Genomic DNA, 144,179 nt, shown 5'->3' with positions numbered 1-144,179 from the left:
TACACTGATCAAAATAAAGGTTTCTCAAAAAGCAATTAAATTTCAATTTTAAAAATCATATCACTCCTTCAGTTTTCTCTAAAAAATTTGTTTTCCACAATAAAAATATTCAGAAATAATAATTTCTATGTAATTTTCTGATTCGTATAGTGATTATCAAGTCGCAAAAGTTTGCATACACCTGATTGGCGGACGGAAAAAATTTGCATACGAAGTTATTTTGGAAGATTTTCTTAGTTTGAGGTTACATGTTTCATTATCTATTCTAATCTTCATTTCCCGAGACTTTTTGACATTGTAACTTCAACAAAATGAGTCAGGGAAAGGAAACATCATTAGAACTTCGAAATATGATAGTAAGAATGAAATGTGAAAAGAAATCTTATGCAAAAATTGTAAAAAAAAGTCGGTCAACTGTTCAAACAATCTACAGAAATTATGTTATGCGTGGAAATGTGCTTAACTAATATCGATGTGGTCGTCCAAGGAAGCTTAATGATCGTGATGCAAGAACCATAGTAAGAAAAGTGAAGAAAAATCTGAAAATTAGTGCTCCAAAATTAGCGAATCAAATTGCAATAGCTAGTGGAAAGAAAGTGCATCCAGAAACTGTTAGTAGAATTCTTCGATCAACCGGCTACAATGGTAGAGTTTCTAGACGAAAGCCGTTCTTTTCATCTACTAACAAACAAAAGAGACTTGATTTTGCTTCTGCACATATTGACCAAGATTTTAATTTTTGGAAAACAGTTGTTTTTACAGACGAGAGTAAGTTCAACGTGTTCGGGAGTGATGGTCGCGGAAAAATCTGGAGGGGAAAAAAACACAAAAATGAATCCCAAGAATTTGACTCCAACTGTGAAACACGGTGGAGGCAGTGTTATGGTTTGTGGAGCAATGGCGGGCGCTGGAGTTGGCACTTTAGTGTTTATCGATGGCATAATGAATCGATTTGAATACCTGAAGATTTTGCAAGACAATCTACTTCCATCGGTTCGAAAATTGGGACTTGGGAACAACTTTGTTTTCCAGCAAGACAACGACCCAAAACATACAGCTAAGATTGTTAAGGAATGGCTACTCTATAAAACACCTAAACAGCTCCATTCGCCGCCACAGACCCCAGACCTTAATCCCATAGAGCACCTTTGGGAGGAAGTTGATAGGAGAGTTCGGGAGCAATCGGTAACGAGCAAGGAAGCCCTAAAGACGGCAATTGAGCTTGCATAGTCTCAAATTACACATGAGACGACAAAAAATCTGGTTATGTCGATGCCAAACCGAATTCAGGTAGTTGCTACTTCAAAGGGAGGTCTTACAAAGTATTAATGTTACATTTCTTAGCAATTCTAAAAGTTTGTATTCTTCTGTCCCTGTATGTAGACTTTTGTGACTACATAATTTAATATGTTGTTAATTTTTGTTATATTTTAACGTATTTGTTCATATTTTTTTTTTTAGATATGAGTTATTTTCCAAGATGTTAACGAAAATAAAGTTGTATATTCAAAAATATGAGTAAAGTGCTAGATCTGCGAATATTAGCGGGTGTATGTAGACTTTTGTGACCGACTGTATGTGTAAGTTCTGTGGTCGGCCGTAAAGCAGTTCTAGGTGTACTGGGTTTTAGAGATAATTTCCTTTCCCTTCAGATCCATGAATAAATTGAGAAACTGATCTCACGAATGAGTGGTGATGCCATCTATCCGTCGAATTCTGAACCAAGACGTACTTTCACCCTCGCGGTGCGCTCTTGTCCAGCGAAAGGCACAACGTTTAGACTAAATTTCCAAAAGGCTTTTTGGTAGGAGAGCTGATCATTTCCAAGTTTCATTAGAAACAACAGTTAAGAACATTAACAACATTAAGCAAAGTTTTAATAAAAGTTCTATGAAAAATACTACTATGCTGCCTACATTAAATTTAATCAGTATAACATTAAAATACTTGGATTATATTTCACGCAATTAATTGAATATTTCCTGAATATATTTTTCTCAACCAACACTCTACCTGAGATTCGCATTGTATTACATTTCAAAATCAATTACATCATTATTTATAATATATTATAGCTCGTATTCTCAATTTGATAAAAAATAAGCTTATAAAAGGTGTGCTTCTATGGAATAATAAAGCGTACATTACACCTTATTGAATACGAAACTGGGTAATATATTCCATATGGAATTCGGGAAATTTATTTGTGTATGGGAAAATAATGACACAGCACCTACTTCAGGATATTTGAGACAGAATGAGAGATAATTTGGGAGATAATTCACCACATTCATTGCAGCGCTAGAGATTTTTATTTATAAAAGTATTGAATAGAGCGATAATGGGAAATTCCAGACAAGAACTCGAATAAAATAGGCTACTAACAAATGCTGAGAAAAGTTGTACAAAAGATTATTATTCATCTGATGAGTTTAATTTTTAGAGTTTAAGATAATAGTTTATACTATAACAGGCTAAAATAAATGTTACTAAACTTATTTAAACTTCTGTATAAGAATACAAAAAATAACTAAAGTTGAAACTATAACTTACAAATTGAAATTGTGTTTATGAAGTTTTCTTAAAAACCGTGTTCAGATTTTGAAAATTATGTAATGAAACCGGAAAAAGGAATGGTTTTTCAGCTTGCTGCGTTCTGCATAAGAAACCTGAAAATTTTTACTTCTCAAATTTTAAAATAAGTTACATCATTCGTCAATAGATGGTGCTTCTAATTAAAAACTTATCCGGCAATATATATCAAACATCCTAAAAATATTGAGCCATCATTACAAATAAGTCAATTACTCTAAAACCATTCTTAATTTTTAATTTAATAGAAAATAATTTTTATAAAATAAGTACTATAAACTTCTTACTTGTAGCTGACCGAATTCATTCGCAAACATAATTTGTTTCTAGTACATAAAATATTATAGAGCATTATTAAAACGCACTTTGTATTAAATACATTATTTCTATGAAATTAAACATATTTTCTTATAAATGCAACCATCTAGTATTTTTTTTCTTATATACAGGCTTAAAGTAAGAATAAACCATTGTCTAATTGAACTTTCAAATTTTCGTTCATATGGTATAAGAAAAAGCATAAATATGCAAAATTATTTGGAATCCCCATGCGCCTAAATGTAATTGCGCGTACGCCTGTCTTCATTTGAGACTGAAAAATTCATGTTTTTATGTAAAATTTTTATTCGAATCTAATCGTATCTGTAATCCTCTGCTAATACAGAAACAAAATGGTAAACGGCGAAAAAAAGAATAAAAGTGCCTGCCATATAACTACAGGAAATAAAAATTTTCAATAATTAATGCAAGAAAGAAATTGTATAAGAAAGTTTTGCTATTAAAAAAATCAGTATTTACGAATTTTATCAGATATTGTCTTTCTATTTCGAGAAAAAAACAAAAACTATAAAGAAGGAATTATAAGGAAAAAGACCTGAAATTCGTTTTGAATTTAAAACAAATTGATATAAAATAAATATAAGAGATTATTCAAGGTTCGAAAGAATGAAATAGGTTTTATTAAGTTCAAATTGTTGTGCAATCTATGTTCTGAATGTAACTCATAACACTTTAAATAATCAGAAGCAAGGTCTGGTTCTGCGTGAAAGCAAATAGAAAAGTGAATGTCATAGTCAAAAATTATTACGCTTACATATCATGAAGTATGCATATAGTCATGCAAATATACAGGAAAGGGACCGATATCCTACATTTGGAGTAATAGTAGTGTATGGGCTGTCATTATCATTAACGGCCATACACCCCTCTGAGTGCTTTCAACTGGAACTATGACTGCACAATGCTACATAAGTGATATTCTACTGCCTCATGTTCGCTTGATATGTGTAGCTTTCGGTGAAAAAATTGTTTTATGGATGACAACGCAACACGTCATCGAGCAGTCGCTGGAGGAGAGTGTAAAAAACTAGAATATTTAACATCTCGTATGACATGCGAGTTCCCCAGATCTGAATCCCGGTGAAAATGAACGGAATGCTTTGAGGAGGAGTATTTCTGGCGGAGAATAACCCGTCATAAGCAAGGACCTTATCCATGCAATGACCGAGAAATGGGACAAATTGTCCCTACAGCTGTTGAATACTGTTCTGCAAAACATGCCATGACGACCGGAAACTTGTATTGCCCTCTATGGTGATCATAACCCTTATTGATATCTTACTCCAGGATGTCTATAAATCGCATTTGAATTTTTTTTACTTTCACGTTTTCAGCACAAAACAACTATTTTGTTCCTAGAACAAATTTCGCACCTTTTGGGCTTCAGAGTACAACATATGATATTATATTTTTTATCCTAACGTTCTGTCATTTTTTTATTTGGCATTTAATCATGTGAGCTATTCCACCATTTGTGAGCAGTCCTTAACAATTGCTATATATATATATATATATATATATATATATATATATATATATATATATATATATATATATATATATATATATATATATATATATATATATATATATATATATATATATAAACAGTTTGGCTTGAATAAATTAGCACATTGAAACATTAAGCTCAAAACAATTTTCGAGACACGACTGTCATGAGGTTTAAAAAGTCAATGACACACCCTAAAAAATTCTGGAACAAATTACGGTAAATGGTACTTGTGCTCAGGGTGTCAGTACATTTTACCTCAAAATTCATTTCTGCTGTCAAACTTTACGGAACAAAAAAAAAATCTGATGTACTGTGCGCCGAAAAAAAAAAAAAAAAAAAAAAAAAAAAAAAAAAAAAAAAAAACCACCCTGAAGCACTTTTGATCTAATAATCAGATCTTAACGTTTTAGGACTCATTCTTAATGGTACCAAGAGGGATCTCAAATATAATTAACTAGTGCAGACTATATTTCAAGTTACGAAAAAATAGACAAAAACGAACTGTGAATAAACGTACCTTTTATTCAACTAATTCGGATTTATAACCCCCAAAATATTGGGTTTAGCCAAACCTGTTAAATACGTCCCCATAGTTTGGTCAAGAGGGCGATTCAAAGTTTGTACCCCTAAATGTTAATTTTACTTTTTGCGTATTTCACCATATCTCGAGAACTTTTTAAGCGGCTTGAAAAAATTTTGTACAAAATTATAATAGTCGTTTGCCCAAAAATAATTCCATGCAAAAAATGAATTTTAGTAAATATGTATTATATTTTATTATCTTATCTTACGTATCTCAAAAAGTCTTTCGTATTAACTCTATATCATGAAGAAAATATACATACAAATCATGAGGAATTTTCTTTTACTCTAAGAGGGCTTAGAAATTGTTATTTCGTCATTTTCTCTGCATAGTTTCTCTCATATTATTCATTGTAAAGCATAATGAAGTTTAACATAATGTCTGATATCTAAAGCAATATCAGCAACATTTGTCAAATCTCATGCAAAGCAATACGGTAAAGTTTCTTATTCAAAAATGTCTCTTTAGCAGTAAATGCTTAATTTAATTTAATGAGGAGTAAAAAATACTTATTAAAAATTAAGGATAAAAAATGATTAATGGAGAATTATTTTTTCGCCCTTTCAAAGGACTAAAAAAATATCTAGCATTTGAGACAAACTGATGGTTGATTAGTTAACAAAACTAAATGAAGGTCAATACAAGAATGTAAATCTATAGTGTTTCCAATTCTTCTTAGCAACGTATTGCACCGAGAATCATTACACCCTCCGATTCCCTAATGCTCATTTGTAAGACTAGTTTTTCACTCCTTGTGAGCAGATGGAAAAGGATATTGCTCTTGAGGGCATCGTTTTCCAGACAAATGGCTTGTTGAGGTATTCAGACTGACAACTTCGATGCGTTTACTTGAAACCAGAAATCGAATAAAAGAACCAATTCTTTCATTGCAATTTACTCTTGAGTAATTTTTAGGCGGCCTTAAGAATCAAGCTTATCAATAGGTATGCTTTATAGTCACCATCTTTAGGATATTAAGAAAATTTAAGCAAAAAATAACAAATATAATTACAATTATTTTTCCAAAATTCTAGAGTTTCCCTTTAAGAATAAAATTGGCCGTGGAAGCAAAGTGATTAGAGAATCGGACTGTCCATAGAGGTTGAGATTCGATCTTTGACTCCGCTAAAGATCCACTAAGTACATTATGTGCTCGTAAATCTGTGGAATCGAGTCCTGTGATCGGTCACTGAGCAGTACCACGGTACAAAGGATTTGGATAAAATTTCCTTCCCCTTCAAATGTATGTCGAAATTGAGGAAGTAGCCTCATGGATGAGATCCCCTCTACAGCGAATCAAAATTTTGAGGGTATGTCTTTAACAGCAGGGATGCTTCTCAGACCACTGCCGCTGGCCCATTTTGCGATTCTAGTGGAACGTAAATAAAGTACCTACATACAAACCATAAGCATAAAATTGACAAAAATATCTTTTATAAATTAAGTCTCGGTTGAAATAAAAAGTTTTAAGGCAAGAATTGAAGAATATTAGAAACCCCATGTTTATTATAATTAATTTAAAAACGTATGCGTGAAACGAAAGAGACAGAGCAGATTTAGGAATTTTGATATTGTTTCTATACTTTACAAAACTGTTTAACACAACTGGTATTAAAAAAAAAATTAAAGAGTTTTTAGCGCACTTTTATAAAACAATCATAAGGAAGTTGTTTTTGAAAAATGTCCAATAGAAATGAAGTGAATAAAATACAAAAACATGACAAATATGCAAATATATTACAAAATACAAAAGCGTATGGTAATGATATTTCTAAAGAAAAACAAATTCTTATTAATATAACCAAAATAAACGGCATTTAAACCATTCATTAGGCAATTTTTTCGTTCATAGCATATCGGATTACCCGAAATTTTGGTCATCAAAGTATAGTTCGTATTACCGCACATTTAGTAAAAAATGCAAAACGAAAAAATACATTTAACCGAATAAATTGTTTTTTTTCCATGCTCCAAGGTATCTTGATGAAATTATTAAATTTTACTATATTTATTAAATTTTATCACATGTTATAAAATCATATTTTATTATCAATTTTAGTAAATCCATTATCTAAGCTCTTCGGTAAAAATTACCGAGCTGTATGATGGACCAATAGAAATCATGGTAAATTTTACCATATTCTGGTAGTTTTGATTTTACTTTTTTTCTCAATGTACAGTAAATGTGGGGGGATGGAACAAGTTATTTATTTTTAAATATAAACTTGTTGAAAGTTGAGCAGATTAGTTAGAAATCCAGATTTCTATGCAGAGTTTTAGTATTGTAAGATTATCAAATGTATTACTGCAAATTTATATTTTTTTCAAAAATTCTAAACTAAAGTAACATTTCTTATTCTACTCATTTACTTCACTACAGAGTATAAAAAAATAAGAAGTGATAAGAAATTTTTAATCATTGTATTATTCTCAATTATTTTTCTTACCTTAGAAGAAAAAGATACTCATTAAAGTTTTTTGCATCATTGATTCAAACTCCTTTAAACGACGAAAAAAGATAACACAAAGAGCGATTCTGTAAGCATTTAAATAATAATAAAAACATAATGACATGGGAAAAATAAATAAAAATTAAATCATTTTAAAGATTAGAGTAACGGTTGTTTTCTCGGAAATGTAACTAAGTAAAATATAAATACTTCATGCTTGAAAAATTAGTTCATAGCTTTACAAAAAGACAACTTCAATTTCTCATGCATTAAAAAACCTCTCTTTCAGTGAAATTATTATGCATTTCGGAAATCTAATGAATACAATTTAAACTCGCTGTTGAATGATAATTTGATTTTTTTTCAACAATAACAATTACTCACAATTACTTCCAAATTTTAGATCTTAGCTTCTAATTAGATTTATTGTATTTACGACATTTTTCTAAAAATCCTTTTTTTTTGCGCCATTTCACCATTTAATAAAACTTTATACCTTCAGATTTTTCCATTCAAATAATTTTAAAATTGATTCACTATTTACCAAACGAACTGAAAAATTTTTGCTTATGATATTTTACATAGATTAAATTAAAAGGCTTTAAAGGAAACCATATATTATTACTAGTTATTAAAATCATTGTATTATTGATTTTTTTCAGCATTTTTTGTTATATGCTTTCAAAAATTTTAACCAAAAATTGCAAATATTTGTTCTTATATTTTTTTTATTGATTTCTTTTTAAGTTCATATTTTTAAACAGAGAACCAACTTTTCACTTTTCTTGGAAAATTATCAAAATAAATCTTTTCAGAGTTATCTCATTAATTATTTCGTCATATTGTTTCTAAATTACTAGTACACTCCATTCTGTGTTCGCGTCGCTCACCAACCCCCTTGATTGCTTTTCATTTATTATTAGATTAAGAGGGATAAACGGTTTATATCTATTTAAAAAAAGTACGATTTGATTGCCATCTGTTGCATTTTGATGATGTATAAAATTTGGAAAATCGATAACATGAAAAATCGGTACCCCTTACCCCGAGAGTTATTACTTAGTAGTGAAAATGGGCTGCGTTTTTTTTAAAAAAAAAAAACAGTTCCTATCTGTGCGCGAATGAGTTTTTCCTCCGGATCAGCTTTAATGGGTTTAAACCGGTTTTTCACTTTGATCTGCATAAAAGTTTTTTCTTTCCTTGAAAGTCGATAAAAAAATATAATTTTGTTTAGGAAATATATGAATAGTATAATTTTATGTAGGCACATTTTATTAATATGTTAATCGTAACGAAATTAAAAAATAGCTGGATTTGAAAAATAATCAAATGTACTTGAACATAAATTAAACTAAAGAATATATTATATGCGACACAATAAGTATTAATTAGAAGTAATTTTATTTGTTAACAAAATAAAACGATCATCGTATCATACGTATAGCAATTCACGTATACGTATAACAATAATACGTATAACAATTCACTTTGGACGCAGTTTTTACCTCTTTTCTGTCTTTATATTTTTAAACATTTCAATATAAATGTTGAGATTTATATCTGGTAACATTTAACATCTTGCTCATTTATTTATATACTTTTGACATCATGTCAAGCACGAGCTAGTAAAATGAAAATACCGAGAGAGATAAACTTTTCGCAACAATAATCACAAATAATTATTATTTAAATAATTATTGTTTAAATAAATAATGATGAGTAATAATAAAGATAACTCTTGAACTAATTGGAATTTCGAAAAAAAAACTTTTGTTAAAGTTAAAATTAAAAAACTTATCCCATACTTTTGAATTATAACTTTGCAGATTAAATTGAATTAAAACACTACAAATATAAATTTTGCAAAAAATTCTTTTCTCGGTGCAGTAAATTGTTTCGTCTAAAACGAAGACATTTTTATCGTTTTTATGTATTCAATTTTAACTGTTCACGTTAAAAATTAACCAGATTATTATGAAAATAAGACAATATATTTATTCAGAGTAAATTTTACCCTAATAACACATCCTCAAAGGTATTGTTCTCTTTTGAACAAATGGAAACATTAATGATAACTTCATTTTCTATAAGAAAACAAACACACCTACGATCTAAAATAATTTAGATAAATAATAAAAGAAACTTTTCTTTCTAATCTAAGAATTGCGTGAGGTAATCAATTTGCTGGATCACGCATTTTAAAGCTATAGTATTTTTATTGCTATTTACAATTTCGTGCTATTAACTATTTTACAATTTCGGTTTTATGGTTTTCTTTTCTTTAATTTTTCTCTTAAATGTCAGTTTAATACTCAAAAACAATTAAAGTAGCTCAGTTAAAGATTCAGACGTTTCCTTGGACAGATTCAAGGGTATACGACAGTATTTTAAATCTATGTTCAGCCTGAGCGCAATATAAAAATTAGAACACTGTAACTTCTGATCTAATAGTCCAATTTTAGCTTAAAGGAATTTGATCGATATTGTTCGAGAGCCTGAATATGCAACTAATAAATTCAATGATATTACTTTATTTCTTGATTAATGGAGTCGGTAGGGTATATACCTTATTGCGCATTTTCTCAGCATCTAAACAAGATGTTGCGTCAGTTTTATTCTTCACAGGATATTTACATTTACAGTTTTACACTATGATAACTCTTAGTACATATCTTTGGCAGATTTTTTTTTTAAAAATTATGAACTGAGAACAAAAAGTTTTATCAAAAAGTTTCAAAAAGTTTTATCAAAAGGTCTTTTCAAAAAGTTTTATCAAAAATCTTTCATAAATTAAAAAGTAATCCTGTTAACATTTATTACTGTCTACTCCTGTTAACATCCTTAAAACATTTAATCAAAGAATGAAACTGATTTACGCAAATTCAGAAAAATACAAAATAAGAAAATAACATATAAAATAATCAAAATGGAAAATCGCTAGAAACAGCTAAAAACAAATTTATCTTATTTTAATAATTTGGAAAGATAGAAACACAAATCAAGCAAAAAACTAACAATTTCTAAAGACATGTATGTTGGCAAAACAGTACTTCATCTGGGTACCAACTGTGCCACTGTGCCAATAAATACTGTGCAAACAGGGTGTCACTGTGCCAAAAAAAGGAGCCTTTCTGTCGTCAGTGGCAATACCAAAAACAGACTGTGCTCAAAGGCACCATAATGGAGAAACTAAATAAGAAAAAGCAATTAAAATTTCAAAAATTTAAATATAAATTCAATGAAAAATTAATGATACACAAACACAATTCAAATGTACACAGAATAGGAACTAATAACGAAGCGTGTAGTAAAGCCAAATTTTTTAAAAAATTCTTTAAAAATATTTCAAGCGCTGACCCCTTTCGAAAAATAAGGCAAAAACATTCAATGAGTAAAAATTCAATAAAATGCTGCCATCTATCGGCCTAAAGCACTATCACGGCATATAACTGATATAATTTCCAAAATCCCCAAAAACTTTCTAAGCTATATAAGTAGTTTCTTCGAAAAAGTTTCCACAAAAAAGGTCAGTTTTAGCATTATTGATATATGCCCTACCGAATCTCCTTAAAAAATTAAAAACTTCATATTCACTTCAAAAATATACAAATCAAAAATAACAGTCGACAATACCACAAGCAGCCTGTTTTTGAGGGCTTGAAACATGGTTGCTGTTAATTCCAATATGTATATTTTTGAAGCGAATGAAGTTTTTAATCAAGTAATATATTACCACTTCAGTTTATTGGAATTATTCATTTAATTAATGGCAACGGTATTTCAAAGAAACAAAATAAGATCTAAAACATCTGTTTTCTCTGTATAAATGTAGCTGTTTTTGACAGATTTACCTAAAAATATGAAAGATATCTGCATTCTGAGGAAATATGGTCTCAATCCAGATAGCTTGCAACCTTGCGGCAAACATGAATTTTTATTTCCATTTAGTTGGCATAGTAAAGAAGAAAAATTAATCCTTTTTTAAACTTAGAAGAAATATTAGTATGCCAAGCTTCTTTAAAAGGCAAGTAATGCAAAAAGCAATTTACAGTTTTTACTTTTTCTGTAAATCTTGTTTTTGTCTTTTTTTCCTTCTAATTTTGTCAAGGCTCTCAAGTGAAGTATTTAGTTTACGTTGAAAACATAATGATCAGACCAATTTTCGCTTTTAATGTGATAAAAAAAAGTCTTTAAATGCAGGCCAAATAAGTCTTGTATCAGTTATGGTCATAAAATCTAAAAAGAATCTTGCGAACATGAATGAATCCGTTGTTTGAGAACAATTTCTTATTTTATTTTCTTATTTATATACATTTGCAAATGATGATTCATTTTCCATTTCAGAAAGTTTTTCTAGCCTTATTTTGTAAAGGTATATTCAATCTTGTAAAATGGCTGTTTATACGAGCCTATTGCGAACCTGGTGGAGCATGAACTTCAACATTGCTTCAAACTTCCATGGTTTATTTGCGAATCATTTATAACACTTAATGAGTTGTGTGATAAAGGCTGCTCCCGGCATTAAACTATCTCTAACTTACACTGCTATCTTGGAATAGTTTGTTTAGGGCAGTGGTTTAAAGTTTGGACTATTTAATATCAGTTTCAGTTTATGTGATTACATTATTTATGTCAGTTTTATGATAAAGGCTGCCACTGACAATAAAGTATCTTGGTTAAACAACATATTTTGCTTGTAACTATCACTAATTATGTTGCTTGAATCTCGTAAGTAAACTATCTTGCTGACATTGAACTTTCTCTAATTATACTGCTATCTTGAAATAGTTGGTTCAGGACATGGGCTTAAAGTTAGGACTAATTAATATTAGTTTCAGTTTATGTGATTACATTATTTATGTCAGTTTTATGATAAAGGCTGCCACTGACAATAAAGTATCTTGGTTAAACAACATATTTTGCTTGTAACTATCACTAATTATGTTGCTTGAATCTCGTAAGTAAACTATCTTGCTGACATTGAACTTTCTCTAATTATACTGCTATCTTGAAATAGTTGGTTCAGGACATGGGCTTAAAGTTAGGACTAATTAATATTAGTTTCAGTTTATGTGATTACATTATTTATGTCAGCTTTATGATAAAGGCTGCCACTGACAATAAAGTATCTTGGTTAAACAACATATTTTGCTTGTAACTATCACTAATTATCTTGCTTGTATCTTGTAAGTAAACTATCTTGCTGACATTGAACTTTCTCTAATTTACACTGCTATCTTGAAATAGTTTGTTCAGGACATAGGTTTAAAGTTTGGACTATTTAATATTAGTTTCAGTTTATGTGATTATATTATTTATGCCAGTTTTGTGATAAAAGCTGCTACTGACATTATGCACTAACTATATTTCTTGTAATTATCACTATCTCTCTTGCTTGCATCTAGTAAGTAAACTATCTTACTGACATTTAACTATGTCGCACTGCTATTTTGGCATAGTTTGTTCAGGGAACTGATTTAAAGTTTGAATTTATTATTATTAGCTTCAGTTTATGCCCATGTAATTATTTCAAAGTAATAATCCTTTTAAATTTTTATTTCTCAATAATTATTCGAAAATTTTTTTTCAAATTTTAAATTTTGTAAGTTAAAAAAATTTTGTAAAAATTTTTGTGCCTTATAATTCAAAATTGATTCCCCTTTTTATAATATTCTATTAAATAATATAATAAAATAAATAATTATGAAAAATAATTTTTTAGCAATATCACCTTTCTACAAACAAACTTTTAAATTGCGTACGAAAAGCTTGCGATTTGTTCTAAACTTGTAAAAACTATGATGAATTACGCAGAAGGATAAATTAACATTAAGGTGTCCTAAATTTCGACTGATTTTCTTATTAGACAATTTAAATTACTTTTTTCCAGATAGTCGTGGTACCTCTTAAAACTATTTTGATGTCAAGAATTCAGATCTGTATAAAAAGGGCAAATTCATTTAAAAAAAAGTATTTAGTTGTGTCCTATTTTGATGTTAAAAACATGTTTTAAAGAAGATCTTCATATTCATAATTTTCTTCAAACAGTAATGTTAGGAATTTTGAGTCACACTTTCTATCAAATATACGTAAAGGATTCTGATTGAAGCTTATTGTCTTGCAAATTAGTTAAATCAATTTGTTTAAACTAGTTTACACGACAATGTGATTTATTTTGAATGGAAATATAGCTAAATGTATCCCTTGATTAAATGCGCTGCAAATTTACAGGTAATTATGTTTTGAAATGCTGATATTATGCTATATTTAACTGATTTTTTTCAAACCATGAGATAAAATCAAGATAGATATTAGATATAATATAAGATTTGCAATAACTTTCATGTCAAAATGATTTTTCGAATAAACATTTGTGGATTCAAATGTTTATTGTATAATCGAGTTTAAACAAAAGAAATTTACATTCCAGAGTATTATTTTTTTTTAGTTAAAATTAATAAACTCACTAAAAGATCTTGTGGATTTTTTTTCTGAAGCAATTTAAATTCTGTAAACTTGCAGACCAAATTAAAACATATATAAACGAGTCTATCACTCGGTACCCAAACTTATGCAAATTTCTTCTTCAAAATGACCTTCTCATGAAGGTAACTACCGTCTCTTAAGCAATCTTCGAAATAGTTTGCAGTCAATTTACCACACAGATGTTTATGGTTTGCAAAAAATTTAAACTAAAAGTGCAGGTGATTAAATGCTGACGACAAATAAACTGCCGTTTTATTCAAATGATCTTGCCTGGCAGTCATAAAATTGTGTCATTTCGTCATTCGAGAAATAAAACTGGATTAGGAAAAAAAATTGTTCTTACTTTAAAATAAGTTTTAAATACCAAATAAAAATTGTTTTGATGTTCCACGAAGAGTTCTAAAAAAACGCATTAGTTTAATATTTGATTGAGATTGATATATTGAAACACCGAAAACTTTTTTTCATTTTGCTTTATTATATTGTTATTCATTTTCATTACAAAAAGAAAAAAATTGTGCTGGTATATTTTGCAAAATATTCATATTTGAAATTTAAACGAGATATCCCCAAAATCCTCAAAAAAGTGTCTTAGTTTAATCTCACTTTACGGTAATTATTCCCTCCAATCGTTGAATTCTTAGATGGAATTGTGCGTCTACATTTCTACCAGGCATTACTATTCCATTAAACATCATATAAAAAACCGGTTATCTTAATACTTTTTAATGCAAAAATTTTACCTAAAGGCTTTGGAACACGCCGGAATTAAAGATCAGAGTATTTAATTTGTAAAAAAATTGCTCGTTTCTTATTTCAATCAGCTCCAAAATACAAAAAGATTATATATTTAATAGTTTAAAAGTGTTTTTAGGGCAATCCGAAATATCTTTTCTCAAATGATTTGCTCTGTAAAACTAGTACTGAAAGAATCTAATTCCATCTAAATTCTAAAAGATTCTATTCTAGAATTCTATTGCTAATTCATCTTTACCTAATAGGATTAAGAAATAGAAATAAAAGATTCAAATCAGCAAAAATCGAAAACACTTAAGATGGAACGTGCGCAGAATAAGCATTGATTTTCTAGTCTCGCATCTAAATTCCTTGTCTTTCGAAAAAACTGATTTTCTTAACTTTTGCATAATACATATTTATTTTACAGCTTTTATTTTAAGTTATTGCTCCATAAAAATAAAAACGATTCATTAGACTATCCATGCACTTCTATTTATTTTGAAATTTAAAATAGGAATTGTTATTACATATATTAGTTTTTTTTTGGAGAAAAAAATAATGCCCTTCTGTAAGAAGTTAGAGGTAATATTTAAATCAATTTGTTTAGTTCAGATTAGTAAAGTTCATATTTTGAAAATTAAATATAGTTAAAAATGTTCCTATTTGGAAAGTTCCTTTTTTTCCATAATAAAATTATGAGCAATAATAAAATTATTTTTATTGCTTATAAGATTACAAGTTAGTATTTAAATTTCAACTAATTGAATCAGAGCTTTATATAGTATGCTCTTATTTTACAATTATTATTTAATTTAGTCACTTATTCATCACTTATCTTATATGACATAAAATTCGGTAATTATAAACAAAAACTTTAAAAAAAATCTGTCTCTTAATTTGGACTTTGTTTATGTATATGCAATATAAAAAATTATTAAATTGCATACAATGGGAGTAAAATATTACTCAACTACTTTTGCAGCATAATATTCTAAACTGCATTTAAGCTATTGCAAAAGATGTTGCACGAGGACTATCTTTAATGTATATTTGTAAGGCCCCTATCAAAATAGAAGAAATTACATCCTACCCCTGTAAGAGACAAAAAAGGTAACCCAAATTTGTCAGAAAATACTAAAAGAGAAGCTTACATTTTGCTGGACATAACCTAAATTTTTTCTAGCTTTAGCTTCTCGAAATCTCCATAGATTTTTCCGGAATTTAACCTTTTTTATAGTTTATAATTCTTTATTCGCAGCGGTGACATGTTAGATTTAAAAAGTATTATTATTTTCTCTTTCAGTTAAAATATAATTTGTAGCCCTTATTGTGAATTCAGATTTAATTTCAGTTTAAACAGTATTTTTACAAATATTAAAGATAGTAATCACGGAACATCCTTTATGTAACACATAATAGCTAAATACAATTTGTGAATTATAATGAATATCATAAAAGACCCCCGGAGCCTCAAAGGATTGAGCACTTGCCTTTTTTCGCTTTTCATCTTTAATTAATTCTAATGGGTACACCGAAGATTTATTACTATTATTAGTAAATATATCCTTTTTCTCGTTTTCTTGATGGCACAGGAAAACTACTCAAAAATTACCAAGAGGTAAGTAACAAAAATATATTTAAATCGTTAACATGATCAATACGATACAATGGTAGACATTACTACTAGTACTTATTTGTAGATGTTCTTGCTTTTGACAAAATCTTTGTTTGCAGTTACGGTTACAATCTAATGATAAACTCCTCCATCTATCGGTGGTTCAATAACAAGTATTTCTACACCTTCAAACTTCAGCAGATTCGAATCCTAGCATAAGCTGCTCGATGCGAAATCTACTCCCGGCTGGCTCGCACTGCTCACAGTGCGGGCATTACATATCTTAAGTAGTAGGCTAGAATCCTCTTGCCGTCAGGCTAACCGAAAGAAGTTTTTGTGCTTTTCCTCTACATGTGACGCAAATGCTGATTACTTTAGTCAAAATGTCCTCCTCGAAAGCTAGTTTATCGCAATGCTTAATACAGAAGTTCCCTTGTCTCCTAGGTTAGATTCAAAATTACAAGTTTGCGAAGTTCATTGATAGTATGCAGTTGTTGTTGACGTATGCCTGTTTAGGCACAAGGGGTGCAATTGTTCTTGTTTTCCAGTGGCACCATCTATGGCCAAGAATTCGACTTCTGCCACACCATAAGTCACACCCGTTTATAGGGCGGACCCATTCATACATCCATTCATTCATCCACAGATCGTAATTTTGACCTAAATCAGAGAACGATCGATCTCCAATCCAGTACACCCAGACGTATTGATTTGTTATGGGAACATGGAGGACTTTTGCGACTCGACAGATTTAACGTGCATCAGTCACTTTACTACACGGGGAGTCTTCGGCCGGCGGGGTTCGAACCCACGAGCTTGCGGACATGGGCCCAGCACCCTGCCGACCAGGCTATCCCGGCCTATTGATAGTAGTAAACTCAGAATTGGAACTTCTAGTCAACTCCAATGATAAAATAAAATTAAATCGCTTAAATAAACCGAGTTCTGAGAACGTGATCTACTTCTTGCCTTCCATTAACTCTGCAAATTATTTTACCAGATTCTAATAATGAACAATCCTTTGCAAAAATATTTTACTATATCATATTTATGATTGGGAGATACTTCCCTTTAAAATATTTGTGATATAATAAACTATCAACGAAAATTACCTAATGATGTTTAACATATACTTAATTTTATATTAAAAATAAAAAGCACAGAATATACACGAGGTTCTTTTAAACAAGTTTAGACGTTAATGCTAAGTTATCCGTAAGTTTAGGAAGTAATAAACTATTAAGGATGTGTTTAATAACGTAGCACCCAAATATTCAGTAACAAGAATATAAATTAAAAGTACCTTTAAAGATGTTAATTGCAGTTCATAAATCTGGCTTATTCCTACTTCAAGTGTGAAGAAATAATAAATTTCTGTTGAAGGAAGGGAATATCTTTTGAAGTGTTCTTCTGAGTAATTAGAATATTTACGCTAAGCGGAGTAATTAACGTGAAAATTAATATCACCAGAGATTCACAGTGAGCACTGCATTAGACTTCGGATTATAGGAGACATGATTAATTTAGCTAAATATTTTAGTATTCACAAGGGAAGATGCTGACATCCAGCAAGAGTTCTAAAATTAAAACTGATTCATATTTTAGAACAATACCGTAAGTATGACAGGTGTTTATTAAGGATACATTGTTAAAGTGAAAATTAGAAGCAACGTGAGATAATTTTCGCTAAATATTATTTTGCATACTATACTCCATTAAGTAAAAGTAGCTCATAAAATTTGATAAAATAGTTACTTTAATTAGTTAAAACTATAGCTAAGCAATTTTTTTTCAATCATTTGAAATTTGTTAGCATCTGAAAAATATACAATTTTATTAATCGCGCATGATTTTGTAAGCAATTGTTTTCCAAAATTATTTCACACTAAACATAAAACACAACAATGTTACAATATCTTATTAAGCAAAGAAATCTGTGTTTAATAAGATTCATTCTTCGATAAGATAAGATAAGATAAGATAAGATAAGATAAGATAAGATATTGAAAGATAAGAGATCTTTCATGATTTTGTAAGCAATTGTTTTCCAAAATTATTTCACACTATACATAAAACACAACAATGTTATAATATCCTATTAAGCAAAGAAATCTGTGGTTAATAAGATACTTTCTTCTATAAGATAAGATATTGAAAGATAAGAGATCTTTCAATGTCTTAAAAATTTCAAAATGTTCCTTAAACAACAAGAAAAAGGCACTATAGAACTATTAATAAATTCATATATTCGGTCCTAAACTAATATTCCCAATACAACTACTGAGAGTGAACAGCTACACAATTTAATACGCAATAAACTCAGTAAAAAAGCAATTTACAATATGCTATGGTCAGTACTAGTGGTCAAACATTTGAAGGATCCGTGCAGCCCTTACCCGGTAAAAATTAAATATTTTACCCAGCCGTTTCTGGATACTCAGCAAAAGTTTTAATTTTTACCTGACTGGTTTCAGGTACCGGCTGGGTATAATAACATTAATGCAAAATGAACAATTTTATAATTTTCTTTGGAACAAATTTTTTACGAGGTATAATTCAAGAGCCATGGTGGTTCAGAGATAGAACGTTCGCATTCGAATGAGGTGAACCCAGGTTCAAATCCTAGCGTTGACTGGTCGAAACGAATTCGAATCCCGGCAGTACCTTGCATCTCCTTGCAGTCACGATAGCCGTGGGAAAAATTCGTGATTCCACATGACGTAAATGTGGGTTAATAACATCAAAATTCCATCACGAAGGCTAGTTTGTCCCAATACTTGATCCAAGAGCTCTCTTATCTTTTGAATTAGGCTCAATTACAAAGCTCCGGAGCTGTTTGTTCGGTTATAAAATGAAATAAAGCATAGTTCAAGGAAATCTTTTGTGCACCTATATAGATAAAATTAAGTTTTTTTATTTTTAGATTTTGTTAAAATAAATTTTAAACAAATGCTTTTAAAGGAATTTGAATTAAATGTTCAGATGTGGAATGATTAATGTAAAAATTTGTCAAGAATTGGAGACATATACTAATAGTAGACTTTATAATTAATTAAATTTTCAATAGAATTTGTTAGTGTAACTTCTGCTAAACAGAGGATATCTTAAAAATGTTTATAAAAAATACGTTATATTCAATAAAAAATTATTATATTCAATTAACTATCAGGGTTTCATTTTTATTAATACAATAACTATGAAAGAAAAAACAATCTCTTATTCATTTATATATTCGGTGAGTCATTTTAACTCTTCTCCAATTATAAAGAGAAGATTAATAGAGCAATTTTGCACTCATATTATTGTTATAACTCAATATCCGTATCACAGTAGTTTTGACAGATAAAGTAACTTCGTGATCATACATCAAACAAACGGCAGATTTTCTTTTATAAACAGCTTCATTTAAGAAACTAGCACGAATTTGCGCTATGTGGAGAAAAAAAACATGGTCAACTTGATGGTAAGAGAACTAAAGTGGTTTGAAATGAAATTTATTGAGCTATAACGAGTTAGAAACACGCTTTTTAGTAAAAAAATGGTTTAAATGAATTAAATGAATAATATTATTCATGTCTGCTTCTTTTCAATATTTAACATAAAAATCTTGTATTCATCAAATGTTTCGAAATGAGATATTCGTTGAGTTATGTAAAAGTAAAAATTATTTTCCATTTCAAAAATAAAATGTTCCATCAAAAATTTCAGAAAATATTCATATTCGATATTCAACTTTTGCCAATTATACTTTTATAAAATTCTACTCCTACAAATATTAACAATAAGAGCATATTTTGGAATTTACTGGTTTGCTAAAAGCGAACTTAGTTACACGTATCACACTCACATATTACACTTAGTACACACGTATCGCATTTTTCTACAGTTATCTGCGAATTTTATTCTTTGTGATTGCTTTTAACTTCAAAAAATATCAATGAAAATCTTTAATTTCAATTTTATATTTATTTAATTATGATATTAATTTAGTTAAAATAATTTCCAGCATTAGATTTCTTAATTCTTTTTGTCCTTCTCCTGTGCGAACACTTTAGTGAACATTAGTGATTTTTAACAAGTTTTCTTTGAGCTAAAATTCTGTCTAAAAGTAAAGTATATTTTACCTAAACAGGTTATTCCAGCTTGATTATCATGAAATAGATATAATACATATATTTAAAAAACTCATGTAAGAAAGCATATACGCATAATTCTAAGGTTACTCTAAATATGTCGGACACTCATCAATAGAATAAAAATGGACACTTTACTAAAATTCATCACTTCTTCTAGTTAAGTATTACCTTTCAAATCCTCTCCTATGCGTTAGTGAACTTAAAAACTTGTACAATGTTTGTTTTTTCCACTTTATTAGATCCACCATTTGTGTATGTTGTTATGACATTCCAATTTTGTTAACAGAGTTTCAAATAAAAACGAATATTTATTTGTAAAGTAATATCCAACTACTTTAGCAGAATGACACAGTTGAATTGCAAAACCACATCTTAGGTACGCCATTTTTCGGTGAATCTTTCTTTTTCTTTTGATATTTTATAAATTTTCAGCAGATAAGCTTTTTTCATGATCAGAAACTACCATTGAAGCAACAGAAGTGTGATTTACAGAAAATGCCTTTTTTTGTAAGAACTAAGTACGAATATTCAAATTATTCATGCATATTCTTTATAAAAATATATAGATTTTATCTTCAGTGCTTAGTAAAGTAGGTTATTCATTATAAACGTAAACATTTTTCGGCATTAAATTAAACTATGTTAGAATATATTTATAAAGTAAAATGAAATTGATCGAAAATGCCCCTACGATTTCCATTGTAAGGATTCTGCTCGTTGTCTAGATAAAAGTTGCTGCATCAAAGGGTTAAGGATAAAAGTTTATGCAAAACTTGAACACCTTATAGAAACAACCTTTTGATGGGAAGTAAATAGTTATTAAATAAGCAAGCTGTTACAGTTGGAAGGATTTCTCATCCATAAGAGAACGTGTGTTTGGAAAATTTACTTATAAAATTGACTTTGTAACTTACTCTTTAGTGTCCATTCACGTGGATGAAGTTCCAACAGGAAATGGAGGCGATTGTTTAAAATACAAAGATGTAGCGAGACTAAATATCTTTATTCTGCCATAGAAATCTATTGAGTAACAAAATACTGTGACTATTTTAGTAGAATTATTAAAGTTTCTAACTTCTCAAAACAGAACTGTTACAAGCAGGATGAAAAATTTTCCAAACTAACGTGTAAAATATTTCAAATTAATAAGATGTTATGCAATTTCTTATCTTATACATGTATTTTTTATAATTCGTGTTAAATATCAATACAAAAAGTATAGAAATTGTAAACAAGTACGTATATAATAAGTAGGAGGTAAAAAACTTTTTTGAGAAGAAGCTGTTTTATTTACCAATGGAATAGAAATATTTGAATTTATGATATTACGAAAGCCTTCAAGCGACAATTTAGTAGGTTTCATGTTTTTACACCTGCCTTTTTCAACAGTTATTTATGAGATATTATTAGGCTTAAATGCTTTTTCTATGCTTAAATATGAATTGTTTATAACCAGTGTTTAGATTTTTCGTTATAAGTTTTAATTTTAAGAATATTCTGTTAAAAGTTATGAAGTACTTCACTTATATGTTGCAAATAAGAACAGAAACAAACATCAATGATTTCTTCTTCTAAATTATGATGCGAGATTGTTTTCAGAAAGTAAGTTCCGACTTCAAAACAATCACAAAATTTTTCTAAAAAAATTCTACACTCAATTCTTAACATGCTTTTCTGCTATTTTTACATAATGTCCATATTTATTTTTAAGCATTAGGCATAACATTCTACAAGCGTTTGTCTACCTAAATCATTTGTAAGTCTGTCGACAGTCAGAATAATCAGTATTGCTATGTTTTATACTATCTTCTATCTGCGGTGTCTTGCCACTGGGAATCTCCTTTGGGTTGCGAAACGACCGCTCCAAGAGTGGATTATACGGCAAAATGTTAGTGTGTCAACATCCAAAAGATCGGATCGGACATTGGGTGTAAATAGCGCAAATCAATTTTTAGGCAATAGATGCCGCTAGACGGTACTCGTTGTCGGAGAAACTCAATGAAAGTACTCGAAGGTACTCGTCTGAAGGTACGCGTTGCCTTCTGACCTTGACACGTTTGTTCCTTGATGTCGAAAATCAAATATCTGGCGGTATTTAATAGCTGGTGGGATAATTGATTACTTAAAACATTTTGAACTGATACTGTACGCTGCGACAATAACATAGCGAATGGACTGAATATTGGAAATGTGTGTCCACGCAAGTCTTAATATTTGCACGACATTTGATAGAATACGACCTTATTTTCTAAATAACTTCAAACTAAAGGGTAACATCACAAAAAAATAAATTGAGCAGTTCATTTATCAAAAAGTAAAATTATTGCTCGTTTTTTTAATTTTAAAAGATCATTTAAATATTATATATAATATACATTTAGTATTTAATTTACACATTTCTGCTTATGCTTTAATGTCAAAAAAATTTCTGCCTATTTGAAGACAGTCTAAAACTCATTTTTTAAACCGACGCTGATAAATTTCGTCTTAAACAGAGCCTACTCCACTATTATTTTTATAAAATATCAGTTCAAATTATCACGCAACCATATTTTATAAAAAATATTCTTGTCTTGATCTTTATTAAAAATTGGTTGAAATTATTTTATGGGAGAATATCCATAAGTAAGAGCAATATATTATTTTGGTAAAAACTGTGACATAAATTTAAATGTCATTATTAAATATTCGAAGTTAAAAATTATTTTCAAAGCATTTAATTATTTAAAAACAAAGTAATTCAACTTACCCTTAAACTTTTCGCTTTTCTGACCAATATTTACAGGTTTAATTATAGTTTTGCTGTGAAACTTTTTTTGAAATATTATAATTTAAGTGGTTAAATCTCTAATAATTCCTTTTTAATTGAAGAAAAGTGTCTAGAATCTTTACTTTTTATAAGTTGAAAAGAATAATTAAGATTAATTGCTTCCTCCAAACTATGTTTCAACTTTTTCAAACAAAAAATAAACATGTTAATTATCTTAAAACTGAAATCTTTAATAAGTTTCTGATTGGTGAAACAAATTTTTTTCTCTTATAAAAGTCAATTTCAGTCTTTAAATAAATAATTGCAACTTTAAAATATTTTAAGGAACTTTGGTTTAGTTTTATTGAAAGTAAAATCCATTGCTATGAAAAGCATATTAAAATTCTTTTTGTTTATTTATTTAAATTATATCTTGTTAAACTTATTTCTTTGATAATACCCATAATGTACATTTTAAAAAAAATTCCATATCATGAGACATCAGTTTGACACATTTTACGGAATTAATTTTTTTTAATTTCTTCAGCAAATTTTTTCATTATATGCATATTTAGGATGTTCCATAGTGTCTACCCTTGTCATAAATTTTCAGAATTCCTGTTAAGGAAGAAATCGCAAATACAAACAAAATATAAACTGAATGCATTTTTCAATCAAGAAAAAAATTCTGAAAATTTAAAACAAGAATGTGCGAAGAAAGACGAAATAAGGATAAGAATAAAGAAAGAAGAAAAAACGAAGAAGAGGAACAAAGAAAGGCAAAAATAAAAAAAATAAAAAAAGAAGAGTTGTTTGATTACAATGAGAAATTGAGTTAGACGGAAGATATTCGTAGAAACACATTCAACTTTAACCATAATGTTTTTTATATTTCTAATTTTGTTTCATCATTGATATTTTGACCTATTTTAATAACGTCCATCTTAAAATAATATTTTGCGACCTCTAATGTGTGTATTAGTTTCATTTTTAACGAATAATATGAAAACTTTCTAGTTGCAGTGGCAATTAGGGAATATGAAAAGACAATAAGAAAAGACTTGAACAATAATGGCTCAGTTGCTAAGCTCGGGAGATCTCGTTGTATAGGACTGGGGTTCGAGTCTCAGTGGCAACCTCACACCGATCCAGCTTCGAATCAATAGGTACCAGCCTGTCTGAGAAGTAAATTTGGCCTGTGCTCAACACTGACCACAATGTCACAATCATGATTCTCTGACTTACAATGGGCTGCTGCAGGTATGTTTTACTTCTTTTTAATAAATAAACTTAATTTATAAATTAAAAGATACAGTTTAAAAGTTATTAAATTACTTAAATTGTATTTAAATGCAATGTGAGGCCAAGCATGCTATTAAAATCTTAAAAAATCAAAAGAAAAAATGTTTCTGCAAAAAAAAATTATCACCCTAACTTTCTTTGTAATAAGGAATTTTTTTCACAATTATTAAAAAATAAAAATAAACTGATCTGAACAAATGAAGTCGCGATTTAAAGAAATAACTAGCAAGAATTATTTTTTTACTTGAACATGTATTTTAAAAAGTATTTATAAAATATCGTTTAAATTGAGTTAAATTTTAAAATGAAGCACTATTTGCCTGAAAATCAAACTTTTATACAGCTAATTTCATTAAACTTTAAAATATTTTATATTTAAAAAATAAATTGAAACTTTACTATCATAAAATTTTAAAAGTAAGATTTAAAACATTAAACCTTATAATTACTATTGTTTGAAAATATTTTTAACATAAGTTATAATTTGTATTTGTTTAGTCCTTGAACGTGTTTTTGTTATTTTTTTATAAAGATGAAGAATTCCCACTTTATGACCTATCTGTTATTTTCCCATTTCTCTATTCAACTGAATAAAATAATTTACGAAATTTAAGAAACAGCAACTTCTCTATGAGCCTGCAGAAAAAAAGTATTAAATATTCCATGCATCAAGTTTCAAGTTTACATGATTTCGGAATTTTCCAAAAATCCATTTAATAAAAAGTTTATCTTAATGCGTTGCAAGAATTTATAATAAAATTTTTAAAGAGAGCAGATGAAAAGGTGGTTTTCAAATAGTAATAAAGTAAAATGAACCGAAACAAGATCTGTAAAACTCTGTATTAATGGTGGCTATTATGATACACAATGAATAATTATTTCAAATATAAATAAACTGGAGTAAAGTAACCGTATTATTAAGCAATACGCAAATGGACTTTTAAACATTTAATTTTTGGAATAAGTTAAATAGAATCCAAACTAAACTTAATTTTTCTTGAAAAAAAAAATTGTCTTTGTTTTCTTAACAGTATACTATTTAATAAATAGATGGCGCCACAATATTTCAATATCCATCCAATAAAAACTAATTTTAATGTTTCAGAGTAATGTACAATAAAGACCATGCAGAGAGACCTTGTAACGAGACTTTGATGAGACCTTCATTTGTTATTGCAAAAAACATACATCTTTTACGTTACAAATGTTATCAAACTTGTTAAGTGTAAAGTAGTTATGTTTGGTACATGAGTGTGTCCCCAAACAGTATTTAAGACAAAAATTCAAATAGCTAAGCAGTATGACCATAGACTTTTAGAAAAATTACAGCTTAATTCTCTTATTTCTTTTGCAATTAAAATATTAACAAATCATATTTATTTATCTTGCAGAATAGTTAAAACTTAACACCATTTACTTGCTTTAAATAACTCAAATTCCGAAACAATTTAATCAATTCAGTTGAAATAGGGAAAATGATTTAAATGGAACTAACAGAATGAGCACTTTATACTTGCAGAGAGGCTTTCCAGAGGATAAACGAACCACAGAGTTGTGGACACGCGAAGTTTGGACCATTAAGTACAGATAAGCGTAAGTACCAAATAACATGTTTATTCTACAAAGCAAATGGGAATAGCGTGCATTCGATGTAAAATCTTCCCTTGGAATACTAATACCTCCCATTATCTTTATGCAAATTGCAACCCATAATACCCAAAACCAGGGGAAATTTAAGGTACGATTTCGTGTAAATCGATTAAAACTTGATATCGTTTCAAATACAGATCAATAGTTCATATTAGTTATGAGCTAAATGTGATATATTCCACTTTATTACTGTGTAGGTACTTGATAAAAAAATGACTTTCCGTTTATATGCCAATATTCAAAAATGGAACAAACGGAATGGAAAATGGAATCCAAAATGGAACTTTGAGTTTGAATTTAGTAAGCACTTACAGACTGAATAATAATATTTTTCCTAACTTAAAATTTACCTAATGAAGTTTTATTTTATTTAGAATTGCTTCGTTTTCATAATTAATTGATTTTTTTTATGATTCTGTGAAATTTGATATAATTTGTAAATTTTTATAACAGCTGGCAATATAATTCACCTAAAAAATAACTTTTTATAATACGACAAAAATACTATCAGGTTATTCAAGGAATAATAGAAGTCTCTGTTAAGCATCAGATTTATATATATATATATATATATATATATATATATATATATATATATATATATATATATATATATATATATATATATATATATATATATATATATAGCATAATAAACAAATACAAAAAAACACGAGTATCCACAAGTACGCTGTTTATAGCTGCTAAATGTTGTTCTCTGTTTAAGCCTATCCTTCGAACTAAATACATGGGCATGGAATGAATGCCAATTTAAAGAAATGTATTGATGAAATTTAGAAATGAATCGTGCGATCTTGCAACAGTTGGTTCATTCAATGAAAAATAATTTTATAGATTTTTGTTTTACATTATGGTTGTCTAATTGCCCTATAAAGAACTAGATATATTTTCGCTATTTTAAAATTATAAATTATATATTTTTTTTCATTACATAATTTAGTTGAAAGAAGTTAAATAATCAGTAGAAGTTTAATTGTATTTTTGCCACAGCTTCACAGAGATAATCTACGACCATTGTAAATATGTGTTTTGATTTTGTAGTCAAAGTTAAAATGATATCCCACTGCGTTAGCATTTTTAACTTGCGGATTTTTGCAAAATATCTTATTTCAACTTACGTAAGTTTGATATTATTTCACGGGCGCATGCGCAATTACTTTTCTAACGGGAGAGAACGGAATCTAACGTAAAGTTGCGAAATTTCTCTAATTTCACAGCAAAAAAGACATGCAAAAATAACAACGATTATTTCCAATGCATGCCTTGTCACAGCGATTGAAGCCCATCATTCTCAGTTCCTGAACTTAGCAGACGAAGAACGAATTTAATGTAGGAATAATTTAAAAACATCCGAGATAGTTTTACAATTATCTAAACTATTATCTGATTTAAAACATTTATTATTCTTATAGACTATATAAGAGTCTGTAGTGGTTTCAGGTTGGTTTAACCACACATGAAACTCTCACAACAAGTGTATTTTTTACATTACTAACCAATTAACGATCTTGAGTTAATACCTCTACACTCACTTTTGAATAAGAAAACTCACCTCTATTATTATTGATTTCATTACTTACAGCTACAACTATACAAAAATTCCGAAATGCTAATGTAAGACAATTGTAGCTGCTTTTAAGTTTAAAAAATTAATAAGACAATAACGCAATTTTCGGTAGAAAAAAAATTCAATTAGTTAAAAATTCAAAGTAAAATTTCCCTACATTACATTGAACTCCAAATACGAAAAAAAATAATCTCAGTACTTACTGCTCTCTCGCCGAATATTTCCTGTCAATTGTTTATGTTTTTTCATTAAGATAACAGGTAATATTATTCTATGAGAAAAATAAGAGTTTTCCGAAGTAAAGTAATAATGCAAATTTATGGATGAAACTTATTCGATCGTAGGGATAATAATGTCAATTTTATGGCGAATAAAGTTTTATTAATATGAGCATGAAGCATATCGAGTATTTATTTGCCGGATATTGCAGATAAGGGAGTGAGAAATATTGTACGAATATTGCTTTATTCATTGAGAGTAGAAATTGAATGTGAATTGAAATTTCGAACAACATTTTATCGCTGAGAAAGAATCTCATTTAATAAGAAATAATAAGCGCATAGTTTTATGTTATTGCCTTGCAGAGTACTCTGTATTCGCATTGGAAAGATAATACAATGTTCAAAAGACCATAATTTAATATAGCAAAGAAATATAAAAAAATGAATCGAAAAAAATGGAGATAAATTTAGTAAGTTATTTAAAAGAAAAACAAGACTACTCTATATTTCTCATTTTATAATCAATTATTTAAGTTATAAAGAATAATACAGTTTGCATTAATCTTAGGCAATTTCGTGCGTATATATATATATATATATATATATATATATATATATATATATATATATATATATATATATATATATATATATATATATATATTTATATATATATATATATATATATATATATATATATATATATATATATATATATATATATATATATATATATATATATATATATATATATATATATATATATATATATATATGTATGTAATGTTATGTTTAGAGGCTGGATAATTTAAGAGACTTGGGCGGCTTCAGATAATAAGGCATTTTATTATGTAATATTGAGTATTGAAAACAGTGTTCGTTGGCTATGTACAAGGATGTTTCCCCATTGCAGGGATTGTTTGGAGTTGACCCAGATTTATCTAGCCATGGAAATATGAAAAAGACACGCATTTTTGCCTGTCCCGAACTTTTAAAGTGAGATTCTGAAAGGGAGTGGTTGCAAGGATCTTCTTATCTTCATGAAACGTCATTCAATTGATAACATTTAGAGATTTTGATTCGCTAAAAGGATATCGCCACTCTGACGGTGGGAAAATTTTGGGACTATCTTAATACGTACTTTATCTACGAATTATTGCCCATTAACTTCAGAAAATAATCTTCTATCTGGTTCATTTTGACTTTTTATGGCTCTTTGTGAGAGACCGACCTCTACATCTTAAACTTGATACGAAACATATGTTTTCAGTTTATCTGTTAATGTAGAAAGACTCGCATGAGAAATTCTATATTACATATATATATATATATATATATATATATATATCTATATATATGATATATATATATACATATCTATACATAAGTACATATATATATATATATATATATATATATATATATATATATATATATCTATATATATGATATATATATATACATATCTATACATAAGTACATATATATATATATATATATATATCTATATATATGATATATATATATACATATCTATACATAAGTACATACATATATATATATATATATATATATATATATATATATATATATATATATATATATATATATATATATATATATATATATATATATATATATATAATATTTTTGAAAAACTAAGCATCTCAAGCAAACCTCTTCTCATTTTTATAAAGCTAACTAATTTTTATGATATAAAATTAAATTCAAACTTAAAAAAAATTATTATTTACTTAAATTAGTTCTATCATTCATAATTGGTAAATTTGTTTTAATTATATCAGTAGGGGTTGTTTTTACTGACGCTAAATTTTATTCATCGATCCAGTTTTTATAACGCTAACATTAGTGGCATTTCCACACCGAGAAAATGGCACTGACTAAAATTAAAATCGTTTGCAAAAAATCATGTACCTTTGATAACATTTTGAATTCAGAGGAGGTAACCCCTAAGAAAGACCAACCTCTATTAACGACCATTTTACAGTAGAACAGAGAATGGTCAAGTGGTTGTTTCACTTTAATTTTATTTCAGACATTTTAAATTATTTTCACATTTTTCGTTACCTAAGTTAACTTTATAAACTTTCAAAATATTGTTTTAGATATTCATTATTGTGGATGATGTTCACAATAATTCATATCAAATCGATAGTTGATATCAAAATTATGCTAAATAATAATAATAAAGGTTTCAGTAATTTCGGGCAATTTTGTGAGTTAATATCGCGATATTTATACATTCAATATTTTACGATGCATCGTAAAAATTTTTAAGCAATTCGCATTATTTTTACATTAGTCAATATTTTCGTTGCCTAAATGAAATTTATCAATTCTCACTGTGATATTATTTTCGATATTCATGAGTGAGGATAATGTTCAATATATTAACATATTTGATAGTTATCATCTAAAATACTTTCAACAATATCGTGTTTGATATTTATTATTTAAAAAAAATATCACGATAATATTGCTTTCAATATTCATCGTAATGACGTAAGGCACGTTATTTAGAATATACAGAGATAGTATATTTGTATACATTTTGCAAGGTATCATCATATCGCTATTCATATATTACCATATTTTACGATTTATCAATGTATCGATAATCAAAGCTTACAATATTTTGCAATGCACTAATGTCTCGCTAATTATATTTTACGATATTTTTCCATGTATCTATTGCATTAAAGGTAAAATAATTCATTATTATTTTCGAAATTAATTACTACCAATAATTAACTACAATATTATCTTTAAAGTATTCAATCCATAGTGCTGACTGACACAATTTATTGTTTATTTATTTTTTTACTCTTTTCAAAAACGAGTAAATGGGCATTCCATTCAATCAAAAATAATATTTATTAAGTTTCAAACATTCTGACAAACTAAAATTAATATTTCATGAAATATTTTGTTTAAATTTTTATTTGTAAAATTTGAAAAGACATTTCGAAGTTTTCTTAAGGATTTAAAAGCAAACAAACTTAAATGATATAAATAATTTCTCCGTTTTTATTCGTTTACTTAGTTATTGTATGAAAAAGATGACAACGGATTTTCTTTAATAAAAAATAAGTCGAATTTCTTTCGATTCTGAGACAAAATAAAATAGCAAAACAACTACAGAAATGACAAAGGAAATATCCTTTATCCTCACAACGATCAAATAGAGAGTAGATCTTTCCTTTTTTTCCTCAAAATCCTGTTATTGACATTTTTTTCTCTTATTGCGTTAGAGTTTTGAGTAAACTTTAAATACACGAGAGACCGGTCAAAAACGTAAATGCCTTATATGCGTTGTTATTGAATTCGTATAAACTCTATTATTATCTCAGCATATTTAACTTAAAATCATATCTCAGAAATATTTTGACTGGCATTTCATTTAAAGGGAAAATATTACAACTCAATTATAAATTGCGAAGTTACTTTCTGCAAGGGGAGCTGGAAATCTCCATTCAATTTAAAATTTTATTCATTATTTCATCATTTTTAGAAACAAACAAGCCAAAAATACAAAACATTTAAAATATTTTTGGATATTTATCAATATCGGAGTAATAAGAAATTTTATTTTATTATAGCCATGGTGCAAACTGGTACGTAGCACAAAATTTGAAACGCAATTGCTTACGTAACAGTTTTAAAATAAATATGATATTTAGGTTGAATCTATTTTATAATATTTTTGTAGCAACCCTAAAACTCCAGAAACTTCTGAGAGATGTTGTTCACTATCTGGACAAAAATACCCAGTCACCCTAGTAAAGCTTCATGGCGTGGGGTGTTTTTCTTAGTTCGGCTTAGGTCTTATAGTTCTTGTAGCTAGAATCATGATTTCTTTCAACATGCGGTTCGTTCAACTCAATGGAAATATTTCGGAAAAAGTGAGTTGCAATTCAGCCAGAAAACTGCTCTACTCACATATCGGGTCTTGCGCAGTCATGGTTTGGCCGGATGCGAGTTATAAAGTTAGACTGGTCTTTTTAAAGCCCCTATCTATTCCCATGGCGTGGAATTATTATGCAAATTACGTACTCAGCCAAATTGAACATTCTTATCCGTACTGTCAACACTAACTTCAGTTATGATGTACTCCTGGAAGTCAATTCCTATGGCAATCTATCAAAAATGGACGGAAACTTCCCCAGACATGTGCATTGATGGAAAATAGTAGCCAACGTCATTTAATATTTGTTTCAAATATTCTCAGATTTCGTAACACTGAGTTCGAAGGACGTTTGAGCAGATAGTGCATTAGTGTTAGAAGATCTAAAAGACCACAAAAGTGAGAAAGCCAATTTTTGAATGTCGTTAGTATAAGTACTTGAGTTAGCGTACTTGATAAATGCAATTGAAACTTGATAATTGTTATGTTATAACGCACACTCGAAGTTTACAGTATGAAACGCTAAGAATACCGAACTTCAGTGGAGCATTAAATGTGAAACACAATTGAGTTCGTTAATGTATTTAATTGCAACAATGTCGAAATGTTTCATAGTGAGATCCACTGAAGATTCTACAGGTTTGAAATTAAGCTTTCAGAACATCCCACAGAAGGAAACCTTTGCTACATGCATCAATTGGACTAAGGGATAGCTAATAAAGATCAGTTTGGGTTGACTTTTGGAGATTCGAGCCGGTTCGTGCCCGAAGACTCTTAAACCGACCCCACCCAAGCCGGGTCTCCATGGGATTAATAAGAGCCCAAGTTTACTCGAGCCCGAGATATATGTCGAATTGCTGTCTTGCTACTCGACCTTTGATGACTAAATAAAGAAATCAGTCATTAAAAACTTTTTTTATCACCAAGTTGTAAAACAAAAAGCGAAGAGAAAAATCTTAAATTGAGGAATGAAAAATGTTGAAGAATCGTTAACAGCAGCAAACATTTAAGTTTTTACAGCGCTCCAATATCTGCTTGTAAAATAATTAATTCTGTAAGATTCCCAAATGTAAGTATAATGTCTGTTAGATTCCTGTCTAATGTCTGTATGATTCCCAATAAGAAACTCTCTTTGAAAATCGTTAGTTATAAGAATTTATTTTTCTTTTGCTCTGCTTTATTATGCAATAATATATTCGTAAATTAGTAGAAACTGTTTACTACTTTACATGTATCATGAAATTGTATCATGAAGCTGAGCTCGTTCTAGACTGTAACCTATTTTTCACTAAACGAGCCCGTCTCATTTCTAGCGCTTAGCGTCACCGACTTATTAGGGTTAGTGTAATGGGATTAAAAGCTCCAGCAATGGATGCGCACTCACATTCCCTGTTATAGGCCGCCATTACATATCCTTGTAACGCGACTTTCTTTCACTAAAAGTTCCTTTTACCATTTATGATACGCCCTGCCTAGCCTTGACCAGTTTTAAAGCGTAACATGAATCCAGACTTCCTTCATAGATATTTATATTTCAAAAGCGTATGAATGGGGTAGAGACTTTCTTAAAGGAAGAGAAATTAGCTTTATAATTAGAACAAATTGCCTTCATCATGTGACGAAATCTTTTTTTAAATTTAATTAATTGAATTAATGTATCAGGAAATCGGTAAATTAGTGAATACTCGAATTAGTAACTAAACAAATGCAAGAATTTTTAAATTAAATAATTGAATCAGTGAATAACATCATGAATCAATATATGATTTTTAGAATGGGCAAAATAAACTATTATTAAATAAATAATTTCATAAAGATTCAATTTGTGATACGGCAGTCAACCACTAATATTTAGGTTAGTATTAATTCATTTATTTACCAGATTAATACTTGTTCATTATACAGGGTGATAAAAAGCGAAAACAATTAATGAATAGAAATTTTTTATTATTTGCTGCCCTTAAGTTAGCTTTACGTTATCAGAATAAGGAAAGTATGATTTAAAAAGTTCATCCCATCAAAATTAAAATTAACTGTATTCCTTATCATTTGGCATAATGCTGCTGGTCGAGGCCAATTCATGATAGTCAAAAATGAACAACAATGAATGGCAACATCAGTGAAGTAATTTTCTCTGGTACTTATCCTTTTAGAGCCATAGAGACAGTATTTTCCTAGTATCTATATTGCTGGCAGAGTTTAGTGCGTTGTGGAAAATGCCCAGCAAGCATAATGAAAAAGTCATCTTTTAACTAATCATAAATTTTATTAAGCAAGAAAAATCATTACTTAACTTAAACATCATAATGGAAAACAATCCTCTCCATAACATGAGGTAACGAATTCAATAACATACAGTCATGAAAATCTAAAGAAACAAAAACTCCAAATCCAATCTTGATTTGTTATATATATATACATAATAACAGTTGCATAATGAGGGTACTTACACACTCAAAATTAATACTATGCAAATTCTGTCTTTAAACTATTTTTAAATGTTCGAACTCCCTCCTTCAGAGGTTTTTCGAACTCGTGATCTCTGACTCTTACTCGAACCTTGTTCATTGAAATTCATAGTCTAACATGCGGCCCCATCGAACATTTCAAAATAAATACCTTTAATTTTATTTAATTCAGTCTTAGTTAAAGCCTTAGTCAAAAAATCAGCCAAATTACTTTTACTTTTAATATACTTAATTTCGAATTTTCCCTCATTAAGCAAATTTCTCACGAAATGAAATCTTATATCAATATGCTTCGTCTTTAAATTTTCAACATTATTTTTACAATAATAAATTGCAGATTGATTGTCACAATACAAAACAGGTTTTTCAATTTTTGATATTATGTTTAACTCATTACATATGTTTGTAAACCATAAAAGTTCTTTAACCGTATCTGTTAGAGCTATAAATTCTGATTCCATGCTACTTAATGCAATACATTTTTGCTTGCTACATTTCCAACTAAAAGGAATACCTGCTAAGCATATCAAATAACCTGATGTAGAAAATCTGTTTGCTAAATGACAACCCCAATTTGCATCTGAATAAGCTATCAAAGAAGAATTATTAAGATTTGATAAACAAAGTTTATGTTCTTTAGTATTTATTACATAATTCATTAAATCTACAACTACAGTCCAATGTTGGTAATTATAGCAATTCGAGAATTGTGACATAACGTTCACAGCATATGAAATATCTGGTCTGCTACGATTTGCTATAAAAGATAAGCACCCTATCAATGTACGATATGGAAATTTCTTCATTATTTTATTTTCAACAATTTCATTTACTTTATTTGGCAATTTAAAACCTACTTTAATTGGTAACGTAACATGAGTTTTAGGTAATTCATTAAATCGTTTACATAATTTTTCAATGTAAGTTACCGTTTTTGTTCTCAAAGTTAACACCTAACAAATATTTTACTTTTCCTAAATTTTGAATATCAAGTTTACTCTTAATCACTTTAATAGTTTCATCTAAAATAGTTTTAGTCTTACAAAATAACACCATGTCATCAACGTATACTAATAAAATAATATTATTCATTTTATATACACAATTACAACATTTGAATTTTTCGAAACCAATTGATTTTAATATAGTATCTAACTCAGCATTCCATTCTCTACCTGATTGTTTAAGTCCATATATCGACTTTTTAAGTAAACATACTTTACTCATTTCACCTTCAATTTCAAAGCCTGGAGGTTGCTTCATATAAATTACATCACTAAGATTTCCATACAAATATGCAGCTTTCACATCTAGCTGTGCATATTTCCAACATAACATAGACACAAGAATAATAAATAGTAATCTAATAACAGAAAAATTCACAACTGGTGAAAATACATCAAGAAAGTCTACACCATGCTGTTGTCTAAAACCTTGTGCTACAAGTCTAGCTTTGTATTGTTTAACATTATTGTTTTCATCTCTTTTTACTGCATAAACCCACCTATTTCCTATTACTTTAGCATTGGGAGGCTTATCAACTATTTCCTATACCTTTCTTTCGTTCATAATATTTAACTCTTTTTCCATTGCCTTATTCCAATGATTTCTTTCTGGTAATTTTTGAGCTTCAGAAAAGTTTTTCGGTATTTCTACATTATATACCTCACCTTCAAATATATCACTTATCTGATTATCTACAAAAGAATTAGATGGCGAATCTTCACTTTCGCTATCAGTGTCACTATGGGAAGAAGTTAAATTTTGAGTTTTGCTTAAAGCTTTAAAATTAAATTTAGAATGATCATACTCAATTTGGTTTTTATCGCAATATTCTTTAGCTTGGTTGTTTGATCTCAATCTGGTTTTATCGCTTGGAGGGTAATAGTAAACATCTATTCTGCTACTTTTATTACGCGGTCTCTCTACTCTAGTCCATTCTGTTATTTTTAAAGGTTTTAATTTTAAATCTGGAGATTTAGCATGAACCTTATCTATCTCATTTTCATTATTATCAAAATTGATGTCTGAATTCAGATTTATAAATAAAAAGTTTTCATTACTAGGTTTAGCAAATAGTGTTTTAACTCCGTTTTTACTTTCATCAATTTTTACGTGTATAGTTTCTATAGTTTTCCTATCTTTAGGCAAGTAAATTCTATAAACTTTAGTATTGACTGCATATCCAGTTACAATTCCTACTTTTGCATTTGGTTGTAGTTTGTTTCTCTGAACTTTAGGGATATGAGCATACGCTAAAGATCCAAATACTTTGAAATGTTTAACTGACGGTTTATAACCATAGAAAATTTCAAACGGTGTTTTACCTTCCAGTAGTTTGTGTTCAATACGATTCTTTACGTGAACAAAACAATGCAGTGCTTCTGCCCAAAATCTAAATTTTAAACCACTATCGGCTAACATTGAGCGTATTCCCTCTCCAGCTACTCTGTTATAAAATTCGGCTACCCCATTTAGTTCTGGAGTGTATACTGAAGTTCTCTCCATACGTATACCTAATTCATTAAGGAAATCTTGAAATTTTACATTACAAAATTCCATGCCGTTATCACACCTTACAGATTTAAGCTTAATATTTAACTGCCTTTCATATTTTGCTAAATACAGTTTAAAGCAATTAAAAACTTCATGTTTATATTTTATAGTAAAAATTTCAACATAACGAGAAAAATCATCTATTACAGATACGAAATATTCAGCCCCGCCAACTGAATTTACTGGACTTTTACCCCAAACATCCATATGTACTTTCTCTAATACACTTTTAGTCATTATACCGTGATTTACTTTAAAACTAGTTCTAGTCGATTTAGTTATTTTACAAATATTACAAGAATCAAATTTACCACACAAATTATCTAAACCATTCACAACATTGTTTTGACTCATATGATTTAGCATTGCAACATTTAAGTGGCAAAATCGTCTATGAACCAATTCCCTATTTAGACCTGTACTAAATGCTAATTCTTTAGTTACTACCACTTTTTCAACATAGCCTTTAAGTATATACAACTTATCAATTCTAGGTACAGTAAATAAATAATTATGGTTTTTACCAAATACAGTCATTTTGTTGTTACCCCATTTTACAGTAATCCCTGCTAAATCCATATTCGAACCGCTTATTAAATTTCTACGCATATTGGGTGCAAAATATACATTTTCTAATTTTATGGGAACAAATTTATCTCTATCTTTAACATTAAAATGTATATCACCAATACCAAAAATATCAGACTTACTATTTTTATCTCCAACAAGTACTTGACTAGGATTCAAAGTCTTGAAGTTACTAAAGTAGTCTCTTTGTGTACAGAAGTGAGCTGTGCTGGCAGTGTCAATCAGGAATTCAACAAACTGCTTGTCTTTCCTTTGGCGAATTTCAGTATCTCTTATCGTAGTCAAATCACTGTAAAAAGTTTCCTTGGAATCTTGAGTTTTAGAATTCCGTTTCGTGGTTTTCTTCTTCAGGAAACATCTTTCCGCACTATGTCCTTTCTTATTGCAGTAGGAACACATAATTGTTGTTGTTGTATCATTGCCCAGGACGCGACCACTGCTTTTATTTCCTTGTAACTTCCGATAGGCTTGCTTTCTAGTAGATGAAGTAGTATAAGCATCGGCAACTATGTCCTCTCCTCTATCTTTCTGCTTTTGTTGTATCCTTCCAGATTCGATTAGGAGCTCCTTTTCAACATTAGAAATCGAAAAATCTTTATCTTCTAGTCGATAAAGCATTTGAACTAAATTGTCATAATCTGCTGGCAATCTTCTAATTAATTGGAAACATGTGAGCTTTTCTGGCATTACAAAACCTGCGTCATGAATCTGTTTCTTTTTTTCATTAACTAACTTGCAGAAAATTCCAATAGTCTCTTTCTCCGGATCAAACTTCAATTCAAAGAATTCATCAATAAGTCCGGCTAACCGTGCTCGGGAGGTAGGTTCAAAGTTTTCTTTTAAAATAGTCCACGCTGTCTTTCCGTTCTCTGTGTCGGCTATCAGCTGTTGAAACTGCTCATCAATTCCTTGGAATATAGTAGAGTTACTTCTAGCTTTTCGCATTTCATAAGAGCGTAAGTCTCTGTCTGTTGCATCAGTTGGTAAAGGCTTCTCTGTGCCACCAACTAATTCCCAAGAGCCCTTATCGATAAGTAACACCTTCATGTTTATTTTCCAGCTACTGTAATTGAAACTATTTAGCTTTGGAAATCCCAATATGGAACTGCTGTCACTTTCGGCCATCTCCAATCTATCTAAACGGCCCCAGTAGCGTTATAATAAACTTGCTTCCAAAGACGACAAAAGCTTAACTAAGCTGGGCAGGCATGGCCCATAACTTTGCTGGCAGAGTTTAGTGCGTTGTGGAAGATGCCCAGCAAGCATAATGAAAAAGTCATCTTTTAACTAATCATAAATTTTATTAAGCAAGAAAAATCATAACTTAACTTAAACATCATAATGGAAAAACAATCCTCTCCATAACATGAGGTAACGAATTCAATAACATACAGTCATGAAAATCTAAGGAAACAAAAACTCCAAATCCAATCTTGATTTGTTGTATATATATACATAATAACAGTTGCATAATGAGGGTACTTACACACTCAAAATTAATACTATGCAAATTCTGTCTTTAAACTATTTTTAAATGTTCGAACTCCCTCCTTCAGAGGTTTTTCGAACTCGTGATCTCTGACTCTTACTCGAACCTTGTTCATTGAAATTCATAGTCTAACATATATAATAACTGTGCTGTATTAATACGGTCAGTTTTTGTAGATATCGAGTATACAAATATAATATTTTGTATCTGTCTTAGTGTATTTTCAACCAGTATTGTGGCATTAGAAAATGGTGGAGACCTACACTCAGATGGCTTGATAACTTGATTGGCTTGAAGATGATTTGAAAACTTTAAAAATAATTAATTGGAAAAAAGAAACAAGCATTTAGCAAACTTTGTTGGGATTGCCTTAGCCTGCTCGGGGCTGTAGTACCAAGAAAAAAAAAGTAGTGTATTTGGTGCGTTATGAAATTACACCAATTACCATAATGCTTGTAGTTCCTATTACGAAATCTTATCAAGCATCATTGGCAACAATAGTAGTATGGCAATTTTTCATCTTTCCCCTAAAAGAACTAGTATCCTTTTTCCTTTAATTTTGCTTTTAAATCATAATTATTGCCTTGTTTCAATTACCAGGCGCGAGCGTTACGGGAAAGGATTTTTCATAATCTAGGAACGTGTCCGCGTCTGGAGGTTGTACCTTTTACCAAAATTACTTAAGCATCGTTGGCATCAAAAATGATATAATAATTTTTAATCTTTCCCCAAGAATTAGTACCTTTTCTCCATTAATTTTGCTTTTTAGCATATAACTTATTATTTCATTTTGTACCAATTACCAAAATTATTTAATCATCATTGGCATCAATGGCCATTTGTCATTGACCAATGGCACTGACCATGATCATGGTCATGTTCATTGCATTGGTCGTATTCATGGCATTGGTTGTTAGACAATAGCGTATGGCGAGATTTTTAACTTCTCCCCTAAACAAATACCTTTCCGCTGTTAATATTACTATTTAATGCATAGTTTACATTTTTGTTTCAGTTATTACCTCTTATCAAAATGAATTTAGCATCACAAAAGTTTGATGATGTTTTTCGTTTCTCCTGAACGAATTAATATCCTTTCTCCTCTAGTTTTACTTTTCTGCACGTAACTTAATTATTTTAGTTCAGTTTTCATTAATTTTAAGACATCGGTAATATTTTATAATCGGGGGTTTCCACTATCTTTGGCGATTTAAAATAGCAATATATATGAAAATAAAACAAAACCAAACACATAAAAAAGCTTTGAAGGATTTTCAGGTTCGAGAGCCTATTATGCTCCTTTCGCCCATTGTCCCAAATTTTAGGGAGCTAGCACAAATGGTTCTACAGTTATAAGAGCAGCGCAGACACACCCACATAAACTGTTCATTTTATTTATATTAATAGTTTAGGTTTTAAATTATCTTATGATTTTTTAGTTTCAAATTTAAACTAATTAATATTTTTTAAAAATGATGAATCATATTTCATATTTTAAAGTAGTTATTCCATTTAATAAATTGTAAAAAGATGCAAAATACAAAATTGACCTCAAAGAAAACTCAAAGGACTTCGAATCAAATAATTAAGGAAACTACTATTACGCTTAATAAAAGGAAGATTTATTAACTCAAAAAAAAATTATAGCATCGCCGTTCCAAAAGACAAATCTTAAATTCTCTCAAAAACTATTTACATTCTAAGCTATCACCATGGCAACCACAAAACTCTTCTCGTTGCCGATTCTGTCATGAAGTACCTTTTGGTAGATGAAAGTTGGCATAGTCAAACTATAAACTAATATATAATAAGTAAATTATTCAACAAAAAATACGATGCGCTTAAGCACATAATATTTTACAAAATTGACTTCAACCGGATATAACAAGAGTCCTGATGATCCTGACGTTCTATACTTTTGGAAATAAAAGTAATAATGGTTGCAAATATTTTCGCTCATTAGTAATGTATTTATTCATAACTATATATTAACTTGTAAATGACTGTATATATTAAATGTTATAGTGTCGTCAAGTTACTTCGTATTTATTCATCCAAAATCGCATAGTGTAGAAAGAGTAAACACCTTCCCTTAGAATTGGTGAAATGCTATGATCACGCCTACTTCAATTGATTGTTCACATTGGACAGTTGACTTACTATTTGAGACTGCGTCATCGTCCTCCTCGCACTGTTGCTTCTCTGCCTCATATACAGAGAACGGGATCCTGCACACACTCTACTGCTAATAGAAACACAGGAAAGTCTTCAAGCGCAATCATTTACTTAATACAGCTCTAATGGCTAAAGCTCAAAACCCGGTGACCTTAATTCAGCTCTCCCGGCCCTTCACAAATACAGCAGCTAGTGGTATCCGTTCATTTAATTCTATCCTTGATAAAATTCAGGGGGGGAGGGTACTGTAATGTAACGACCACTACGAATATTAAACATTAATTCACTAGTATGTAAGACATGCTAACTCGATTCTGTCATGAGGTACCTTTTGGTAGATGAAAGTTGGCATAGTCAATAACTTCTCTCCCCACAGTATTGAGTAGGAGCAGCTGGCAGCTTTAAGCATTTTTTTACATAAAGAGCAACACTGCTTGTGTGACAGATCATTTAAGTGAACTGGTCACTGAACAGTCTGATACGCAACAGTTAAATTACTGATCTAATTCAACATTGGTATAAAAATTTCTAACCTACAACACTTCTCTAATCTGCTTCCTGGAGATCCATCAAGGATCAATCGGTTATATAAAGCAACCAATAAAAATACGTAATTGAGATGGGAATACTTTACGTCCAATAGGAATAGTGCAAACAACTAGTTGCCATTAAGAGCCAAAAATTATTACAACTGATTGATTTATTCCACACAGCCATGTAATTCAGCCCGTGACTAGGACATCTGTATAACAAATCAAGATAGCACACAAAAATATCTGGCACTGGAAATTTTATCTCGCATTTATTTAATTTTTGTCAAAAGTAAATATAAACAAGATAAATAAGCATGAAAAAATCAATATCTACAAAATCTAAAGGTTTATTTAATTATGTCACGTAATAGAGAGTTCCAAAATCACAAAATTGACACTAATTTCAATCTTTGAATTATTGATACCAAATCTATTTATCTCAACGAAATGGGCGTTATTTTTTTGCAACATTTAGGTGGAAATCCAATTTTCTCTTGTTATAACTGTGGAGCCTTCTTAACTAACCATCAACAACTGATTAATAAGAAATTTACAAGCCATCTTGGACCCGCTTGGTTGTTTCGAAAAGTTGTTAACGTCTATCACTCCGTAGTGGCTAATCGCAATATGGTAACAGGAAAGCATAAAGTGAGGGATGTATTTTGCAAATCGTGTGATCTTCGTCTTGGATGGTTTTACGAGTTTGCATTTAGCAGATCACAACAATACAAAGAAGGATGCACCATATTGGAAGTTGAATTACTTAAAGAGGAACCAGGCTTCGATGAAAATAACGAAACCAGTTGAAATTATAACAGACAAATTGTTATGTTTAAAAAGTTGGAAATGTGTTATTTAATTTTAAAATTCTGTTTCCACCATAAATTCTCTTAGACTAAATCATGTTTTAATGCATAGTAAATCACCGTAAATTTAAATCAAGTATTATAATATAGCCGAAAAAACTCTTAATAAAAAAGCAATTGGTTGACATGTTTACGCGTTTTGATTTTAAACTTAATATTGTATATCATAATTAGCCTTTTAAACAAACAATAATTTGTTATCTATAAAATTGAAGCTCTTAAAAACCAGAACTTCTGAAATTCAGAAACTAAAGATAAAGTTTTGGAAATATTTTTTAAAAATATCATTGTTTACGTAATTTAAATATTTAATAAAAATGTTTTTTCCAAATTTAATTGTATTATTATTATTATGCTATTATGTCTAAAGTTTAGTGCAGTGTCGGTGATTGATATTTGCCATACATGGCACTTGAAAAATAAAATATTAAAATTTTGCATCTGTACTTCTTGAATATCAAAATATTTGAAATACAATATTTGTCGAAAAATGTTTTAGTATTCTTAATTTAGGTATAACAATCCATTTTTACTTAACGCAAATCAAACATTAACTTTATTTGTATAAAAAAGCATTTTATAATTCTGAAAAACTTATCTGAAAGCAAGATAACGAATAATTTGAATATTTTTAAATTCCCAAATTATTACCGCCCAAACCTTTTTTTTTTTTTTTTTTTTTTTTTTTTTTTTTTTTTTGTCTTATTTTTTCTGTCTGACGTTACATTTAGGGTTGCTTCTGTCAAAATAATCAGTACTACTAAATTTCGGGGGATGAGCAAAAGATAACCAAATTATTATTCACACCAATCATGTTTTATTAATTGGCGTGATAAATACTACTGATATTGCAAAGATGCATAGTAGGTACTAAGTTAATTAAAATCTAAAATTATTACATAGGTATTTGACATACTAGCTGCGTTTACAACCTTTTTTGGCTCCCCGAAATGAAGCAGTATCAAATATACACAGGGCTTATGAGATTTAACTCCATTTTTAATGAAATAACACTTAAAATTAAGTAAAAAATGCAGATAGTTTTCTATTATTTAATATTTATTAAATAAAATTAGTCACTTTTAATTAAAACTAAAATTTTGTCTTGGTAGTATACTTTTCATTCACAATAGATAAAAATGAAGGAATTGCAATTGTTTGGTGCAATATTACTGCTTCTTCCAAAAAGTTGCCACGTTTGAAGCTAATATAATGCTATATTTATAATAGCACCTAGGCAATATAAGATCAGCAATGATAGAGGGGAAAAATCTCGCGATATTTGGCTTGTATATAAAACCTTTATAACTTAATTATGGTAGTGATAGGGAATTTATTTCTCCCTTTAATATTGCCTCTGGAATCGTTTAAAAAATTTATTTCATCAAGAAAACTAACATAACATCATTTGGAAGAACGAAGCAATGCTATGCTACAGATAACTAGCAAAAAGTAGAAATCACATTATTCAGGCCTAAACTATTTTTTTTCATTATTTATTATTGATTTCATAAAAATGTTGTGTAACCATAATTTAACACTTTCTATGAAATATGATCAAAAGTAAAATTTGGTGAAATATTGATTTTCTGTAGAAAAGAAATAAATTAGTTTAAATTTTTTGCAGCCTAGTAATGGAATTTAAGTCAAGAAAATATGCTTTTTTTATTTATTATGAGTACACAATCAACTATTAACTGAACGAATATCACTTATAAAGTTTTTTTTTTAAGATTTTTATCTTGTAATTACAGTTAAATTATATTACGTACTACAGGTCTGAGTCTGATAAGAAGACCTTCCATGTTAGGTTTCTAATTGGAGAAAACATAAGGTCAAAACTACCAGAATATGTTAAAATTTATCGTGTTTCTGCCTATGTGAGAATAACAAGGATTAATAACTTTTACCAAAGTGCTTTTTTTAATGTTCGTGGTCAAATTAGTAATAAATTATATTTTTATAATATGGAAAAAAAACATATTTTTGGGTTAATAATGTTTTTATAATATGATATATTATTTAGTAAATGTTGTAATATTTGAAACTTTTATCATGATACCTTAGAACATGACATAGAAACCATTAATTTCGTTAAATTTACTTTTCAGTTTGCGTGTCTTACTAAATGTGTGGCAATAAAGCAGTTTTAAAAATCAAAATTTTCGGTCAAATGTTATTATATAAACGGAAAAATTATCAAATTAATTATTTAAGCACCCTATATTTTGTTTTTATTAACCAGTGTTATGATTCTTTTACCGTAAATGTTGTTACCATAGAGTACGATATTTTTACCAGAATTATTTTCCCCCTGTAAGATTTCCTTCACAATCTAATTATATGTTGTCCTCCTCTCAATTAATATTTAGTTTATATATATATATATATATATATATATATATATATATATATATATATATATATATATATATATATATATATATATATATATATATATATATATATATATATATATATATATATATATATATATATATATATATATATATATATATATATATATATATATATATATATATATATATATATATATATATATATATATATATATATATATATATATATATATATATATATATATATATATATATATATATATATATATATATATATATATATATATATATCTTAACAAGCCCAGCAGCATTACTCTATCATAAAATTTTCATTCTGTCAATTGATTAAAAAATAATTTTAAAAATTTTGGATTAGTTATTATCATATGACTTCTTTAATTTAGAGACGCTTTGTTCCACAGACATTCATTTTCATCTTCGAGGGTAAAATTAGAATAAGCTTTGTCTCTTGACAAAGCAGAACTGAAATCAAGCAAATCTCTATTTCCAGTTTAATTAGAATCTTTGTCATATAATTCAAGAATAGAAGCAATAATCTGGAAATGACATGGGAGGTACGAACTAATTTAAATATGTAAGGTCTTTAGAATTTTTAAATGAAATCGATCCTTTTATTCTAGAAATCGATGCAGGATTCTTTTTTTTTTGTAAAAAAAGCTATGCGGATAAAATAGTTTGTCTAATTTTCAAATTAATCAGTTACAATCTCAGAAATAATTATTTGTTTTAGTGTGTGTTCCAAACGAAATAATGTGTCATTTTTTATTTTAATATTTTACCGATAGTATGTTTTGTATGGAAGGATGCTCTGATTTAATAATACCAGTCGGGTTAACCATTTGAGGTTTTCTTGGTTTACTTCCATATAAATTACAAAAACACGTTATTTCCATCAAGAAGTCCTCCGCGAACGCAGCTTTTCTCCAATGCTAAATTCAATAGAGCCTTTGTCCTTTGGATTAGCCTCAAAATTATTAGGTTATTAAGTTAAAAATTGATATCAGCAAACCCAAGAGTGAATCAGCTTTGCAGCGTCGGCTATAAAATAAAATAAAAATGCATTGATTCATCTTTCAAAAAAAAAAAAAAAATACTACGGATTAATTTAAAAAATAAAATCTATCGTGATGACTCATGGGATGGAGCGTTCGCCTTCTAATGAGATGAGTGAGGTTCGACTCTCAGCGATGGCTGGTTGATACAAATTCCGCACCCAGTTCCTACTGACCGCAGACCACGGTGCTAACGTAAAATATCTTCAGTGATGATGAGTTAGAATGCCCTTACCTAGGCCAGTACCAGGGTAGCCGTGGGAGGTTTAATTGGTTTTCCTCTCCATGTAACACAAGTACTGGTTAGTTCCATCAAAAAGTTCTCCATGAAGGCGAATTTCTCACAATACTTGATCCAGGAGTTTCTTTGTTTTCAGAATTTGGTTTAAAATTACTAGGCTACGGAGTTGAACATTAGTAGTCGTAAAACCGAACTTATGTCGGCTGTTCAACAATGGTTATAAAATAAAATACAATCTATCTAATAAAACGTTTCCGTTTCTTACTTATTAGCGTGAAAAAGCGCATAGCTGAAATAGATAATGTTCGACTGGATTTTATATAATTTGACTTAATTAAAAATGAAATTTAAAAAAAAGACCTAATTAGTTTTAAATAATATCATATATTTATAAAGTTTTTACTGCTGATTTATATTAAACTATACTCAGTTCAGACTATACTCTGCCCGGCGCGAAGTTAAACGAAAGTAAACACTTGGCAATACTTTTCGACGTAAAGCAGACATTTGGCGTATAATTCGTCTGGTGATGAGAGCAGAAAAATATTTTTAAAAAAAAGAATTTCCACTCTACAATATCACAACATATAAAAGATGACCCTCTCTAAAATCAAATTACGCCAAATTTAGCAAAAAAAATTTCCAAACGGTTTAAGCTTAACCATCAGTTTAGATGATAAATTGATAGTTTATCGTTTTCTGTTATTAGTTTTAATTCAATTTATAAAATTATTTATAATCATTTGGTAATTTGTTTTATTTTAGCTCTATGAAATGCTATTATCTTATTACGTTAAGGACGCCTTTCGTTAATGAAGACAAAAGTGCGTTTTGCAAAGTAAATTACGATTTATTTTAATATTTTAATTTTGCATTATTTTTCTTGTTCTTATATTTAATCCAATGTTGAATTAAATAGGCATTTGCATGGATAAAATAAAACCTTAATTCTTTTCAACTAATGGAGAAATATATGCGGAAAAGTGTTATTAATGTTGATTTTTTTCAAACTTTCTCTGTTTATACTAGAATTTATTGCATGAAAAGATAGAAATATAAAGGAGTAAGTAAAATTTTCAAAGAAATAATTCTTATGCGTCATATAATAAAACTGAAATGTAAAAAAAAAAAGATGATTTGGAGTTGATGTTTTTGCATAAACGCACGATTTGAAAATATTTTTAAAAAAACTAACATAAAATCACGCAATTCAATCTTAATTCAATAATTTTGATTGAAATAAAGCATAAAAACTCAACTTTAAAATGATAAAATAAAAATAATTAATATCCCTTCCAATAAAATCGCACCGAAATAAATAAAAAATAAAAATACGAAGAAACACACTATACAATATACCATAGATTGTCAAATATTCACAGCCACTGAATCAACCAACAGTTTCCATTTAGTATTTTTAGAGGGAGCTATAGGCAATTAGACCGGAAAATTTTCCAGAAACGCGTCGTAATGACATCAGATGTGGATAGTTCATGGTGATGAGATACGACAAACAAAGTTATGTGCACAGCTAGAAATTTTGGTTTCAAAGGTTATTCGTCAATCCGCTGAGACGGTTCCGAGCAGATCACCGAAGTCAAGCATCACTGGCTGCGATCAGTGTGCGGGTGGGTGACCACTTGGATCAGTCTGCGTAGGGACCATGGGTGCACGGTATCGGTCCTCGCTAAACTGTTTTACCGTAAAGTGTTCGACTTCGCGCGCAGGTCGTCGGGCTACCGAAGCGGGGGTGCCATCCCCTCTGCAGAGGATCAAAGTTATGATGGCATGTCTTCGGATCATCCTCAGGGATGTTTCCCAGACCGTCGCCATTAGCCCATTGTGCAGCTGTAGTGCGTCGTAAATAAACAACAGCAACAGCAGCAACAACAACAATCCGCTGAAAGAGTATGCAAATTTGACTGGACATTATTTTACTAATTAGAATGATGCAGGAAACTTTCCTTTGTCGAATTAGATAAATTTTTTACTTATAATAAATACAAGAATAAAAAGTAACATTTTCTTAAAAAATGAAAAATAAAAATAACTATCTTAACTTTAGGTACCTGGAAAGAAAATTGCCAGCCCCTAGATGTAAACAAACATTCTAAAATTCACTTGTATTTTATTTCGTCCTCTTGTGATTTAAATAACTAATTACGTAGAATTTTCTTTAATAACTTGTTTATATATTTTTCCAAAATTTAATAACTAAATCTTTATGACGTTAAAAGTAATTTTTTTAATCCTAAAACCCGATATAAATATTTTTTTGTGTTCTTTAAAAAAATCCTTCATATTATCTCTTTAAATTCACGTTTAAAGAGATAATATGAAGTCATGTTATAGTAGACGATGATCTTCAATTTTCTTCAATGATTCATAAAATAAATTAATTCAGCGAAAAATAATTGCAAACTTGAAAAAATTATAGAAATACAAAAACCATTTTAATATATTTTCAAACAACACTTTGATGTAATAAGTGGCGGAATTGCTTCTATGGTATGACGAAATTCATTCCATGGTTTTATTCAATGGAAGTTTAAAAATTAAACTGGCCTTTTCATAGATCAGAACTAAATCCATTAGAGCACTTTTGAATGACGTCATATTAATCCGTCCATCAACGTCATATTAGCGAACCATTTTTTCTAGCAATCAGTCGTTTGTCACAGCATGTAGCCAGCAGATAGGAAGAAAAAAAATTGCAGCACTACATATATATATATTTTTACAATACTTAGACGCAATCTTTGCAGCACTTTTTACCTACTTTAAACATTGAATGTAGGCTATGACTTAAATTACAAAAACCTGACCCAAACACTCTTATTTACCTTTGCACTACACCTATCTCACCTATTTATCACCTGCACCTATCACCTATTTATATTACACCTATCTTTGACCTTTTGGGGATTTTTGTTGCTCAAAATATGGGAAATTAGTGTTCTTACAGTTAAGTTAGGAGTGTGTTCTACTATTTGGGCTCCCTGTCTTATAATATGCGAAAACTGATTTCGTTCATTATAAAGAAGTGGAATAATAAATTCATTATGAAATAGTTTGAAAATATAATTTTAACCGGCGTGAACACGAGACGGTAAAATTTTGTCAAATTGTTTTTGAAATCGTATCGAATTTAAGGGATATGATTCGAGCATTATCCTTTATCCCTAATTGCAGAAAATTTCAAAATTATTAAAAACTCTAGCAAAATATGGCGTAGGTAATTAAAAAACATTTTAAGACATGGTTGGTAAAATCACTACCATTTAAGAAAAATTGACCCAATCTAAAGAGAATTTTCAGTCATTGGTAAAATTGTTTCAGTTACTATACTGGGCATCTGGTAGAAAATATTGTTTTGTAGACTTTTCAGACTTAGGCTCTATCTGTTACCGAATTATGTAACTAATTGAGACTTTTGTAACTAAGTAAGAATAAAATAATAAGCTTCCGTAGCAGCATACGTCAAAGCTTACAATTTTATCTCCAATGATTCTTCTTCAATTTATGCTCAAAATCACAGATCATTTTTGTGATTTCCGGTAAATTATTCTGGATTTGTATTACCAGAAACTAATGATTGATCATAATAATTATCAAAAATTATAAATCAAGTAACTTTAAGACTTACATCAAAAGTTGAAATGATAGTATTTCTTACTGTTTTGAAGAAGAAGTTTATAAACTAAAATGAATTTAAATAAAAATGTTCAAAAGATTCAGAGTTCGGAATTGAATCTCAAAGGAAAAAAGTTCTTAAGAGCAATTTAGGTGTTATTTGACAAGCAATGATTCAAAGTGTAGACTTTAATAAGATCTGTGCATTCAATACATTTTTTTTCTACAAAAGTGTCTGAAATTTCCATTTTGGTGAAAATAAATGCCGGTTTTCTGATTTCAGAAAGGGGAATTTCCGCTACTTCCTAATGGAAACATTTATTTTAAGCTCTCCATAGAGACTTCATCGGAAATGTAAAAAAGAGTCATGTTATCAAAAGCTTTTATTGAAAGGAGAAAATAAATTGGAGATGAATTAATTTTCCTGACAGCTTTCTTAAAGGAGACTTGAAGTTGGATTTTTACACACTACGTTTAAAAAGCAAAATTTTAATACTCTAAATTGGATTTAAGAAAAGTTATTAGTTTTATTAAATTTTTATTAAGGAGATCATATCTCATAAGATAGTAGCTAGAAATAATATTTCTTTCAATAAGATATACATTTAAGGAGAAAAATAATATTAAGTGAATAACTTCTCATCTTAATAGGACTTTAAGTAACGTGCGCAAAGGAAAACGTGTACAGTGCGCGAAGGAAAAATAAAAACTGACCACACTCAATAACTTTATAGAGAGATAGATATGGACAGTTGGATAGCCAGGCAGGCAGGTTTTTTTCTTTTTTTTAAAAAAAAGATTTATGAAAAATAAAAAACAATATTGTATGAGAAAAAAAACCGAGCATTGGTGAGTGGAGCCTCATAATATTTCTACAAATCTATGTAAATAAAGAAGCCTTATATAAATGTGTGTAAATATGTACCTTATACAAATCTATACAATTTTGAACCTATCCGCAGCAAATTTGGCGTGCAGTGCACCAATAAAAAGAAGAAAAAAACAGACCACCCTAAATGACTTTAGTTGTAAACATGGGATCGTTACTTCTAGGACTCATTCTTAATGTGTCGAAAGGGTGACCTCAAATATGCTTATCAATAAGTGCCTTAATAAAGTAATTAATAATGTAATTTTATATAATTCACAATCAAAATTACACAAAATGTGAAAAAATCTGAACCTAAGAAATTGAACTTTACAAAAGCCATCTATTTATAATTCGATTTCTAAGGAACTATTAGACGGATTTCTTGCTCTTTCGACCTGTTCCGTGACTGAAAATATCATCTGTTCTAATTAGTTGGCTTATTTGAGGCCACCTATTTAACCTATTACGATTGAGTCCTAGAACCGACCTGTGAATCAAAAGTTATTCGGGGACTGCCTATGCCTATCATACAGAATTTAGAAAATTAATCTGAAAACAATATGTTAAACGTACATTATAAATAAAGGATTTAGTCATGGAACTCAGGAAACTTTTCATAAGGAAACTTGTTTTCCATAGAAATTGGAAGAAAACCCGTGACATTGTTGAAACAAAGCGTCATTTTGTGATATTTTCTTACACTGAAATGATACAGAATAAAAAATAATGAGAAGTCTGTTTCTTAATATTTATTTTTCCAACTTTTGTCTTGAATTGTTTAAGTAAAGTAATTAATCACAAAGATATTTCATTATTTCGTTCATTCTTTTGTTTATTTTTACTTATCCTAATTTTGGTTAAAAAGAGTTTACATTTCAATTAAAATAAAAACTAAAAATCGCGACGAAGATATAACATATGAAAAAGTGTTTCTATAAAACTGTAATATACAAGTCTTAAAACTATTCCATTTAAAAGTGTTCATCTATACTACTGTATTAAAAATGTAATTTTAATGTTCAGAAAACTCTATTATCATATAACTTATCTTTCAATTTAGATGCGCCTTGTACCACTGGCATTCATTTTAATCCTTGAGTAGGGCATTAGAAATTGCTTTGTTCCTTAACAAAGAAGGGTTGAAATCAAGCAAATCTCTATTTCAAGTTTAATTAGAGTCTTTGTTATGCTGACAAAGAATCGAAGTACTAATTTGAAAGTAGCATATATGCTATGGGGAAATTCTAGTATTAAAATTATTTATAATTTTTGAATAGAACTGATTCATTTTATCTGAAATCAAAGGAAACGTGATAAATAATAATAGCCTTAAAAGTAATTATTTAGATTTGTCAAAAGGAATATTAACAAGAATAAATTCCACTATTTATGCGACAAATAAAGAATTTCATTGATCGAAAGATAAAATTATATGTAAAAAACAAAGCTACACTCAAATTAGAATCGATTCAACGCTGAACCAACCAAAGGGGACAATGGACAAATCAAAATTTTTAATTTTTATCACCTGAAAGTTTTATAGAATATTTGTAGTAATATTAATAGTGCATGTACAAAATTTCAGAAAGAAATATTAATAACTTTTGGAAATATGGCTGATTATATGTTTTTATTTTACGAAATTATTACTTTATGTAAAAAGTGCCTCTCGCATGTGTTTTGAATTTTTTTAATTTTTTTTCACTAAAATTATAACTTCATGAGTACTTTTATATATTTAAGTGGTTTGGAGGATGATTGGATACAAAAATATATATGAAAAAGAAATTTTTATATTGTCCTCTCATTTTTCTAAAAAAAAATCATTTAGAAAAAATTTAAAATTAAATTTCAAAAAATTAATTTCTAGTAATATAAATCAAAGGAACTTAAAAATATAGGAAACATATCAAAGTGTCTATGATAAAAATTTCAAAGCAATAGAATAAAAACTCATGCACAAGGAACTTTTTGAAATTGGATGAACGTTAAAAAATTTTATTCTGAGAAAAAAGCATTTCTTTCATTAAAACTGTTTCACAAGTTGAATTTACATTTTATATATACTTAAAATATATTTTTAACAATTTATATACTGTTTTAAACATTTATTTAGATTGTTAATGATTCAAAGTACACTTTTTTTAAAAAAAATGCAGGTTTGAAATGCGACAAAAGCAGTGATAACACGAAAACATAATATGATCAATAAACAAAAAATTTTATCTTTCAAATTCAAACATTGTCTGAACACATCTATATTTATTTGTAGAAAATTATAACTTATTTTAAATGTCAAGAGAAAAATTTGGCAAAATTATTTACCCAATAAGCATAAATACAAAACAAAAACAAAATTTTGAATTTCCAGAAACTGGGAAATTTACGGATTGATATGAATCATTAGAGAATTTATAGTAAGAATTAATATGCACCAGACTTATAACTTTTGTTAGTATCTCTTTTTTGTTTTTTAGTGTATTTTTTAAAATTTCTGGCATCTTTGAAAGCTTGAGACGACCGTCTCTTTTTTTGCAGCCTCCGTCTCGAGTCACGTTGCTGAGCACATTTCTTTGTAGACACAGTCAAATTATTTCTTAATTTTAAAGTTTCCACACAGCCAAAATTATATTCGCTGACTGCAATAGCTGCATTTGCTCCAAATACAGCTATGCAAGCTTTCGTTTGCATTTTGTATTTTACCAGCCATACATCGCTTCAGTAAGTCTTCTGGAGCGAGTCGCTGGTAAACAGGAAGAATTTTTTCCACAACCTCTTCAGTAAGGGAGGTTTTCATAAATTTATGGCTCTTTGGCAATTCATTATTAGCGAGAGCTCTTTGGTAGAAACACCAAGAGGATGTTCCAGTCGGACACTTATTATGTTGTGACTTTTGGTCGGTGGACATGCAGTGGTACAAGGTGGCGAAAATAGATGATTTCATCGCCTTGATATCTGGCGCATTATCTTTAATTGCTTTGCGATAAAAGTTTTGCAACTTTATAATTGTTTCTTCTTTTAGACTTCCATGCTTGCGCCCGCCAAGTGTTATCTTTTTTGCACGCCACTCTTTTATTTTATTTCGCAGACCAGTGCCTAACCTTTTGGAGACATGATTTAGGCATTCTTCTTTAGATATTGAAGTATCATTGCCGTACACGTTTGCTTTACACAAACTCAAATAAGTTTTGGAATCTCCATCTGATAATATTGAAGTATAGCGCTTGTTGTTTTGGTCTAAGGACCGATTCCATAATATCAAAGCAGCACTTTCTTCTATATTACCAGAAGAACCACTAAAGTTCTTTTGGTAAGCAAATTTGTGGCCTTCATACCATATATAATATTCAGCACTTGATTCACCCAAGTCTCTAGCAGCAGCAGCACACTGTGAGCAGTATTTTGATAAAACTTCGTAATCCAAAACTAAGTTAGTTAGGGTATCGATTACTAATCCAATTCCATGCAGGGAAGTATGCCCCCTCTTCTGCCAGGTACCATCGTAAGATACTGTAATGTCAATTGTATTCTGTATCGAAATACTGTCATCGGTAGCTATGTGTGCCTTTCGCACAGCATCAGCAGCTTTCTTCAAAACAAGTGCTTTGAAATTTCCGGTCTGCTCAGATAAAGAATTAAAACACTTCAAAAAAAATTTTGTGTCCATAGTTGGGGTTCCCATAGCAATGGAAAATGTTTCTAAAGCAGAATGCCCCCAGCCAATGCCAACAAAAGCTTGAACAATTTTGCTGTTTACATCATACTTTCGAGTGTGACATTGTCTTTCACTGGAAAAAGTACACCCAAAGCTTTTATCACAATTCTGTTAAAACAATTCCAAATTTACAGAATATCCATATGACATTTTGCTTCGAACATTCAGTTCAAAGCTTTCACATTTATCACATGATAAATTACGTAGCAGTGGCTTGAATGTTGTCATACTTATCATGATGCAGCTGCAAGGGGAGGTAGAAAAACAATCACTTTTTACCTCAACTGTTTTTTCAGTTTCAGCAGGAACTTCAACAACATTTTTTTCACTTGTTGTTGGAATATCGTGATTTTCTGCAGCAAGACGTTTCTTTTTCAAAGCAGCAGCAATAGCTTTGCCACGCTTCGTAGATCGTTTCACTGGCTTTTTCCAACGAGAACTGATGCTTTCCATTTAGTAAATAGAAGAGCAAAAATTAACAATAAGGAAATAAATATAACAATAAAAACGATAACAATCAAAAAATAAATTTTAGTTCTAAAAAGAACTGTTTTTCTAGTAGAAAGCAAGGTATCAAAATAAAAACGAAGTACAAAACAAACTGTAAACAAATGCTACAAATTCGTAATGAAAGTGGCAGTTGTAGTTACTGTGATGCCAGATTTTATTATAAATAAGTACCTAATAAATAAACTAACTCTATGTGAGCTAAAAGTATTTCCTAAAGTGAGAAAAAGTTAGTTTCGCTTTCTACTACTCAGTTATGAAGCAGAAACGGCGTTAGTTTCGTTTTCATTTTCCATGCCAGCAGTTTGTTTACAAATTGAAACTTTTATAACTCAACAACTAAAGCTTCAATTTTAATTCTGTTTGTTGTATAATGCTCACAAAAGTGTGAATTTTTTTAAAATCACAAAAACATAAAATCGAAAATTTTACGAATTTTACTCATTTTGAACGTCTATTGTCCATTAAGTATCGGCACATTAAAAACTAATATCGTGCAAATTTGTGACAACTTTAATGATATGCTAAGTAAAGCCATGTTCCCGTGCAAGAGGGAACATGAAATCAAAATACTTTTGTGCAAATTTTGATCATTTTCAGAAATATTTGAGTACAGTGACCGCTGCACGCTAAAATCATATTCGTTCTGAGAACATTTGATTTTAAAAAATTACTAATGCTATAATCCGGAATGTCTACACTTACGAAAGAAATATTTTGAGGAAAACTTAAAAAATACATTAAAAGCTAAATGCTAAAGTTATAGCTAAGTTGTCATTTTAGTATAACTGAATCTACATTTGCCATTTAACTAAACACGAACTACATTTTTTTTTAATTTACAGAAACCTTTAAAAATTTGGTATAGATTTAATCCTTATGAGAGAAAAAAGAACTAAAAAACTATCAAAATCTAACGAATCACTTGTAAGCAGAGTACGAAACATGTAATATTTAGAATCCTTGTAAAAGGAAGTATAAATGTACAGACATTTGGGATCGAAAGGTAATCTTTTTGCGAAAAGAAGACAAAAACGCTTTCGAAATTGAGCGAATTACTTGTTAGCGAGATACGAAACATGTAATATTTAGAATCCTTGTAAAAATGAAGTAGTAAATGTATACAAATTTGGGATCGAACGGTAATCTTTTTACGAAAAGAAGACCAAAAGGCTACCGAAATCTAACAAATCACTATTGAGGAACGTGTGACAGGAAACATCCAAACCGGCTGCTGAGAGGAGCATGAAGGCGGCTATTAGAAACATCTCCTAATTACATCGCAATCAAACTGGCTTTGATGTTTATCATTTAAATAATGATATAAGGGTGTTTGTTACGGAACACCCTTACATAAATCTTGTTTTCATTATTCTCGGGGGTTTTTTTCCTTCTTGGCGTATGCCTGTTCAGGCAGTGGGGGTGCGATTGTTCCTGCTTTTCAGTGGCGCCATCTATGGCCAGCAATTCGACTTCTGCCACACCATTCACACAACCACAACCCGTTTATAGGGCTGGTCACGTTCACACACATTCACACACAAAGGAGAAGGGACATAGAACACACAGAGAAAGGAAAAGAAACATCCGTACCTTGCCCGGGATTCGAACCCAGGACCTTTATGACGCAAGGACAGTTCCCTGCCCCCTACACAGGCCGTTCGGCATTATTCTCGTTAGGTCAGTCTAAAGAATGGGAGCATATTTTGTCACGTAGCATGTCATTTTTTATTAATATCATCATATTATTTTGTTCAAAGAAAGTTTTATATTATCAAGTATATTTTTCTGCTTCAGTTTCTTGGGATTATTCATTTAACGGAATAACCTTAAGTTTAAATCTTTTTGATCTCTCAGATTTTATAAAGAGAAATTTCTTTCGGAAAAAACAGATGAGGTTTAAAAAAGCTTAAAAATATTTTCTTTTTTAAAAGGGTACACTTATTGAAATAATTTTTTCTTCAAATATGGTTTATTTAATCTTCATGAAGCGAAATTAAAAATATTAAAGACAAAGTTTTGTTCTTTTGAAATATTTCTTCCATCCAAAGCTCTTTGGGATTTAACCTGCTTCTAAAAGGTTACCTTGTCTCTTTTACCTCCTTTCAAAGGATGTATTCTAATCTTCCAAAAGTAGAATTCTGCGTCTTCAAAAAAACGCTAAAAACAAAGGGTCGTTTTCGGTAAACGTTTCTTTTTAGGGAAATGGATAACAGAAAAGAGGGTATTTTGAAGAAAAACTGCTGATGCTACTCCATTCTGTTTTGTTCCTTTTTTCGAACGAAAAATACCTGCTGTCCTTCGCAGAATTATTTTACGCTCTGGAATTTTGCTTTTGTCTTAACCATAATACCTATCTCCAACCTTTTTTTTTTTTCAGTCCCTTTATTTCGCTTTCATGGTTTCGTGTTCAAAATTCTATTCTCTTTTAGAAGGAATGATCTTGCTTTTGAGATGGCTGCTTAAAGAAATTGCTCACAAAAAAAAACTTTTCCTTTCTGTTTAGTACAATCAAATGAAAAAGGTAAGAAAGAGTAATCAGAGCATGATTATTTTATTTGATGGCACTTCATAGCTCTTAAAGATAAGGACAGATAGAAAGAGGGCGATTGTTTATTTTTGAAATAAAACTAATTCTTATAAAATTATGCTGTTTTTAAAAGCAATTAATGAATGCTTCACGTCTCAGATTTTTTGTTAAATTATGCAACAGTCGTAATTAGTTTTAAAATATTTATTTTACTTTTGCAAATACATTTTTTTTTTAATTTTATCCACCTCTGTACCGTTTACATATTTTAACTTTTAACTGCAATATTGCTTGCCATTGAATTTGGATATGTAAGCCTAAACTGTTCGAATTTTCATTTTTAAATCACGGTAAAATAATCGGAATCAGTCCATCTATCCAATTAACCATAAAATATCCTGTAAAGTTCACGGTTTTTTCTACCTTTACGGCTTTGAAACTAATTATAACTACACTGTAAAGAAACTCGGTAAATGTTTAATCAATACTCGGTGCAAAGTTTCTAATTACACCATAAATTGGTTTTATTTAGGTTGCACCATAAATTGGTAAATATGATCGAGAAATGCGTTCATGGCGCAATAGATTTCCCCAAACTTTCGTACTATAAGAGGCACAAGCTTTAACTGCGACCGATAACTTATTTTTTAACTGTTGACTAATGAGCGATTTTGTTGTCGAAGTTTGCTATCATCTCATGCAAGTTGTCTTTGAAATTGCCTATTTCTTTTGCAGGTAAGTAAACTTTTCTTATTTGTTTGCATTAATTACTGTTTTTAGTTTCGTATCATCTTTAAAAATTTTGTTGTCTGTTCTGAAAGAGTTAGTTTCAAATTTCACCTAGGACACTATATTCATTGTATGAATAATTATATATCTTAAAATCTAAATTAGCTCTTTTTCAGTAAATAAGGAGATACATCCATTTCCTGAGCACAGAAAGTGCAATACCAGTGACAAATCAGTAAATACGGGAATCTTAAGGTCTTTCCCCCAAATTTAGTAATTAGCTTGCGTAGTAAAATTTTCAAGGCGAATTATACCAGGGCTAAAGAGAATAGAAGGGCTGGTTCACTCCTTTGAAGTATCTCTTGCCGCGCCGATCCTCCGACGTCACTCTAGTGACGTCACTTTGGCGCAAAGCTCGCACTTTTACTTCAAGAACGGAGCGTTTGGCCTTACTAGCTCTAACTAATATTGGATCATTTCTTTTTGCGACATTTGTTATTTTCTATAATGACTTTCCTCAGTTTTTGCAGTGAATTTACAAGAATTTAAAACTATTATCGAAATGCTAGATTGCGCGATTTGCAACTTGCAAAAATTCTGATATAAAAACGTATAATTGAACGTATAACTGAAGGAAAAAGTATAATTTTTCGCGTGTTCCCTAAAGTAAATGAACAACTATGTAAAGAATGGATTCCGAAATGACACAGTTAATATAAAACAGCAATGCGTTTATTCTGTCGTAAAGAACTTTTATAAAAATTCATTATCTAAATAGAAACCGCCTCGTTACTTCATAAAGAAAGGCAGGTGAAAAGAATTAAAAAATAGATAAAGTCAAAGAAAATTAAAATGTAAGTAAAAAGTATAAATAAAATATATAGTATATAGTTGAAATTCTCCTAATTTCATAACATATAACATAAACATGAATTCGTATGTTTTCATTTATCGTTAAAAAGGTCATATTTATTCTTAATAATATTTACAATTTCTTTTTCAAGTAATAATTTTTTTAAAATTTCTTTTTTAAATTATAAAGTAATTTTTTTATTCTGCTTCTATGAAACAAAAGAAATTTAGTAAAAAAGATAATCCTCACAAACAGTATACATTTGGAGTCTTAATAAGATCCATATGAATACTGCTTGCGTGTTTATCAGCTGTCATATCCCGCCATCTTAGACTCAACACAAACTGTTTGATCTATCCAAGTGATTATCATGTTGTTCATTTAATATTTTAACAGTTGGCAGTTCCTTCTGCAATTTTTTGCTGGGTCACCCTGCATAAAATTCAATTCATAATTTCTCATGAGAAGCAATTCTACTTAGATGCTTAGGCACATTTTTTCAGCAAAAAAAAGAAAATAAATAAATAAAATAAAATAATAATAATATTTTAAAATATCAGAACCTTCCTTTCCGTTCGAAAATCTTCGTGAAGGAAAGGAGGCTTAAGATAAAAATACCCTCCCTCCCCGTATAAATAGTTGGTCATGAAATATTTTTCAGATTGTGAAATGTTTTAGCATTTTTTTTACGTAAGAACAATAACTTCGCTTTTTTAATATTGTATTTAAAAAATAGCAATTAAAATATGACTTGCATTAATTGATCTTTCTATGTTTTAAAAAAAAGTAAGGGTTCAAATTTTATGTTATTTCAATTCTTATACATTTTGTTAGCATAAATTACATAATTTATAATATTCCCTCACTAGCACAAAGGCACCAAGAACTTCAATACTTTTAGTCAAGAAAGAGGCTTAGGAAAAAATATTGTTGTAACCAGTGCCGAACCTATTGATAAAAATACTTATTATGCCAAAATTACCAGAATTCTAGAAGGTTATGAACAGTTTTTCCAAACTTTAAAAGTACTACTTTCAAGAACAGCTTACAAACAAGGAATGCGTATAGTTTCAAGTTTTAAAAATGAAGAACCTATGATTGTAAAATCAATTATTATTTTATGAAAAGGAAAGTTTTATTCGTGTGTAATCGTTTTGAACCTTGTTGTGTTTTAACGTTTAACCTTTTACTGATTAATAAAAAAATTACAGTAGTTTTTTTCGAAACTGAATGAAATTTTAATCTTTTTATCAAGTAGTAAATTATGTTTGTAAAAAAGAAATTTAGTTATATTGTAAACTTTAATTCAGATGAGGCAGAGTATATCAAGAAATTTAGTATCTTATTAAAATATTGAAAATTATTTTCAGATGATCCCAAATTTTGAAACTGTAAACATTGAGGCATATGCTGACATAATTTTTATTTTAAATCACGCTTAATTAAAGTAGGTTATTTGAATTGCATGCACTCTTTTAGAAACAAAAACATACTATCTATCATATTTTTGAGTCAATATTTTGTATTTTTTTAATGAATGCTGTGTTATGTATAAAAAGTATAACATATTTAAATTTTATGATTTTGCCTAAAAATTATTACATTTCGTCTATGTATACAAAGATCAAAGCGATTGTAAATGAATAAATTATATCTTTGAATATTAATCTGGATCTGTATATTTTTTGTTAATATTTCCAAGCTATGTCATTATTTTTGCATTTCTTAATTTACTTCAAATTTATTATTTCCATATGAAAATGTAATTAATATTGGAATGTTTCCTTAATTAGAGATTGGAGGTTGACCAATCCAATATTTGTCTACTCTTTTATATAAACTTTTATTTGTGAAAGTAGTATTTTCATTTTTAAATAATAAAATAATTTCAAAGTACATAGTAATAGGAATTTCCTTCTGCCTAAAATTAAAATTATTTTTTATTTCCTCTTTACAAATTAGTGGTACTAACTATATAGCATCTGTTGGTGCTTTAACGAATGAAATGTAAAAAAGAATTTTAATTTTACATACATCAATTTGAAGAAAGAAAACAAAATATGAAAGAAAATGTTTTTAAAGGGCCAAAAAGCAGAGAAAGTTAGTATTATTATTATATGTTTATAAACAAAAAGAGAAGATAATTTAATAGCACTTTGAAAATACCCAATAATGGTGCAACCTTTTGCTGCTTTTAGGTTCTTTCAAAATACCCATTTTTGGTGCAACCTTCTCTCTAGTGAAAGCACCAATATATAGTAAAACTGAGCACCACTTTATATAGCTAGCAAATGAATACCAATGTTTGGAGCAAAATAACTCGAAATTTTTTACAGTGTAGTATAGTTAAAAAGTTTATTAACAATTTTTTATTCGTGGTTAAAAAACCATGAATATAAATCTGTAAGACTTTTCATAACTTGCATGGTTTCAAATGGTAACTTACGTAGAGAAGAAATTTAACTGGATATTGGATCCAGGCTTTTTCGTTAAGTAATGAGCATTAGTTATGATTTAAATAGTTTATATGGCTGTTTTAGTTATCGTAAGCGATAGGAAATCATGCATGTCATCTATGCATGAATATCGGTTTTGGATGTTTAACCGTATTCGATTTTAAATAAACGGTTTTTCTCACAGTTAACTTTTTAAATATCAGTTTAATTATGTTTATTTTACTGTTTTGTTTAAATATGGTAAAGTAACAAGTAAATAAATTGTTATTTAACCATTTTTTTCGAGAAGTTTCGACAGCTAATTTAATTAAAACTACATAAAATAAAAATGCGTAATTAAAACTGCATAAAATAGTAAAATTTACCGTGTTTATGGATCTATTGGAACACCAAAAAGATTGGTAATTTTTATTGAAGTGCTTGGTGATGATTTTCCTAAAATTACCAATAAAATATGGATTCAAAATGCTAGTTAAATTTGGTAATTTCTTAAAATAATACCTTAGAGCTTGGCGAACAAAGAGCACTCAGAGTATCCTTTGGCCGAGCCATAGAGCATGGCGCAAAAACCATTTATTTGGTTACATTTGCATTTCAATTTTGTATTTACTAAATGTGTAGTAAAAAGAATAATATTTCTGAAAAGCAGAATTTCAGGAAAACCATTTCAATACGAACAGAAAAATTGTCAGATGAATGGTATAAATACGTTATATATATTTTAGTTTAATTAACCATAATTATATTTTTCTTAACAGATAAGATACATACGATAATTTTAACAGATTTTTTTCTATGCGTGTAGATAAAATAATAGTAATAGCTGTAAAAGAATAAATATCTTATTATTATTTTAATTATATAATATTCAGAAAGATTGCTTTCGAAGTAAATTGCATTTTTAAAATTAATTTTATAATATTATAATATTCAATGCATTTAAAATCAATAAATTTAATTTTGGAATTAATTAGTGAAAAGATACAAGTAAAATTACAGCAAATAACGCTTAACCTTAACTTCGAATTTAGAAAGTGTAAGATGAAGAAAGCAAAACATATTAATTACAAATTTATTTTTAAAAAATCATTTGTATGAAAAGTAGTTGATAAATGTAAATTAAATAACTCCATCATAATAACATAAAATAGCCTATAAAAATGAGATATTTTATTCATTTAATTTAAAATTGTGCTATGGAGATTTTTATCTTTTTTTACTAAAAACAGCTCCAAGAAGCTTATTCTTTTATTTTATTTCAGTTTTGATACATTTGGCCCATAATCACTGCTATCAAATTTCTTCCTTTGGAGTAAATATTTTCGAAAATAAATAAATAAATAAAACATCAAAGCAATTCCCTCAGCGATACTTACTTCAACTTAAACTATTATGAGAGTCATAAAAGTAAATACTTGATACGACGAAAAATGAAAGTACTTCAGAAGAGCACAATCTTCACTCTGAATCTTCGAAGGGCATTACCGCCATTTCTTAACCGCAGTGGATACATTGTTTTGTCAAAACAATGATATTTTTTTGAGTTTATTGAAATTTGAGATTTTTTTTATATCTAGTAATCATATAAGACCTTCTCATGATAAGTAAATACAAATATGGGTGACTTTTTTATTGTCCTGCGAAAAAAGTTCTCAAATAAATACGTTTTCTTTTTAGAATGGCATACTTGTTATGGATCTATTTTTTCATGTTTTCATAGATTCTAATGGAATTAGCTTATTATACAGTGGATTTTTGTTTCGACTACAAGTTACGCTCAAATAAACGGGTGAATTTTTGTAAAAAGAAAAAATCATTTCCAAAAAGCATTCTCAATAATCCATATTAGAAAGATAATGTGGCTGGTGTAAGACAGAAAGCATTATAAAGATATACAGGGACACAAAGTTCAATATCAACTACAATTTTGCGGTATAAGCACTAATGTTTTCATTAAAATGAAAAGAATTTATCTTATTATGGGTTTTTTAGCAATTCATAAATTAAATTTTTTTTTGCCGCTGGTTGATAATAATTATGTAGCATGCATATTTTAGAAAATTTTGACAAATTTTATAAAGTGTAAAAATTTTTAAAAAATCTATTTTAGGAAGCCTGAACAGTCTGTAATAATTCTTATATTAATCTCAAATTTTATTTACAAGTTCATATAAATTTCGGGTTTTCATTTGTTGCAGATTTATTTTATTGAAAAGCTTCTACTCACTGCTATATGTATATATGCAGAATTTTATTTAACGAATGTTCTGTAAATGTTGAAAATCAGTTTAGAAGTATTGTTAACTAGGGTTATTTTGACTATGGTAACTTGGGCCATTCTCTGAGAAAAAGTTCAGGCAGCAAAAGGTAGTAAATAATAAATAAGTCTTTCAGAGTTCTGATTAAAATCGGGGTTTAAATTGTTATCTTGGCAAGAGTGAGCCCTAAATTACAACCATTTTGAATTTTTTTTAAACTTTTCTCAAGCATAGTTTTGCTCAGTTTACCTTCCCCACCACTATTGAGGCATTTTCAAGTAATTGACTTTAGACGTAACTTTCAAGTGATAAAATCAGATTGCCTAAATAACATTGTTTGTTGCGGTAACTTTATACAGAATATTTCACTGATATTAGTGAATGTTCATTGAAGGAAAAGACAATGAAATTATATTTAAGAAAATATTTGAAATTTTTAAGACACTTGAAAATCTTGAAATTATTTGCCCTCTTTATGACTGTTTAAAAAGTACACGAAATGGTTTATAAACTGGCCAAAGTAACTTCGATTGGAGATAAAAAAAAAGCATACATAAAAGCATAAAAAGGCATATTTTTGCAGCATATTAGACTATTGCAAAAAAATCTTCCCTCAGGCTTCTTTAGTTACTGCGGACAGTGTGAAATTCAAAAGCATTGTATTGTTTGGTACTACTTATTTCAGTATTACTTGTTGTAGTATTACTTACTTAGTTCATTCAGCGTCATCTAATTACATTAGCAACTAATTTTGTAAGTTATATGCTAAGACTGGCTCCCTAAGTAAAAACCTTTTTATTTAAACTCTAGATCAACTTTTGGACGATCGCACTAGATATATATTTCATTTCTATCTAGGAATTGAGATCGATGATAAATATCAATGTGTAATCATTGATTTAAGATTTATTTCATTCATTTATGATTTTTTTTCAAATTTGAATTTTTAATTCTGATGTGGTTAACATGGAGCTTTAATATATGTATTGTTTCCCTCCTGAGAAAAAGAATCATGGTTAGAACTTCAAAAATATGGTACTGTTTATCGTGTTTCTTGCTCCATGGGAACACCAGAACACTTCGTAAATTTCACCGAAGCGCTTTGATGAGGATTTTGATAAAATTAACAATAAGATATAATTTTAAGATATGCGATAAAATTTGATAACTATCGTAAAATTTGCTAATTTTATCATGATGCTTTAGTTTAGAACATGGCATAAAAACCATTTATTCGATTAAATTTACTTTTCAGTTCTGTATTTTTTACAGAATGTATGGCAATAAGATCTATAATTTTTAAAATTAAGATTTCCAGTAAACCGTTACCATATGAACGAAAAACTTACCAAATGATAAGTTCAAATACAGTACATTTTGGTTCTATTAAGCAGAATTATGAGGGTTTTTTTTTTTTTATCAGAAATGCCCTTATCATGCAGTGCGATAATTTTACCAGATTTTTTTTTTCGTGAAAATAACACTATTTAAAGTTCATAAAGAGTGTCATTGTTTCCTTTTTATAAGCAACAAAAAGTTTTTTTCCTTAAGGGGTGTAAGGAAAAACTTGTCCAGTGCCCTTTATCTGTTCCAAACAAAGTGCGATACATGACGAGAAGTAAATAAAGGTTGAGAACAAAAAACTGAGTTCGTGACACTTTTGTTTGACACTATTCAGTCCGCTCGCTCTAAAGAATAAAGGAACCTGCGTATACAGCCATTTATTCTGTTCTCCATACCATTACTCAATGACCATCATGTGTCATCCAATTGTAAAAGTTTTATTTATTTTAATCCTGCTACAGACATACACTTAAATAATTTTTTGCTTGGCAAATATTAATGGTTTTTCCAGAATATTTTCAAGAAAAGATTAGTTTAAATAAAGATGTGAAAAATGGTTAATATTTTAGAAGAAAATAGTGAAATATAAAAAAAAATTATTATCAACTTCTTTTCTTTTGGAAGTTGGGGAGAATGACTCGTTTTAAGAAATTTAAATATCCACCTAGCAAGTACTAATTGTTTCTGTTATTAGAAAGCAATGTGCCCAGCAGCACTTGTTTTTATTCTCTAAATAAAATATTTTATTTTTTTCGTCTGCTTAAAAAACTTGAATTTCATTTTTCTTTTCCCTGGTTTCCGTCAAAAAACTCAAAACTTACTTATTACCTTCCACTCCTCCATTTTTCAAAAGAACTATTTCTTTCCGTGGTATCAAGATTTTTTTTTCACGTAATATCAAAAGAATACTGACAGATTTTCTGAACAGAATGCTGAGCCTGATGTCGACATTATTATCTAATTCGCATCGCATAGTATTCACGATGCAATTTACTTCAACGCATTATCCAATTTGGCTGTTACTGTTTTTGTAAACCCTAACTTATGTTGTCCGCTCCCTCTTGCATCCTTTCTATTTAAACTATCTAAAATACAATTTTTACCTCAACACCTATACCTCAATGATTGTATTGACCCCTTCAAAATCTCAAATTTAAATAACATTATTTCTCAACAGTTATTGTTTCAATTAAAGTTACAATATATTTTTTATGATTTCAAGTAATAGTATTTTAATTTCTGCAATTACGTTTTTTAATAAGATTTCAAGTAATAGTATTTTTTTAAACACTCCTAAGGTTTTGTTTGGGTTAGAGCTGATGGTTGGATGGATATCTTATAAAGAGGGAGAGAAAATTTGTTTGTAAATTGTATCTGCAGCCATGACAGTTTTCCCAATAGAGTTTTCCCAATAGAATCTTCAGATCCACCGCCAATCATGTAATGAAGCAGCTGTTATGCTGCAGAAACTAAAATTTTCTTCGAAGGACATAATTATGACAGAGAAATGGATGCCTTGTAGTTGCTGGAATATTCATTGTGTAGACAACACAAGGAAAAACAAACATAAATTTCGGATTTTTCATTAAAATAATCTAAGTTTTTCTTTTTTAACAAATAAATTTCGTTTAAGTTTCGTATTGCATTTAGGTACTAAACAAAATATAATAAAATTTGCAGGAGTCAAAATTTTAATTTACATGGGAATTTTCATATTCCCAATATATCAACGTCCTGTTATTTACGACGTTTTTGCCCTTTCAGACGAGCGTCGTTAACTGTGTATATCGTAAAATCAAGTATAAGAAAATTAAAGCAAATCATTAGAGAAATGTTTACCCATGAATGAATGACATTAGAAAAATGTTAACACATCATAAAGTGCATTGAAATTTCTTTTCATTTTCTGGAAAACTGAAAGCATACTGATTATCAGGCATTAGTTTCATTAATATTGGTTAGAATATTAAATATATTAGACTTGAAAGTTTGTTAGCTGGACAGTTCTTAAAAAGACATTGCGAATAAATTAGTAAGAACATTAGTTTAAGAACTAAGCAAAAATTCTTAAAAAAATATTTTGCAAATTTTTTTTAAGAATTTTTTTAATATAAACAGTTTTAATATAAGCAGTTTTTTCAATATTGACAGTTTTTATTCAATATAAAAAAACACAACTAAGTAGCAAATTTTTTAGCATACAAACAGGGGTAACTTTTTGTGAAAGATACAATCACTTGTAAAAATTATTCAATTCAAATTATTCATACAGTATGATAACTATTCATAACACTTAAAAGATGTTTGTAAATAAATTGAAGGCAGTTCTTATTTGATATAAGAAGAAAAATACTAAAAAGTATACCAAATACCATTTTTTTGTAATTTACAAACAACAATAACATTTCACATATGACAAATTTTTTCATTAACATTATTCAATTAAAATTATTCAGTTTTTGAAATAAAACTATTAAATAATTCAATTAAAATTAGCCTATTATTCACCTGAAATTTTTCAGTAACTAAATTAAAATTATTCATTTATTAATATAGTGTGAAAGCTACACAAAAAAAAGTAAATTCTTTGTAAATAAATTGAGAACAGTTTTTAATCGATATAATAAAGAAAAATGAAAAAAAAAGCAATATAAAACCAATTTTTTGCAACTTACAAGCAACTGCGAAATTTTGCGAAGGAGACTTTATTCATTCATTAAAAATATTCAGCTATTAAATCAGTGTGAAAATAAAGCAAAAAAGAAATATAACAATGTTCTGTAATTAAATCAGCGATAGTTTTTATTCGATATTTAAAAAAAATACAAAAAGAAACCAAGTACCATTTTTGCAGCTTTCAAACAGCTGTTATACTTTTCAAAGTATGCATTCATTCAAGAAAATTATTCAATTAAAAATTTCAAAGCCACTTGAAACTTTAATCACGAAATTTAGCATCTTTGCTACATTTGAATTTGCATATACTACTTCATGTTTCACGAAAAGTTTGGGTTATAACTAGCTATAGCAATATTTTAGCTAATATGAATAAAGATGGTTGGAATTGAAAATTAGGAACATGTAGACACGAAAATGCCTTTATGATTGTGATATATACCCTCGATCTAAGTTAACTATACTGCATTAATTATGCTGCACTAGATACGCTGTTTTAAGCAGCAATGGTTACGGTCGTTTTGTATAAGGCTTACACTAACTCGTATATTTCTCTAAATTAGAACAACGTATTCTCTTCTTCTCAAACTTGTCTTTATTGTTCTAATTAAACCTTATTTCAAATAGATTTGCACATGTTAGCTCCAAACGAGGAATTTATATTTGCTTTCAAGTTGTTCCGTAGACATGAACCCCATATATTTCCATAATATGTTTTCAGGAAACTTTAAGACGTGTTCCGCATTTGGTATTGAACTCAAAAATAACATTTGATCTTTTAAATGAGACAAATTCTATACTAAAATCACACTACTCTTCTAAAATCTACTAAATCACAATCTAAACGATATTAAAAAACTTTAATATCGTTTACTTTGAGAGAACTAACATGAATTGTAAATATGTTGCACAAAAATATTTCTTTCTTTCTAATAATATGCCATGATTAATAATGCTGTAGTATAGCATAAAGTAACAAAATGTAATAAATACTTATTTAATTTTCAGTTTTTTTGTCAAAGCATATCTTTATTTTGTGAGAATCAAGTCTTTTCTTCAAGTAAGGCCCACACTTTCATCTGTTTCTACATCTGTGGATTCTGTGCTTTTAAACATTTTCAGGGAATTATAGGCTTTACAAAGTTTTTGCGTACCTGAACACCAAAAATAGTGGTAACAATTATTTTTACATAAAGTGATGTATAAAGAAATGTTCCACTACAACAAAACCAAAGATAGTTCCTGGTGAAGTAAAATGCCAAGTTCTTTTACACCACTTGGTGTAAAACAGCCACAACATGTGTGTTATTAAGTATCACTAAAGTTGCAGTACAAGAAATGATACCTATAAGAAATTACAAGATACGATACCTATAAGAGCCTGTGAAGTTATTTTAACATTACAATCTAAAACACGGATCCTAAATTCAGAATGCGAGTGGACAATATTCAATAATACAAATTAGTTTGTAAATTAAACATTTACGGAAAACACAGCCCAGACAGGATATTAATATTAATTCGAACAAATATTAATATTAGGAATTCGAAGTAATTAGATGTCAAATATTATAAAATTATTTTATACAAGTGACATATTTATGTAAATCTTAAGAGAATGTATATAAAATTTGCGATAAGAGATACTTATACAACTAATTACTTTTAGTTGTAAAATTGACCTTATGCAACTAAAACTTACTTTTTACAACAATTTAAAGTAATAATTTGACAAAGCAATCTGTTAAAAAGATTAAAATTATTTGGAAAATCATCGACGACAATCAATTTTTTTATCACTCAGTACGAAAGATTGAAACTCACTTTTCATTCAATGGAATATAACCAGTTTGTCAATTAAATCTCAGAAGAAGAACTTGTAATCGCACAATTCTTTACTTTTAATAATGGCCTAAAAGCATTTGTTACAGGTTCAAAACACACTTCACCCTTGTTTCACACCAGACTTTTGTTAAATAATTTAAATATGCACTAATTATTCCCAAACTTACTGAGCTTCGAGAAACACCACCTTCTTCACCAAGGAGCTACAGATTGAAGTAAAGTTCATCAATTATTGGTGATATGTTTCAACTACACCCTTTGAAACGTATTAAGAACGCTCATTTTCGTTTTAACCTTAAATAAAGTTATTATTCGTATAATTTTTTGGAGTTTTTAAACACCAAATTTGGATAGGTATTTCTCCAAAGTTTTCAGAGATTAGTTTTAAGTTCAGTTGAAGGAATAATAACTGATAGTTATAAATTAGATGCATCGTCACAAGGGGACTTTTCGTTACTATAGATGGAAAACATCAAGAAGCTCACACCAACTGGTAAACAGTCTACTGATGATGACGATATCCAAAAAGCAGCAGCATTGCCACTATCGGGAAAGAAAATAATCTATGTATAGTGCTAAAGCGCACGAAATTGGTGCAAACTTTTTCCTTTACCAGTGTTAAAATTTAACTCCACTCTATAAATTGTATATAAACGGCTTGATTTGGTGTTAACTTGAACTTAAGTGTTCCTCAACCAATTTTTTTTTTTTGGTTTTTAACATCTGATTCAAAGAGATATAACACCACAGTTTCTACAGTGAATAAAAAAACAGTAGAACGAAAAGATAGTGAATTGTGATTTTTTTTATTTGCAATTAAAACTTTTCAGTTCGAAATAATGCATAAAATATCAAACGAGTAACTGACATTTGTCAACCCTTTTGCGAACAAAACTCTGAAATGTATGTGTTTTTAGAGCTGAGCCTCTCAGTAAAGAAGAAAGGAAAATAATGAGGAATTTTTATTCGTTTTAAAGAGAATATTTGTAAAGAAAGGGAGACGAAAATGTTATTCTTTTTTTCAAAATTGCACACTTTTTGAATATGGGGGTTCAGAAACAAATACGTTAGATAATATTTTAAGGAAGTATGGACTAAAAGCAACGATTTTCTTCCTAGAACACTTTATATAGAGAGAAAAATACGTACATTTTCGTAACTAATATTTTCGAGAAAACATCGTATGCTTTTGAACTGCACTAGTATTTACATAGTTGTCATAGTTTGTTTTAGTCACTAACGGCAAAATTATGCACCATTTAAAATAAATGGAATTATGCATTTAAATATTAGTGAACAAAATTTGTTTACAGAGTCAATTGGGTGGATTTAAAGCAAAAAAGCTTTATTTTTTTAGTTTACTGCAAATAAAGCTGTTTTTTTTGTCGTATGCCTGTTTAGGCAGTATGGGTGCGATTGTTCCTGTTATTCAGTGGCGCCATCTATGGCCAGGAATTCGACTTCCGCCACGCCATTCACACAATCACAACCCGTTTATAGGGCGGGTCACATCCATACACTAAGGAGAAAGGACATAGAACACACAAAGAAAGAAAGAAACATCCATGCCTTTCCCGGGATTCGAACCCAGGACCTTTCTCATGCAAGGACAGTTCCCTGCCCCTACACAGGCCGGTCGGCAAATAAAGCTGCTACTGATAATTAATAAAAAGGTTAGAATAGTTTTTTAAGTAAAACTACAGTATGTTCGCTTTCACCATTTTGAGAAATTTAGGGATAAAAAAAAATTTATTTTACAGTTCAGATACAGTTATTACACCTTTATTTATTCAAATTATGCAAAATAATCTATTTATTTGAATTGCTTATTTATTCCGATACGAATGCTTAGAAAAATTGACAATGCATTTTAATGTTCTAACTAATATTCAGTATTTGTTTGATATCTTGTTCATGCATTACTTCGCAATTAAATACTAAAAGAAAAAAATACCATCCCGAAAATATCAAAAAAATACCTACCTTAGTTCCTACGGGGAGAAACAAAGTATGATCGAAACTACCATACTCGGTAATCTTTACCGAAGCAATTTGGTAATGAATTTAATAAAATTAACAGTAAAATATGACTTAATTAACTATGATGAAAAAATTTAGTAGATGACAACTCTGGTAACTTTATTATGATACACTGGAGTCTGAAATAAAAACCAGTTTTTCGGTTAAATTTACTTTTCGGTTAAATTTGTATCGTTTTTTAAAAGTGTTGTAATAAGAACTATAATTTTAAAAACTAGAATTCATGTGGTACCGTTACCATATGAACGGGACAATTACCAAATGTATGGTTTAAATGCCGTATATTTTGGTTTTATTAATCAGATTTATGTTTTTTTTTACCAGATTTTTCTTTACCATACAGTACGGTGTACAGTAAATTCGTTTCTCCGTGTATTAAATCTATATTTATTTCAAAGTAGTGACCATTAATCAACTGTGGCTAGAAACATAAGACCAGTTTCAAAGTAATGCTGAAATGTAACAGATTCTCATATTTTAGTTAACTTCATTGTTAAACAATTTAATATAGCATAAAAGCTTCTTGAAGTAGCTCGTTGCAGGCCATGTAAATTGTGGAGGTTGAGGCTCAATGACTTTATGAAAAATGGCATGAATTTGTCAAAATCGTCAGTAATGCTCTCAAGCCGCCTTTACTTCTCAGACAAGCTTTACCCATCAATTTGTAGCTGGATGGCTGCAAGCCACCCCTAGATTTAGACCGCCGGTCGATCACAATGATATGTCAATGATAAAATATGTTCAAAAGCATGCACGGTTAATTTGTGACATTTTTATATCCCTCATATACGAAAATAAAATCTAGATATGATGTTTTGCAAAACAGTTTTTGTACGCTGTATAACTAAATATTAAACTATCAGACAATTAAAACGCAATTTGTGAAGCTCCTAACTTATTTAAATTTCATAAAATCATAACATTAAAAGTTGAAATCAAAATAGAGTCAAAATGGCAAATGTTATCATGGATTGAGAAACCAGTTTAAATCTAAATTTATAAATTGTGAAACAAATATACATTTGTACATGACACTAGTGAGACCAATAGTTTTATATGGCTGGGAAATGCTAGACAATTAACAATGCAGATGAAGAGAAACTGATGTCGTTAAAATATTGGTACAGTAAGAGGAAACGTAACCTGGAGAATTCGTTCAACTATGAATTACAATCACAATACAAAGAACCTAACATAGTAGAAATGATCAAGGTTTCTCAAATAATGCGGCTAGAACATGTATTTTGATATAGCGATGAATTTCCTGTAAAAAAATAACCTTCAAACCCAAGAGGGAAGAAGAAAAAGCGAAAGACCAAGAACAAGATGGTAAGATCGAGTAGAGAAGTGGTTAAAGGATTTGGTAGCTAACAGACGGAGAAATATAGCATCAAATAGATCCGGATGAGGTGGCCTTGAGACGGCTTTGGCCAGTAACCAGCTGTAGTGCCTAAGAAGTAGAAGAAGAAGATTATGATATTAAATTCCCTTAGGAAAATTTGCCATATGTTGGCCATAAAAAATGCCTTTGGATATTCATGTGGGGTTTTGCCTATGGTAAAATTTTGTCAAATACTTTTGCTATGTACGACTAGCAAAATTTTTGCCATACGTGTATGGCAAAAATTGCCATATACGTATGGCAAAATCTTTCCATACATGTATGACAAAATTTTGCGAAACGTATATGGTAAAAGAGTATAGAAAAATTTTCCCACAGCCAAAACTCTATAGGAATATCCTACGGCATTTTTTTATATGGCAAATCTTTGCTATAAAAATAAATTGCGCTACAGTGTGCTTATGAAGAAATTTTTTCATAGATTATGGTGTCATTTACCATACAGCTATGGCAACATTTCTCCATTGATATTTTTCAATAGACTTACACATCAAAAAAATAATTACCATTTAATCACAAGAATTTTTTGCATCTCTATGAATATTAAAAAAGAAAACTTAATGATTGTAGAATAAATATTTATCCCAGCTTGACTTTTATTTGCCTTCTTAGTATTGATAAACTTCCCCTGTTTTTGTAGGAATTCAAAATACTTTAATCCGCATTTTCTCAATTTAATAATTCGAAAAAATGTGTTTCATTAAAATAAGGGAAAAATAAAACAAATTTAAATATTTTTCCGAACAAATTATAATTTTAAGCAAAAATTTAAGTGATTGTTAGAAAACATAATCTATTTTGAACAAACTTATTTGCTATTTAAGTAAGGTAATGTATAGTAATAAGTTTGTTTTAATCTTCGCTATTTTATTCTTATGAATAAATTTAAAATTTTATGTTTCTTAATATAAAATATATATTAATTAATTTTGAAATAATTACTCTTTAATGTTAAATTGAAATTTTAGTGTTCAGTTAGTTTTTAAAGATTTCCGAATAATCTTGTTTTTTTTACATTTAAGTTACTCCAAGGTAAATAGATACTTTATTTTCGCATACGAAATAATAAATCAAATTTCATTTTTGTGATAGACGTGATAGAAATTTTTGATGAAGAACTGTGAAAAGGCTTAATGATTGATTAAAGATTGTTAAAAAGGTTGAAAAGAGTTGAGTGAGAATTAAAAATATTTAGCCTGGAGATGGAGTCAAAAAGAAAGTAAAAGGTCATTTTTATAATAACCATATTATATATATAAGAAATAAATTATGTATTTAGTAAAAAATAAATTATATCTGTTTTGATCATATAGTAATTTTAAAAACCATAATATAATTTGTAGAAATGCGTATACTCCGTGAAAAATCTAGATCAAATTAAGGTATAAGGTATCGACACTTTGGGTATATTATCTGTAAAATCCATTTACTGTAAAATCTATTTTTACCGCAAAATATTATACCGTAATTTTTACAGTGATATTTATTTAATTAGAGTGATTCAATAATTTTGCGTTGGCTATTATTTGTTATGATGTAATTCGATACTAAAAAAAATCACTTTTATAAAATATTTTTGAATATTTTAACTAAAAAATAAGTCATGATTTATTTCTTTAATGTGTCTTATAGAATTTTCATAATTAACTCAGACTAATCAATTGACTCAGAAGCCAATTTATTGATTTCTTTGCTTGTATTATTGTAGCAATTTATGCTTGTGATATTAAGCTTTTAACGTATTTTTTTTACTAATTTTATAGTTCGTTTCATACTTGAAAAAAGTGATTCAGCATCCTCAAAAAAAGTATTTTGACAGAAGTCTCTACATTTTAACACATAAATGCCACCACATATTAAATTTCAGAGCTGGAAAGATTTTTTTACAGAAATTTTACTTAAATGAAGAAAAAAATATTTATAACTTTTCTTTCTGAATAATAATTTAAATTGCTCAAGAATTTTAATTAAATAAATTTACAACCGACTTATGAAATTACTCATTGTGTTTGCATTTTGTTTAATACCTCAAGAAAATATCGCTCATAACGTTAAGGAATTTTTAAGAAAGAATCTTTTGTTAAACTTAATTAATTATAAATTGCTTTTTTTAATTTTTCTTTTGTGCTTATTTCCATATAATGATAACAATGGTTAATTTTTTGTCTGTTAAGTAAGTTCCGTGGGCGATTATATTTCAACATACCATACAATCCTTTTTAAATGTGCATTAAAAATATTATAAATAGTTAAGCTTCTTATTTTCTATGTTGATGCAAGTTAAAAAGAACAAAAAATAATTAGATTTTTATGTGTTCTGTACATGTTATCAACTTAATACATATATTTAGACGTCTTGTCAAAAATGCCGTCAAAATAAGAAATGATTACGGAGACACACATTACTATTTCATCTTGGAAAAAGAAACTAGTGATTCTATGGAATTACTATTGAAGAAGGCGGAATGAATAGCGTTAAAGCTAATTGAAGCTTATAGTTGTAATTAATACTCGCCTTTCAATTTTCTTCTGTCCCTTCAAAAAATTTTAAAAAAAACTCTGAAGCAAAATATTGACAGCAGTCTATTTTTTTTTTACGTATTTGGATTAAAATCATATGATTCCCGTGAAAATTCACTAACTTATTCCAAATATATAATTATAAAAATAAACTTAAAAGCAATGGGGAGCAATAAAATAGGGAGCTTAAAAGCAATTCAAATTACTTTGCTTTTATAGGAATTTTCATTGCAAATGTCTTTTAAATTCAATATTTAGTTTACATTTTAAATGCCAGTATTTTAATTTTAAATCAATCTTAAAAAATAACTTGTAAAAGACATTAAGCATACTAGTTTAAATACAAAATTACGTTGTTACTGCAGTATATAAAAAAAGTACTTAAAATGTTTGTTCTATTTATTTCTCGTTGGTAATAATTAGCAAAACTTAATTAAGTTTAGAATCTCTATTCTCTTAGGTATTGTAATTTAAACTTTGATAAAGAGTTAATTGAGGAAGTTCTTTGTGTATTTTTTTATTTATTAATGTTTTTCTCATTCTTGTTATCTTTATTTCTGGAACGAAGCATATTCTCTATTTCCGTGCGTAAAAGATAGGTTAAAAGCCTGAATATGAACTATATCTTACTTTCTTTGTGTTCATTCTTTTGCATTTATAGACACAATTTAATGACTTTCTATTCAAATAAAGTTATGATTACATCTTCCTAATTAAGTGATCATTATCTTAAATTCTAATTTAATGATAATGTGCTTTGAGTTTTTTAAAGCTATTATCTATATTTGTAAGCGAATAACTTAAAAATGAACTGATATTTAAACTTCTGAGATTTGATTGCAAAACTAAACAACGCATGATTAATTAAAAATATGCCAGTCAAATTATCGTAGTAACTTGTTTTTTTTTCTTGTAGTACATTGCAATAAGGAATTTAGGCTTTAAAAAATTATTAATTACACTTTAACAGTTAATGCAGGGAAAAAATGGGATGTTCATTAGGGCTTTCATTTTCAAATTTAAACACTTATTTATCTGTTGAATAAAAAATTATATCATAGTATCAAATACCTCTTCCCTGTTAGCCATTCACAACTGAAATCAAAGAAATATGAAATGTGATATCATTTTCATAATTTTTCCCTTAAGTTATTTTATTTTGAGCTATTTGCAATTAACGCAAAGAAAAAATTTGAATTATTTTATTTACATTAACAGACTGAAATCCAGTAACCTATTGTTTACTTTTAAATTTCATTTTAAGCTATTTTTTCCCCTAAATTTCGAATGAGGGAAGTTAGAACTATAGTGTCAAATTAAAGTTTTAAAAAAATACCAAAAAAAAACAGAAGGGATACAATGTAAAGAAAAACAGAAAAATTCCCGAAACGTTAAGAAAACCAAACTCTAAAAAATAAAGATATTAATAGCATTATCATATTCATTTTAATTTCGGTTCGTTATTTTTCGTCAATAAATAAATATTTAATATCTTTTTCAGAATCAATTCTTTCCGTTTCAGTTTTAATTACAGCTGCGTAAGTTTCAAAAATTCTTTTGAGTTTTCATGGTGCGGACCACCCTCAAATGGAATTTAGTTTTGATTTAGTTGTCAACGTCTTTCTTAAGAGGGCTACACTGATGTCCGTCTGGAATTTATCCTGAATGATAATCCAAAGAAAATATTGGTGTCTAACACATTTAGCCACTACATTTTAAATTTGATTACAAAATGGTGTTGATACCTTCTTTGAAATGCTACATTAGAATTAATAACATTAGACAAAATAAGTTAGACTTTATCTGAGACATTATATTGGAATTAATTAACAAAAAAAAGAAGTTTGCAAGATTTAGAAATTTAAATAAAAGTGCAGTTTATTATTAAGTAAAGAAAATTCTACTTCTGCCACACCATACGTCGCACCCGTTTATAGGGCGGACCCATTCATTCATCCACAGATCGTAATTTTGACCTGAATCAGAGAACGATCTATCTCCAATCCAGTACCGCCAGAGGTTTTGATTTGTTATGGGAACATGGTGGACTTTTGTGACTCGACAGATTTAACGTGCATCAGTCACTTTACTAAAGGAGAGTTTTCAGGCGGCTGGATTCGAACCCACGAACTCTCGGACGTGGGTCCAGCGCCCTACCGACCAGGATATCCCGGCCATTTTAAACATTAAAAACAATTGAAAAATAATATTTAAAAAGGATTAAACCTTCCATGATTCTTAAACAAGTTTGAAAATATATATTGTTTTATTTCAGGAACTGAATGTTTGAACCAAATTTTTTTAACAATATTTTTAGAGAGTTTTTCGTTTGGTCAATTGTACTGCTATACTTGTCAATTGTACTGATTGATTAGTTTATATTACTGAGGAATTGTGAGGAACTTTTGAACAAGGAAAATAATCAAATTGACTTAATGTCTAAATTAAGTTAACAGGTCTTACCGCTCTCAAGTGTTCTGAAAAATATTAAAATGTTCAAATGTCGATAAAATGATTTTTAAAAAAATAGTCATTAAATTTGTTTTTAGCATATCATTAAATTGTTGTAAATAGAATTGTATTTATGTTAGTGCTTCGAAGAAAATGAACTTGGAATAAGAATTTATATGTTTTAAACTATTATAAGAGTAATTCTGTTCTAACAAAAAATAAACACAAACTGTCACTAGTCAATCAATATAAAATTTTGCACACTGCAAAAATTTGTTACATAATGAAGGCTGAATTATTAAAATCCGCACAAGATTGACGAAAAGGTTTCCTAGGAAATTCTAAAAGATAACATGAAGTCAAATAATAGAAATTATTATTGTCAGTTGTCTGAATACATGAATTTCTTCAAAAACATAAATTTAATGCTACAAATCGGTCTACACAATTGATTAGGAAATGCATAAAGCAAAATAAACAATAGCAGTACTTAATAATACAAATTGAACCAGGTAAGCCTGCGTACTCTAAGATGGCGCTGACATTTTTATCATCCAGTCAAATAATGTAAACGTATTTAAAATCAGATTAAAAAAATATTGCAGGATGCGCATAGTGGTCTGAATAAAAGGAGGACACACGAATAAAAAAAAAACAATTTCGTCGAATATATAAGAATTTGCTTTTGGTCTAAAGTTACGTAGTTTCATGACGATGAAATTTTAAAATGTCTACATCAATCATAGATCAATAATAGCTGAATAGTAAAAAATTGAAGCCTTCTCATGAGCATATAAGAGATAAATTTTTCTTCTCAGAAAAATAATTTTATGCGCTGAGTCATCAAATACTTTAACATTAGTTGACAAAAGCCTTGCGTACTGTAGATACCAACGTGTTTAGATAATTTAATTTTAGAGCCAGCTCTTACGGTAAATTCATTAAATTTAATTAACATATATAACATTTGCATATTCAATCTGAAGTTTTAATCCGCCCTTTAATTGTTTGAAATTTGAATAAATGATATTATACGTTCGAAGCATAATAAAGTGATGCATTGAGATATTTTAAAGCTGGTATGACAAGCTAATCTGCATAACAAATATTGATTATATCGTCTATCACACACTAGTATCCTTTTATAATAAACTTATGAGTTTATCTGATATTTAATAAAGATTTCTGAAGCATTAACAGCTTACCACAACCTAGTTTAATTCCTTTAAAAATTCAGCGTAATATCGAAGTATTTTTCACAGAATAGATATTAAAAAATAATCATAAAAATAATACAAAAAGCAGTAATAAAAGTTTCCAATATAGTAATAAGTATCGAAATACATAAAGCAGTATTCCGTAGTTCTTCAAGCAATAAAAAAATTACCTCCAGCATTACTTTACATAATTAATTATATAAAAATAGTTCTATAATAAATAAAAAGCAGTTTGTACCATTCCTGGCATTCTTTAAAGTTTACATGCATATGTTTTATCTCATTTTAACATTTTGCTAAATAGAATATTAGTTTCAGTGAAAATATAATTTAATTAACTTGAACATTACTTTACATTATTAATTATATAAAAATAGTACGATAATAAATAAAAAACAGTTTGTACCATTACTGACGTTCTTTAAAGCTTACATGCATATGTTTTATTTCATTTTAACATTTTGCTAAATAGAATCTTAGTTTCAGTGAAAATATAAGAAACTGTTTTTTGCTTTTCTCTAGTAAATTTAAATGCGTTTTTACAACAGCTGTTTCACAGGATGGTTCAGTGATAGAACGCTCGTATCTAAATAAGATAACCCAGGTTCGAATACTGCTCATGGTCTACACTGAGAACAGTATCCAAAATGTATTCATAATGGTTGACGAATCATGAGGTAGAGTACCATAACCACCTGTGGTGTTTTTCGTGCTCTTTTTTTTTCTTGTTCCTCAAATCCAGGTTAAATCCATCAAAAACTCCAACACGATAAATAATTTGTCCTAATACTTGATACAAGAATCCCCTTGTCGTCTATTTTGGGTTCAAAACTACAAGGTTATAGAGTAGACAAATGATAGTATAGTCATATAACTAAAATTTGGTCGGCTGCTCAACGACGATTATGGAATATAAAAATTCATTAGAAGTTCAGAATTCAATGTTCAGTTTCTCCCCTAATATTTAGTTAAGACGATGTTTTATAGAACAAAAAAATTTATATTTTATTAAGAAATAAAGTTATTTTAAATTTGATTTCAATGGTTCTTAATTTTTGCAGTTTTTCGTGCTTCTATGAAATGAGCCAATTACGATGCGATAAAAATTTTGAAGACTTGTAAAATTGAATATTTGCCTTCAATTTAGAAGAAAAATGTTTTGTTTTTTTTTAATTTTTGCATTTGTATTATTGATTTTGTTACTTAGATAATTACTTAAATAATTACTTTAAGTTACTTAATTGATTATTTTCATTTTTTACCTTGCTTACTTAAGATATAATTTTTCTATTTTACTTTATTTAATGGATGACATTGTTTTTTTCATTTAATGGTTGTCATTGGTTGTTTAAAAAATTGAAACGTGCAAAAGGTGGACCGCATCTCTTAACGGTTGTAAGTTTTTTTTTTCTAATTTATACACTTTTTTGTTAAACTAGTTAAATATATAAAATATTTCTGTACTTCTAATGACTCTAAATAAAAATGGAAAAGTATGCAAAAATAAATTAGAAGTATTAAAGAAATGTTTGGTGTTTATAAGTGTCGCAGAATATATATTTGGTAGAGCATATTATAAAATATTTTAAACACAGGTAGGCATATTTTATGATGACATTAATGCATACATGAATATTCTATTTTATAAGTATTAGCGTTACAAGGATGAAAAACAAGAAAAGTAATATCGAAATATTTTTAAATAAGTACATTTATTTTTTTTAAATTTTTCCAATTTAACTGGAATATTGGAAGAAAATTATTCATATTGTTTCATATTGCGGATATAAAATACGGTTTTGTGCGATATACTTTCTTATTAGTATGCTGGTATATAATAATATGTTTTACTTTAAAATATTCTTTTAGTAAAAAGAGAAATAGATATTCTCCTTTTATTAAGAAAAAACAGAATGAAATTCAGTACACGAATGATATTTATTATAATTTAAGAATTTACTTTATCTATATCATTGCATGCAATTTTTTCAGAATAATTTAAACCAAATATTTTATATTTTGTTAAAAGATTTTTACATTGCTTACGAAAACTCTGAATTCTTGTATTTATTCTAATAAATAATCTGTAGTAATTTATTTTATTTTTCAACATTTGTTAGCAATATTTATTAGTAAGCAAATGTTGCTGAAAAAGTCAACTATATTTACTACTTATCTTCATACTTTCTTCAATTTATTTTCATATGAAGAAAGGATAATTTATTGAATTTTTTTTATCAATTTAAGTAAAACAATATTTAAATTTTTAATATAATATGAGTGTATTTTAGTATACTTTGTGTACTTAATTTGTTATCTTATTATTTAATTACAACCGTTAGTTATGCATTTTGAAAAAAATATCTATAATATTAACATTATCATTTTGTAAGCTTCGCAGTATTAAATACAGACTATAATTTTAATCATTAAACTAGTGGTGGTGGAAACTAGTTTTATTCCTTAAGTCACAGAAGTTTTTAAAATGCAATTTTTGCTTATTTTTACCGAAGTGTACAAGTTTTAAAACGTTAAAGCTAAAATGAAATAGCATAAATGTTGCAACAAGCTTCTAGGGCAGTTAGGGCACATCATAATTATTAAAATGGCATCAGAACCCATGCCGTCGAACGCGACTAGGGGCACTTCAATAATCTAATCAGATGTTTTTAACTCGAAGAAGCAGTTCGTAAAACAGAAACGCCCCTTGCAGTGTATGATGACATTTTAGGGCATGGGCAGTTATGCAATTATAATTCTGATGATGTGTCCTAATTCCTTTAGAAGTTTGTCGCAATATTTATGCTACACATTGCCCTATAAAACGTTTTCGAACTTGTACATTTCATCACAAAATGGACTAAAAATGTGAAATTAAAAACTATAGCTGTGAAGGAGAAATTGATTGTAGATTTGAAATCAGCGATGCAAAAGTATCTAAGATTTGTGACATAAACACATGCATTAGAAAATTATTAAAAAATGTTCCCTAGTGTAATTATTTTTTGTCTTTTGAATTTAGGGTGAAATGTTCAACCATAGCCAGCCAACTTAATGGTACATATGAGGTATAGTTCACATTTTAGCTTTCACAAAGATAGTAGCTCAATAATTATAACCAAAAACATTACGATGATTTTAAATGGGAAATGGACTTTCGTAAATGGCTTATGTATTTTTTTTAAACTTAAAGCCGACAATTTTTAACTCATATTTATCATAAAGATTGGAAAAATTTGAGTTAGGGTAGGGATACTTTCTCATCCACTACACTCACCCTACATTGCACCAATGGATTTCTATTTATTCCGATCATTACCACTAAAAATTCAGAAAATCAGATGCTGTCTAAAATACAATCTTTCCTTCTTTAGATGTCTTGCCCAAATATTGATTGATTTCTTTTGACATAGCATTGACCATCTGCGAACTACATAGCAAAAAGTAGTTCAAAATGAATGTGATTACATCATCGATAAAAAAAACTTGCTACTCATTTTAAAATATTGCAATTTGTTAAAAATTATCTGTTTGAATTCAATTTTGGAAAAAATATTTTCCTGTTCCATGAATTCCTTAGGCGCCAAAGGTCCTACTACTCCTTATTTTATTTATATTTCCCCTTCATCTAATAATTTAAATTTTATTAATCAAACCGTCGTTTGACAAATGATACTTCAAAATCCCTGCTTGTTTGATCAATACATTTATTAAGTTACATTTAATGCTATAACATACTCACCTTCATTTATTGCATAATATAAAAACTAGTTGAAAGATGAAGAAAATGAGCCAATGGTTATAGAAGTTAAAAATTTTCCTGAAAAATATCACTCCACCAGGCTTCCTCAACAATTTATTGTTTGATTGCAGTCTTAAACTGAATATATTTCCTTTAAACTACAATATCAATGCAGCATTGAAGCTATGTGAAAAAAAGCTATGTAAAAATCTATGTGTAAAATCTTCATCATCAGGTGATAATATACAGCATTATTGTTTTTCATCTGCTGAAACCGGTTTAAACTTATTTATTTTCGTGCATCAATTGGTTAACATTGTAATGAAATACATTAAAAATAAATACAAATATAAAGTATATGAAAAATCTCCAGAATCAAAACTCATTACATGTACGCTTAAATATAAAAGTATTGCATATAAACTCGTGCGAAACATATAATTATTAAAACACTATAGTGCGTCTAATAATTTGGTCTAATTATTATAATATACTAATATAATACCTGGTATAATAAATATTCTATATTTATATAATATATCGTCTAATTTATCCAATTGATACACGAACGTAAACAAGTGCCAACCGGTTTCAGTAGCGTAAAAACAATAAAGCTATATAGTATCATCTGATAATTGAGACTTTACATAGAAACTTATAGTGCGTCTAAAAATTTGGGCAGGGACTCAGTTTTCATGTATATATAACGCTATATATATAACGCTATTTTATGTAATGTAAAGTAAAATTTTATTACTAAAACTACATGCAAATTATATTTTTGAAAAGAACGTAAATTTGAAGGAAATATCGAAATTCTGAATGAAGGAAGTGAAAGTGCATAAAATAGCATATACACAGTTTTTCAATTGTTGGCGGAAAAAAATACATTCTGATGCTATTGGAAAAGCCCAGTTATACCATAATTAACTATTGGAATGTTGTTAATTATTGATGGTAATATTTTTTAAAGAGGGGCCACTTGATCAAACAAGATCGCAATATTAAATGTTCTCAACATTAAATACCACACCGGTTAATATACTTTACTAGTGTCTACAATTCAGACAAGACCATTAAATGGTAGCGTGATATAATAATCTCTCGACATTTAAGTCCGAGCTAAACTGTGTTTAAATCTACGAGATCTACCGCTAATGAGGCTCGTTTAAAATAACGAACGAAACTAGGAAGGAAAGAAAGTTTAAAGCATAATGTTCAACTTTGGATGTAAGAGTAAAAGGACTTAACTATTGAGTTGGTAAAACTTAAATGCTTTGTCGTGAACATAAGGGTCTATAGATGTAAGTAGAACCCAAAGTAGTAATTGAATTGTGGCATAGTTTATAAAGTCAGGAAAATAATTAAGCTATGCAAACTATATATTAATTTTCCTGTCTGCAGTAAACGATAATTGCTTACAAATATTTAGCGTTGGTTTAAAGTTTAAGGTTCATTTTTATATAGGAATGAATTCTTCGTTTTCTTAAGCTATTCTATGGACGCATTTTCCTTATTTATTAAGAATCTGATTAATATTTTTTTTTTTTTTTTGCTAAATTTTTTCGTAAATGTGTTTGATTCTAGTTGTCAAATTTAATATTTTATCAACGCTTTTATAATGATGGCTAAATATTATAGTTGTTACAATTTGTTCGTAGAAATCTGTTTACTCTTAGTTACCAATTTTAAATTTCACCTAAATTTTAATAATAATAATTTTTTAAGTACATTTGTTGCAATTTTTTGCGTTGAAATGCGTCTGATCCTCTTTGTTAAATTTCAAATTTAAATAAAGCTTTTATATTGAATTTAAAAAAAGTTTAGAAGAACTTACATCTTTAATGTTTAAAATTTGGTAATTAGATTCAATAGCACTCATTATCAGAAAGAAAATCAAACCAAAAAGAATTCAGAATAATTATTAGTTACTCAATAAAAAAAATTTAATACTCTTTAAGTTAACATGAATAATGTTGGATGTCTTTTTTTTCTCAAGAAGATCTTTAGCGAAGTATATATATATATATATATATATATATATATATATATATATATATATATATATATATATATATATATATATATATATATATATATATATATATATATATATATATATATATATATATATATATATATATATATATATATATATATATATATATATATATATATGTATGTAGCAAAGCAAGGAAACATTTTTCTATTAAAAGTTAATATCTTTTTAACACCTTTAATATTTTAATCACATAACACTTTTTTGAAATGTTTTTTATTTTTATTTATTTACTTATATTTGTTACAGGAAAACTAATTTTTTGTGAAACTTTACTTTTAAATTTAAAATTTAAAATTAACTTTAAAATTTTGTTCAATAAATTATTGTTTTTACTTCAACGTTTTTTAGTCATAAATAAGTGCACCTATATATATATATATATATATATATATATATATATATATATATATATATACAGTGTGATTTGTTTCTAGGTACATAGTATAGATATTGAAAATTTTATAAACATAGGAGTGTATGCCAAACCTTTATCATAACATTTGTTCTGACTAAGTGTGACTAAACGATAAAAAGTTACACAAGGAAAATATTGTCTCATGAATGTTGTTTTAAAATACGTACATTTCAAAAGTAAATAAATTAATAATTTAAAAATTACCTTCATTGCTCTTAACTTTAAAATTTGAAAAAAAAACTTCATTTCTGAGGTCGGTCCGTTAACGCATGATTGTTAACGTTAACTATTTTCTAAAGATATACTTGCTTCAACGTTATCAATTGTTTAAGTCTTGTTTCATGTTTATATGGAGTTTATAAAATTTAACACATTCAATCATTATCAATCCATTGTTTTATGCAGATTTTCAAGCTTTTACCAAAACTTCCAATTTATGTCTATTGCATATTCCTAATTTCATTAGACCACCTTACTTGCGGCCGATTTCATGGTCGTATGACGTCACAATGATAACAGTCCAAGATAATACAAGTTCAGCATTTATATGATATGGATACATTTAGCCAGGCCATTGACATTTTAAGTAGGTAATTTTCACGCAAAACTTAAATCTTCTGGGTAAGCTTCCTCCACACTTGTCTTGTTAAGTTTTGTAATGGATGCCGTCATCTATTTTCTGATGTTCAACAACTATTAAATTTTGATTCGCAATCTTCTGTGATTGACTTTACAAAAAAATCTGACATATCTAATCAACTTTACTTGCTACCAAACGTATTGAAAAAATTACCGCTACTGGAAGGTTCAAAAAAAGAAATTTCTGTTAAATATTCATAAGTTCTTATAAAATACATATATATATGCTATATTGTTGTATATACATTACTGTTAGAAATTTTTCAGAAAAAAATGGTTAAATAACAATTTATTGAACGGTTATTTTATCATATTTAATCAAAACAGTCAAATAACCGTAAATAAAATGGTAATCAAACTATTAAGTTTGAGAAAAATTGTTTTTTAACTGCTTTCACCCGATACGGTTAAACAACCAGAATTTATCACACCCACTAGAACCACCTAATGAAACTACTTAGTTCTTTGCAACTGCGTACCTATCATAGCTGAGTGGGCTTACCTGTCAATCTCATGACCGGTTGAACTGGAGTTCAAGTCCTAGTGTTGATACCACACTATTTTCTCCATTCCCTTCAGCACATGAAGAATTTCCTGTGTCCGGCACTCTACAATGCCCATTACCTTACGAAAAGCCGAGCTCTTGTGTCTAGTTAAATAATAATAAATTATTTTATGTTTTTGAAGAATGTTAGTTGTAAATGGTTGAAAAACCGTATAGTTCTGATTCATGGTTTTATAACCATGCATTTTGTAAATGGTTTCAAAACCATGATGGAAAAGAAAATATTCTTTACCGTACACTTTACGGTTAATCGGATGGACAGAGAGCTACCAGTTATTTTACCATAATTATAGAGTGAAAATTTTAGCAGTGTTGCATATAGAACAATTGGAGTAATTGCCATACTATATATACATTGGAGTAGTTGGTACTTGGAGTAAAAGCCGTAATAGTGTCATATGAATTGATATTTGGAATTATTGAGGTAGAGTTATCCATACTTTGAGGCTTAAATTCATATTGAATATTACACCTTTCGCTTAAAGATTTCCAATGTTCATAATTATTAAACAGAAAGGATATAAGTTCAGTATGATATTAATCACTTAAATTTAACATCTCTTTTTCTGAAGAAAATGGGGAATTTTTAGCAACTAGTTTTTTTTTCTTTTAGTTTCCCCAAAATTTAATTTTTAAGTGCTTACTTTTTATTTTTTTCAGTGCATATTTCTAATTCTTTTAGATTCAACACTGCGAAAACAGTACTGTAAAAACTACCATAATATGGTAAAATTTACCGAGCTTTTATCTCTAAGGAAATAAGAAGAAGATCCACAATTTTTACCGAACCACTTTGGTAAAGGATTTTAGCAAAGTAAACAATAATATATTGTTTAATGATATATGATAAACTTATATTGCAATTAAAAAATATATCTTTTTAAGCACAAACATAGATAAAAATAAAAAAAAGAGAACAAATAGCATAATTTATAAGTCAATAAATCATAAAAATTTTAACGTAGATTGTTATTTTCTTATCATTAAGAAAATATTTATTTAGATCATTTTTCTCTCTTTAAATTTCATACTTGTTCGGATCGCATTACAAAATTATTCTAAAATAATACTGAAATCATAGTTTTATCGTTAATTGAAAAAAAAATTTAAGCTTAAATAATAAATTCACTTAGGGGAGAGTCGGGTAGCCCCGCTCACTTAAGGAGTATTGCTTATATTTCTGTATAATACTGAGTAATAATCAACATTTTTGTATGTTTCTATTGTTTTATCATCTAATTAAATAATGCAAAAAGAATAAATCAAAAAAAGAATAGTTAAACTTAAAAAAATAGAAATTTAAAAAAAACATGTTTTTCAGCTCTTTTCAAAATGTGTCGGGTAGCCCCGCCCAGTAACAAAAATTGTGTTTTTTGGCTATTTTTTCAGGTGTAAATGCACTTTTTATCATTATTAATATACAGTGGAGCATCGTTTATACGACGATCACTTATACGACGTTTACATTTATACGACGTTTTAGTGTGGTCCCAAATCATTCCTATTCATTTTAATGTAAAAATATATCGTTTATACAACGCACAGAATCGGTTATACGTCGGTTTTTCACGTTTTATTTTTTCTTGTGTATTTTAAAAAAGGTCGGAATTTGCTAACAAGAATGCTTGGATGACGACTGTAATTTTTACTAGATGACAGAAAAAACAATGTTATGAAGAGGCAAAAGCGAAAAATTTTGCTATTCAATATTGACCAATGTCCAGCGCACCCATCGATACTAATTATTTTGGAAAATGTAAAAGCTCTCTTTTTTCCTAAAAATTGCACAAGTGCGCTTCAGCCATTAGATTTGGCCGTGATTAGAAATCTAAAATTGCATCACAGAAAGCAATAAGTTCAACTCGCTATTCAAAGCATTGTAGAGACTAATAGCAGGAAAATATAATTAAAGGTAACATACATTCAAATTGCTCACTGCAATTTTTCTTCTTTGGTTATTTGTTTGTTTTGCTTTGTCTAATTTAGAAATTTATGTAAATCAACGGGTTAAACATTAAAATTAACTGAAAACAGAGTTAGTTTCAGTTTTAGAAGTAAAAATCGATTATACGACGTTATCGTTTATACGACGTTTTTCGGTGGTCCCTTCGGCGTCGTATAAACGATGCTCCACTGTATATTAATATATTATAATATTAATACATATTTATATTAAATATTTAACGAAAATCATTTAATTTAAGTAACAATAATTAATAACGTTAGTTGTTTTTCAATATAAACTTATTTGGTTGATCTCTTCTTATAAACTTAATATAAAATACTTCTTATAAAATTATAAATTCACTTTGTATTTTGATTGCATTCAAATGCTTCTGTAGATTGATTCGTTCACAAATACGTGAGAATAAATAAGTAAGCAAATAGCTTATCATAATATTTATGATTTTGATATTAAATTTAATTTGGATATATCAATTACATTTTAAAAATATTTAATTTTTCATTTTTAAATATATAAATTTATGTTTCATATAATATTAAAACATATATTTGTTGTTAAAAATGCATATAACATTCAAGTTTGAAGCAATAAAATACTAATCTTTGCAACCGTACATTTATCGACGAAATAAAATTGGGTGGTGATATCCGACATTCATGTGAGCGGGGCTACCCGAAATCCAATTTTTTTGTAAATTTGTCATTACTCGAACAATTTTTTTCATACAAACTTCTTTCTTTGTGCAAATTAAACTTAAGACTACATACTTTAATGCTGTATGTATAGAAAAAATTATTTTTTTAGTATTAAAATGAAGTTTAATCGAAACATTCAACCAATTTTTCTTAATTTCATGACTACTGTATTCAACATATTTTCAAAACTATTGTTTACCATGTTACCAGCTGCATAAATACTTGAAACTTTGAAAATAATCTTTTTTTAATATAACAATTAATGTCCGATGGCCCATTGACTTGAAAAAATATTCTATACATATGAAATTGACAGTGGGCAGGGGTACCCGCTGGGCGGGGCTACCCGACTCTCCCCTACTTATATACAGAGGGTACAAGCTTTAGCTTCGAAATCATTATTTCATATCAAAAAATAATTCCATAGCTTACGGTTGATCGAAGAGGGAATGTAAAATTATGCAAAATTTTCACAGAATTTCTCAGAAAAGATTCTTGAATAAACTCAGTTTTGTAAAGCGTGATCTTTCAGTTTAGTTAGCTGGAAAAATATCCAGCTGTTATTAACCAAAGCAATATGCGAAACTTTGCCTTAACTTAGCGAATCTTATACCATTATATTAAAATCAAAGTTTTCAGAAATGAAAATTCCCAGAATAATAATTTTCGCTTTAAAACATCCATTCACGTTTCTGAGGTAAATGTCAAAACGAATGCGTTTCTAATTTACAGATAAAATTTAAAAAACAATCTAAAATATCTTTTTTTTTTTTACAAAGAAGTAAATTTTTTGCCAAACAATATTTCTTTTACATAAACATATCGGTTTTACGATCTTTTAATAATGTAACGTTTTTTAAGGATGCTTGATTTCTAAAATATGAAGTAAACGTTAGACAAAAAATATGCTACTACTTTATAAAATTGAATCATACATAGAACTTTAGAAATAGAAATTATTTCATTTTGTGTTAAATCAAACTTCAATGCCATTTGCGCTTCTTTCCCTTTTTTTCAATAATCTACTTTCTTTGTAATTTTAAATAATTGAATGATTACATGAAACAGACTGATAAGTAGTACCCCTTTAAAACATATTCGTAATGCCCACTTGCCGCTGAAATGTCTAATTTTTATTTCTTTGATTTAAGAAAGAGAAATTTTTTACATCATAAAAAATGCTTTTTAGGGAAGAAAAAAAATGACTAAAAGATTTATAAAACCACTTTTGTCATGAAAAAGTTCTGTTTGCGTTTACTTTTTTTTTACTGATTTTATAAGGAAATAAATAACCTTTAATTGATGGCATCTCCAGTAAAATTGTTTTCGAATTCAAAATAATTAAAGTTTTAACTAAAAACGTCCTTTGTGAACTTTAAAAATTTATATCTACACAAATATTAAAATAAAGGTAATTTTGAACAAGATATTTTCCATTTTGAAGATGGAAGTTTATAAAATATATTTAATGATTTATGCTCCGAAACTGTGAAAATGTTGATAAAAATGTGGCGTTTTTCTTTCTATATGATACTGCCTACTGAAATTTTAAAATGTACAGTTTGTTTTTGGAAACGAAAATTAAGGCAAAATTAGTTGGAATAGAGCGGGACATGCAGCAAGAAAGCATTTTTCGAGTATAAATAACGCCATCTATTGAAAGAATTTGCTACTAATTTTGAAAGTAAAATTGATTGTCTTAACAGGACGCAGCAAATGATAAATTCCAATCCTTTATATTCTGTTATCCTTTAATATATATATATGTTTTTAATTATCGGTCTCCTTGGAACATCTGTCTTCAAATCACCAATTTCGTTAACAAAGAAAGATAAAAGCTAATTCAGTTGTTTTCAATCAACAATTGTTTTTAATTATAAATAGCTGTTTGCGTTTGTTATATCTGTTAACTGTTTTTTGTATCTGTTTACGTACTTTGTATCCAGTTTAATAACCGATTTAGAATGAATACTTGGTTACATAAGCAAGTAGCTGTGAACAGTACATCTTATCTTTTCTCCCTTTCATAAGTATTTTTTTAAGTCAGCGGTCACTTTTGCGACACCTGTTATCAAGTCCAATATATTTTAAACTATACAAATAGCCGGCTATTTAATATGGCTTACACTAAGCATTCAGAATTATCTTTCTTTCAGTGCAAATTCTTAATATAGGCAGCTAATTTCTTAGACCTATTAAGATAATACCTATTCAAAAATGTCTTTAATTCAAAATATAGTTTTATGGCATACATAGCGTCATCTATTGACAAATTATCCAACAATTTCTTCAAATTACGTTAAAATAATTTGTTTCGTTTCCGAAACAAAATGCCCATGCATCTATCTTTTGCGTTTTCCTTTATTCTAATTTAAAATCAACGAATATTTCTGGGTATAACATATTTCAAACCGTATAAATACCATGCTATTTTAAAGAGTTTTTACTAAATATTAGAAAGGTTCGAACTTTCCTTTTTCATATGCAAATCTGTTTAATTATGTATGCATATGCGTCAATAATGTGTCAAATTAAGTTAAATATGTCAGAGAATATGTCAAACATGTCAAAATTTTAGACCAAATAAGTTACAACCTGCTACGCTGTCTTCAACTCTCTTATAAATAATAAAGCCAATTGATAAATCTGTTCACGAATTTCGCAATAGTTTTTTCTTCAAATTATTAACTAGAATGATTTTATTTCTTGAGAAAAACGCAGCCAAGTGTTCCCTCGAACTTTTCTGTTTTCTTCTTTTCATTTTTTTCTCAAATCGTCAGTTATTTCTGGGATAACCAGTTTAGTGACCAACATATCTTAAACCATGCAAATATCTCACTATTTCATATAGCTTTCACTACACATTATAAAAATAAGAACTATCTTTCTTTAAACACAAATGCTTCATATAAAATATGTCAAATTCTTGGAATGAATAAGATAAGACCTATTCAGCCGTCTCCAATCCGAGTAAGAGCTTTTCTGATTGTGCTACTAATGAATGAATACAGAATCTCTGCTTTCATGAAGGATAGTGTCAGCATCTTTCTTTCAACAGCATTAAGCGGAGCGTCTCATCACCTAAGTCACGTATAGCTCCAGACAGGGATTGGTTGCTTGGATAAGAAAAGAATATTAATACGGTCTGTGGTCCAACATAACTGCCCAATCTCACAATTATTTTTCGTTGCCTTTTCCTGCATCTTTTGGATATGTTTTTTTCCTCATGATGAAAATTTCGTGTGCTATTCCTCGATTTTTCTGTTGTTATTGTGTTTTAGATGTTTTCGTGTTCAATTAAATATTTTTTTATGCAGGGTGTTTCGTAATGACCAACCTAAATATATATTTTTTAAGAATACTAGATAAAAATAGTCATAATTTAAACTTCACACTTTTATTTTTTGTTCCATAAAATATAATAATAGCTAAATATTAGTAGAATGCAAGTGAAGTAAAAACGCATGTGTAAATGCTTTTGTCTGAAATTTCAAATTTTGGAATTCTTGTAAATGTGAAACCATAAGAATGAAACAAAAAACTTCATTGCATAAGTATTCAATAATATATAACTACTTTCATTCGATATTAATAATAAATAAAGTTTTTAATGGATTTAAAAAACATCTGACTACTCTAAAATTACATTTTTTAAATTTTTGTCAAAATTCGCATTAAAACTTCACATTTTAGTCACTTATCTCCTACAATATAATATTTTTTTAAATTCTAGCAAGATGCAAGTACAGTAAAAGTGTCATTATAAACTTTTTCTTCTCATCACATCTCGGTTTTAGCAAATTTTATAAATGTAACTGTAGCACAAAAGAATAGCGAAAAATATTCATTTCATAAAGTAAGTACATCTTTTCTTAATATATATATATATATATATATATATATATATATATATATATATATATATATATATATATATATATATATATATATATATATATATATATATATATATATATATATACATATGAATAAGCGGCAGTCTGTCTGTGTTTCCGTGTATATGTTCGCTAATAACTCGAGAGCGAGAGCACCAATTTGGATAGTCCTTAAAGCTCGATAAGCTGATAGTTTAATTTCAAAAGTTAAGTGCGCTAGAAACAAATATGCAGGCTTACATAAGTTATCAAAAGTTGTTAATGGCTGTGAAATATTGTATGTTTGAAGAACAATGTTTGTTCTAATTTACACAGATCACCAGCTACCGATAATGCACGTAGGACCATCGTACAGGATAATATCGTGAATAATGTACAAAGTGGTAATTATTGAATACGATATCATTGTGAATGTTGCTAAATTTTATTTGGGTAACAAAATTGTTGATACCAATGTAGAAATTATATTAATTGAGAAAATATCATGATATATTCTTGACAATACATCGTGACAGTAGAACTTGTACACATTTGTGATGAGTGTTAATGTTTGTATGAAAGACAACTCGAAGAAGCAATCGCCAATGCATGATACTTTTATTTGTTTACAGGCTGGATATACAGGCTGAATACTAACAGTGGCTAGAAGTCTTAAACAAAGATAAATTATACATTTGAGTATACTCAATTGAAAGTTAGATAGGATGGATCCTAGAATTACCCACCCCATGACGATTCTTTTTAAATTTCGCCAAGCAAGTTTTTGAAATTTAGCCAAACTAGGCTTGCCAAACTAGGTTATTATTTTGAACGTCCAATCACACCATCAAAATTCTTAAACCTGATTGGCAATATGATATGTATACCTACGCGAAAGTTGAATTTCCTTAGAAAAGAGGTAAAAGGGTTTATTTTTTGCCATTTATGCTTCTGGTGTCTTGCTGTTAGAATCAAAATTATTATTTCATTTTTAACAGTTATTACATTTATTACCATTATTATTTAATTTTTAATTTTTTTGTGCGGTACCGGTTGAAAATGGCAAGCAAATGAATGAATGATTTTTTAACTTTATTGAATGCAAAAGGTAAGAGAGCTAAAGACATGCCCCCCGGTGTCAAAAGATGGGTCTTAAGAGTAAATGTCAGTTACTTTTTATTCTATTAAAAAATATTTTCATAAATTTGCAATAATTTAAATTGTTTTTTTTAATAATCAAAAAATAACGTTAATCCCAACAATAATTGCCAACTTGGCGAGATTGAAAAAAGACTCCAAGAGATGGGCTATTCTAGAATTTTACCATTTTATCACTTAAATCTCAATCCTGAGTCTCGATAGTAAGAGAAGAAAAGGTTTTTTTATAAAAGCAAAAGTATTTCATCTAGATTTAAAAAAGTTAAATAAAACTGGTTAGCAAACTTAAGTATATTTTAATTATAAATTAAGTGTGTAAAATACAGAGTTTAGCTCTCGAAAAGATAGATTTTAACTTTTTAACGTAAATACTCATATACTTTATTATGCTGCCTTTTAGTTCTAGAACAACGACACTAAGCTAAATTATTTTTTAAAGTTTATTTTTGCTTTAAAATCCATTGCTTACTGTTGTAGACCTGTGTATTCTTTTAAATTAAAGAAAATTTGAACAGTTATAGTTCGTTTTGTTTTGGTGGGGAAAAAACCTTAAAAATGAGAGCTCAGTTAATAGCTAGCTCACTTTTGATGAATGATTTAAAATCTATTGCTTCACACAGTAACACTACGTTTCTGTAGCTTCTATTATTCTTTCTTATAGCATCGACTTTTTTTTAATAAATTGTTCTTAAAAAGTTGATGAATCATAATAGCAATTGATAACTACAAATATGTAAAACACTATACTTGATAATGGAAGAACTTCATTAACTTTAAACATTATTAAATGGAAAGAGGTAGATATGTTACAAACTCTAAGAACACAACATCCGATCTCAAGACCCAAGGGAATAAGGAAAAAAATCGATTTAAAAAGCGTAAAGCCAATATTACTAACAAAAAATGATATATAAAATAAAGGAAAAAAGAAAACCTTGGTAGCCGAAGTAAAAGATGGTGGTCGAAGAAGGCAAATAATGGTGGGATGCAGGACAATGGTATAAAGGGCTGGTGAGAGTTCGTTAACAACATTAATACATTGATTCGACGACGTTAATACATTTGCACTCCTATAATAAAAAAAACAAGATTTTTAATCATTAAGACTTGTGACATTGTCGAATAAACGCCTTTATATTTGAGCGTGATATTGAGCTCTTGAAACCCGTCGAGTTTCTTGATCTTAATAATTTTAGAAACGAATGACGTGTTTCTGCAATCAAATATATATATCTTTCCACTTTAGTTTTTTGGGATAGTTTAATTCATAAAAAGCAATCTTATTAGTAAGTATAAATTTCTCTTATGTAAAGACAGTTAAATGGGAAGTATAAAATAGAAGGGAAAATGAAATGGGATTGCAATTCAATAAAAAGAGATATAAAACATCATTTTTTTACACCAACAAAACTGAAATAGTAGATACAATTACTGTTTTTCCACAAAAATGGTCGAGTAATAAAACGCTAATAATAGTTTTAACTATAAAACAAAAAGTAAGAGAGCATTTGAATATTTCACGAACCTATATATGAATCCAATCGCTGTATATCCTTCTTGAATACTTATAAAAAACAAAATGGTAAAAAAATATTGATTTAAGAAATCCACTTTAGACACTTTAAGTGAGAAAGGTAAAAGGGAATCCTGTTGAAGCTTTTTTTTCATCCTCTACTAAGCAAAGAAAATATAATTTTTTTCCTTGTGTAGAAAAAAAAACTTCAGGGGATAAAAGGAAAGAAAAACACGAAAAGAAGATAAGGAGGATTTTGTTTTCGAGAGCAGCTGAGATTTGTCTTTTTTTTCATGAAATTATTTAAAGCAGTGCAACCTGTCGAAATTGCATTACTTAAGAAAAGTAATACAGTCGAAATATAATTTATTTTATTCATTTAACAGACAATGTTGCATTTTTAAACAACCGATTTCGGCTCAGTGTTTTTGAGAGATGATTTGAATTTCATAATGATACAATATACAAATTCTTTTCTGGAGAAAGTAAAAAAGCAATTTCTATCCTATGCTGCAACTTAAATATTTAATTAGAATAATAATTTGCATCGTCTCTTTATTCTGTATTTTCCCTAAAAGCATTTTTAAAATTTAAATTTGGCTTCTAAATGCTCTAAAATCTATTTACTCTAATGAATGTAAGCATTGTTGCAAGCTTAAAAATATCATTTAAATTAGTTCTAGGTGTACTCTTTTTAACTCTGGAAAAATAGTTTCTAAAATTGAAATTAATTTTTGAAGACAGGAAAAGAAACCTGAAATGGTTGAGCAAAAATCTTATATTTTAGTGAGAAATTTCTGATTCTTTATTTTTTTTTAATTATAAATATTATTTAAATGAATGAAAAGATGAAGACTGTTTCGAAACCCACTCATTTGTAAAAAATGGAAAACTTTGGTTGGAGTAATTCTGCGTGTATTTTTTAAATAAAATAAATTAAAATAAATACATAAAAAGTCACTCTCTTTCAAAAATGAGTATTAGTAATATAAATATATATGACAGATGAATTTTCAAAAACTACTTATAGCATAGAGGATACGGTACTAAACTGTCATTGTGAAGCTACAGCTTCAAAATGATGAGTTTCGGCTTTTCTAGAATGTTAAAGAGGTCTTATGGGGTGTAATGATCACACATTGTCGCTTTCATAACTTTGGTCTCTAAATTGTCTCGGTGTTGAGACTGGATGTTGCACGAGTGCTTTACTTATACTTTTTTTTACATAAATAAAAAGCTTATTTTCCATTTAAAAAAACATCTGGAAAAATGTTACTTAAAAAATATTTTTTATGAGTAAACGTTATTAAAATTAATAAATAGCTGATGAATGTAATGGAAAACAAATGTCAACTAAAACTAAGTAAAAAAAAGTTTTTAGTAATGTGAAGAAATTGTTTGAAAAATTTTTGTGAATTAATTGTTGATATTTAGAAAAACGTTTTTAAAACTAAAGTATTGCTGATGATATTATAGATTAAAAACTAGCATTTAAAATCATTCATTAAAAACAATATTTTATACAATTGGCATGCAGTTTCTTAGTTTGGACAGACTGTTTACATTATATTTTTAAGACAAAAATAAATCAAAATATTTCAACTATTCAATTTCATATCTGATAATTAATATCTTTTAATATTTTAAATTTCATTTGTGAATTTTTAGCAAAACGAAAACAACAAATAACGAAATAATATGACTAATAAAAAAATTCCTGCTTTGAAAAGAATAAAATCGAATGAGTATATCAAACACTATATGATTCTAAAATATTTTTTCTACTTGGCAATATTTTATAATGTTCAACTTAAAGAAAAAAGGTGGATTATTAGAGAACCAAGTATTAAACTAATTACAAACTTTTTTATGAGCAGGCTTTCAAACTCGGCTCAAATTTTATAAACAGATGACGCTGCTTATCGGAAAGCTGAGTAGCATTTTTTTCGTGCTTGTGAGATCATTGTTTTCACAGTAAAGCCAAACACGGTTTTTTCTCCTTTACTTTTCTTATTTTTTGAACCATTAGGGATTTCCTGCTCACAAAAAGGTAGCCAAAACTTAAAACATTTCAAATAGTTGGAAAAGAATGTATTCCTTTTATGGAAAAATAGTTTGTTTTAATTATGACCGGAAATTACTTTTTTTAATTTTGGATGTTTCGATATTTTTGTGATTGCTAGTGAGTTCCATGCTTTTTATTATATATAAAACTGATTTAGAAGATTAAAAAGGATCAAAAACAGACGAGACGCTGAAAATATAAAATTTGATCGTTGTCTGATTGAAAAGGTATAAAAATTTCGAATCGAGGTAGATTTATATAAAAGTAGTGTTTTATTTGCTTTTCATCGAATAATGCAATTTTATCACACAACAGTGCGTGCCATCTTCCGGGAGAAAAAATTAGGAGAAAATACACTCTTTGATTTCGTGACAATTTTCGAAGGCACGTAATCCGACATTTTGTTGCAAGAAAAAGCGAGAAATAAAAATATATTTCTTTATCCCCTTAACTTATATCTTACAGGCTTTTATGAGTTTCAGCCATATTATATATAGATATATTTTGGAGCAGTGTGGAAAAGGTAATTTTGCGTGACAAAACTAAATTTCATAGAACAATAAACTGACACTGCACTTTGTACACTTCAAATCATATTTGTTGGATGTATGGAACCTCTCTTAATCCTTGGAAACTTCTTTTTTTCATTTTTAAAAAAATAAAGTAATAGGGAAAAACATATTTAGTCCCTAATTGTCATATATTCTTAAATAAAATAGCTTATCTCCTTATAGTTGTAATATTTTAAGACCTTATAGTTAAGCACATTATGAGGCACAATTCCTGGGAGTCTGGTTGGTAGGACGATAGTCTCGTGCTCGTGAGAATGGGAGTTCGAATACTACCGCCAAAAGAATCCCAGTGTATTAAATGGCGACTGGTCTATGTTGAATCTGTCGGGGTCACAAAGCCCTCCAAGTTCCCCCACAAAACCTATGGAGGTACTGAATTGGAGATTAATCATTCTCTGGTTCAGGTCAAAATTACGATCGGTGGATGTATGTATTGAGCATGTTTGAATCTTTTGTTTAAAGTGGGCTGTGACGTGTGTGTGACAAAAGTCGTATTCTTCCACTGAAATAACAAGAAACGCACCCTCAACCTTAAAACTTCACGTGCTTTCAAGCAGGCTTGCTGATTGCCAGTGGCATAAGTAACAACAACATAATATACAATTCATTCTAATAATTTTTTTAAATAAATAAGCACCAGAAACTGAAGAGGTAAAGAATAAAAACTTCATTCACCTCAAAAATATATAAATTGTAAATTACTGTCGGCATGTTTCAAGTTCATTCAAATTGTGTAATTAAATATCAACCTTTAAATATCAACCTTATTAATTGTAAGCTTCTTTAAATTATCCAATATAATATTACCTTGCGCACATCCGTTTTCTGGCCCATCCTTTTTAACTAACAAATCGAATGCACTGCAGTACTGCAGTAAGAACGCACTAGAAAACAAAACTCCTCTATTTACGCTTTTACCTCAATTTACGCTTCTGTTTTAATTTTTTATAACCTGGCAATCTTGTTACAAAAACAATTTAAATCATTCTTGAAAAATATCCCGTTCATGTAAGTTCACTGGAATTCGCTGCTCGCTTTATAGATTATGTTTTATGTTTTATTCTGTTTTTTCTTTAAATTTTATTTTCTGTTTTTACGTGTTATTTTTAATTATTGTGTTCTATTTTATTTATTTGTTGCAATTTTTGTAAAAATTGTTTGAGTGCTCCTTGCACTATTGTATTGATATTGCTTTGGCTATATTGATACAATATTAGAAAGCACACTTTTTTGCGGATAAAATCGTGTGGGCTGATGAAAAGATTATATTTTTTATTTTCCGGATTTTTTTAAAAAATTTTATCCTTTTTTTTCGGACTTTCGTAATTATAATTTTTTTCAGTTTTCTGTTATTTTTATTTTAATTATTATTTTTCTTTTTCCCCCTTTCTTCATATGTCTGTAATTTTCTTTTGTTTTATCTTCATTTTGAAATTATATATATATATCTGTGTGTGTGTGTGTGTGTGCGTGCGTGCGTGCGTGCGTGCGTGCGTGCGTGTGTGTGTGTGTGTGTGTGTGTGTGTGTGTGTGTGTGTGTGTGTGTGTGTGTGTGTGTGTGTGTGTGTGTGTGTGTGTGTGTGTGTGTGTGTGTGTGTGTGTGTGTGTGTGTGTGTGTGTTTGTTTTTCATGCATTAGTATTCTATTTTACTCTGTATAATTGCTTAAATATATTTAATTAACGTAATAATAAACAATGCGAAAAAAACCAAACTCAACAAAAAATATAAATAAATTTATTTAAAGAATTTCCAAATTGTTCTGAAAAATCAACTTAAATTAAAATAGAAAATATCTCTTGAACAAAAACTAATACCAAACACCCTTTTCTGATTAAAGCTCAAATCCTTGAATTAATGACAAGGAAACTAATTAAATTATGAAAATGAAGTTTTTCATCATTTGTAGCCTTAGATTACAGATTGCAAAACCATACTGACCAGTAAAAAAGTATAAGAAAATAGCGTTACTTATGCTGAAAATCAATATTATTCATTGTTTTAAAAGTTTAGAAATCAACCCTCAACTGTTATTGTATCAATTTCTTAAATAATATTTTTGTACATTTTTCATCTTTTAGGAAATATGTATATTGTATCAGTTCAAATTACGGGATAAAATAATTTTAATTGAGCATTATGTTTTATAGTTTTCCCTTACGCAAATCTATAAGAATAAAATTACAGTTTACCTAGGCCGGGATAGCCTGGCTGGCTAGACTCACGTTTATGAGAACGGTAGTTCGAATCTAGCCGGCTAAAGGCCAAAAAAAATTGGAAATTGAAATGAAAAAAAGTTAAGTTGCTAAGATGAGTAATGCAATAAAAGTAAAATTAATAAAGCAAAGGTTTTAATGGATCGTCCATTATTGACATGAGTTTGAGCTCTAAGTACGAGTCACATAATTTTAATTTTTTTATTTTATATTCAATTTAAACTATTGTTTCAGTTTTTTTCCGAAATTCTTATTCAAATAAATAAATAAAATAAAACTTGAATTGCTTAAAAATTTAGAAACGAATTAAGTGTCAAAAAGTGTAAACAATGTGATACACTTAATATTTCTTCCCTTAACTTTTAGGTATTATGTTTCCTAATAAAGCCTGACATCATGTATACATATGTTACCATGATTGACAGAAAACTAGAGAAAGTCGTCATTCACCAGTAAATATCACCAAACACATAATCGCTTTGGTGAATGTCCAAAATATCTGTTATGTCTGATTCAATATTAATTTATTCGCTGATATTTTATTCTTTATTCAATATTTTAATAGCTTATTAGGAAAGATTCGGAAGAAATACACTACAGAATACAAATACGTGTGCAGAATATAAATGATTGGAATACCAGGCAAATGTATATCGGGCAGTGTCTCTTTACCTTAAGAAAACATCAGTGTAGAAAATCCGGACACATGCAATTATCAAATTAATCAAATCATATCTACCATACATTTAAGTTTACCAAAGAGACAATGTGATTGTTGATATTGACTTTTGAAAATCGACAAACACCAATTTTGGTTTTTTACTATAACATATTTATCATTGTATAAGACATAACGTGAAAGCATTTTATATTGCTTGACTGTCATACATATTCAGAATGAGACATTAATTGCGAACAAAAAAAAGCAGAAATTTTTCTCCTTCTAAGGGCATTATTTTTTATGCATGGAAAAATACATTTTGGTATTAGGCATGATTTGTATTTTCACTTTTACCATTTTCCTATCACAATCAATTGAACTAAATAATTCAAGGTACTTGTATCTTCTAATCTAAAGTTAAGTTTGTCAAAGCGTTTTAATTTATTTACATAACAACGTTTTTATTTTTCACTTTACCACGCTAATATTTAAAACGCCTTGATTAAATCCGTAACATATTTTTTTCTAAAGTTTAATAAGTTTTATTGGATATAATATCATTTGCTGTAATGGTGAAAAAATTCTAGTTAAACTATCGTACTGTATGGTACTAGCATTTCTGGTAAAAAAAAATTTATTTGGTTAATGAAACCAAAACATATAGTATTTAAATCGTCTAACTGGTAGTTTTTCCGTTCATATGGTAACGTTCATATGGTTAAATGTATGAGGCTAATAGGTTAAACCTGTTGTAAAAGTAAAGGAAGAGCTTTCTACAATAAAGACGCAAAGGATACTTGAGTGGGCAAACATGATGGCAGTCAAAGGTCATAGGGTAAATAATAAAGGCTATTGGGTAAATAATAATGAGGATTTACATGTATTTATAGCATCAATTCATCTAAAATTACATTTAATACGCTATTAATATTCTTAAATAGCAATAGAAAATGGATAGGTTAGATATATTCAGAAGCCGAAATTTTAATGTTCGCCGTTACTGGATTAGGAAACACCTCCGATGACCTTACAACCAAAATCCGATCTTCATTACGTCGTATATGCACTACATTATGGAAAATATAATTATTTTATCACTCTGCTGTCCCATTAGCAATTGTTATGTATATTTTGAATTACTGTAAGTTATGGAAATCACAAACGGTTCATAATAAAGGCTTTTTTTGTTATAAAATTAATATTAATTTAAGCACTAATCCATTTAATGTATTTACTATAAAACTTAGTTTCTAACTGAACGCCTCGAATAAGTTGTTTAGTCTCAATAAATTTACTCTAATAGATTACATACATAAGGATGCAAATAATATTGCATTAAATGCAGAACTCTAAATGGAAATTTATTATATTCGACATTTTACCTGAATTGATTTATTAAAATTATGCATTGGCAAGAATTATTCCACAAAATGATTTTCATGGCTTTTAAATATAATTCCACAGTTTAATTAGTAAATTAAATGAATTTCATTAAAAAAGCAAAACAGATAGGAGTAATTTATCTGAAATAGGATTAAAAAATGTTCTACTTCCTCAGATTTAAGACTGAGATTAAAGGACAAACCCACAACTTATAAAACAGTGCAAAATACAGGAAAACAGACAAATATTAAGACTTAATTTAATCTTCTTATTACACTAATTTATCTTTATTGTTGTTTTTTTATTCATAGTATATTTATTTCCTTATTTTATTCCATGCTATTTTTCAGCTTAGATTTTTGCCTCATTTTTTGCTATTATTTCACAACTATAAACTGCGATTGATTTTTCTTTACTCTCTATTTCTTCCCAGAAGAAAATGCTTGCCTCGTGACAGCTGTATGCTCCTTTAACGGCTGCCTTTGCTCTCAAAAGGAGCTTGTTTGCAGTATTGCAACAGCTTTATGCTTCAAATTATTTTAATGACTGTTTTGCACTGAGAAAATACTTGCTTGCAGCAGTAACTGACTTATGCACCCACAAACTTCACCGATCGTCTTTGCTCTTAAAAAAATACTTGTTGGCTGCATGGTAAGAGTTTTATGCTTCAAAAGGTTTTAATGACTGTCTCGCTGTATTTAAAACTATACTTGTTTGCAGCACCATAACTGATATAAGCACCAAAACATTTTAACGGCTGTATTTGGTCTTAAAAAGATACTTATTAGCAGCATAATAATATTTCTTGACTTCAAATGGTTTTTATAACTATTTATGCACTAAAAAATGTTTGCAGCGTTTTAAAATACATATACTTCAGATGACTTTAATGACTCTTTCACTGCACTCTTTGATGCTCTCACTGCACTTAAAAATATACTTGTTTGTAGCACCATATCTGACTTCTGCACCAAAAAACTTTAACGGCTGTTTTTAGTATTAAAAAGACACTTATTAACAGCATGATAACAGTTCTTAGCTTCAAATGGTTTTAATGACTGCTTATGCTCTATAAAAATGTTTGCAGCATCATAAGAGATGTATGCTTCAAAATAACTTAACGACTGTCTCGCTGCACTTAAACTATTCTTGTTTTCAACTTCGTAATGACTTATTCACCAAAAAAAATTTAATGACTTTCTTGGGTATTAAAAGAATACTCATTAACAGCATAATAATAGCCCTTGGTTTCAAATGAGTTTTATGACTGTCTATGCACTATGAAAATATTTGCAGCATCGTAAAATATTTATACTTCAAAAGATTATGACTTTAACTACTGTCTCAATGAACTTAAAAATATACTTATCTGCAGCACCGTAACTGACTTATACATTAAGCAACTTTAATGACTGTCTTTGGTCTTGAAAAGACATGCGCAGAATTAGCGCATGAAATCAGTCTTGTTTTTTTTTAAATAGTTCTTATGTCTGTTTAGGCACTTGTTATGCATAATGCTTGCAACATTATGAAAGATTTATGCTTTAACTGACTTTAACGACTGTCTCACTACATTTAAAAATAAACTTGTCAGTAGCATCTTGTCAGGTGCTTAGGTTAAACCAGGTGTTCATTTTTCCCCTTTATTCCTTATTGATTGACCTTCTTTTGGAAAAACTCAGACTTAAGAAATTAAGTTCATTAGCAACTGTAAAGACATATGCCAAAGAAGGACAATAATTACTTTGAAATTATTTCATACGAAAAATTATTATTTTTTCTCATTTTATCAATAATTTTCCTTAAATTATGTTACAACAGTTAAACAAGCAGATCTGGATTGGAATCTAGCATAGTTTTGAATTAATTTTTGGTGCACTCATAATGAATAAAGCTCATAAATAAGCTCAAAAGGAATAAAGTAAACTGAATTATATTTTTCGCTGAAAAGTAAAAGAACTTTCATAAATCTGCGGAATATTTATCAGGAACGGATTTTTTCTAAATGTACTTTTTTAAAGGAAATTATAGTGCAAAATTTTAAAAATCCATATCATTGACTTAATTTTTTCAATTTTGCACTTTTTCTTTTTTACTGAGTTTTTATTCAAATAATTTAATGAAAATAGTGGAAAGATTTTAAAAATTAATAGATAACTGATTCCACATATGTATAATTACAGACGGCAAAATCCACTTCCTGTTTAAAAAAAAAACATAACTTTCAGTACCTCTGCGACCATTTCAGAAATATTCTTGGAAAATTTTGGAAACCGCCACTCTAAAGCACCGGCTCCTAGTATCTAAGCACCGGTTCCTAGTATGGAACCATAACTAATCGACCTTTTTTTGATGGAATTTGGACATCAATAGCAGAAAAAAACTACTAGTTACTTTGAAAATGATGAGAAGAATGAATTTTCTAATCGCTTTATCAACTTCAAATTAAGGTTTTATCAAATATTGAATTCGCAGGACAATATCAGCATGTATTAAAGTTTCGAATTTGTTTTTAATTTAATCATGAACTAAAAATGAGTAAACTAGATTAAATTTCAGAATTCGTGCAAAAGTGAAAATGCAAAAAAAAAAATTTATAAATATTAAAAATAGTTATCAGGGTGGCATATTTGTGTATTGTGTTATTTAGTTATTTTATTTTTAGTTGAAAAGGTAGATGAAAAATACTAATGCATTTTTTTATAATTTGCATATTTTTGTTAAAAAATTTAATTGTAAATAAAAGGAATTTTTTTTTCCTTTTTTAATTTTAATATTTCTTTTTTCACTGGAACTTTATTTATAAAACAACCGAAGTATAAATTGAATGATTACTGTTTTGTTATAAATATAATTATTGGTTAAAAAATCGTTACTGTTTTAAAGAAAAGAGTTATAATTTTCGGGAAACGAATTATAATTCTCGGTATCCCTGTGGCCCTTCCGAGAAACCTTAAGGTTCCACTGAGCACCTTTTAGGAACCACTGCTCTAACGTACTTTATTTATGTTCCTCAGATTTTTTTTTCTGTTAAAAATGCAATAAATTTAGTTTTCCTATGAATTTATATAAACCTTTAAGAGTAATTTTTATTTTAGTCATTAATTTATGTCATTAATTTAAGTTAGTTTATAATTTAGTCGGCTCTCACTCTCAAATTCCTTTAATGAAATACCCTTTAATTATTTAGGAAACTCAAACTTCAAAGCGAGTCTAATTCCTCGACTCTGAAATTATATTGCTAGCTCCCTTGAAATAAAAATGACAAGAAAATGAATTGCCTTTTGATATATGCATTTCTTTCAATAAAAGCTTTTGACAAGTCAATGAAAAAGAATCTTTCTACATTTCTGATGGAGTTTACATTGAAAGCTTTAAATAAATGTTTCCATTAAGAAGTCACCAAAAATCTCTTTTTTCAAATCAGAAAACTGGCATTTATTTCCACCGAAATTGAGCTCTTTCTGACACTTATGGAGAAAAATTCGTGTTAAATACGTTGAGACGTTATTAGGGAGCACACTTTGAATCATTGCTTGTCGAATACTACTTAAATGATTCTTTAGAATTTCTTTTCCCTTGATACTCATTTTAGAACGTTAAATCGATATAATGATAAACTTTTCTTTCATTTGATGAATAAAGTGTATAAAAACGAAATATAAACATTTACTTCAAACCTTTTCTCTGCTGCACTTAATATTAAAGGTGTTTTGATAACAATCATTTTCTTTGTGTTCATTTTTTTTCTTTTAGTAATGATGGAATATTGATTACTTTTTTCGATAAATAGAATTGCTATGGGACAATTTAATTGCACGTTTTCCAATTAAATTGTAAAGTAACATTTATGATTTTGAAAATTGACCAGCTTTATGCTTTATAAAAAATTAAGCTAATTAGAACCTTTGAACTTTTATCACAGCTTAATTACTAAGTCAGAGATTTATGAGCTTTATAGAGATTAAAAACTGCATATTAGTAAAACAGCTCCAGATATTATATTATTCAGAGCATAAAAATACAAAATAATAGCCTTATTAACTTTTGAACTAACGAACTGATTTTCTTGCATTTTATGCAATCTATTTGATGCAGTCCCGCAGTGGACTCATCGTTAAGACACGGTTCCCAGCAGATCACCGAAGTCAAGATCACTGGCAGCGGACAGTGTGCGGGTGGGTGACTACTTGGATTAGTCTACGTAGGGACCTAGGGTGAGCGGTATTGGTCCCCGTTAAACTGTTCTACCGTAAAGTGCTCGACTTCGCCCGCAGGTCGTCGGGCTACCGAAGCGGGGATGCCATCCCATCTACAGAGGATCAAGATTGCGATGGCATGTCTTCGGATCATCCTAAGGGATGTTTCCCTGACCGTCGCCAATAGCCTATTGTGCAGCTCTAGTGGGACGTTAATGGACTACAACAACAGCAACTATTTGATACAAGGAATTGGCATTAAATATCTTAATTTGTGCAGACAATATTTTAATTTTAAAAAAAAAACAGATACGAAACCATATTTTCTCTTAATAAACATCATTTTTGTTGATAGTTATGGGTTCTTGACTCTTAAAATCTGGGGATTCGCTGCATTTTTAAAAATATCATCACTGTAACTTAGACAGGAGAGTATATGAAAATTTGGAGCGCTCATTATTAATGTAACTTACTGCATAATATTAAACTATCTTTTGAACTATTTCAACTCAACAAAGCTTTTTCAGACAATTATAAAATTCGTTGATCCAAAGAGAGTTTTATTTAAAAAAAATGTTGGCATATAACTATCTGATATCCTATCACTATTTATATCATTATTCATTTATTAAGAATCTAAAATCTTTAGAATTTTATAGCACGCAAATTCCTTCAATATACAATAACCATCAATTGACAGACATAGAATTCCAGTTCTAATTCGTTTTAGTTCCTTATTACTTTTTTAAAATTTCAAAATTAGTACATTTTCTATTTCTTTTGAAAATGTTTTCAAATCAATGAACATTATAGTTCATTTCGTTGTTTTACAACCGGCGTTGTACAGCTGACGTAATTCTGGAGTTTCCGACTATCAATGTTCACTTCCGTTTCCTTTTAATTTTGAACTCAGAAGACAAAGGAACTTCTGGATAAAAACCATTACAGAGAGCGATTCTTAAGAGGACGCTATAGTGTGGAAGAAAACATTCATGAAAAACTTTCTTTCAGTATTAATAATTAAAAGTTCAGAAAAAAATGACAAATTTACTTTTTCTCTCTTTCAATTTAAACTTATTAATGCAGATTAAAAAGAATTCGCCTGGAAGGGATCCTCCTGCGTTATATAATACCCCTAGCACATCAAGTACATAAATTAAGTTTAAAAAAATGAGATTAAAAGGAGTTAATTATTTAACCATGGTTAGGATGAATCAATGAATAGCTTAAAAGAACGCTATAGCGCAGGAAAAATTCTTCATGGCAAATTTTCTTTCAGCTGCATAAGAAATTCTGTATTTAAAATATATAAAAAGAAAGTTCAGGTTGACCTATAGTAAGAAATGAAGATTGGAATTCAGAATAAAAACAACTTTATCTATAACGTGTGGTATCGCAGTTTTTTAAAACAGAATAATTTTTTAAAACTTTCTCACTTTTATTCACGAAATAAAATTAAAAAAATAATAATAATTTTGATGTGAAAATAAATAATTTTACAGACTTCTCCATACATATTAAAATTGATGACATTTAAAGATTAATTTGCTTTTTTTTAATTCAAATTTTCTTGCAAAAAAAAGCTAACAATCAAGGTATATTAAAATGAAAATAACTAAACAATATGCTTGAACTTTCTTCACTCCATACATTATTTATTCATTGAAATTCAAATTAATCAAATTGTTAAAAAAAGCACTCTAAAACTAATTCAAATTCAAGCTGACAAAGAAATGGAAAATTGTGTTCATTATTTATTAAAAAATATTTCATTGCGTGCATTTGAGAGCCACTTAATGCACAATTATAATTTAAATTGATTTTACCACATATTTTTTAATTGAAAAATGAATCAAAAGTAAAGATACGACTAGAATTTTAATTATCTATTGCACTACAAGATAGGAAGTTTTTTATATATATATATATATATATATTCTAAATGATCTGCTTGAAGCAGTTCGTGTGAAAGTATAATTAGTTTATTTGGTTAGATATAAATTATTATTCAAAAGCCATTATCTAAAAGTGTTTTATCATCGGTACCTAACCCTTTGAATTAAGTAATGAATTTTAATTGGAAATTATAAAAACTTTGAAAATATATGCGAAGAAAATAACATAACTTTTTCTTATATGTTCCCTTTATATTATCTAAGTTCAATTTTTATCTTCAATCTTTATATTCCTTATATATGTTAAAGTTTAATTTCTTGATTACTTTCATTTTAGGGTCATGATGTGATGAAGAAGTAACGAATAAAAAATTATCAGAATGCAATTGAGAAATAATATCTCATTTTATTTTAGTTCAAAATTGTAAAAATATAACGAATTCGCTATCTGTAATGGGAGTCAGTCCAGTTCTTATGGAGATAAATTCATTGCAGTTTTTATGAAGATTTTGGCCGTAGTAGTAATGATTTTAGTGTATTTGCGCTTCTTACGATACAGAAATTTTTATTCCAGAGAATTGAGCATAAATATTTTTAAAAAAGAATTACTGATTTATTTTTTGAAATATTATTGTTAAATACTAAATGGCCGTCATATATCAAAAATAAAAAAGAAGCTCCCTTATGGGGATGAAGAGATGCATATTTCTAACATGAAGATTTTCATTACGGTTCTCATTAACGGTCTTATTAATGGTTTTATTATTAAAGTCTTATTAACGAGAATTAAAAATAGAAATAAATGAATTGTTTCTGATGGACAGTTAGAGCATGGAAAGAGATCCATAGTTGGCGATTTCTGGAAAGATAAAATAACCAAAAACAAAGCCAAGCCCCAGTAATTATTAAATTTGAAATAATTTGGCTATAGCTTAATCGCCAAAAAGACAGTGAGGATTAATATAACCCTGTAACTGAAATATTTTTATGGAAAGAGAAATAAAGTAACATAAGTAATCAAGAGTTATAAATGGATTTTGATATATGATTTAGTCGTGACAATGAATTAATCACTTTTACATTTGTATTGGATTAAAAAAGTTAGCCGTTGCATTGATTGTTAAAAAGAGAATAAAATATTTAGCTTTTCCTCTTAAATATAAAATTAATACAAATTAAATAATGGTTTATATATTTGTAGTTTTCAAAATTTTTTTTAATTTCTTAAATGTCATTCTTTAACCATTCCTCATCCTATTTGAATTAAATTAATGTCTAATTTGGTATCACAGCTTCATTTTTTTATAATTTAGGTAAAACCGGTGAAATGTATATGAAAACGTAACATAAAAGAGAGTACTTAAATCCAGAAATGAACCTGGAAAATTGGCATGCTCTAGTGCTGCCAAATGGCGATGAGTTAGACGCAGTTCGAAATGGCGATTGACTTTGAATTTCAAATAGAATAAGCCGAAAATAGAAAAAGCAACAAATAGAAAGTATAACGGGTGAGAAATGATCGTTAAAGGTACTGATTAAAAAAGTTTTTAAAAAAATGCTACAGGAAATAGACAATATCTTACTCAAATTTAGCGTAGAGGCACGCTAAAAATAGAAATCAGTTGGGTTTAAAATAAATTAAATGAATAAATTAAGTCGCAATATTATTTCAATACAATAATTACGAAAGAATGACAGCTTATCTTTGAGTCATGTTAAACGAAAGCTATTTCAATTACTAAAATGCTTCACCTTCTGCTTGCACAGCTCGCCGACCACCTTTTGGCTTTTAATTTATCTTAACTTATTCATGTTGCGTCTCATATTTGTCAACATAATTAGTTATTGCTTTAAACCGGAATTTTTGTGTCTGCATTAATTAATTAGCATATTTGAGGTCTCCTTCAACAAGCATTAAATTTGAGTCCTAGTACGGAAAAATCCAATAATTAGAGCAAAAGTTTTTCTTTTCTTATGAGCATTGTACTTTTATTACCGATTTAATTTACTCGTAATCTACATTACTTATATGCCAAATTTCATTAACATGCATCAACCAGAAAAAACTTAATGAAATAACTTTAATTATACCCCCATGCAGATAAAAGTATTTAAGAAAAAACCAAATAATAATCCATAACAGTTCCAAAACATATACATTAAGATTTAGTTGCTATTTAACCCATATTTAATATTATGTCATGTTTAAAGTTCATTCAATATTTTAAAATGCTTTATCCTACTCAAATATATTTGACAAAAAAATCAATAAGAGAATTTTTCTTTAGTAACAAGAAAGCTTCAGTCTCTTATTTTGACGAAACAGAGATAAAGAATATTTCATTTGTCATTTTTGTGCTAGAGCATTATTATTTTTTCCTTAAGAAAAGGAAAATGTATATTTTATAAAATAAATAATGCATCATTTTTTCCCTTTTAAAACCTGAAATATACCAAAAATAATTTTTTATATAAATAAAACTGAGTTCGTGTTTTTATTTTGAAAAAGAAATTAAAAATTTTTTCTGGTTCCATATGATTTATTTGCTTTAATGCTTTAAAAATTATGAAATTAATTCTATTTGATTTGTCTTTAAAAATTGCTCTACAATAAGGTCTTTCTTTTATTAATACAATCCAAATTCGAAATAGTCAAGATATTTTTTTTTCATAATGAGACTATACGAAATATTAGAACAACATATGGATCATGTAAATATTTTTTGCATATATGCTTAAAAAGAGTGAAATATTTTTAATAAGATTCAAAAAACAAAACAATTTCTTTAAAAATTATAGGTCGATTGGTAATTTTTCGTATTTGGATAAATACTTTTTAAAATACTTTTCATAAAAAATAACGCTAATATGAATCAAATCAGTTGTTTACAGATTAGCTCAATGTTCTTAAGAAATTCAAAAATAAAAAGAAAGGAAAAAGAATTTTAAGGAAAAATCGAGCCACTGTAATATATTTCATTTGCATTTCTAAATCAAATTTATTTTTGAAAAAAAAATCACATCATTTCTTACTCCTAGGAGAATATAAAGATCATAAATTACAACATCAAATGACAACTTAAATTTTAGTTACAAATTACAACATGCGTGTATAAAGCAGAAATCTAACATATAATTCTATCGTCAACATATCTAACATCATTATTGGTTGCTAGCAAGTAACGTCAGGCGTGGGTCAACCATTCTAGTTCGACACATGCACGTGACGTCACTTGCACATATATAATTGAAATTTGATTTTGTAAGACGAATTCCGAAAACTGATTTACCATTTAACGTCCAGCGACGTACGTAGCTGACTGTTAATTTAAAAAAAAAAACATATACTGTTAAAAATTGTTGTTAACTATTGTTTTGAAATCATTATTTCCTGAGGAGAATTAAAATATCATCACCCACCATTATTTATTTATGATTTTCGCATCCGTTACTTGAATTGGTTGAAAAATTGAAATAAAATGGTAGTAACAGTATAAAATATCCACTTAGGGATGGATGCTAAAGTAGCTTACACCGTGGCGATTTTTTGAAATCTCGCTAAACTAGGTTTATGGAAGATATTTCGGAGAGATATGTTGCAACCTTACATGGAATCTATTTTAATTAATTTTTTATTTTATTTTCTTAAAAATATTTTAATAAATTAGTAATAATTTAAATTATTTTTTAATAATGAAACAACAACATTGATCGCCTGCTTGGCGTGACTTCTAGAAGTCGCCAAGGGGTGGACTATACTGGGATATTATCAATACTTAATTTTAACGTATACATCCGACTAAATTTTTCATAAAGCTATTTTTTAGCATGACATCAATATAAAGAATCTAGATAAAACAGATTAGGCGCTATAATCATCCTAAAACTTAAAAGGTTTAAGGTTAACACGCTATGCAGAATTTTGTGATAAGACACAGTCATGTGATTAGCTGCAAGTAATCGCTAAATAAAGTAAAATCAAATAAAAAAAAAATAAACCTTTATAATAACTTATTTATAAACAATTTAAAGGAACATTTATTAATATCAAACTTAAAATCTGAAGAACAATTAGTTTTTACTCTCAGTTTAACATTTGGATTTATAACGCATAGTTCTAAAAATCTATGGAACATTGTTACTCTTAATAAAAATTAAACCTTGAAACTTACCGATAAAGAATACTCACACAGTACTTATCACAATTATTTTCAGCTTTTAAATGTGAAGAATAGAAAAATAAAAAAAATTTCATTTGTCCTTTGAAAAAACACTTTAAAAAAGCTTCTCAAATACTTTTAGTTATCATCAATTAAAGTTTTTTAAATTAAAAAATTGATTGATTGAAATTGGTATTGAAAGCCCATATAAACTGCAGAAAATTACTATTTCACTCTTCTATGTAAAATTCCCGATTAATTGTTAGGGATGCTTACTATATTCTCCATTAATAATTAGCATCATTGTAGTGGTTGATTCAAAAATTACCACAAATGACCATTTTCGAAATAGAAAAATGGAATCTCATTAAGACGACGCATTTCTGTAGCAAATTATTACAGTTAATCCTGACCAAAATTTTGAAAACAATTGCAAAACTCTTCACCAGGTGATTAGTTTAAACATTATAAGATTATTCTGCTGTATATCATGTTATACAAGTAATATATGAATATATATATATATATATATATATATATATATATATATATATATATATATATAAGTTCAAGATGAAGATAAAACAAGGAAAAATTATAGACATATGAAAATGGGGGGGGGAATAATAAGTAAAAAAAAATAACAAACAACAGCTTAAAAAAAAAAAAAGGATGAAATTATTTAAAAAAACCGGAAAAAAAAGATATAATCTTTTCATCAGCCCACATGACTATATCCGCAAAAAAGAGTGCTTTCTGATATTGCATCAATATAGCCAAAGCAAAATATATTAGTACAATAGTGTGAGCAGCACTCAAAAAAAATTTTTTTTACAAAAATAATAACAGATAAAATAGAACACAATAAGTAAAAATAAGTAAGAATAACATGTAAAAACAGAAAATAAAGTAAAATAAAAAGAAAAAACAGTATAAAACAGAGACTATAAAGCGAGTAGCGAAATCAGATGTACTTACATGGACGGGAAATTTTTCAAGAATGATTTAAAAATGTTTTCGCAATAAGATTACGTATGTGTTTCCTTTCGTGTTTTCTTGTATTTATGTATATATATATATATATATATATATATATATATATATATATATATATATATATATATATATATATATATATATATATATATATATATATATATATATATATATATATATATATATATATATATATATATATATATATGTATATATATATATATATATATATATATATATATATATATATATATATATATATATATATATATATATATATATATATATATATATATATATATATGTAATACAAAAATTAAATACTTTTGTATTAATAAAAGCATTAAAACTTCATTCGTTTTCATAAAATATCTTTGGTAAAGGATAAGGGTAGAAATTCTATTTTGGGACTTCAAGGCTAAAAACATACCAATGAATAATAATTAGATTTAAACTTCAAAAGAGAAGTTATTTTTAATCTTTCGGGATGTAATACAAAAATTAAATACTTTTGTATTAATAAAAGCATTAAAACTTCATTCGTTTTCATAAAATATCTTTGGTAAAGGATAAGGGTAGAAATTCTATTTTGGGACTTCAAGGCTAAAAACATACCAATGAATAATAATTAGATTTAAACTTCAAAAGAGAAGTTATTTTTAATCTTTCGGGATGTAATACAAAAATTAAATACTTTTGTATTAATAAAAGCATTAAAACTTCATTCGTTTTCATAAAATATCTTTGGTAAAGGATAAGGGTAGAAATTCTATTTTGGGACTTCAAGGCTAAAAACATGCCAATGAATAATAATTAGATTTATACTTCAAAAGAGAAGTTATTTTAAGATCTTTCACTTCCATATAAGGAAAGATTAAACGATTTGCTATGAGTAATAAATAAATTGATGAGGCGTACAAATTGATTGATGAGAGAGATAGTTTATTTTACCGTATAAAGTCATTCCTTTTCTTTCAACAGCTACACATTTTTCAAAACAAGCTTGAAATCAAATATTTTTCTTTGTTTCATTTCATTGTTTAAGTTTAAAACTTTTTTTTCTAAATATGAGATTATATATTTATTTTTGCTTTTCACATTTGGCCGCAACCCTTATAAATTTTAAATTAGTATTTCATCTTTCTCCTTTCTATCTTCAGCTCGTTTCACTTTTTACCTAAAAAAAGATACCGGCTTTATATTTTATAAAAACTATATAAGCTTTACTGATAAAAACATGAGTAAATAAATAAGTACATATTTAAAAATTTTATTAATTACGCTAAAAAAGCGAAGAATAATTAACATATACGACGAGATTCCAGTGAGAAAACGCTTTTTTTATAATTTGTTAATGAGAGTAGAGCTTGTTTTATTATTTAGCCATAAAATAATTACGCCAGCTCAACTATTTTATTTTTTTAGAAACTTTTTTTCTGAATCAAAATAATTAGTTGGAAGAATTTTAACATATAAACTTTTAGCTTCTTTTGCGTACATTAACTTTTATAAAAAAAATTATTCAGAATGATAGTTATGGAGCACTGTTAAAGGCATTTTTTTTTTAAAAAAATATATACCATAATTATGTATAGGAATTAAAAACTTGAATGTTAGATTATAGAAAACGTTCAAATAATTATTGTGATCTTTCATTTGACATTGGATGCACTGTTAAAAAATGTTTCTTTGAAAAATGATTAATTAGAAGGGATGTATTGACAATTCTCAAAGTTATATTAAAGCAAACAAAATGTCATGGTTTCTAAAAACAAAAACAAATTCACTGAGTCTTTTCAATTTATTTTAAACTCTGACCTGGGGGAAATTCCTGATTAGGGGCTCACGACCCCTAGTTAGGACTAAGGAAGGAACCACAGTCCGTAACCTTTTCAAATAATTGCCATTTTTATCTTTAACCAAATGCTTATTTAGGTAAAAACAATTGAGTAAAAAATTTATATACAATTTATGTTTAAATTTAGTTAATAAATTTAATTTCGTAGTTTAATTAGACAGAATTTCTAAACTGAATTAAATCAAATTTTTTAATTGAATTGAATTGACATAACTATTATGTTAAATAACAACGGCAATAGTACATATAGTGTTATATCATAGTGTAAGATCCGCTTCTGTATTCCGACTCTATAATTAATAAAATGCTTGTAGCTGAAACTTTAGTATTACTTTAAAAATAATATTCATTTGATTATTTATAAGGAAATAATATATGATGCCTCATTACCATACCCTGTCCAAGCATCCAGTCCCCTTTTTAGGGCTAGACCCTTCAACGGCCATGTTAGGAATGCCACGTAGTTTTGACCCAGGTCTGACGACATGGACAGTGCCTGAGCTAGTACCCCTCTCTTCAATCTTCCACAAACTTTGACCCAAAACATACTTAATGTGCACCTTGTATACACACCGGTTGTTTTCTCGGCCACCAGGATTGAACTCACTACCCCATCTTCCCAACCAGTGGTGTGAGTGATGCCTTAATCAACTGTACCACCGGAGTGCTATACAAAATTAAGCAAGTTTACCTAATTACAAAGAATTTATTATAATAAAAAATGATCTCTTAAATAAAAAAGAATCAATACTTGACTAAAATGTGTTCTTTTTACACTATAAATCAGCATGGACAGCATATAATTATTAAATGTACCATAAGTAATTAAAAAATATCTAAAACCTCAAAGATTAAAAAATGCCAATTTTGTAACATTATCTTTGTCACAATCAAATTCGCAATTTAATGTTAAAAGTTTTTTTAGCATGCCATCACCAGAAACACTCACTAAATTCAATGGAATTCATAAACATTTAATGAAAATAAGTAATTATTGGCATCTTATTACAAATGATTGTTGTTGTTGTTGTTGTTCATTTACGTCGCACTAGAGCTGCACAATGGGCTTTTGGCGATGGTCTGGGAAGAATCCCTGAGGATGATCCGAAGACATGCCATCACAATTTTGATCCTCTGCAGAGGGGATGGCAACCAGCCCCGCTTCGGTAGCCCGACGACCTGCACGCGAAGTAGGCACTTTATGGTAGAACAGTTTAACGAGGACCAATACCGCACATCCTCGGTCTCTACGCAGGCTGATCCAAGTGGTCACCCACCCGCACACTGACCGTTGCCAGTGATGCTTGACTTCGGTGATCTGCTAGGAACCGTGTCTTAACGATCAGTCCACTACGGGACTACAAATGAAGGATTTCTAACATAATTATTGGCATGATCAAATTGATTAACCTTTTTTGATGATTATATATATGATTATTTGTCTGAATGAGGCATCGTAAAGAAAGAGAGAGTAATGTTCGAAATGTTGGAAGAAACTAGTATAGTCAAAGTCTATAAATGAGTTTCGTATTAATGTGAAAATTAAGAAATGAAGTGTTTTTGAAAGGAAAACAGTGAGCAATAAAAAATAAATAACATGATAAAATACCATTCATATGTACCTTATACTAATCAGTTATTTCTTAATACTTCTTTATTACTAAATATTAAATATTATTATTTAGTAGATTATGAAAAATATATTTTTGCATAGATATTTTGTTAAAAGGTCGTAGGTTTTAAATCAATCCATTCTGAGAAACTTTTATATTTTAAACAAAGAAAAGAAAAAAGGAATTTTCTATAAAGCCTCTACAACCAAATCATTTTCTCTAGAAAATCCTAAAATCCTTTTTTTCCGATTTTTTTTATTATATTCTTCTCTAAAGCTTTCGAACAAACCCGCCTTCTTCTAAACATTTTTCCGTCGCTTGATTGATCATAAATTTCGAGAAAAAAAACTACTGCGTTATTGAATAAATTTCTTTTCAATGTATAGAAATAATTTTTTTTTTTAAAAAAATGGAAAAATATTTTAGTTTCAACTGATAGAACCAAGTACATTCGTTAAAAATATACGTACATACCTTAATCTCAAACACGGTAATTTTTCACAAGCATATACGGTTTATTATGGAGACCCAAAATGTATATGCGTAGCACTTAAATTATGTTTTAAAAAGATTAAAAATGTTAAAGAAAAGTGTCTGAACTCTCATATATAAAACAAAGCGCAATAGAAATCAATAGAAATGTATTGTAATACTCATCAAATTACAAAAGCGAAACATACAAGTTATTAGATATAACTTGTAAAAACAATCAATCACATTAAATTTAAATTTATAGAAATATGCAGCATATCAAAATTGAAATAATAAATCTGCATCTAGAAATTATTTTATTTTATAACCGTCGTTGAACAACCAACATAATTTTGAGTTTACGACTACTAATGTTTAACTTAGTAGCCTCGTAATTTTGAAAATCCAGAGGACAAAAGAACTCTTGTTTCAAGTATTGGGTGAAATTCGCTTTCGTGGAGGACTTTTTGATGGAACTAACCCGCATTTGAGTTACACGGAGAGGAAAACCACGAAAAGCTCCTACGGTTAGCTTGATGACAAGAGAACTCTAACCCTTGAACCGTCTACCACTGAGGATATTTTACGTCTGTCCTGTGGTCTGTGCGAGAAGGGTGCGGAATTCGTATCTACCGGCTATTGGTAGGATTCGAACCAGATTCGTTGATTTTTAATTGAAGTATGTATCAACTGTTTATTTTATTGTAGCAATAACCATGCCGCCAAACATTAGTAGTTTGGAAATAACAAGTTCGAATCTGACCAAGCAATCTATTTTATTGCAATCCAATCTATTCGTCTTGCATTATATTCGAAAAGGCAATTCTTTTCATTTTGCATACAAATCCGTATATGTATTTAAATAAATAAAAAGTAAGTATGTAAACATAGTGTTTTAAAATTTAAATCATGGCAGTTATCGTGTCTAAGTGTCAACTGTAAGTGAGAAATATCAGCATAATATTATTTGTAAGTTTGATAAATTCTTTTGATCTGCATTTGATATTTAAAAATAAAATAAAAATGGGATTTGTCCTTTTCACTTGATAATTCCAGAATATTTTTACATAAAAAAGTATCGATGTTTATTTTAACTATAGTGTGTATTATTTTTTTATAATCCAGGACGAATATTTCAATCCTTGTACCGATGAAATGCCAAAGAGTTGTTTACTAATTGCGATTACAATACTCAAACTGCTTCAGAATCTAGAGAGCAGGCGAAACGAACACAGGTCTCCAAGCAATCCGTAAGGAACTAAACTGCAAAAAATTCCGAACCTAATTACGACACTAAGTACCAGCCCTTTTGGGTGCATTATCCGTAAAATCCATTTTTAGTGTGAAATTATATCACACCGTAATCTTTAGAGTAATATTTATTTAATTAGAGTGATTAAGTGACTTTACTATTATTATTACTATAAAAATAACAGTAGGACCATCTTTTTTTGTTCCGTAACATGTATCGGTAAAATGGATTCCACTGTAAAAGTACTCTCACCCTAAGAGCCAGTACTTCTTATCTTAATTTGATCTGGAACTTTTTACAGTATACGAAAGTTGTTTCGGGAATCGGGGAGTGATAGTGCTCAAAAGTTGGTAAACCCTTTGTTAAATATAAAACCAACAACTTTCTAATTCATTTAATCAGTTTTAAATTAATTCTATAGGTTTGAAAATATATTATAAACAAAAAAACGTTTTAAAAACAGTCAAAAATTAAATATCACTTTAAATTAATTCCAAGCAATATGTTACCTTATGAATCAAAATGAAAAGTAAAAATGTTTTATAAATTTTTTCCACCATAAAACTGTCGTCTTTTTCTTGGCAATTAATTTATAGGAAAAGTACTTTTTCTCGCTCACCATTGATAATTTTATGTTAGGTTATACTGTGGTAATTTAATGTTATTTCAACATTTAAAATTTATTTAATTCTTTTAAGTTTTGATTTGTTTTAATGTCGAATTTCAACATCGCTAAACATTTGAGAAAACACTTATGACGCTTTTCAAGTTTAATTTGGATAAATTTTACGTTCTTAAAAAGGGTGATTGATTAAATATTTAAAATAATTAGAGAATAGGAATCATTTGTTTTATGCAATAAAATATCATGGTTTCTAAACCTTAAATCAATGAAAAATTCAGCGCATAAAGTGAGTAATATAATTAGTATTATATGAGATTCAGCAAATGTATTTGCTGCTGAAAATAAATGGCTAGCTATTATGAGAAGAAATGTAGAAAATAGTACGATTCCGCTGTTATGAAAAATAGTGTAATTTGACTGTTATAAAGAAGACGTAGAAAAATAATAGCCTTTGACTGTTATGGTGTGAAACAAATAGAAATACAAAAAATATATCTATAAATTTCCTTTTTGGAGAACAGATATGAGAATTGATATGATTTTTCAGAAATAAGAAAAGGCATAAAATAGTACTATTTTGATTAGACAATATAATAGTAAAATTACTGTCAAAACTACCTGAATGAGGTAAAATTTAACATTTGGCTCAATGGAAACACCAACAGTCTCAGTAAGTTTTACCAAAGCGCTTTGGTAATGATTTTGTAAAATTAAGAGTAAGATATGGTTTTATATGATATGATAAAATTTGGTAAATCTTTGGTACAATTTGGTAAATTTACCGTGATACCTTAAAGTTTGGAATCAATTTACTAAATACGTGGTTATAGGAACTATAATTTTGTTATTAATTGTTATTAAACCAAAAATAGCTAAATAACAATTTTTTTAATTTTTTTTACCATATTCAAACAAAACATTAAAATAATTATAAATAAGATGATATTCAAACTGCTAGCTATATAAACAGATCATTAACTGCTTTCACCTATTACTATTAAGCAAATCAGAATTTTGTCAGCACAACTTCGCTCACCTAATGAAGCCTCTTATTTTTTTACTCCTGGGTACATGTTATAGCCGAGAGGGTTAATCTGTCAAGCTCATACCCGACAGAATGGGGGTTCGAGCCCCAGCGTTGACACCACAATATTTACTCCTTTATTTTCAACACATGAAGAGTTTCCAGTGTCCTGCCCTCCCGATCTTTTGACCCTGTAGTAATAGAATACGATACTCTCATTCACACATAGATGGCAGCACCATAAAGTTGCTTCCCATAAAATGTCTAGTATTCCCCATTCATTACGATAGGTGTGAAACAACCAAATAAACTAATTAAACCTCATGCCACATCTGTTAAAAGGCAACTCAACCATAACCTAACTCCAAAGCCCATACCCTAACGAAAATCCTAGCTCCAATATCCAGTTAAATTTTTTATGGTTTTGAAACCCTGCTAGTCGTAAATGGTTAAAAACTGAAAATTTTGTATTCATGGGTTTTTATACACACTACTTGTAAACGGTTTAAAATAAGTATGGTTGAAACCATACTATTACCATTAAAAAACAATGCTAGTTTGAATGAAATGTGAAAAAAAAAGTTCTTTACTGTAAAACTTTATGGCTAATTAGATGAATAGACTGCTGCCGGTTATTTTACCGTAATTTTAGAATGAAAATTCTAACAGTGTATAAATGGAATATTATCAAATAAGTGGTTTAAATTCCGTATCTGTCGGTTTTGTTGCTGTTGCTTATCCTCTTCATCTGGCTTATGTCAGATAAGCTTCAGTACGCCCCTGACCTCAAGAACATCCGCAACAGAAAAAGAATCTGAAGTAAGATCCACTTTAGAAAGTCCAAGGTGAGCCAGGATATGTTTTGGCAAAGTTAGTTGAGTACAGCATTTTTTGCAAGTAAGGATGATCTTTCCGCCTCCCTCAAAAGTAAGATGGCCATTTAAAATAGCCATTTGCAAATCTGGTCAAAATAGTCTGGGTTCTCCAATTGCATTTTATGTAAAGCAGGGAGGTACCAATCGATGTCCTATGATACCAGTGGTTTGTAGGTGGTAGTGGATTGCAGAAAATCATATTTATGAATTAAAAAATCACATTACAAATTATTCTAAGGTCTTATTGACAATTAAAGAACATTTTATTTCAAAATTCAGAACACCAAGAAAAAACTTGGAATTGCCGATTTTCTACATGGAGAAAATAATTCTGGTGAAATTGGCATTTCTGGAAAGAAAAAAACCATAATTCTAGTTAATAAAATCAATAGGTACGTTATAAAAGCTATTCATTTGGTAATTTTTCAGTTCTTTTGATAACGGTTTACCTAAAATACTGGTTTTAAAAATTATTGTTCTTTTACACATTTCGGAAATGATATAAAACTGAAAAATAAATTTTACTGAATAAATGGTTTTTATGCCGCGCTCTAAAGAGTGGCGTGATAAATTTACCGAATTTCATCACATAAATCATATTTCATTGATAATTTTACCAAAATCTTGCCTTTTGATGTAACCTATAGAGCCAGAATCTGGTAAATAATTTTATCATATTCTGGGCGTTTCAACCATACTTACTTTCTCAATGCATAATATTCCATAAGTAACTTATAATTTCTTAAACCAATCATTTCCTCATATACCGTAGCACTAAACAAAAGCAAAATTTTTTGGGTACGAATAAGACGTTGAGCTACCAACATAAAGATAATGAAATACATTAGTATTTAAGAGAGGGTTACCCATTGAATGCATATTGTCTCTATGTGCTTTGTGGACTTACACGTCATTCTTTGTTTACACTAGTTCATTCTTAATGGCATATAATTTGCGTGTTTCCATCTTTGCATAGCGTAATGTGTTGCATCCTTTGTAAGGGCTTTCAACGTTAACGGAACGTCTATCCAGTTCATTCCATTAAAATAAAGTTCGCAGCCTCAACGGAATGCATAAAATCATTTCAGAAATATAATTAAGTTTTAAATGTTAAAATAAAGGGGATACATTTATTTTTAAAATTATCTTCTATAAAAATTCAATTTTTGCTCTATATTGCTATTATGTAAATGATTATGAGTTCACACATTCGATTTAAATGAGTATTTTTATATATTCTAAATTATTTTGAAAGTTTAAACTAAATAAGATTTCCTAATTAAAGAAGCTGTAACTTTCTATAAAAATGTAAGCTTAATAGATATAGATTTAGGCTTTAAGAGATTTAAATTTCTCAAAAATACTTTTTAAACATTTCTACTGCCTTTTTTATAAGAAAAAATTCGAAAAAAATATTTTGATTAAAAAAAAAGTGTGTGAAATCGCAATTTATTAAATGTCATTTTCAAAGGAATAAAAAAACAAATATTGGCTTACCTTTCTTATCTAGATTGATATGCTTATTTTAACTGATTTCACTATTTAAAATTTATGAGAAAAAGCTACCCCAATTGAGTTTATTTATATGTTTTTTCTTAATCTATGGTTTGTTAATGCGTGATAAAAATATTGTTTCAAATAGGTTTCAAAAATATAAATTCCTAGCTAAAATTTGTTTCCGAAATATGTATTTAATTTTAATTTCATTATGTGACGCTATCTTATTTCTCTAAAAGAAGATGATCTATTTAGAACAGCAACGAAAGGTTGTTCTTTTCACGAAAGAAACATCTATGTAAATTATATTTTGCATCATATTTTTTTCGTTTTCATTTCATATCAATAGAAATAAAATATCACTTTCAATATTTTAAAATCTATATACTATTAAGCACCATGTTGTATATTGTGCAAAATAAAATATTCAATGCATAAAAAATAATAACTCAACTAGATTAAAAATTCAAATGTCATGAGACTGTATCTACTCAGAAATTATAAAATTCAGAATACTATATATTCAGAAATTACAAAAGTCTTCTTATCATAATATTAGTGTCCATGGGTTTTTATTGCGAGCGTTGTCAATTGGGGGTTGCATATGCAAACTGTTATCAGTCTGGAAATTGAATTTTTTCTACTTATGTTATGTACTCTCCATGTTCTACGCACAAATGTTTTCTAAAACATGTATGTAGTAGACAAAACTAAAATTTCAGTTACCATTCGATTTCGTAACTGAGAACAAAAGTAGACTCGACTTATGGCTTATGTAAGTCGGTGAAGAGATGCAAAATAAATGCAAACTTTTTCGCTTGAAATATTTGCAGCAAAATAATAAGCAAAACTTTTTATACATTTAATTTCAGGACCTTTAAATATAAAGTAAAAGCAAAACCTCTAACCGTATCATGATATCTGCGCGTGTATTCAATTTTTAGACCACTTCTATAGTTTATAATACTCAAATAATACTCAAAAAAGAAAATTACAAAAAGGAATTAAAAATTTCACTACCTCCCACCCCCCATTTTAGGAATACAGAATATAAATCAATTTAAACAAGGAAAAAAACGTATCTGATTTAGTAAATTAGAATATTTCAGCGCAAATTAATCAAACACAAATTAATTCATTTGTCCTACAACAGCAAAATTTTATCGTTTGATTATAAGTCATTAAGTGTTCCGTATTTTACACAAAGTACTAAAGAGAGGGTATTAATTAAACTAATGATAAGTTATGGATTTCTAATTTCGGTAAAATGCTAGAAAATGTTGAATGTGAGAAGAAAAAAAATGCTTTGAGTGCATATAAATAGGATGGCGTTAGACCACAAATATACAGTATTTAAGCAATTAATTTGGTGATTTTTCTTCCATATTGTAACGGCTTATCAGAAATTTTAATGTTCAAAATTGTAGTTCCTATTACCACACATTTAATAAAAAATTCAATACTGAAAAGTCAATTTAACCAAATAAATGATCTTTGTGTTATTCTCTAAGATATCATGCCGAAATAAACAAATTTTACCTCATTTATCAATTCTTATCACATGTTATAAAAACATATTTTATCTTTAGTTTTACCAAAATCATTATCAAAATGCTTCGGGAAAAAAAACATGGAGCTTTTTGATTTTCCCGTAGAGCTATATACATGGTAGATTTTACCATGGTCAGGTAATTTTGACCATACTCTTTTTCTCTGAGTAAAAAGAGCTTGTTTATTATAATCTTAAACCAATTCAATTTTATGCAGATATTGCTTTAGTGAAATTGTGATGATACTTTCTTTCCTCGAATTTTGCTTAAATTTTAAATTTAATAGATTTTGAGATCTCACAATCTAACCTTTTCAAATAAAACCCAAGTTTTTTAAGCAGAATTATCTTTAGTAATTTTTCAGTTCATTTCCATGTAACTCATATTTAATTAGCAAATGTGATTGCAAATGCAAAAGTCAGATTAGTATCCTGCTTCCATTTTTTTTAAAGAAAATATAAAAATCAGTTATTTAACTTAGCATTTATAGTTATATTTTTGCTCTATCAAACATTTAATTAAAATTGTTTTTCTGCATGCGTGCAACTAATTAAAACAAATGTTCAGTTAAAATACAATTTGTAACTTCCAAGTCGTTACAGAGCCAGATCATCTTCTCTTTTTTAAGCGTTATCGCTTTCAAGGGATCAATTTACTGTTTTTAAACCTTGAGGGTAACTTTAACAGAAAAAAACTAAAGATTTATGGGGTCATAAAAACTCAATCCTTTTTTTTTTATCACCTTCGTTATGTTTTTCGAATGGTTGCACTTAATTCTTGTTAATCTTAGAATAAAGTGGGATTTTCCTCTTTTAACTTTTTGTTCTATCTTGTGCTTAAAATAAACAAAGTGGAAGAATTCAAGTTACCTTTCAAAGCCTTCTTGACTTTTTGAAAAAATATGGTAGTTGCTAAAAAGAAAAATGTTTAAAAAAAAGTTTTAAACGTAATGTAAAAAAGATGGAAAGTGAATTGTAATGGCATGTTATTTCTTGCAAACATTTATATAATTTAATTATATACAATGATTATGTGATTGTTAATACAGGGACTACTATCTTGATCGTAAAGAAATTGATTTGAAACCCGAAATTTCAATACTAAAATACAATTATACGAAATATTATTGCGAATCGATTTTGTGATAACATTAAAGGCATTGCATATGTCCTAATTATTAGATTTCATTTATTTCATGAATTTATAATGATTATTAATCATTCATAATTCCGTTCTGATTAAATTAAATCACATACTAAATTAAACTTTCCCATTTCGTAAAAAGCAGCTATAAATATATCCATTTTTTCTTTTGACAAGAATGTAAGGGATAACTTTTTATGCAATGCAAGCGTAAAACTAAATATAATTAATTTAATGTCACGATAAAGCAAATATCAAAATCTACTTTTCTCAATTTCTTTAAGCTGCTTTATTTTTTTAAACACAAAACTGTTTACGGCTACTTGGCTATATTAAGTTCAAACGGGGTTTTTTATTTGGTGAATAATTTGTAAGCCAAATTATTTAAAGTGTGATTGGTTGCTTTTATTTTTGGCATTATTGTTTCTCGATGACTCGCCAATAATGGATCTCTTCCCATACTCCTAAAAGTCCGTTTGGAACTGCACATAAACTTGCATTTCGTTATTGTAGTGTTGTTGTTACTTATGCCACTTGCCAATACCAGCTATGGAAATTAAGTGAATTTTTATGGCAGAGTTTGCGTTTTTTGTTTTTCAGTGGCGCCATCTATTGCCAAGAATAAGATTTTAACCACACATACGCATAACCCGTTTTGCAGGTAGGACCCAATCACTTTCCTTTCATTCATTCACAGCACAGATCATAAGATCATAATTTTGACCTAAACCAGAGAACGATCACAAAAAAGATGAAAAATTGGACGAGAATAACATAATGACTGAGTGTGGTAAACCAGGGAAAAATGCATTTACACGAGCTATGAAAAATTTGTGAGATGGTCGTTAACAAGGAAACCAGTACTCATATGAATAAAACAGGATCCCAGGGCATCAAATGAGCTGATGTGACTGGGGTGGAAAGCGTTGAGAGCATTTGAGCCCTTGAAACATACCAACTGTTATCTATATGTTTTTGAAGCGAATAAACCAATTCAGTTTCTTGAGATTACTTACACTCACTTTACACACACTTTACAACCTATTTTACTCAAAGGTTTCAACCATACTCCATAAATTCATCCACAGATCGTTATTTTGACCTGAAATATAGAATAATCAATGTACAATTCAGTTCCGCGGGAGGTATTAATTTGGCAGCGAGAGGGCAGCACATTAAGCTTATTGCCACTCAAGAAATCTTGTTCTTTTGCGAAAAAGAAATGTTCTTCTGAACATTTTTAGAAATACGGCTTATTAGTATAATGTCAATAGCCCTTCGTTAAGTTCTTTTGGATACAATTGGTTAATTTTATGATATGAATGAGTTGCTTTAGCGAAGTGCGGGATGTCAATAACTAAAAATTTATTTACTTTTATTTTGTATCTCTTCTAAGAGGAATAAATTTTCTTGCACTCTTACGCCGAAATTAAATGCATTAAGTTTAAGTGAGTTTAAATGTTTGATGTTTTTCTATTCTATAATAACAAGAGAGCTTTATTAAAAAGACCTTATAAATGGCCTTTTCAGTCATTAAGCTTTTTTTAATTAATATCAGTTCAATTTAATTTCTAAGAAAAAATATTCGCGAATTTATATATTCTTCATAAACATTAAAAAAAATAAAAACATTTTTGTTAAATCATCTTGAATTTCCACTGGAAAAAAATATTGCGCAAAAGAAGACACAATTCTCACATCAGTTAAATTGTCCCAACAAGAACTATTAAGTTTCGAATCATTTAAAGAAGCTTTTCGAATGGTACACAGAGGAACAAAAATATGGTCATAACTTCCAGAATATTGTAAAATTTGCCATGGTTCTATCTCTAAAGGAACACCGAAAAGCTCTGTAACTTTTACCGAATTGCTTTGGTAATGATTTTGGTAAAATTAATAATAAAATATGGTTTTATAATATGTGACAAAATTACTAACCAGATTTTTTTTAACCATAAAGGTTGGTACCATGCAGTACAATAATTTTACCAGAATTTTTTCGCCTTATGAAGAACAATTATATCGACCAACAGCACCAGCAATCAGCAAATACAATGCATATGAGACTACTGATAAAATAATAAATTTTTTTTAAACAGTAAGAACACTATTTCTAACACCAGAACAAAAAGATTTATTTTAAAAAAAGTGTCAAACCTCAAATTACATTCACGATAAAAAATACCGAATCAAATTATTGTTAAGCGAACTGACACTTAGAGTGTCATTCCATTCATCCGATGACATCCATTTTTTACCGCAACATGTTTCAGAACAAAAAACTTATATAACCGGAATTTTTACAGCATTAATTACCATTGAATCACTAAATCACTCTAATTAACTAAATATTACTGTAAAAATAACGGTATAATATTTTACGGAAAAAAGGAATTTTAAGGTAAAATGGTTTTTACGGACGATGCAACTAAAGTTCGGCAACTTGATACCGCAATTTGAGCTGGAATTTTCTTTAAAGGGTACTGCTTTATCAAGTAAATTTAAGATTTCACACGCATCGTCACTTTTCTTCTTAATATTTTTCATGTCATAACCTGAACTAATAGTTTTTGAGAAAATACTTATTTATATTATTTATGAGAATGCACTTATTTTCAAAATATGCAAAGTAAGAAACATAACTTCTTCTTAAAACAATTTAATGTCAAATTTCCTACTCCCCTCTCCTTAAAGTGTTTTTGTGGCCATAAAAATATCTTTTTTTCAATTCCAGAACGGAAATATTTGATTTTTAGAACAAATTCAAAACTCATCTGCACTGTTAGAAATTTATTGGAAAAAATGGTTAAATAACAATTTATTTAATTGCTATTTTACAATATTCAAACAAAACAGTCAAATAACCATAAAAAAGATAGTATTTAAAATGTTAAACGTAAAAAAATCCGTTTATTAACTGTTTTTAGCTAACACAGTTAAATAACCAGAGTCTTATAGCACCAAGTAGACTCATCTAATGAAGTCACTTAGTTCCTTGAAGACGGGTACATATCATAGCTGAGAGGGCTAATCTGTCAATCTCATAAACAACAGTACCGACGCCGCAATATTTTCTCCATGCACTTCAACACACCACAGCGTTGAAGTGTATGGAGTGTATGAAGTGTATTTGTATATTACTTTTCTAATTTGTCAAAAACTATACTTTTATTCACTTATAGATGGCAGCACAATAAAGCTGCTGAACTATATACAATGTCCGATTAAATTACTTTTCATGGTTTTGAAACCATACTAGTTGTAAATTGTTAAAAAATTATATTCTATTTTATATTTGCTCTTATTTTAACCTTACTGGTGGCAAACGTTTTAAAAACAGTAAAGATTAAAAAAGTTCTTTAGATCAAACTTTACTTTTAATTTAATGGACAGACAGTTGCCGGTTATTTTACCGTAATTTTAAAATGAAAATTCCAACAGTGGTCTGTAATTTTAAATAAGTTGTAACTTTCTCTCTCTCTCTCTCTCTCTGTTATAATTATTGGTGCTGTTGTTATTTGTATCATTTAATTTTATTTAATTAAAAAAATTTACATTACTCAAAATTTACATTACTGTGATGCCAGAATTGGCATACACATATTTATTTTCTATCTTTTAAAATATCCTTAATTACTTAAACTTATTTTTATTAATGGAAGAATTACTTTTAAAATAAATCAAAAACTTAATCTTTTTAAGCGAACATAAAATATTTATTTCTTCTCTTCCAGATCAATGTAACGGATACTTTCCTTTTATTTCATTATTATGCAGACATATAAATTTACTGTCGCCTCTAATCGAAAACAAAAATCTATTTATAACTTTTTATTCTAATTTTCCAACGGCTAAATGTTTCGGTTGCATGGTTATAAGAATTCACATAAATTTGTTGGCGACTCGTGATCGCCAAGGTGTTCTTTTTAACCCATGTGGACATGCTAGTTGGCTTTGTTTTTGGCTATGATATATTATGATAAATCGCCAAATTTTGGATCTCCTACCCATACTCTTTCTCTGTCCGTTGAGGATAAATATATTCACTTTTAATTTCAAATTGGTGGAGGCTGGGGGCCTTTGGGCCTCCCAGTCTTAATTTTCTAACGGTCAGAAAGGTTCTGGCTTTATGATCTCTCAATAGAGAGTATTCTTATTTCATCCCTTTAAGGGATTTCTTATTTTTTTGAAGAAATGGCCATTTCATAATTTACAAAGTTATGATTAATAAAACCTAAATTTACATTCAATGATTTGCACATTATTTCCTGGAAACTCAACGTTATTGTTTTTATTCATTTAATATTGGCCAAAATGAACATTCATAATTCCACTATACATTAAATACGGCTAATGAAGGAAGCAGCAAAGCTTTCATCATTACAAAAATGGTGCCTTAAGACGGGGAAACGTATCTTTGAAGAAAATTGCCAACCATGTAGAATTCCTATTCCTATTTGCATCCTGTTTGAAACTCCAGCCGATGTCAAAATCTTCAAGATCCTGATAAAAATTTCCGAATGTCATCAGCAGCCTACCAGTGCGCTTGAAAAACGAGTCTTCTGTGCTTCTCATATTATTCCAAAAGATTGAAATCAATTTCTATGGTGTTTTTTTTTTTTTACTTCTTCAAAAGTGTGAATTCCGGTTTCATCAGTTTCAGTATGTTATTCAAGAAAGTGTTTCTCACTTTGAAAAGATGAAAGTCAACTGTGTGTGTGTCTCTCAACAGTGAATTTTTTTCTCTCTCTCTTTCATCAAAATCGGAGAGAAATTTTTTTTCACAAACTGCAGTGCTTTTTTTTTTGCAGTAAAATTTTTTTTTAAAATTACACAATTATAAGATAATTGCATTTAGTGCTTTTCAATTTCTAACTGACTATTTTACAGATTCAGTACTTAATATTTTCAATGCATAACATTTTTTAAAGCAATTATTTCTTATTCTCATTGAATATTTTTGGAATTAATTTTCATTTAATATGAATATCTTATATTCTATTTATTTTAATGATTACAATTTATTATTGCTGTTATATGTTCATTTTTTAAAAATGATTATTATTTTTCTTAACTTGATATTTTAATTGGTATAACTATTTTTCATTTTTATATATCTATATATAATTTTAAGTTTTCTGATTATTAAATATGTCTAAACGTAAAAACAATATAAACTTTCATATTCAACCCTTTGCTGGTGATCCAACCACATCGAAGTTTTTCTTTCTTCGATTAGAAGATTATGTTAAGATTAATTCTTTAGATGAAGAACAAGCTATTGCAACTTTTAGATCTTTAATCTCAGGCAATGCTTTAAAATTTTATATTGAGGAACCTTCATTGGTTAAAATGAAAACACTAACTGAAATAAAACATAAATTTTTGGATTTTTTTAGACAAGATGATAATTTATCTATTTTTGCTTTGAATAATATTTTGTTGAAACCTCAGGAAACAATAAGATCCTTAGCTCATAGGATAAACATAACTTTCCATAAAGTGTATCCTAACTTAAATGATTCAGATGCAATTGATACTTTAAAGTACACGCATCTAATGGGAGCTCTTCCTCATGATATTAAGGTCACAATTTTGAAAGAAAATATTAAAAGTTATGAGAATGCTGTCGAAAGAGCACAACAACTTCAGAATATAGACTCAGCTATTAACAACCAATTTAAAGGGAATGATGAAATTTTAAATCTAAATTCGGAAATTTCAAATTTAAAAGAGCAGATAAACAATATTGTTTCAAATAATAATGATAATAAAAATAAATGTGATGGAAATAAGAGACAATTTCAAAACAAAAATAAAAATTTTAAATCGAAAACTTATTCGAATAGTAGTAATTATCGTAAAGCCCCTTATCATAATAACCAACATACCTTTCGGCAGAATTTTTGTGTTTTCTGTGGCAAGCATGGTCACATTATGAAATTTTGTAGAGAATTTATGAATATTTCTCAATCGGATGTGCAGATTAATCAACATAATAGAAATTTTCAAACTCGAAGGAACTTTAGAAGCAATAGATTTTACCCCAATAGAAGTTACCAAAATAATAGAGATCACTCGTATAATAATCCTAATTATAATAATGATAATAGACAAACTTATCCAAATCCTAATGCCACCACTTTTAACCCCAATTTAAACTAAATTTTAGCTCAAATAAGGCTGATGCATTTGAGCTATCACCTAATATTGTGTCATCAGCTAATATTAAGTCAAGCATTAATGAAAAGAAAGATAATTTTACCCAAACAATTAATAAAGTAAAAATGCAAAATGAATGTTTTACTCAAACTAATGAACTTAATGAAATTATTGCAAATGTACACAATGAAATACCTAAACTACCCCTCATTAATGTACAACTTAAAGATTATTCTGTCCCATTTCTGATTGATTCAGGCTCTTCTCTTTCAATAATTTCTAATGAAACATTTAATAAACTTAAACATAACATTAAATATAAATATATTTCACGTTCAGTTTCAATTAGTACTATAAACTCTAAGGTTTCATTTCTAGGTTGTATTCAAATCTCATTTAAAATTAACAACAAACTATACAAACATACACTTTTTGTTACACATTTAGATAATTCAGTTTTTGAAGGGATATTGGGATATGATTTTATGCTAATGCATAACATTCAATTGTCACCTAAGGGCAATTTTATAACAATTAATGGCAAAAAAGTACCATTAATAGGACAAAAACAAACTACGGATAATGTAGACATTGATTTTGATGGAGATATTGTGTCGGATATTTGTGGAGAGATTCATAATGTAAATAAACAAAATGTAAACAAACAAAATTTGGACACTAAACAAATTGGACAAGCTGTACTAAATCATAAAATTTTGTTGAATCCTGAAGAATATATTTATGCTAAAGTAATAGTTAAGAATCCTTTGAATACTAACGTAATTTTTGAACCAAGTATAGACTATAAAAATATTGAAATTTATTCTTCAGTACATAACTTAGATCAAGTTAAAAATTTTCATGGATTCTATAACAAAAAGAATAAGTACTATGCTTGTAATATTTTTCTTAAAAATAAATCTGAAGAGACTTTACATTTAAATAAAGGACAAGCTATCGGCCAAATGTATCCTATAGATACTATCCAAGATTATGACTATTCAAAATTTAATTTAAATGATTCTATTGCCAATAATCAAGAACTAGACCAAACTAAAAGACAGGAATTTTTAAATTTAATCGTACCAACAAAATATATTGTGGACTTAAGAAAAAGGGAATTGAAAGAAGATGATTTCCAGCTAGGTCATCTTGATGAAGCAAAACAAAAGCAATTAAAACATTTATTGTTAGAAAATTATCAAGTCTTTTCAAAATCTTTAAAGACACTCGGGCACACAGATAAAGTAATACCTGAAATTTCTTTTATTCATGATTATCCTATTCGCACTTTGCCATTTCCTGTGCCTCAAGCTCTTCAACAAGAGACACTTAAGCAATTGCATGAAATGGTCGAAGCAGGATTGATCGAAAGAAGTGCAACACAGTGGTCTTGCCCAATGCTTTTGGTTAAGAAAAAGAATACTAATGACCCCAAACAAAAACAAAAATTTAGATTAGCTTTAGACTTACGATTAATTAACAGCATTGTTAAACATTCGGCTTACCCACTTCCTAAGATTCAAAATATTATTCTAAATTTATCTAATTATAAATTCTTTTCATCATATGATCTTCCTAGTGCTTTTTGGCAATTGAACCTCCCTGAAGAATACCAAGATAAGCTAGCGTTTACAACCCCTTGGGGAACTTTTAAAAATAAAAGATTAGTTTTTGGCTTAAAAACAGCTTCTGCAACTTTTCAGGCCCTTATGGATTCAATAATTGAGGAAACTCGAATAGAGGGAATTTTCGCGTATCAAGATGACATAGTCATTGCAAGTAATTCTTTTGAGGAAACGGTAGAAAAACTAAAGGTTCTCATTTCTGTTTTAACTAAATATAATATAACTCTCTCACCAAGTAAATGTAAATTTCACCTTCAAGAAATTGATTATTTAGGATTTAAAATATCAGAACAGAAAGTTTTACCAATTGAATCAAACATCATTAAAATTACATCTTTTCCTATTCCAAAAACTAAACGACAACTTAAGAAATTCATTGGTGTTTGTGGATATTATAGAAATTTAATACCATGTTATGCTAAGCAAATTCAACCGCTAATTGATTTGACCTCTCCTAAAGTTAAATTTAAATGGACTCAAGAACATCAAAATGTTTTTAATTCTCTACAAGAGGTATTTTTCAATAAACCATTCATAAGACTCCCACAATGGGATAAAGATTTTATTTTAAATACAGATGGTTCAAATTTTGCTATTTCTGGTGTACTTTTACAGGAATTTGATGGTAAACTGTCTCCTGTGTCATATTTTTCCAAAACACTTAAAAATGCAGAAAGAAAGTACCCTGCTATCAAAATAGAATTAATGGCTATAGTAAAATCAGTTTTGGCTTTTAAACATTATCTGTATAATAGACATTTTATTATTTTATCTGATAGTAAACCCCTTAAACATTATAAGAAAACTTCTTCTCCCATGGACTTAACAACTAGATGGTTAATTCAGTTAAGCGAATATTCTTTTACTTTTAAGCACATTTCTGGAGTCAAAAATGTTTTGGCAGATTATTTTAGTAGATTAGAACAAGAACCTCCCCAACAGGACATATGTAGTAATCCTCAATTACTTCAAGTGAATGATGAAATATTTCCATTTATTGAAAACTCTAATGATGATGAACAAAATTATATAAATAATACCAATGTAAACAAAGACCCCCTTTTGGAAATTTCTAATCAAACATTTTTAATTGAACAAAAATTAGATAAAAATATCAAGAAAATTTATAGCAATATTGAAAACAAACAATTCACTAAATTGAATCAACATTACTTTATTGATTCTGACACTAAATTATTAATGTATGTACATATGGAAAATGATAGAGAATTTCCTGTCATTGTTGTTCCTAAATCCTTAATATCTAAAGTTCTTGCAATAATTCATCTTCCACATTTTGGAATTAAGAAAACTTACCAATTTTTAAAATGTAGATATTTTTGGTATGGTATGTATTCAGATACAGAAAATTTTGTTAAATCTTGCCCCAAATGTATGGAAAACAAACATCATAGAATACCTCACGCTCCTTTACAAAATAATTTTATTCCCAAAAGACCATCTGAATTTGTTTCTTTAGACATAGTAGGACCTTTTTCTAATCAACAATATATTTTAACTCTTATTGATCATTTCAGCAAACATTTAGAACTTTTTACATTAACAAAAATTACTACCGAAGCTGTCACTGATTGTCTTTTTGCATATATTTGCACTTATGGCAGACCTGATATGATCTTAACAGATTTAGGTACTCAATTTACATCAGAAATATTTGAATATTTTTCAAAATCATTAGGAATTAAAATGAATCACACTACCTGTGCACATCCTGCCGCTAATTCTGTTAGTGAACGGATTAATACCAGCATAAAATCAACAATAAATTCTTTAATGAAAGATGGCATAAATTTTAAAAATGCAGCAAGAATTCATAAAAACTTGTATAATGGTGCTAAGCATAGCACAACTGGATTTTCACCTAATGTAATACATTTCGGTCGAAATTTGTCATTAATTTTTGATACTTATAATCCCGATATTCAAGTACAACAAATAGATAAAGGCCATTATTTGGATAAAATTCTTTCGGATTTAAATAAAATTTATGATAAAACTTATGAAAATATTGCAGACGCCCAATGTAAACAAAACAAAAGTAATAATGAAAAATCAAAACTCAGATGCTTAAAACCTAATGATATTGTGTATATTAAATCAAGGGATAAATATAACAAAAAGTTTTCTGGTCCTTACAAGGTTATTAAAAAGCATACTGATGTAACATATTCAATTCAAATGTTAGATAATCATCATGGTAGGATTTTTAAAATACATATTGATAGATTATTATTAATGAATAAAAGAAAGGAACATTTAAATGATAACGATAATGTCTCTAGGAATAATGATAATTATAAATCTCATTACAATTTAAGGAATAGAATCGTTTAGAAAATTTTTTTTTGGTTTTGTGAATGAAAGATATATGATTTTTCGAGTCTTTCCTGCTGTACAGGCAGTAACATTTTGTTTACAAATATAAAGTAAAGCATTTTTTTTCCATTCATATAAATATCTTTTTATTTCAAGTGTATTTTCAATTTATATATTTACTATTTTTGCATTTCAAGTATATATTTTTATTTGGTTTTCATATGTGATAATGAAAACAGACTTAAACAAGTTGCAATCACAGTAAAGCTTTGGTGTAAAGAAATTTTGTGCAGTTAAAATATGAAGAACTGTATGATTGATTAAATGTTCAAGCAATATAAATATTTACATGAAAGATATCTTTTACTCTAAGAACTCATCAAATTTTTATATTTCAATCTTTAACCCTTATGCACAATGGATGATAACACAAAGCATTCTAGGATTAGTTGGTAAACAATGAATATTTTATAAGATATGGAATTCATAAATAATACTTGTATTTATATATTTAATTGAATTTCAACCACATGCTCACATTTAACAAGTACTATAGTGCAGTAAAAATAAATTTTGATATCTATATTGATTAAATTCTATCTCATTGTTGCTGTTGTTTTGCATGGAGGCATCTGTGCGGAATGATTTATGGTGATTTTCTTTACTTAGGCGCCAGGTAATTAAATTCATTAAGTGACGTAGAGATAAGATTTTTTTATTACAATGTAAATAAACATGAATAATTAATTCAATGGTAATATTTTTTTTAAATTTAGAACAACTGTAAAGATTACATGGATTATAAGTTGTAATAATGTAACAACAATAATTTTTATTAACAATATTGGACATGTTACTCAGTCCTAAATTTTTTTAAACGTGAATTGAAATAAGATAATATATTTATACTTTCCTGTGCATAAGAAAAGGGTTATTTAATACAAGTAATACACACCAAAATACTACTTTTTGATTTAAATACTTTTACTGTGAAAAGCTAATGCAACTTTTAGTGAATGTTTTTAAATGAGCTATTTAATAATTGTTTAAAATAAAGATAAGTATTCTTTCTGCTGAGTATAAATATTTAGATGAACATAATAAAATGTTCAGATTTTTTTTCATGCTGAAATATATAAGTTTGAAATAATGGAGGCAAACAAAACTGAAGTAAATTATTTTTCTCAAGAAAAGGACTTGTAAAAAAAAAAAAAAAAAAAGGAAGAAATAATAATATTGTAAGTTTGCTCTTCTCTCTGAGTTGAGAGAAATTAAAAATATCCTGGCCAGGTCATGACAATGCTAAGCAAATGTAGCATTTTAAATACTCAGCAAATTTTTCATGTATAGCTCAGAACATTTACATATGATATTTAGTAACTTGAATGTTAAAAGTATATCTTAGAACTACAACTGTATGTTCTAAAATTTTTTTTTGAATAATAATTTTACTTTGATATTTAATTATACATAAGTGTATATTTCATATTTTGTTCCTTGAATATATTATGTTACAATGCATAAAATTTTTTTTGTAATATGGGGGAGATCCAATTTAAAAAAAAAAAAAAAAAAAATATGTATATATTTTTTTTTCTGTGTCCAGCGGGGATATATGTGATGCCAGAATTGGCATACACATATTTATTTTCTATCTTTTAAAATATCCTTAATTACTTAAACTTATTTTTATTAATGGAAGAATTACTTTTAAAATAAATCAAAAACTTAATCTTTTTAAGCGAACATAAAATATTTATTTCTTCTCTTCCAGATCAATGTAACGGATACTTTCCTTTTATTTCATTATTATGCAGACATATAAATTTACTGTCGCCTCTAATCGAAAACAAAAATCTATTTATAACTTTTTATTCTAATTTTCCAACGGCTAAATGTTTCGGTTGCATGGTTATAAGAATTCACATAAATTTGTTGGCGACTCGTGATCGCCAAGGTGTTCTTTTTAACCCATGTGGACATGCTAGTTGGCTTTGTTTTTGGCTATGATATATTATGATAAATCGCCAAATTTTGGATCTCCTACCCATACTCTTTCTCTGTCCGTTGAGAATAAATATATTCACTTTTAATTTCAAATTGGTGGAGGCTGGGGGCCTTTGGGCCTCCCAGTCTTAATTTTCTAACGGTCAGAAAGGTTCTGGCTTTATGATCTCTCAATAGAGAGTATTCTTATTTCATCCCTTTAAGGGATTTCTTATTTTTTTGAAGAAATGGCCATTTCATAATTTACAAAGTTATGATTAATAAAACCTAAATTTACATTCAATGATTTGCACATTATTTCCTGGAAACTCAACGTTATTGTTTTTATTCATTTAATATTGGCCAAAATGAACATTCATAATTCCACTATACATTAAATACGGCTAATGAAGGAAGCAGCAAAGCTTTCATCATTACAATTACTGTTTACATTACTCAAAGATTTATGTAAAAGGTGACATTTATTTCAGTAACAGATTCTCTCCTTCAAACTCCAGACTTAACAAAGTTTGATATTTTTAAACTTTAAACGTTATTTACCGAGAAGCAAGAAATTGGCAGTAAATTTACTTTTCCATAAAATCGCACTAAAAGTAAATTAAGTTCCTCTATAAACATAAATCATTTGTCGAAGGTATAAGTCCAAAAGTTACGACCTAAAAAAATAGCGGATTTTCTCTGGATTACGCAACCATGAAAAACATTCCTGGAGGTAGTAAGAAACTATAAAAAAATTTTACCATCATTCTTTCAACTAAGAAGTCCTTTTCCAATTTTTAGCCTCATTAAATCACGGAGCTGATATGTGAAGTACCGAAGAAATTAAAGTATATAAACTACGGTGAATTTGTTTAACGAAAAAACTTTTTGAACATAAATCTTACATGACTGTACGTAAATAAATTTAAGCAAATATAGCACATTCCTTTATACGATGAGAACCATCATAAACTAACTAATACAATTTATCTGATGCATATTTTTAAATATATTATACAAAAATACATAATTAATCTCAAAAATGTACAGTGAGCCAAAAAACGGACAACTCTAAATAACTTTTGATCTAATGATCGGATCTTCACGTTCTAGGACTGTTATCTTAATGATTGGACGGGGTTACCTCAAATATGCTAATTAATTAGCGCAGACGATATTTTAAGTTACGAAATCAAAAACAAAAAAGTACTTTTTTCCTTATAAGGGAAACTTTTTTAAATGGATTCGGAATTGTGACTACCAAAATATAGGGGGTAACCACAATCTAGGAAATATGGCTCGAATAGTTTTGTTAGGAGAGCGATCCACAGTTTAATTTTACTTTTTGCGTATTTCTCCATATCTCGAGAACTTTTTTAGTGAATTGAAAAAAAAATTTCACACATTTTTGAAATTCGTTTGTCCATGCGATAATCTCATGCGAAAAAATAAATATTAGTAAATATTTATTATTTTTTATTATTTTATTTAATAATAGTCGAAAAAATATTGAATTTGCTTGCATAATTTTAAAGTATGCAAATTTTGCATGGCAAAATACAAATTTTGAGCAAATTCGATTAAATGGTTCCTGAGAAATCAAATTTAAACTATGCTACTTTTTTAAAGTTCACTTTCTCGGGAACTATTTGACTGACAGCTCAAATTTTATATTTCCCTATGTAAAAATACACTCTTTAAATTGATATTAAAAAAATGGTACGCATTACAATTAAAAAAAATTTCTACTATTATTAAATAAAATAATAAAAAAATAATAAATACTCACTAAATAATTTTTTGCTCGGCATTATCTTTGGCTAAGCTTATAATGTGCAAAAAATTTTCACTTCACTTGCAATTTCTATATTATTCTAGCTATTTTATTCACTACACTTGCATTGTGCAATTTTTCTAGATATTGTGAAATACGCAAAAAGTAAGATTAACATTAAGAGGTCTTAACTCTAGACCGTTCTCTTACTAAACTATTGGGACCATATTTTCCAGATTGTGACTACGCCCTATAATTTGGTGGTCAGAAATCGGAATCCGTTGGAAGAAAGGCCTGTTTGTTCAGAGAAAGCATATTTTTGTGTGTTATTTAGTAACTTGAAATTTGCACTATATAATAAGCATATTTGATGTTATCCCCTAAACCCTTTGAAATTGAGTCCTAGAACGTGATCATTATATCAAAAGTTATTCCGTTTTTGAAAACTGTACACTCCCGAAAGGAGTAAGGAAGCTTTATATAAAAACCTTTTAAACTAAGGCTCAATTCTACTATTGCTAAAGTTTATTATAATTACAGGTACTGGACTGGATTATTTTCAAAGACGAGAGCTGACCAACTAACTTTCCAAATTTGAGGAAAATTTACATTTTAATGACATTATTTTAGAGTTATTTTTTCCAACTATTAAGCAAGAGTTTGAATTATTTACGCCATTTTAAACTAAAAAATATCAAAAAACTCATATGAACGTGTATTTCATGTTACTTGAGCCGTGGTGGCTCAGGGGATGTGGCGACAGCTTCCCAATGAGGTGACCCAGGTTCGAATCACAACGATGCCCGGTTGATATGAATTTTCCACCTGGCACGCGAAGTCCAAAGTGCTGATATAAAATATTTTCAGTGGTAGATGGAATATGGTTTAGAGTCCCCTTGCCATCAGTCTTACCGTGAGAGATTTTCGTGTTTTTTCTCTCCACGTAACGCAAAGGCGGGTTAGTTCCATCAAAAATTTCTTCACGAGGGCTAATTTCTTTCAATACGTAATCCAAGATTTCTCTTGTTTTTCACTTTGGATTAAAAATTACAAGAATACGGAGTTGAACATTGATAATCGTAAACTCAATATTGGCTCAACTATTCAACGATTGTCATAAAATAAAATATTTCATGTTACTTGTGAAGAAAAAAATTGTTTAGAAGAAAATATTTATTTTTGAAAGAACAGTTATACGAAAAAATAAATTTTCAATTCAAAGTTTTCATTTTAAAGTCCTCTTTATGCGAAAGCAATTGTTTATTTGATGAGTTGCAAGTATTATAAAATTATATTTTTTCTGTAAAACATAAATAAGCATTCATATTTTAAATATTTTATGGTTCAATTCTGAACCAATTTAGTGATATACTAATTAACGTTTCATTCCAAAATTATGGTAAAATAACCACAGACTGTCTACACAATTAACCGTTAAATTTAAGTTTAGGATCATTTCTTACCTTTACGGTTTTGAAACCGTAAAGAAGTGGGGCAATTAAAAAACGTTAATACTACACACTTTTGTAACCAATTACAATTGGAATAGTTTCAAATCCATAAATATGATATTAAACTGGACATTGGAATTGGGTTATATTGGGCATTTTGTTGGTTAAAATTTAGAGTTAGATTACAGTTGAAAGAGTTTTACCAAACAAACCGTCGGATATAGCTTAATCAGTTCTACTTAGAAGAGATGGAAAATACAAGACTTTTTTGTTGTAAGCAGCTTTGCGGTGCAGCAGTCTCGATACGTAAATGAGTGTTTTGCATTCGAATAGTCCAGGCTCACCAATTGATTAGTTTAATACTGGAACTCATCATATACTGAAGAAAGGAAAAACTACTGTGGTATCAACGCTGGGTTTCGAACTCCTATTCATCCAGTCATGATATTGAACGATTTGCCCTCTCAGCTGTACCCAACTGCAAAAATTTAAGTGTATTCATAAGACAGGCTTGGTGGGGGTGGATAAAATTCTGGTTGCTACGTGAAAACAGTTGAGAAATTATTTTCACAGTTTCACTATCACTCATTTTACGGTTATTTGACTGCTTTGGTTAATTAGTGAAAAATAACAAATAATTTTTTGAGAAATTTCTAAAGCTGTATGACAAATATTTAATAATGTATTTCTCATTTAGAAATTCATAATATTTTTGCATTTTATACATGTGAACAACAGCTCACTTCTCCTTTTTTATTTATATTTTTATACACTTTTCTCAAAAGATTCAAGCCCGATACTCATATCGAAGTGCGAATGTCATATTTGTATAGAAAGAAAATTTTTATTTTTAAAACCACAATACTCATATATCTAAATCAAACGGTTTCTTGGGATATTCATCCACTTTTAGATACACCAGGATAATTTTTTTAAAGAAATTTTCCGCACATGCGGTGTATAAAACAACTACTTCAATTACTCTTATCTGGCGCAGTTTTTATTATTATTTTTATAATTTTAAAGCAATAATTTCATTATCAGTTTAAAATTGATTCAAACGCTTTGCTTAATTTTTTAAAAATATTTAAGCTATAGCAAAAGTGGCACTAGACCTAGTATATATTTCGGACATTTATCAAAGGTCTAGTCATACTAGATCTGGTTAGGTGCCATTGCCCGGTATACATTTGCCCGGTATACCCTACACTGATGTTTTTTCAAGGTCAAGTGCCACTGCCCGGTATACCCTACACTGATTTTTTTTAAAGTCAAGTGCCACTGCCCGGTATACATTTGCCCGGTATACCATACACTGATGTTTTTTTTAAAGTCAAGTGCCATTGCTCGGTATATATTTGCCCGATACTCTAAACACAGATGTTTGTTCTAATCTATCGTCAGTAAGTATTAAAATATCGAATAAATGTAATTATATCCACGAATAAATTAATATCAAATCGGCTGTAATAAATATTTCGGACATTCACCAAAGCTACTTATTTGATTGTCAACATTCACCAGTGAAAGTCAACAACCACCGATTTCTGTCATTCACAGTAACATAAACATCATTTACATAATAACCTCATCAGGACGATTATTTCATACTTTTGCCTAAATAGCATCCGGCATTTCAAAAAATAAAAATAATTGGTTTTGTTGGCGATGATCTCGTAAGGCGATAAAGAATCATGCATAGTACAGGTAAGGAAGATATTAACCTCGAAGGAAAAGTGGATGAATACCCCAAGGAACCAACTAAAATAAATTCTTCTCTTACTTTGGTAATTATTTCTTATCATTAGATATTTCAATAACTCATTATTTTAATTAGATTTCAACATCATTTTATTAATTGAATTATTTCTGCTTTGCAATATAAATATTAAAATAAAATTTATCTAAAATTTAAAAGAAAAACAGCTTTCAAACTGAAATTTAACTCAAAACTCGAATAAACAGCCTCATTATCTAATTAACAAAAATATTCCTGAAACTTTATACGCTAAAATTACGTAAAAATCGCAAAGTGCGCAAGAGAAGAAAACTTTTTAGTCTTGCGATAAACTTGAAAAGGCTTTCTTATTTTTGAGAATAATTAACATGCTTATTTTTTGTTTGTAAAAAACGGAAACAAAGTCTCATGAAGGTAATTAATCTTTCTCCTAATTTCCTATCAACAAATAAAAAAAAGAGTTAAGAAACTTTTACCTCAATTAAAAAGGAATTATTAGATTAACCAGCATAGAAGAATGATGGCTTAAGTGCGTAATTTTGTTTCAAAAGTGGAAAGAAAAGCAAAATTTGATACTGTCTTATCTTTAAAACAATTTACATTATTCCACCATCTAGAGTTAAATATCTAATAAAAATGCTTTCTTTAGACTTTATTTTAAAGATATATTTTAAAATTACTTTTTTTTTCAATTTTGCAAATACTTATTTCGGATTATAGACCTGCACTGTAAAAATTTCTGGATCAAAGTAATCTGTGTAAAATAATTAATTCCAGATCAAAAGAATTCGCATTATTCCACCATCTCGAACCAAATATTGAATATAAATGATTACTTTGAACTTTACCTTAAAGATAAATTTTGAAATAATAACTTATTTTATTTTTACAAAGACATATCTCATAGATATACACTATAAAAAATTTCAGATCAAATTATTAATTCGGATAATTCCAAACATTCCGTATAAAATGAATTACATTATTCCATTATTCCATTATTTTGAACTAAATATTGAATAAAAATGATTGCATTAAACTTTACCTTATACATATATATTTTGAAATGATTACTTCCTTAATTTTATAAATTTATCTCAGATTATAGACCTACACTAGAAAAGAAAATTCGTAAA

The sequence above is a fragment of the Parasteatoda tepidariorum genome, chromosome 10 (genome assembly GCF_982258835.1).
Source record: "Parasteatoda tepidariorum strain Cologne lab strain chromosome 10, Ptep-v5.0, whole genome shotgun sequence".
Lineage (NCBI taxonomy): Eukaryota > Metazoa > Arthropoda > Arachnida > Araneae > Theridiidae > Parasteatoda > Parasteatoda tepidariorum.
Note: the sequence above shows the minus strand (reverse complement) of the source record.